We start from the raw sequence: 144,179 nt of genomic DNA on the forward strand, positions 1-144,179 counted from the left end.
AGATACACAGACAGAAATAGTTATTCTATTCAGCACCATTCTTTTCTCAGCCATTTAAAGAAATCATAATCTAACACATACCTAGCTAGATTACTTACTAAAAGTTCTAAGACTCCATTCCTGGTCTATCCCCGGCAGAAACCCAGCATATAGACAGACACACAGACCCTTTGTTTCTCTCCCAGCTTTTGAAAGTATCTTGTCTCCTCATTGGTCATTTTGGTCAGGTGCCAGCGAGGTTACCTTTAGCTTCTTAACCCTTTACAGGTGAGAGGAGCTTTCCCCTGGCCAGGAGGGATTTCAAAGGGGTTTACCCTTCCCTTTATATTTATGACACCCACTCTCGCTCACTTTCACTGGGCTGGGGCAAGGGGTTGGGGTGGGAGAGGGGGTGGCTATGGCTGGGGGTGCAGCCTCTGGGGTGGGGCCAAGGAGGAGGGATTTGGGGTGCGGGAGAGGGCTCTGGGCTAGGGCAAGGGATTGGGGTGTGAAGGGTGAGGACTCCAGTTGGGGGGGCAGGCTCTGGGGTGGGACTGGGGATGAGGAGTTTGGGGTGTAGGAGGGGGTTCCGGGTTGGGGCCAAGGGATTTGGAGTGCGGGATGGGGTTCGATGTGCAGTGTCCCAGCGGCACTTACTGCATCTCCCGGGGAGGCTCTGCACACTGCCCTCGCACCCAGAAGCACCACCCACGCAACTCCCATTGGTTGTGGTTCCCAGCCAGTGTGAGCTACAGAGATGGTGCTGGAGGTAGGGGCAGCCTTAGCCCCAGGCACCCGCTGCACTGCTGACTGGACTTTTAACCGCCCGGTCAGCAGTGCCGACTGGAACCTGCAGTGTCCCTTTTCGACTGGGCATTCCAGTTGAAAACCGGACACCTGGCAACCCTAGGCTGTGGCTAAATTGCCTTTTTTGGCCATCCTTTTTGGCTTGCCATAGTTCTCAGTCCACAAATATTTGCTACACACCTTCTACCACAAATACCATATAACGAACTTGAATCTCCACTGTCCAGCATGTTGCCTTGTTATACATGCCGGTGCAAAGTAGGTGTAAAATGCTACTAAATCAGAATGGGAATGACTTACACGCATTTTTGCACTCACTTTGCACGGGGTGCAGGGCAGCAAAAATTCTGGCTCACTGGGTTTTCTGATGGTTGAGGTGTGCACATTCCAAATGCAAGGTTACAAGCATATCCATTAGTTCCTATTGTAAGGATTTTGCAGGAATATGCAAATATTCTAAACTGGGTGTGGTCCTTGCGTTCTCTTTGTGTGATCCTTGAATAGTTGATCCTTGCATGCCTTGAGCCATCCGTGTGAGACCATTTCATTGTCACAGGTGTGGGCCCTCAGGATCCAGTTACAGACCAGAAATGCAGAAGCAGACTGAATGCCAATAAATGTGATAGGGTAGGAACAGGTGGAGGCACTACATGGTTCATTTTTTAATAATTCCCACGTACTCCGAATTCTGGCACTCTTCTGCAAGTTAGGCAGGATGTAGGGAGCTTGGACATGGGGGCTCCCGGGGCAGAGCAGGGGCAGGTATGTGGGTCTCTTGTGGTGCAATTCCGTCAGCCGTTCCCCACATGGAAGGGTGGGCTGGAGTACATATGGAGAAGAGGCAACTTCAGCCGGGATGCTGGCATATCAGCTTTGAATAGCTCTGCTGCAGCTCTTGGCTCTGCAGGGGGAAATGCCTTCTCGCCCAGCCTCTGAGGAGATCCCTAGGACATTGCCTGGCTGTTTGGGAGAGGAATTGGGGAGTTGGAGCCTAATAGGCAGTAGAAGAAGAATCATAATCAGAACCCAGTACACAGGGAAGTGTTTGTTTCTTCTGGTTCATTAGGCCATTTCACGTGTGACCTGAGGTTTAGCTTTGACTCTGGGGTTTGCATGACCCCAAAAGGCTTTCTGCAAAATTGTGCAGACCCTCCTGGGTTTCAATAAAAGCAATGAAACTCACCTATCTCTGGACTCGTGCCGGCTTCAGAACCTCAATTCCTCTTCGAAGCAGAGCTCAAGCCCTGCCCCCTTCTTGATTTTTAAGGGTGGACAGTGGGCCCACTCCCTCCCTGTAAATAAGATTTTTTTTTAACTCCATCTACAGTATTTGGGTTTGGAAAGATAAGCTCCTCACCCACCTCTGCAAGATTGCACTGATTTCATCTGGCACCTGTCCAGGGCCAGTTTATCATGATGTGGGGCTCAGATGTCTCAAAGTAGATCATACAAGAGCCACTAGGTAGGGGTGTATAGCCCCTTCCCCAGATAATAGCACAAAGTAAGGAGAACACCAGGGCCTTCGAAGGGGGGAAGACTGTAGGCATGCTAGACCCAGTGAAAATTGCCTACTGTTACGCCCAACCTACGACTTGCTGAATCTTAGCAAAAGTCACAACTGATCAAAGTGAGTTTCACTTTTGTAATACAGCTTGGTAGGTTTCAGCGGCTTTTGCATTTCATGCAGTGGTACTGTATGTTGGTGAAGTGCCATGGCATTCACGATTGCCCAGCCAACTTGCCCATTGAGTAGCTGTGGGTTTTTACTTCCCACGATTTTGAACTTTGCCATATTGTGCTGCACCTTTGGAAGAATGAATTTGTCTGTCCCTAGTAAAAAGTGAATCATAAATGCTCTCTCTTCATACAAAGCCAGGGCTATCAGCCCACAAGGCAAACTCGGGCAGTTTTCTGTTTTCCATTTACCATATTTTCAATTGATTGGCTAGTGATGTATATGTTTTTCAGGCTCTTTATTCCCGCTCTTTCAGATTGGGAATCTCACTGCCTGAAATCCTGGGGATAGCATTATAGATTTTTTTTCCTTTCACACAGAGACCTTTAAACACAAGGCATACCTGAGTTTCTACTCCATCTAGCTTTAATTCAGTCTGGGCGTATAGCACAAATCACTTACCGAACACTATCATATTGCTTCTTTACACAGTATAAAAGGATGGAACTTAAAAGGAACAATCCTCAGCCTAGTTCTGAGTCACAAAGATAACAGGAATGGAGATGTAGGCATGGGAGAACATCTTAATAGTCGGGGCAATAAAGCAGGTTAATTTTCATCTTATTTGTGTTTTAATTATAAACTAACTCAACCTATTTGGAAGGGATGGATATCATTGAATGGAAAAGGATGTGAAGGGGAAAAAAATGATTGTAGGTTGACGATTATGCCTGCCAACCAGAAAATATCAATTAATAGTAAGATAGTCATGGGACAGGAGAGAAGAGGACCAGAAAGATTACAGAACAAAGTGTGTGTGGTGGGAGGAAGGGGCGGAGGAGGGATGACAAAATGGGAAGATTCCATAAGGGGCCAAGACGTCTTCCAAGTAAAAAGGAACAAGAGGTCACTGGAAGAGGCAGTGGTGCTTCAGACATAGCAAAGGTAAGCTGTTGACAGAAGAGGCATGTGTTTCTAAAATATTAAACAAATATTTGGACTCAGTTCTCACAAAGAAGGCTGGGGTAATAGAAGACCAAAAGAGACATAGATGGAACATGGAAACAGAATAGGGAATTAGTACATACTCCAGGAAACTAAAAAAGTTCAAGACTTCAGAAGAACCATACTGGCATGCTAAGAGAAGGAGACAATTAGATTATTAGTGTTGGAAATAGAGACTGGTTATAAATACTTGATGGACTGAAGTGCAGTCAAGCGCTTTTAACCCCAGCCTCTCATTAATCCGTGCAAAATATTCCAGATTGTGATGGTTCATGGCTGACAGAACAGCCAATTTTTGCACATGGCAGCCTTCAAGGTCCTTCTGCTCCATCTGCTCACTTCTGCTCTATCCCAGAAACCAAGCTACCAAAAGGGGGCAGAGGTGGAGGAGGAGGAGGTGAGTCCATAGCCCCACTGCCTGAATAGCCCACCGAGCAGAGCTGGTATGCAGAGTGCAAACAGAGCACATTACTCACCCCAAGGCAAATTTCAGAAGTTGTGATATTGGCTTCAGCATTATAGAAGACATTGTGAACCCAAATCGGAAAGAGAATAGAGAAACCTCAGGAAAGTCCTGCTTGGGAACCAGCCAGAAGGAATGTTAGATATCCATTTAAAAGCCACAATGGGCAAAAGAAAGATTGGAGGATAGCAGAGGATACAAATGTGCACTTAATGAAATAAATACAAACAATTCTGAGCCGTGCATACAAAGGCATCAAATAGTATGGTATCAGTGAGCGATTACATTATTTTGGCAGTGCATGAAAGACAGGGTAACCAAAATTGCAAACTAATTATAAAAAAGATATCATACAAACAGAGAGTGCAATACAATGCAGCCAGACTGAAAGGGGGACAGAGGACCTTATTTATATATGAAGGTTAGAGAAACTAGGTCTGTATTCTTTAGAAAAGAGGAAATTAAGAGGCCATCTCACTGGGTTAGAGATAATTCTGAAGGGACTAGATAGGATAAAAGCTACAAGGCTGGTTGAGCTACTCCCAGATACAAGAACAAAGAATCATGAACGTTGGAGAATTGTCCAACAAAAATATTTAGTCAGAATTTCTTTACAGACTGAGGAAACAGGCCAGTGTATGAAATATACCACCAAAGGCATCAATAGGAACAACAAATCTAAACAGTATTTACAATTCTGGATTTAAGATTTTTTGAAAATGTGATTAAAGTGGAATATTTGCACATGCAAAAAAGTAAATTAAACCCATGCACAAATTAGGCACATCATTGTTCATACAGTCTTTTTTGTTTGGTTGGTTTTTTGGGCTTTTTTTGGCCTTAGGTAATAACTACTATATCTGAAGGGGAAAATATATTCTGGAACAGAAATGCTAACTCAGAGAATGGACATAGATCTAGACAGGTTTCTTGTAACTCATCCATCATAAAATTTCTTATATTTTACCATAACTACTTATATAAGATTTTTCCTGAGAGACTCCCTGGACAGTGCAGTCCAAAATAATAGTACAGTATACATAAAGAGAGAGTGTAAGGAAAATCTTCAGAAAAATGTTTGTGTTTTTTAACCTGTCTGAATGAGCGCTCATCTTATGTATTGTGTATGCAGCTGATACATGACGGGATTCTGTGATGTCTGGGTCATAAAGGTTTTGGTTTAAAAAACTGACTGCACAGTCATACAGATGATAAACACTTATGCAAAATAAAATGTAGTATATTCAAAGGAATATACTTATTTTAACTCTACAGAAAAGGCTGAAAGTGTTTTAATGGATGGGTTTCATCAAAGTATGCCTGCCTGAGACCTTCAACAGGAATTTTTCTGAATACTTACCCATCATTCTCTCCTGTAGAATAGTTCTTAGTGAAAAAGAAGTACTAAAATAGTTGGAACAAAAAAGAGAGCGACACATTTCATTCCAGGACAGAAGGCAAACAAACTCCTTGTCCTAATCACAGAATTGGAAGGGTTCCCTTAGGTACCATAATTAAAGACTACTGTAACGTACTCTACTTGAAGCTATAATGTGAGATCATTCAGAAGCTGAGATTAATTAGGAATGTGGCCTGCTTGCTAATATCAGCCTTTCCAGTGAGAACCCATACCACCACTACTTCAGACCAAGTCCCACTGTGCACTTCCCGGTAGAATTCATGACACTATGTGTGACCTGTAAAGCCCTAAATTAGTTGGATCCAGGTTACCTGCAAGACTACCTCTCTCCATGTACCATACTCCTCAACTAGAATCAGTGGAGGTACTCAAGCTGGAGTGCCCTCAATATAGAAAAGAGAGAGCTGTCAGCAGAGGCCTTCGTGGTCTGCCAGAACTCAGATCACTTATTTCTCAGGCTTTTGAGCAGGGGACAAGATGAGGGCTGGTGGGGAGCGGGGAGAGGAGTTGTTTGTTAATGCAGCAAAACCAAGTTATAGAGTGAGAGTGAATTATAAATGTACAGATGATCAGCAGTAGATTACGCAGCTCAGAGCAATTATTGATTGTTCTGTGTTTGAAATATTGGAAGGGACACCCAAAGCTATGGATGAGTGCTTCCAGTATCTATGCTTTATAAAATGAAATGAATTTGTTGCCCTAAAAAACAACAACCCATAGACCTAAAACCATATCAGGAACGTTCCTTGATGAGGATCTGCTTCAATATATTCACTCAAATAAATGGTCTCCTTCCCTCCTGATACTTGCAAAACAATGAGGATCCCATATTGGTTCAAATCCAGGGACCCAGAGCCCACCTGAGTAGCAAGCTGTACACTGGATATCTCTGAAGGAGACGGTGTGAGGATTTCTCCCTCCAATTTGTGGATCATTGCTACGGACACTCTGCAAAGTCCATTTTAGGCTAATGGCTGAGTTAGTTCTAGTGTGCTATCACACCACAGAAGGAAAGAAATGGATCTTTTGCCATGGTCCCATCTGTCCCCATGTAGTTGTCTGCACTATAAAGTGATACCCATCCCTGGTGTGGACCCTCTTTGCTCAACAGATCCACATTGGTTTCTCTGTCAAAGGGACCACCACAGCTCCAATGTATGTAGTGAATTTTCTATAACAATTGATTTTGCTATAACAATTGCTAATACTCAGAAAGAATAAATAATTGTCATAGAAGCCTTATCTCAAAGGTTGCAGAGAACAAGAGAGCATTACAAGTCAGAGTATAATATAAAGGGTTTTTTTTAATCTATAGAGTAGAATAGAGCTTGATTTTTGTAAAGCACCTATGACAAAGTTCCTCCTCTACCTTGGTGGGTCTTGTGCTTATTGGCGGATTTGCTCACCTCGGAGATTCACAGCAGCCCTTAGTTTGGCCGTTTTCGTGAACCCACAGTCCAGATCAACTCCTCCGGTATCAAGTAGGGAGTTGGGGGGGATGGAGGGATGGGGGAAACCCGGGCCCGCCCTCTACTCCGGGTTCCAGCCCAGGGCCCTGTGGATTGCAGCTGGCTACAGTGGCTCCTGTAACAGCTGTGTGACTGCTACAACTCCCCGGGCTACTTCCCCATGGCCTCCTCCCATCACCTTCTTTATTCTCACCACAAGACCTGCCTCCTGATGACTGATAATGCTTGTACTTCTCAGTCTTCCAGTAGTATGCCTTCTCACTCTCAACTTTTTGTACCTCTTGCTCCCACCTCTTCGCACGCACACCACAAACTGAAGTGAGCTCCTTTTTAAACCCAGGTGCCCTGATTAGCCTGCCTGTCTTAATTGATTCTGGCAGCTTCTTGATTGGCTGCATGTGTTCTAATCAGCCTGTCTGCCTTAATTGTTTCCAGAAAGTTCCTGATTGTTCTGGAACCTTCCCTGTTACCTTACCCAGGGAAAAGGGACCTACTTAACCTGGGGCTAATATATCTGCCTTCTATCACTCTCCTGTAGCCATCTGGCCTGACCCTGTCACACACCTTTCACACTCAAGGAATGGCAAAACACTTTATGAAGCAGTGAGTTACAGTTGTGGCTGTTCAGTACAGAGCAATGACTGGCTTAGTGGTTCATTGCAAAGTCATTATGTGCTCAGCAATAGCTCACGCGCAGCCTGGGCCATTAGAAGATGTCTTACTGAGATAGGGAATGTTAGCCAGGACACCAGCATTATCCTCTATTCTTTTCAAAACGTCTCAGGGGATTCTTTCTGTTCCCATTGGATGGGAATTGGAGTTGGAATGAAGGGAACTTTGGTTTCATTTCTCACCAAGGACAGCAATTTGGACAGCACTGTTCCCTTTTAATGGTGCACTTCAAAGTCAATAGTTGATATGGGTGTGGAACTTTCAAGCTCAGAACTGAGAGGGTTATGCAGCCAGAGGGTCACTGTATGCCTGTGGAATATCTGGCTATGTAACAACATGCTTCTTCCTGTTCTAGCACGAGGAACCAGACTTTTTTGAATATTTAAATTAAATCCAGCCAGACCACTAACATTTTTCTATGCAGCAAGGTTGGATTTTCACAGGAGCCTAGGGGAGTTAGGCCTCTGACTCCTATTGAATTTGAATTGGACTTGTGTATCTAATTCTCTTAGGCTCATTGTAAATCCCTACTTCACATAGAATAAATTCTGAACTTGTAAACTTGACAATTTGTAATAGCACCCAGTTAGCTATACTCACCCAGTAAAGGAACAGAAATCAAAGAATCCTGCACAACACCAATTTTGAATTTAACAATGTACAACTTGTGACTCGATCCAAAAATTATTCAAAATAAAATATTTGTTTCAGGCTCTGATTCAGCAAAACAGCTCAAGTTCAGCTCAATCTTTTACTGTAAAATGCATCTTCAGGTTTTTCTTTGTTAAAGTATCTTAATGTTTTTAGCCTAGGAACAAGTCATTACTCAGCTCTGTATTCTCAAGGGGCGTAAGTCACTTCACTCATATAAAGCCATTTCCCCCCTCTCTTTGTGAGTATGAAGAATGGGTGGGAGGGGTGGATGGGCAGAGAGCCCCACCCCCACTACTCCAACAGCTGCAGACGCTGCATGTCACTTGTGTGGTTCAGTAAGAGCACTAGATCCATGTTAATAAGGGTCCCACCTTTGCTATCTCTTGTGTGCTGACCTATTTGAGGTTTAGGCAGGGGCTCTCTCACTGGCACTCCTTTTTAGCTTCATCCACATTCCACCCGCACTCCACTATCCTTAAGTGGTATGGCAAGACGTAGGGTTCCCATATTTCCCAAAGGGAAAAACAGGACACAGTGTGGGACTGGCCCAAGCTGCTGGCCCGACCACCTACCCCCCCCCCCCAGGGCTGGCATGAGCAGCTTGCCCAAGCCCTGCCTGCCTCCCCACGCATGGCTTAGGTCACTGCTCACCCGATCTCTGCCTGCGTCTCCCCCGCCCCCAGTCCTGCCTCTCCCCTGCGTAGGGGTGGCATCACTGCATGTCTCCCCCCCCCACACACACATTTCTCTGCACTGCACCCCAGGTTTTTGACAAAAGAGGGCATTTGTCCTGTTTTCTCTTGCCAACTGACAAGAACAAACGGGACAGATACCCACTTTTGCCAGAAAAGTCGAGATGGCTGGGACAGGACTTAAAAAAGGGACTGTCCCAGCCAAAATGGAACATATGGTCACCCTAGAGAGATGTAACACTGATCCTGCAACTTACTCCACATAGCGTGGACACCTTTTCCCCACTAAAGTCAAAGGGGTAAAGTGGACACAGGGGTCCACTCAAGCAAAAAAACTTGGAGAACTAAGGCCTTAATACATGTGGAGGGCCCTGCAGTAACCCACATCAGCTGGGTGAAAAAAAAAAGAAAGTTTTAGAGAACGCTTTGCCAAGCAATACCTTTTGCAGGAGGTACTTGCAGTAAGAGACATCAAAATATTTTAGCCTTTCATTTTCTATAATTATTCTGACTTACTTTACTAGTAACAGCCTTGTTTTGGAGAGTCACAAGTTAAGAACTAGAACTGGCCTTGTAATTACATCATGTTCTTTTTGTGAGAACTCCCATAAAAAAAGACTGCAATCTCATTACATAAAGAGATTCTAACACCTTGCCTTCCATTACCACTGGACACCCCATTCTGGATCAATGTGCACAATGGAAGTCACTTAAATTCATAAAAATAACCCAATAAAACATTTAAATGCCAGAGAATAGGCCTTGTAAAAAGAAGGAATTTCTAGTTCAAATCAATGTACAAGATAACACAAAAAGTACAAATGAAAAAGAAAGCCATTGTCACTATTAGTAGTAGGGGTATATTGCATGTCATATGATGATTTGATACATGTGAAGCAAACAACTTACACAAAAATATGTTTTCTTTACCAAGTTGTGTATTTAACAACTTCCTTCTTGAGCAGTTCTGAGTACTGAAGGATATATTCCACAGCTCTTAGTACCTGGCATTGCATATTTATTTTTTCAATGGGAAAACCTGTAATAGTACTAGTAGAGAACACATATACATAATTTACCTGTACACTTTAAACAAGGAAATATCACAATTTTCATCACAGCTCACTTGCCTTTGTTTGAACATGCTTTTTAATGAAAATGTCCCAATCTACCTTGTGAAACATTTAATATTTAGAATATATTCCTTTAAGGTCATCAAAAGAGGCAAAGCTGCAAAACAATGCCTGGTGCTGGAGCATTGTGAGTCTAGTACAAAGGAATGAGGTGATTCTTTCTTTCAGGTCAGAAGGTCAGGCTTCACTGCATTAATTTTGCTGAGTCCCTTTGTTATAAATAACAAACAAGGTCATTTATTTTCACTTCCTTGTTTCTAATTGCATGCATCTCCTTTGGAGTATGAACTCAGTAAACAGGTGGCTGAAATGCTGGGGGGAAAGCTTGAAGCTGTTCCAGAAAAGAGGGCACGTCCCACACTGGTAAAGTGGTTTGATGAGTTAGAGATTTAGTCATAGCAGGATGTGCACCTGCTTGAAAGCAAACACACTTCTGTTTGGCACAGGCAGGTTCATGTAAATTAAGAGAGATTATTTCACTCTGAATGCTGTGTTGATATTTGATCAAATTTAACATTTCAAATATAATCACAGTGTGTATTAATGAAACAAGTTCTTTTCAGCTGATTCTGATTCCCCAGCCCTGCTTCGATGGGTATTACAAATGAATACTATTTTTCCACTGGCTGGGTCTACAAAAAGAATATTTCTCGAGAGGAGAACTTTATCAGAGAATCTTTTTGATGGTAAGTAACTGCATGCACTAAAAATAATATAATAACAAAAAGCTTGGACTTGTGACTGAAAGGCACAAACAAGTCTTATTGATATATTTTTACTCTGAAATTAACTGCCAATGAATTAAAGGAAACTTGTTCAAAATTAAAATGTCTGGTTTATCTGTTTTGAGCCAAATGTTCAGCTATCCTATGCTCAGTCTCTAAATGGGCTCATGTGCATATGAAAATGCAGTGAATGTTTAAATTAGAAGCTGCTTTTTGCAGATATAAAATCCTTACCTATACATAAGGTACGGAGCATTTCTTGAGACATACTGTGGGCTGTCAACTCCCATTGATTTTAGAGGCAGTTGATGGCATTCAGAACTGGGTCCCAGATTGTACTCTCAGTGGATGAAAAAAGGGCTCTTTTTCCAAGGATATCCAATTTCCACTAGGAATGGGAGCATCATCTCCCTGTCCCTGGGCTCTGTGGTGAAGCCCTCTGCAAGCTTAGGAAACTGTGTGTGGGAAGAGGGCAGGCTGAGGTAGGAAGAGGGGCTGGGGAAAGAGAAAGGAAAAGAATATGTTTTACAAATCAACCTAGACAGGATAAACAAACACTTTTTTCATTTTAGTCACTTCATTTTAAAAGGCAAGGTGTAAACCACATGGAAAATTCTTCGTTGATTACTTAGGCTGCTGTAAGAGTCAATGTCACTGAAATAGTTTTTTATTGTAGAGCATTGTATTTAGCAGTGAACCTGGAGGATTTTTCAAAACATATTTAATTGGTTTGCTTTTGCTCTTGGCTGTATTGTTCAGTGTTACATGTGCGTGGTAGTGGGGGCAGCCCTTTAAGAACAGAGTGTGGCGCTTGACTAAATGTGAATTTGCAGAGTCTGAGAGCACTGGGTGAAATCTGCCTTCAGCTCCAGAGGGTGGAAGACCCAGCCTTCTGAAGCAGCAGAAAAAATCAGTGTCACTCTGTCTGGAGTGGCTCCCAACCATCAAAGGGCAGAAACCCCAAACTGGTGGTATGTTCTATAATTAGTAACCCAGTAACAAGTGTGAACACCTAAAGCTCTATAACAGTCTTACCATGGAGTCACAGACAGTCCCCGTAAATATTCCAGACTATCTTGCCACCCAGCAAGTTGGACTATGTGATAGATCGGGGTTCTCAAACTGGGGGTCGGGACTCCTCAGGGGGTCAACAGGTTCTTTCATGGGGGGGTCGTGAGCTGTCAGCCTCCACCCCCAAAACACGCTTTGCCTCCAGCATTTATAATGGTGTTAAATATATTAAAAGTGTTTTTGAATTTATAAGGAGGGGTCGCACTCAGAGGCTTTCTATGTGAAAGGGGTCACCAGTACAAAAGTTTAAGAACCACTGTGATAGATGGACACTAAAGACTAAAAATCACAACAGTATTCCAAAGGACCAGTCACTTACCCCAGATCAATTGTACTCAGATCTCAATCCTGTAGCCAATCCTGTAATAATCTAACTAAAGCTTTTTTAATTAAGAAAAGAAATAAGAGCTATTTACAAGATTAAAGCGGGTAAGCATACACACAAATAAGGTATAATGTTAAGTTCAAAAGATAACAGAAGCTTCTGTAATAAGCAAACTTTTATGTCCTTCGGGCTAACTCAAGCCAAGCAGCTTGGGGATTTCTTGCTTATGTCTATGAATCTTTGCCCCTCAGAGTTCAGACAGCATAAAGAAGAGGTGGGCAACCTGTGGCCCGTCAGGGTAATTTGCTGGCAGGCAGCTCCCAGTGGCTGCGGTTTGCCATTCCTGGCCCATGGGAGCTGTGGGAGGCGGCAGCCAGCACATCCCTGTGGCCTGCGCAGCTTCCCGCAGCTCCCATTGGCTGGGAACAGTGAACCGCAGCCACTGGGAGCTGCGGGTGGCTGTGCTTGCGGACGGTCAATGTAAACAAACTGTCTTGCGGCCCGCCAGCAGAATACCCTGATGGGCTGCAGGTTGCCCGCCACTGGCATAAAGAGACCTCAATTCCTTCTGGTCAGGGATTTTATCCCCTACCTCAAGTAAAAGCTGATGGGATGAGCGTGCCTGTAGGCAACCTTTTTGTGGGTGGTATGACATGGTGTACCTGCCCCGCGCCAGCCCCGAAAGGGTTAGCTTTGCAGACTGAGGAAGCCCCACCCCTCCAACTCTGCTGGGCATGCTTAGCCTGGAGGCAGAATATAAAGTGAAGCAGCCCAATCCAGTCTGGGAAGGCTGCTGGAAGGGGAGGATGCAGACTGCAGGCACTCTCCAGAGAGCTGCTACAAGCTCCGAGTACAGAGCCACGGCACGCAGCGCTCCAGATGGACTCCAGACTGCCTGACAAGCCTGGAGAAGAGATTGCGCTGGCAGGAGCTACGCCACCTGAGGACCCCAGAGACCCGGGGGAACCGTGGAGCATCGCCGAGGGGGAAAGGGTCGGAAGCAGCCCAGGGACTAAGACTCTTCTCCAGGGAGTGAACTGGGGAACTGGTCAGCACGTTTTGGGAGGATCCCCACTGACTTGGTGGTGGGCACCCCTACCACTGCCAGGGCTGGGACTTTGAGGAGTGGGGAGGGGCCAAGTCCCCCTACCCTGGGTGTCACCCCCCCAAGTGGCGCCCACTTCCCCAGTGGGCCAATAGGCCACACAATCCTACAGAGGTGGGTTACTCTATTGACTCTGGCCACAGGGCCCCGCTGCCACATTTGATAATTAGGGTCACGAACGAGGGACCTAACCAGCTGTTATACAGGTTTTTTCCCCTTTCTCCTCCTCATATGTGACCCAGCATCCGTGACGGGGTGTACCTACCTGCGACAGGTGGGAGGGAGAAATCAACAATTCTTTGTTCCATAATGGCACATTTGGATTCAACAGTCCTACTTGACTGGCAAAAGATAACACCTCCTGGCGTAAACTAATATTTCACACTTGGTAATGTTTCTCTCCTGACTACAGGGAATTTACAGTTTTAATAAACATTTTTATAGTTACAGAGCAAACATTGAAGCCTTCCCCTGTAATGTGGGATACAGTAGAAATAATACATGCAGCATCCTACAAGCATTCCATAAAGTCTAAATACATTGTTACGACTCTAATATCTATTTTGATAATGCTAACACACATTAACACAGGTGAGCCAGACCGGTTTCCAGCTATACATTTGTAAGTTACTTATGTAAAAAATTCTGTGCACAATATTTTAAAATTCTGCATTTTTATTTGTCACAATATAATCCTGCTAGTTACAATTATTTTGGTAATATATACCTGTCAGTAAGTATGTCTGTAACAACACAGACAACGAAAAAGATTCAAGAAATGTCACTAAGCTGGGGCTCCCGCTGTCAACCCCACCATGTGTGGGGCTAACAGCCCAGACACCCAGAGCCCGCCATGCACAGGGCTGAAATTTGTGATTTCCACCAAAAGGAAGCATTTTGGTTGAAATCACGAATTCTGCGGGGAAAAAATAGAATTCTGCAGGGATCATTAATTCTGCACAAATTCTGCACTGTGTAGTGGTGCAGAATTCCCCCAGGAGTAGTAAGTGTTCAGTGAGCTCGGGGACCTTGGCATGAGCTGGGATCTGGTTTCCAGCATCAGTAAGAATTAGAGTTAATAAAGTTACTCTTTAAAAAAACAGGCCTTGTTCTTGAAGGTACAACAATGTGTTTAAAAGATTATATTCGAGTGCTGTGTGGGTCCCTAGATTGCCCTTTTAGGAAATGGGGCCCCAAGTCAGAAAAGCACTTAAGCACATGCTTAAGTCACTCTCTATTAAAAGACCCCTAAGCTCATGCTTAACTTTAAACATTTTTCAAATTAGGTCTTATTATCTCTTACTTATATTGTGGAAGCACCTAGGACAGAGGTGGGCAAACTACGGCCTGCAGGCCACATCTGGCCCACGGGACCGTCCTGCCTGGCCCTGAGCTACCGGCCAGGCAGGCTAGCCCCGGCCCCTCCCCCACTGTCTCCCCTCCCCCATAGTTATGCCGCCACATGGGCAGCATGGCTTGTGCCCGCCTACCTTCCAGGCTTTCCAATAAGCCTGTCCTGCCGCTCTGAGCAGCATGGTAAGGGGGTGGGGGGAGGGGGTTTGGTTGAGGGGCTGGAGGCCCCGGGGGGCAGTCAGGGGACAGGGGGTGGTTGGATGGCGTGGAGGTTTGCGGGGGCAGTCAGGAGACAGAGAGCAGGGGGGATTGGGTAGGGAGTGGGGTCCTGGGAGGGGGCGGTCAGGGGACAAGGAGTGGGGGGGGTTGGATGGGTTGGGAGTCACAGGGGGCCTGTCAGGGGATGGGGGTGTGGATAGGGGTCGGGGCAGTCAGGGGACAGGGAGCAGGGGGGGTTGGATGGGGGTGGGTTCCCGGGGGGGCGGTTAGGGGAGGTGGGTCCCAGGAGGGGGTGGTCAGGGGACAAGGAGCAGGGCGGGTTGGATGGGTCAGAGGTTCTGAGGGGGGCAGTTAGGGGGCGGGAAGAGGGAGGGGGCGGATAGGGGGTGGGGGCCAGGTTGCTTGATGAGGCACAGCCTTCCCTACCCGGCCTTCCATACCGTTTTGCAACCCTGATGTGGCTCTCGGGCCAAAAAGTTTACCCATCCCTGATCTAGGAGCTCCAGCCATGGACCAGAACCCAATTGTGCTAGGCACTATACAAACACAAAACAAAAAGATGGTATATAAAGTAAAACAACACGTTCTTATAGTATTTCTGTAATACATGAGTCAATGTGATATTTTCCATTATAAAAAGTTATAAAGTTAATCTTTGCTGAAGCACACTTCTTTGTTATATTCTATGAACACAGTTTTAAGTCCTATTTTCTTTTTATTTATTTTTCCAAGGAGGGATGAATCATGTTTGTCTTCTGTATTTCTTGCTATCTTAGAGAGTCCTTTTCACTGGAAATTTTCACAAGCAACATCTCATTTAATTCTCAAAAAAAAAAAAAAAAAAAAAGAAGTGTTTCAGATTTGCAGATGAATATATCTTATCGGAAAATTCAATAAAAAGAAACTGGGTATCTTGCTATTTGCTTTTGCATACTTTGTTCACTTTTTAATTTGATGCACTAATAACTCCATTATGCTATGTCCCAAACTCAATTGTAGCAAGTACTTACAGAGTAAAGTGTTTTCTTTGTCTAATTCCCAGCTAATAAGAACCATGCTACTACTAATAAAGGAGTTATTAAAGATTTATAATCTCAGAAGGCTACGTCATTAATTAGGAGACCTAAAAGGATAACTACTGAGTCCTTAAGAAGACCACTTCCAATTATTGACTAGATTTTACTCCAGTCCTGCCCCAATAAAATTGTGCTTGTGGGCAGTCTCACCAGATATGAATAAATCTTATATTTTCACATCTTCTCGAGCACTGGTCACTGGTGGTTTTTATAATTTTTTTTAAACTGTGTTGGAGCAAGATACCATTAATACAACCTCTTAATAAAACATTATTCCTTTAGAATGGTACTGTGAAGGCGTGCATAGACCTCACATGGACCAGGAAGGTGACAGAGAGGCCCTGGTGGTAGGGCTAGCCACATCTCTCCAGGCCTGTCAATCTTGAATGAAAGGGAGGAAACTACAATAAGCAGGGGAGAGTATGGAGCAGGATTGCCCTGAACAGCAGACAGCAACGGTGACTCCTGAAGCTGTGGAGGGAACTCCTAGCCAGGAGACCTTCACCCCAACCCTGACGAGAGTGCAGCAAATTCCCAGGGTAAGACAGAAAGGCTGAGCCTGACTCAGAGGCCCTTCCAGAGGATTTTTTCCAAGCCCTCCTAAGGTGGTGCTGGATAGTTAGCAACATTGTATACTTGCCACTCCCCTCTTTGCTGGGGCCACAGGGTGGAAGTATCCCCGAATACATTAGAATTTGTGACTTTCATTTTGATTCCCCATCCAGAGAGACTTAAAAAGGCTCACAAAGGGCAGAGCCCCACCCCTTGAAAGTGGGGCCTGTTTTGAAATCACCCAGTATAGATAATTGGGCATGGTCAGATCCTCCCACCTTCTGAGGGAGGAATCACCTAAGACTCCATTACAGGTACACATGGCAGACGATCATTCCTTAATGAGTATTTCTCTAAGATTTTTTCCTCTATCTCTTCCTCTATCCCCTTTATATATTTTGCTCAAATGTTTGTCTGTTTGTGAGATGGTACAATTCTAAACCAGTTCCTGTATAGCTAGTGACCTTTCTCTTAAAATGCTGTTTACTAGTTTTATGACAAATATAGTATCGGAGCTGTAAATGTTGGTAGAAGGGTAGTGTTGCAGATCCAAACTGGTCTTTAATTTCTTGGAAATTCATTAGAACGTCTCCATGATACAACTGAATTAAAGGTAGGTTTACCAAACTAGTTTCTTAGGATGAGTAAGAGTGGGACATGATCAAACCATGTGATGTGTCTTTCAACTAATTGCATGAAAATGTATAATGGAAAGTGTACGTGAGTATATTTCATGCAGGCAGGAGAAAAAAGTGTAGACTTTGTAATTCAGATGTAAAGTTCACCAGCTGTCTCTAAGACTTTATAAGTGAATTTAAGTAAAATAATTCTTTCAATAATCAACTTTTGGTTCTAGAGTACAATTAAAGTACCTGCCAATGATAAGTACTCCTTTTTTAAACTTGTGTAGAATATTAAAGAAGTTCAAGAAGAATTTGGTCTGCCCTTTATTAGGAACATATATGTTCCTCTTGATAAACATATTTCTCATTTAATTTCATTTAAAAAGTAGATTTTTTTTAAAGAGACCTGTCTCTCTTTTCTTTCAACAATTTATATAGATTATATTCCATACCTGGGCATACATAAATGAATAGCACACCCACACCCTAATTTTTAATTGATGCAGAAGAAAAAATATGCATGACAAAACCAACTGACTCTAAAAGAAGCATTTTGTCCACTTTAAAATGTGCCTCCTTCAAGAAGGGGCTACCTATTGGGCTACACTTCCTTAATTTCAGTTAAAGCCTTTACAACATTATTGAGACCTTTAATATTAATCCAAGTAACCATAATCAAATTAGCCATTCCAGTCATTTGCTTTCTTGAATAAGTTAATTTTTACATTAGTTTCTAATTTTTGTTGTTGTTGTTTTGTTTTCAGCTCTGAGGTCAGTCCTGTGGTCCTTATCCCACAAAAAATATATGCTGGTATGGCAGAGTACCGTACATAAGACAGTATGTAGACAATAGCAACAGAATATTCACTCTGCCAAAAAGTAATTTTATACTTTATTATATTACAGATAGGTTAATTTTGAAGGTGTATGGAACAGAGTTTTAAAGAAGTAGGAAACTTTTTACTATAAAATACCAGTAGCAGTCTGTGCTCCAAAGACGGTAAATAACTTGAAATAATATTTTTCTGCCTTAACATGGTTAGAAATGTCAGATGTGAGCTGAGATGATGAAATAATTCAGACAAATAAAAACAAACATGATCCTTCCACACAAAAATTAAAATAAACATTTTTAGAAATTTGAAAACAATCAATAACTTTGATTTTTTTTCCAGTTTCACAAACTTCTGCACTTCCTGATTTTGGCAAAGACCATAAGAAATGGAATTTCCACTAACCACATACATCACTTTTGCCTCTGAAGCAATTACAGTATCACAATATTGTGTATTTTAAGTAAAGTGTTATAATAATAACAACACTTGGCTCTTGTATGACCTTTTTCATTCGTAGATGTCAACTGGATTGTAAGTATCATTAGTCCCAATTTACAGATGTGGATACTGAAGCAAATAGAGGTTAACTGACTTGTTCAAGATCAAACTGTAGACTAGCAACAAACCCATGATTAGAACCCACCTGTCCTGGCTCCTGGGCCACTCTGCCTCCATAATAAAATACCATGTTTACTGCAACACCCTGGGCGGTGAATGTTGAGTGTTTAATGGTGCCCACTGTACCTGGGACAATTGTGTTGAGAAGAAGCATCGATATCAATGAATATCTGATTCAAATTCATGTTAATGGTAAAAATGGTCTCTTATCAGACTCATTGTTTTGGAAGGAGGGAGCCTACTTCCTGTCATCAGTTTCATTTAGAAGTGCCAGCTGACCCTAAGATCTGATGAGAAAGTGGCATGGCCATGATTAAGATAAACTGTGATGAATTAAAATGCTGTTAATCATATCAACTCAAAAGTCAGCATGATAACTGTTATTTCATGGGATGAATCAAAATATTATTGATTCTCAGCTGTTGTTCTGGTAAGATTGCCATCTGGCTGGTTTTTAACCGGCCTGGCTGGGGAAGAACTGCCAGGGTTTTTTTTGCCCTTTTCCTGCTCCCCCACCCTGAGAGTGACAGGGAAGAAATGCTCAGCAGAGACTTCCCATGAGCTTATCCTTTTCAGAGCTGAGCCTCCCTTGGAGGATTGGGCTGCCTTCCCCTCCTTCCCAGCATGCTCCGGGATCAGCCAGACTCTGTAGCCTCCAACTCAGTAAGAGAAATGGGGGTGGGGAGTTGGTTGTGGGGCCACCTTCCCTGCTGGCTGCTTGTGTATTTGACAGGGGACCAGAGCCACCTTCATCCCCAGTTGGACACGGGCTCGGACTCAGAGTGCAGCAAGGCCTTGAACCACCCCCAGCCTCCCGCACCTGCACAGCCATCTGCATGAGGAGGGCAGAAAAGGGTCAGGCTGATGGTGGTAGGACACCTAAGAGGGGAAGGGGAGGGTCAGGCTGGTGGTGGAGGGGAGGCCAATAGCCGTGTTGTCTTCATTTTGGAGGTGGCAACCTTATGTTCTTGATAAGTAGATTATATGTCTGATCCAAAGCCCATTGCAATCAACAGGAAGGAGTCTTTCCACTGACTTCAATGGGCTTAGGCCCTAAGCAGGTTAGTTAGTAGCTCACCTTGGTGCTGTCCTTCTCTTGCCGTTTTTTACATCTTGTACTCCCTGTTCCTCTCTTGCTGCTCTGTGAATTGTTTGATGGTTGATGGGACTGTGATACCCTCCCTTGAAGGACAACATCAGAGCTTGATCACTCACCTGAATCGCCATCTTCTTCCAAGTAAGATGGAGAATCAGAGGTAAGTCAGTCTAACAGTAGCCTCTCTAACAGCCAAAAACAATGGATAATAACACCTATCATGTGATGGGGGTATCAGTCTTTTGTAACTCTGTCCCATATCATGAGAGTGAGGCAAAGAAATCATCTCTTAACAACACTCCTGTGAGTTACAGCCTTATTACAGTCAAAACCACTCTCTCTGCCCTATTTCTTCTCCCCTTCCTCTTCACTTTCCTCATCCTCTTTTCCCCACCCTAATTTTTCCTCTCTTTTTTTCTCTCCCTTCTCCCAGTGTGGTGATTGTAACATCAGACGGAAATCACCAGTGGAATGGTTCATTCAAGTTGCTGTATTTGCACAATACTGTATTGAAGTTCTGATTACTGGGTGGGTTCGGGGGGTACTGGCTCCAGGTCCAGGGTGAGAAACAGTTCCTGGCTGTCGGGAAAACAGGTTTCTCCGCTTGCTTGCTGTGAGCTATCTACAACCTCATCATCATCATCATCTTCTTCGTCCCCAAAACCTGCTTCCGTATTGCCTCCATCTCCATTGAAGGAGTCAAACAACACGGCTGGGGTAGTGGCGGCTGAACCCCCTAAAATGGCATGCAGCTCATCATAGAAGCGGCATGTTTGGGGCTCTGACCCGGAGCGGCCGTTCGCCTCTCTGGTTTTCTGGTAGGCTTGCCTCAGCTCCTTCAGTTTCATGCGGCACTGCTTCGGGTCCCTGTTATGGCCTCTGTTCTTCATGCCCTGGGAGATTTTGACAAAGGTTTTGGCATTTCGAAAACTGGAACGGAGTTCTGATAGCACGGATTCCTCTCCCCATACAGCGATCAGATCCCATACCTCCTGTTCGGTCCATGCTGGAGCTCTTTTGCGATTCTGGGACTCCATCATGGTCACCTCTGCTGATGAGTTCTGCATGGTCACCTGCAGCTTGCCACGCTGGCCAAACAGGAAATGAGATTCAAAAGTTCGCAGTTCTTTTCCTGTCTACCTGGCCAGTGCATCTGAGTTGAGAGTGCTGTCCAGAGCGGTCAAAATGGAGCACTCTGGGATAGCTCCCGGAGGCCAATACCGTCGAATTGTGTCCACAGTACCCCAAATTCGAGCCGGCAAGGCCAATTTAAGCGCTAATCCACTTGTCAGGGGTGGAGTAAGGAAATCGATTTTAAGAGCCCTTTAAGTCGAAATAAAGGGCTTCATCGTGTGGACGGGTGCAGGTTTACATCGATTTAATGCTTATAAATTCGACCTAAAGTCCTAGTGTAGACCATGGCTAAGGTTGTAAGTGTGTAAATGCTAGACAGATGGCATGGACTACTCTTTTGGATTGTGCATAGGATAGAACTAGGAACTCTTGAGGTCTACTATAATCCTGGCTCCACTATTAACTCATTGTGTCCTTGGTTAAGTCACCTTAATCTCTGTATCACAATTTCTGTGATTGAAAAAGAAGGATAATGCTCGCATCTCACAGTATTGTATCCATTTTACAAAAGGAGAAACTGAGGAGCAGAGGTTAAATGACTTGTAGAAAGTCTCACAGAGAATAATAAAAAGGTCACCGGATATAGCCGATGAACAGTCCTGATTTTCTGTGCTTTTCTCTGATTCTAGACATACTGCTTCCCCACGTCTACTACTGCATGGAAAACATACTTGCCAGCGATGTAACAAAACCAACTGGACTTGGAACATGAGGGTTTACAGATTTAAGTCAAAGATACCGTTTTTTTAGGCGGGAGTGAATTTATATGTGCATATTTTTGTAATATATCTGTTACTGATTCATTTAAATACATTTTCTGTGCTTTCCATAGACCAGGAGTCTGAGTGTTCTTTATGGCTAATTGATTTGTGATGATGATGACAATTCAGAAGAAAGTTTAGCTGAGGATGGAACAGAGTCATATCTTATGTGATACCTCAGACTTAATAATTGTTGGCATTACTAGATTTAGATTATACTACTACCAAAAGGGTACATTTCAAAAAGTTTCTTCAAATTCAAGGCTGGTGGGTTTCAAAGGAAATCCGTGGCAAGAGTATTCCATTTTCTGCAGAAAGATGCTTACTTTATTACACCATGAAAAGAATGGAACATGCACTTAAAATGACCAATAATTCATAAATACAACTGCTCTGAAAGAAAAAAGAAAGTAGAATTTCAAAGTAATGGATCTGTTAGAGGATATGAAAGTGAATAACCAGAGTGAAATTTACTGGGCCTCTTTAAGATTAAATATATAAAATGATAGAAATGCTGGGGACCACATTCTGTCCTTAGATAAACCAATGAGATCAATATGGTTTGGCTGTGTATGTAGCCATTAAAAGTGTAGCAGGAATTATTCAATTTATCTCAAGAACTTGAAGAGATGTTGAGAAAATAAACCCCTTACATACCTGTTTTATTTTCAAAATTGTTAAATTCTCCATGGAACAATATCTCATACAAACATAATGCTTTGTTCTAAAAGAAAGGTAATAAGCATGCATCCTAGTTTCCATTCCTTTCACCTTAAAATGGTCCTTTGCTCTCACTTGATCAATTATCACTGTCACTAGAAATTCATACTTACATCCTGTGACTAACTAGAAATGATTGAAAACTGGAATTTTTATTCTGTGCAAAAAGCCATATTTTCTAAATTTCCTGTGAAACAAAATTTTTGAACATTTTTTTTCTTTCAAATCAATTGAAATGTTTTATTTCAATAAAATCAAAACATTTTGTTGTAATTTTCACTTTTTAAAAATATTGTATTATAATTTATAAAAAAAATTTAGTTGAAATAGACCTGTTCCATTGGACATTTTTCAGTCAACTCTCGCCACAATTAGACTCCTGGGGACAAATCATGCTCACCTTAGTTATGCAAGTCCCACTGTATTCAGTGGAAATATGCCTATACACTGGCTTCATAAAAATCGTATAAAAGCAGAATAAGGCACTTAGGGAGTTGCCCTCAGATTTGTGATAGTCTCTCAGAAAAGCTGCTTGTCATAAATAATGTGTGGAGTCACAGCTAAGAAGCGACTTTTCCTACCTTGCATAAATGTCTTCTAGGAGTATAGCCTCCAAGTGAATAGACAGATTTTGGTGCTTGCACTTGTTAAGCCTCATTCAAAATTCTTCTCTCCTCTAGAAATTGAGTTGCCATCCCTGTCTACCTATCATTTTTCTGTCAATGTTGTTTGTAGATGAGATCTCCAAGAACATTTTACATTCTGAAGGGCTGTATGAATTCTGGAATAGGCTCTGCACTTCTGCTATTTTTTTCATTTGGCAAATGACTTATTTGTCTCATGAGTGTAAATATTTTTGCTACATGGTACATGTTGCCTATGACTGCACTGTATACACACCATGCACATTTCAACCATTGTTTGCTTCTAGCATCAAAGTATGCTGTTAGTTTTGATTCGTTGGAGGTTTGAAGTTGGCATACACTGACTGAACCAGAAGCTGATTACAGTATTTGGATGAGCATATCTTGTTGCTCTGTTAAGGCACTTGTGTGCTCATATAAAAGGTGTATGGCCTTACTTATACATGTAATAGGTAAGTAAAGATGCACCTCCATGCCATGTTCGATTTTTGGATTCAGAAGCTTGTTTTTGGGCTAGACAACTTTTTTTGCCTCATGCCATGCCTCTCTGGGATCAGTGTAGAATAAGGTGCAGGGATCTCAGCACTGAAGTCTTTCAACTGGGAGGTTGCAGTAGCTCAAGGCAACCATTACCTCCCCTCTACTGGGATGTCTGCAGTCAACATGTTGATGGCTCTGGCTGAGGGGAGTCTATGGAAAGGTTGTTGGGGTGACATGCTGATTCCCGCGGCATCCCAGATGGAGCTTAAAAGTTTTCCTCTTACGTGGACTCTATGAGAAGGAATCATGGGTGCTGTCATTTGGATTTCCCTGTGCTAGCAGGAGTGAATCGAGCCACAGGATGTAACCAATATTAAACTGATAAGAGCACAACTGGGACAATGTCCCCTTTTTAAAATCCTGTGTGTCTTTCAGGTGTGTGCAAAAATTAATTTAGGACACATTTTGATTGGTGCTGGTAATTTCATTTACTGTTTACAGCCCAATCTGCCTATACAATGAAAAATGGATCATCTTCTTGCTCACACACACATGTACATACGCATACATATATAAGACCTGCCTACATTTGGTTATGAAATGATATAATGGGGAAGCTTGTCAGTTTGGACTGTGCAATGGACTTTAATTGGTGGGCCAGGGTTCCAGTTGTATGGATATCTCCTATAGCTGTAGTTCAGGACTCAGCCACACAGATATCTCTCCCTCATTTCCTCAGACCCATGGAAGTGCAATAAAATTGAACTTATCTAAATTTTCTTGTAAGTTAGAAGATTAGACACTAGCCTGTTGGACCCTAAAGTCTATAGCCACCTCTTTCTGTGGAGCCTTTCAAAATGACCATGTTTTAAAAATGACCTAGGCACTCCTCTGTATAACATATATTTTGTGCTGAAATCCTCTGCTTATTTTTTAATTAAATTAAAAACCTTATGAAAACAATACCATGTCAAGAACTGCAAAATGTATAGGAATATCCTCTCTTCTCAAGAAGAGATGTGAGGACCTTTGGCCACACATCTTGCCAGTTTCTATGGGTGGTGGGTTTTGCAGTTTGGTGTTAGGGTGGACCTAGGCTAAAAGAGAGGCTGCCTCAGCTTCCTAACTGCTGAAGTGGAGAGGAGGAGCTGCAGCCTTCTTTTGGATCCAGAGATCCATCTTTCCTTGGTCCCTGGCTCCTTCACAGTCTGGGATCACAAGAACCCTTTATTTTTCTGTTATCTGGTTTTATGAAGGATAAAATGACCAGATGTACAAGACATGTCCCCTCCTACAACAACTGTACAGAAATATGAGTGCTACCATACAGGGTCTTGTTTAAAAGTTCTGCAGCTAACATTTTTGGGATACAAAAGCCTCCATACATCTCTATTGTGACAGCAGATCCAATAATGTGGTGACTGTGGTTGAGTAAACATATTTGGATTACTGTTCTCCCTTTCACATTGGCTTCCAAAGAATTTGAGAGAGAGAGAGCGCTAGCTTTTGTGGGCAGGCTATTATGTTTTAAAGCCTTAGTCTGATATTATGCTATAAGAATCTTTTTCTTTCTTCTACTTCCAGGTTCAGCTAGCAAGATATCACTATGAATCAATAAAGTACATTACAAAACAAGCTGCAATTTAAAAAAAATGCAGCGGTGGAAGTTACTCACCTAGAATCTTTCAAGAAAATAGGACAGGAATTGAAAGGTCCGGTTACATCCAGTTATTGGAATACCTTTTGAATACAAAACAAGACCAAAAATAAATAAAAAGGAAAGAAAGTTTGTCGAATGAAAACAAACTAAAGGAAATACTACAGAAAATTATTAGAATTTTTTCAAGTGAATAATGGTCTTGTTTCTCTAGATACAAGATATGGAAAGTGTTGAGGAGGAAGGAAAGAAGGAGTAGATCTTGCTAGGGAAACTGAAGTCAGGGAGTCCTAGAGCCATGAATGAATAAGAGGCAACTATGAAAGTGGAAAAACAAGGGGGGGGAAATGGAGGAGCAGGAAGGACTCAAAGGGGCAGGGAGATATGCGCATGTGGATTAAGAGAAACTGAGGAATAGATATGGAGAAAGTGGAGGATGGATCAGAGAAATGGGGAGGGGGTAGGTGTGTGTATATATGTACAAACTGTTCACTATGTGTGTATGCATGCATTGTACACTTTGCATGAACTTTGCATTATGTTTAGGTTGAGTAGGTTATGTACACTCGCATGTGCAGCTGTGTGTGTGCAGTCTCTATGCACTTTGCGTTCACAGCATGCACCCTGGGCACTGCGGGTTTGTGGGCGCATTGTTAACATTTTAGGCATTTATATAACACTTCAACTGTAGCTTTAAGCACTGTGCATTGTAGTTGTGACTGTGAGGGCAGATGGGGCGTGTGCTGTACAGTGTATATGTGACTGTGCGAGCACCGGGCTTCCTCTATTCGCTCCACACGTGGGATGGGATGGGGGGTATGTGCATGCACTCCATTCTCTGTGCACCGGGGGGGCGTAGATCTGTGCAAACCTTGCGTGGCACTGCCTATGCACTGCATGTGCCGATGGGCAGTGTCCTCTGGGCACGTCTGCTGTGCACTCTGTGGCTGGGTCCCTGCTCTGGACGGAACGGTGGGGGCGCAGGTGGCTGTGTGCCCCCAGGGCGCGCGCACTGCCCTGCCCCCCCCTCCCCCCCGGGTGCGCGCGCGCGCGCGCGGTGTGCTGTAGTCCGGCTGGGCGTGCGCAGGGGGGCATGCCCGGCGAGCGCGCGCCGGGCTCGGCGTGTCGGAGCGCTGGCAGGCAGCCGGTGCGCAGGGAGCGCCAGCTGCTCGCCGTGGGAGGGGTGGGAGCGCGGGCGCGGGGAGGGGCCCCCCGGTCCCTTGTTTCCACCCGCTTCGCGGATTCATTCCTCCTGGGGAGCGGTGCCAGTAGCAGCGGCGGCGGCTCCCCTGCTTCTCCAGCACTTTGAACTCCGCTCGGTGTAGCCGGGGAGCCCCCCCCCTCCCCCCCAGCCTGGTTTCACCCCCCTCCCGGACAGCGGGGCCGGGCAGCTCTTTCTCTCCCGCTTGCCTTGCAGCCAAGCGCGGGGCGGCTGGATTGGCGGCGGGCAGAGGGGTGAGCGGGACCCTGTTTCCTCCCCCCCCCCGCGCCCCGGCAGCGGGGCAGCCCTTTGTTCCCCCTCCGGCCAGCGAGCCCCGGGCAGAGCTCAGCAGCACCCTCCTGGGGCAGGCAGGGCGCAGCGGGGAGAGCCGCTGCCGTCTCCGTGCCGGGCGCGTGGCTTCTTTGTGTACAGCTGCTCCTGAAGGCAGAGGCAAACCCTGTGGCTTGGCCCTGAGCTTTTCCAAACAAACAAACAAACAAACAAAAAACCCAGCCCGTCCTGCCTCCCCCACCCCGGCAGAGAGAGACCCCTACCTGGGCTGCTCCCCTCTCCTCCCTTTCCCTTGTTTACCTGCACTTTCCCCACCGCCTCTTTCTTCTCTCTCTGGCTCTGCCCTCCCTCGGTCCCTTCCCTTGTTCGTCCCCCTCGCCTCAAAGGAAAAGTCGGCTCCCTCGCTAGCTCCAGCAACTTGGTCCTTTCCCTGAAGCACAGATCCAGGGAAGGGCACTGAAGGTGGATCTATTATAACCTCCCAGCGCTTTTCTCGAAGTGCACTTCTTGGACCAAAACCACCCCCAGCATGGATGTAAGATTTTACCCAGCTGCAGCTGGCAGCTCTCTTCCAGGAGACCCTTCCAATCTGGACTTTGCCCAGTGTTTGGGCTACTACAGCTACAACAAGGTGATCATTTCTGTTCTTCTTCAGGTTGCTGTTATATTGCTTATTCTGTATGTATTAGATTTTGGTGCATGCTGGGGAGCATTTCAGGAGGTGGGAATTTTAAGTACTGATCCAGCAGGTTAAAACTTACATTTCGAAACTGCAAAATGGGACACAATGTCCTTTAAAAGTTTAAATGCTCCCTTTTCCCCCGGCATGCATTGATGGAGAGAGCCACTGTGATTTTTGCTCTGTGAGAATATTTCTGTTCCCCCCCGCCCCCAGTCTGAAAGGCACAGCTTTGTAATATTGCATTTACATCTGTAAACACAAATGTGTTACACTTTGAACAGCTACATCATGTTACCGCTTGTAGCGTTTCATTGGTCACAAGAGAATTACTAAGGAACCAAGTATTTTCATCTGGGCAAAGGATCTTGTGCAGTTTTTTTTATTAAATATAACTTTAAGATGCGCTGCTTTTCCCCCACATGTCGGGAACAATGGACAGCTTCTTTGAGTCCATAGTAGCAGAGTGAGATTTCTATCCAGGGCCAGCACTTGTGAAGTTTTTCAGGGGCTGGACCGACTTCTGCTCCCAGTGTTATGTTATAGCAGAGTTCTGATGGAAATGATGCTTCCAGACAGTGCATCTCTGTTGTGGGGGAAAGAAAGAGATTATTCTAATAATTCGTTCATTCTATTCTTTCAGATTATTTCAGATCAGTTTTATCAAGTTGCTAAATAAAGGATTATTACAAAGTGGAGGGTTAGCTAGAGGTTTATGTACCTCAGCTGCTAACTTTAAAAGGGAATAACCATTTTGATTTGGATATTGTCAAAGAAGTTGCAGTCGTGCTTACTGTATTTGTTTTTCACACCTTTCTTGTGGTTTTGTGGATTTCACAACAGATGTTGCTAGTCAGAAGAAGTAGTTGTTCCCCAGTGGGTCAATTTATTTACAAAGTATGTCTTTAAATAATATCAAGACAGTTTGTTTCACAAATTACCAAAAGATGGAAAATGTGAAGTTAAGAATGACACTGTGACTCATGCTATTTTGAAAAAGACTTAGCTGTTTGCACTGGGATGTGTCAATAGCACATTGAGCTATTAGCACTGGGCCCTCTCACATGTACATAAAGGTCCCTTTCACACTGTGTTTTTCCTAGTGCTGTGTTTGCCCAACCTCTGGGGCCTTTTGTGAGGTACTATATGAAATGTTGGGGAAAGAAAGGGTGCTGCACAATGTGTTAACTTATGTTAACTCTAGTTCTAGAATCCTTTGCGAATGCCTAGTTAAAGTTTGAGGAAACACAGAGATCACTTCAGGGGAGACATAATTTGGGATCAGAATAAATGGATGGAACAGTATCTGAGTATGGAGAAACTCACATGAAAAAATGACAGACAAGTGGATATCACAAGTATACTTTTCTATTCCTCTTCAATTAATAATTCTAATTTCAATTGCTGCAATGTTGAAGCTTGAGAGTGCTATTTTGTGAGCTGCCTTGCTATTCAAAACACAGATATGCTTTCACTGGGAGATGTAGAACAGACTTCCCGGGAAATGTACATGACTCACACATTGCGCATGGTCTCACTGAATACAACACGGAGGCTATTAGCATGCTACTTTGTTAATCGTTAATATTAAAAGAAAACATGAATGAAGATAACATGAGTGTCAAGCTTTGAATGCTGTTAAAGGCTTCAGAAATGCTAAAATGCCTAGTAAACATGCATTGTTGTTTGGTACACCAACTAATTTTGAAAACGTTTGTCATTTACTTGACATAAATGTATTTATTCATTAACATTTTTATTGTATTATACACATTGTGTACTTATGTTGGAGCCACTACAATCTACTGTGTAATTTCTTATTGATACAGTGCTTGTTACATCCAAAATCATGAATAGCTCCAAAACCTGAAGTTTGTTGTGTAAACTCAGTTGGTGCACATGCACATAAAGTTCACATCTAAAATCAGATACTGAATAAATTTTTATTGCAGGCAGGAAAGGAGATTAGTGCACATATCCCACGAACATTAGAAGTAACTAACTTCTTGACCTGTAAGATTTTTGGAAAACCTAATGGAAGTTCTATTTCTCTGTGCTTGTTAACACAGTTTTGGTAAAGACTAGTAGGCCAAGCTTCAACCTATAGCAGAAGACATTTTTATAACTAGAGGAGAACTTGTAAAGATCTACATTGTGTGAGTTGTTACAGATAAATCTTTGCATGTTAAGGGCCTGATCTTGAGCAGACGCATGCACTCACAGTTCCTAGTGATGTTATTGGGATTGATGGGTATCATTTCCCGTTAGATCAGTCTGGAAAGCAATAGCATACTGTGCAGGTGTTTCAAAAACAGAAGTGCAGTCTGTGATTGAGTTCCTAGAAGGGAGGCTCCTGTTCTATAGTAAGTTAGGTTTGACTTCTACCTATACTCAATAGCTCACCTATCTTCTGTAGTTATTCTCTTGCATGGAAAATATACTCCCCACCCCCTTAAAAACAGAGTTCACAAAGGAAGGTTAGACTACACAATCAAAATGGGTTCTTCTGGCCTTAAAATCTATGCATCATTTCAAGTTCTCTTATTAAGTTCAGTTTTTTAAGGATTATTATTTATTATTATTTTTGCAGATATGCTTAGGCAAAATAAACTGTTTTAGTCACTGGGATGAATTGAAAGCATAGAACTCAAGGGTGAAATCCTCGCACCATTGAAGTCAATGGTAAATCTCCCATTGACTTCAGTGTGGCCAGGATTTTACCCCAGGTCTTCAGACTCCCAGCTGAGTTCCCTGTCCACTTGACCACTCTGCCTCATTGTTACAATCTGTATTCATATTCCTCTTGTAATGTGCCAATGACATTACCTGTGACCATTGAGTTGCTATGGAAAAAAATTGTGTGATGTTACAAATAAAATGTTTTCCTGTTGGAACATATCACTGCATAAACACAGTTTCTATGAAAATATTGCCAGTGTGATTAAAAAGTGTAGTTGACGATTCATGAGTCAGCCACTGCAAATTAATTGTTGAGTTATGATGTCTAAAAATTTCAACACAAGCACTGATGTTGGGTAAATACGCTAGAGATAATCATTGGAGCAGAATTCTCACTCTAACATACCTCTCCCACCCTCCACCTAACAGACAATCTCTCTGTCACTCTTCTGGAGGCCAGGTGACTCTGCCTACCCCTAAACAGAACTCTGGTATAAATGTCACAACCTAAACCTGTGTACCTGCAGGTATGCAGTACACAAGAAGGCTAACTTGATTTCTTCCACCAGAACAGCCTCTAAAAGTTGCTACTCTCAAGCTTAATGTCACACTGTTGGTTACTCAGTGTTCTGGTAATTATTTCCAAGGGGTAGCACCTTGATTTTGAAGACTCTTCGTTTGGAAATCAGATAGGCCCCTCCTGCAATGTATTTAAGCACAAGTTTAACTTCAAGTACAAGAATAGTCCAAGTATTGTTTGTATTATAGTAGCTTCTAGATATTTCTAGATTAGGATTCTATTTTGCTAGGCACTGTACAAGCACATAGTATGCTCCAAAGAGCTTACAAAATAAATAGCTGAAGAGCAATCGGCGAAACAGAGGCACAGAAATGTGAAGTGATTTGTCCAAGGTCACCAGCATAACCAGGCATAGAACTAAGAACTTAGATCAGTGCCTTATCTGGTCCATGCTGGATCTCATTGACTTCAATACGATTAGTTACAAATTTAAAGTGAAGTATGTGCTTAAATGCTTTTCAGGATTGGGCCAGTACTTCATAAATTTTCTATACAGTTGTGAAGGTAGTTGGGTAATCAAAGTACATAACCTGCCCCTCTGTGTGTTAGGACTGATGGTAGTTCTCAAGGAGGAGACCCATCTCTAATTGGTAGAATTGTATGAGAGACTGCAGTATGCCTCTTTCTAGTCCAGGCCTGTTATATTTCTGGGCACTAAAAAATTCACCATAAAAGAGTTGTAAAAAAATTATAAAAAGTTGAAAGAGACCAGCTGTTACACATTCTGCTTCTGTCTTGCTCCCTTTTATGGTTCTGCTGATAGACAGTAATTTTGGATGTAGGCTATATGTTTTTTTTTTTCCTAAATAAACTTTTTCCAGTTATTGAGTAGGTTATGTGCCTTGAACTGAAAATATTTATGGAACTTTTTGTCAGAGAGAATAAGGAAGTCTGTATAGCAGCCATAATTCTCATGGTGCTTTTAAAACAAACAAACAAACAAAAAACCCAACCACAGGCTGGTGCTTAAGTGAGTTATCGTATTAGAACTGAACAAAATTTGCTGCATTATTTAACATTTACATTTTTATTGAAATACAGTGTATTTATTCCATACAGATGCTCTTGTTGGTCAAAAATTTCAAATTTGGGTGCCTAAATTTAGGCACCAAAAATCCATATTTGGATGCCAGAGTTTGACATTTTTGGCTGAAATATCTTGTATCTTATGGGTTTAAAATGAGTTTATCCTATATTTTAATAGAGTTAGAGAAGAGACAGCAGTAGCCTGGGTCATGGGGAGCCTTTAGTCTGGCTGTACAGTAGTGAATGAAAGGAAAACTCTGTTTCCTTTTGGTGGCTGAGGATCCCTGGTAATAAGCTGAATGCCTAAAGACATATGCAGCAGTGTGCATTTTCAAAGAGAAATATGAGTTTTAAGTTGGCTGTAACCCACTATTGCTGCTTGGTCATGGTTATGCATATAAGCATAGGGTTCCCCACGTGTCCCAGACAACTCAGTCTAAAGGCCATGAGATGGGAGACAATCCAAATAAGGATCTGTGATCTCTCCCCTTATCACCTCTTTCTGGATTGCCATTTTATCACCATTATAGTTCAGTGATCCTCCTGGATAGCTGACAAATTTACTGAACTGTTACTTGCCCAAAATGGTAAACAGACCCGTCAACATTTCAACACTTTACAGGCAACTTCTGTGGGGAACCAGAGCATAGTGCAAAATGTCCCCCCTGTCCTCCGGGGACCAAGAATGTTCCATCTGAGATTCCCTTTCCTCCAAAGAGGCATGAATTCTGATATCACTGAAACCTTTTTCAAGCCATTGCACTTTACTAATACAGGCTTCATGAGGAACAGTGAAAATCCAAAATTAGAATAAAAATTACGGTTTGTACCATCACTAGCTCTTGCAGTACGTTGTCTTTCTGAAGAATGATCTACAGCTTTTCTTTACTTGAGTCTTCTTGAACAGCTAGCTTAGAAAACAAGCCTCCTATATGTCAAGGGCGGCAACTTTACAAAGGACTATTTTTTTTGAAGGAGCTTGTGCATAGTGGTGACACTAATTGGATTGTGCCGTGTATAATTTTTTTGTTCAAATAATGCAACATCTGTATTGAATAAACCATTTGTATGTATGACACAGGGAGAAATTGGTTTTAAAAACAGTTAACATAGCAGAAGCTGTTTTGTCAGCAAGTTTCTTTACAACTAATTACAATTTAATCAGCAAGGATTTTAATGAAGTACAATAGTATAAGAAAAGTAAAGTGCAATAGTTTATTATTAAAGATTTTCTGAAGTATGTTTAGTATGGTATATGAAAAGCCCAAACATGTATCTTTTAAAAAATATGAAGTGATAGTTTGTGACAAATTAATTCTCAAAAAAATATTTCCAAGAATGAGGAAAATTATTTTTTAAATATCCTTTTGAGGCCTGTTCTCATAAGATTGTTTACTTTAAAATATTATTCTTTGTTATAAAATGATCATGTTGAGTTCTACTGAGGAAGTGAGGTGAAATTTTGGTAGCAGTGTTACAGGTAATCGCTTACACTCTACTGCAAACACTTGTGCAATTTTGTAGATTGTAAACTCTTTGGCTGGGACTTCCATTTACAGTAGAACCCAAGAGTTACAAACTAACCAGTCAACCACACACCTCATTTGGAACCGGAAGTATGGAATCAGGCAGTAGCAGAGACCAAAAAAAACAAATACAGTAGAGTACTGTGTTAAATGTAAACTACTAAAAAAGGGGGGGGGGGTAAGTAGCATTTTTCTTCTGCATAGGAAAATTTCAAAGCTGTATTAAGTCAATGTTCAGTTGTAAACTGTTGAATAATGTTTTGTTCAGAGTTACCAACATTTCAGAGTTAGGAACAACCTCCATTCCTGAGGTGTTCGTAACTGAGTTTCTACTGTATTATATTTTTGCACAGTGCCTAGCACGATAGGCCAAACTGGTTGTAGCCTTTAGGTGCTACTTATTGCAATGTAAATGTTATAATTATTATTGATTTGTAGTGTAGTTGTAGCCTTGTTGGTCCAGGATATGAGACAGACAAGATAGGGTGAGGTAATATCTTTAAATGGACCAATTTCTCTTGGTGGAAGGGACCAGTTTTTGAGTTGAGTTGTTGTTGTTACTGATATTGGATTTGAGTAGTTTTATTGAGTTCAGTAACACTATAAAAACACCCAAGTTATGTAGACATAAAATAGATAATTCAGTGGGATTACTCAAATGCCTGTTTGCAGAATCAAGGCCTTAAGTGAACAATCTGCCGTTTTGATCTGTAGACTCCCATTGCTGCTTACAGCATGACGTAAAATTGGGTACTGCCCTGACAATATGCAGCCAAATACCTAACGGCAAGGCTGAGTACTCAGATGTTTAAAACTCTTATCTGATACCAGTGGTCCATACCGTTACCTCTCTATCTTATGTATTTATAGAGTGCCAGTCACCCTGGTATCTTGCAGATGATTTCTACCAAAATTGAGAACGGCAGGGAGAAAAACTAATCAGGAATTTAGATAACAAAATCACACAGGAACCTTCTGGTCTCTATCATTTTGTTACATTAAGATGAAGCCTTTGATGAGATCATGTTTGCCCATTATTAAATGTTTATTTTTACAATAAGGTTACCATTTCATATCTGTTTCCTCGTGTTCTGGGCCTGTCAGCCCAAATTCAAATGCTATTTTTTGTGTGTTCTCTCTACTTGCAATGAAAACAACATATTGAAAAAGACAGATTTAATTCAAGTACTAAACTTGTATAAAGAGAGGGGAGAAATCCTTTATTCTAGAATTACTTCTCAGATTTGCAGTTTTCATATCAAAATAGATGGTTTATTTGACAACACTTGGTGTATATATAAAGTCATTTTCAGTGTTTCCCCTGCATAGTCAGTTAGCTGGTCCGTTTCTCTTTTGTGAACGACCCCTTATAAACATCATCATGGGAGCAGAAAAACCCTTATAAAGTTTAATATTTTCCTCTCCTCCTCTCTTCCCCCCCCCAAAAAAAAATTAAGTCCTATTATTAGGAGGTTCCCTGTCAAACAGGAATTTTTGAAATTGGTCAATTTAAAAAAAAATCAAGTTGACTGTGTCCCTTTAAGCTCATATAAGATTTCTTGGATAGAAATGCAGCGTGTTTCTTTTCACTAGCACTTCTGGTTTTTAACTTTGTTTATACTCATTGAGGTCTGATCCAATGTGGGAATTGTTTCAGTGATGTATATCAGGCCTATTCTTGGTGTTTCATGGGAAAAATAATTTGCAACTCAGTAGTTTGATTCTACTTTACAGTAGCAAAAACATTCTCGATGTGTGGTTCACCTTGACCTTGCATTATTCCTCCTGGCCACAAGTCTGCAGCACGGATATCCAAGAGCTAACTCTGGTGGAGGAGAGGTGGATGTGGCATACACAGAAGGTAAAAGTAGAGGATATGTTAGTGTGCGACCGGGCAATTGCTAGAGGCAGGGGGATCTGGTTGAGTTCTTTTAGGTATCCTGGATACTGCAACTGTTTTGGTTTGGATCTCATCAGCTGAGAGTTGCTGTGGAGAGGCAGTGGTACGTCTCTTCTTCCCATTTCTCCCCATTTTAATGTATACAATGAATGATTTGGGCCTCAATACCTTTGTCTGCATTTTCTTTTTTTCAGTTAACTCTATCCACTGAGCTTAATGGAACTACCACATAAGTAAAGAGGCGTGTGTAAATGAGGTTCAGAAGCTCAAAGCTACCTGTATTACAAAGTCAATTGTCCTTTCCTATTTTACTGAAAAATGCACCCAGTTTTTGGAGTGAGTGCCTTCTTATGGGTAGAGCTTTCATGGATGTCTCTTATTCACTAAAGTAAAACAGTAGTAAAGTTTATATGTAATTTTCAGTTTGAGAGCTACTTTCCCTTTCAAACAGTATTTGCAAATCCTTTTTTTGTTTGTTTGTTTGTTTGTTCAAAAACTGCTTTTACTGTGAAGCAAGCTATCTACTGGTGATGCTGAAACTTGGGGGTTCTATTTAACAGTGAAGAAGGGGCACACCCTTTGCATTGAAATCAAGTAGTTTTTTTTAAAGAGAGAGAGATACAAGAAAATTAGCAAATATTTCAAAACTGGGTACCTGAAGTTAGGCACCTGAATCCATATTTAATCCCTGCAAACATTTACACATGTGAATAATTTTGTATGCATGAGTAATCCGATTAAACTCAATGGGATAACTTGCATGTGTAAAGTCAGTCATATATGTAAGTGTTTGTAGGAGTGGGGCGTATTTAAATACCGAAACATTGATTTAGATGCCTAATTTTAATGTGAAATATTTTATGATAACTACAAAAATTGACTGAGAGGCACAGAAGAGCTGTTTGTTTTCAAAGCAGAAGATATTTATCTCATGACTGAGCTCTTTTACAGTTACTCTATTTATAGTTATGCTGCTTTTATAAATAGCTGCATTTCAGGTGGTTTAGGAAATTGCCAAACTCTCTTATTCATAAAAGCGCATTTGTTAAATTAAATTATACTTTTATTCATAAGCTAGTTTCCGATTGGCAGAGGTTTGTCTTTTTTTTTAGCAGTTTCAGTTGGTAGAATAAACAGTATTGAATTTAATTAAGTGAAGTGTCACTTAGGTATTGGAAAATTGATATTCAGTGTGCTTTAGAAAATAGAATGTGTAAAAGAATAACCTTGTTGGGTTTTAACCTGTAAGCATAAAGATACAATACTACTACTAATAGACAAGCAACTATGTACTAACTACAAAGATAGAATTTCACTGATATGCAGTAGTAACACACTCTGTGGTTGTGGTTTGTCACCACAACCCAAGATGGAGTTTCTTTCTGTTGCATTGTTTAAAATGGTTAGAAACACTTTAACCTTACACCTAAACAGTTACAAGTCAACTTCCGCCCTAGATATCTGCACTTAAGCCCTAGTTACTTCAGTATAAATGGCAAAAATATTTGAGAGCACAACTTTGGCCTACAACATGAAACATTTATGTTGCATATAGTCATGGATCTCAGTGGAAATGAATACTTGTACATGTGTAATGGTGAAGTCTGTGACTCTCTAAGAATTTGCAAAACTATATACAATATGATGAATTGGCATAACTGACTTTCTGCAGAAGAACAGTGTATGCTTTGTGGTGTAAGCTTTTTTAAAATAAAGTCATGCAATGTGTGCTCCTGTTTTCCTTTCTTTCTTTTAAACACACACTTTAAGGCACCTTTCCTCTGCCACAATGATGTAATGGGGCTTTAGTGTGATTGAGAGTTAGGCCCAAGAAGCATGTGTATGTCTATAGATGAATTGCACATTACTTCAGATGGTGCAGTCTGACATCCTAACCTAAACAGAGGCTTGCATGGTTGCTTTTTTGATAGAGATCTACCTGTTGTTTGTGGTATAATATATACAACAGATAACATATGTCCTCTGTTTTATTCTGGTATCTTTGTCTTTAGATTTCAGCATTTGAAAAGCACATTTCAGAATAGCTGCGTTGTATTACTCATGGAAGATGTTCACAAAAAAAAAAATCTGTAGCTTGTTGAATATACATCTAGAATTGTTACTCCAAGGACTCAGCTGATACTTCCCTACACAATTATGCATTCTTTGTGGGATTTGGAAGGTTCTAATACGGTATATGAGCAGATGGCTTGATTCACTGTGGCTGGCTCTGGGGGGGTCTAGCAGCACCCTGGATCATTAGGTGCTGCTTCAAGAGAATGAGGATTTATGTCTGGCGAGGGCAGGTGGTGATTTGCTAGCAGAGGGCAGTTTTATGTTGTGTCTTTGGCTCCCAGTAGCAAATGCTGCCTGGGGAATGTTCTGAATCAACCCACTCTTTGGGTTCTGTTGTCATGCCCCACCTCTGATAGTGCTTCCCACTTTTGACTTGGGTTGGCTGGTTCTAGCTCATACCAGCCACTTTAATTACTTTTAACTACCCCAAACCCAGGCAGACTTTCACCACCCAGGCCTGAGGTCTTCCTGTAAAAACCAGCATAATCCAGGGCTAAATATAGCCCACAGTTTTTAGCAAGAAGTTGTATAAAAGGAAATCACATTTGTTATGCTAAATGGAAGGATATGATGAGGTAGACAAATGACTAGGTAACCTAGATTTACAAAGCACTTTGGCACTGTACATACGCAAAGCCATTTGTGGGATAGTGTCAGATTTGCCAGCTTGAGATGAGTCTTGAACTTTCTACTTGAAATTTATCTCTGCTCTGAAAAGTCACTGTAAAAATGGCATTATGCGGTTCCATGGTTATTGTCACAGTGATTTGCAGATCTAATTTGCTCATTTTAAGTAACAAGATATTTTTACTAAATGCAAATAAAACAGGGCTCTTTCTGTCTTTCATATTATGAAGCATATGGGAGTTCTGCTTGAGTGAGGACTGCAATATTTCACTCTACATTCCGGTTGCAGAACTGGATTACTGATGACACAAAAGAGTCTAGAAAGCCTTTTGCCTGCATTACTTTATCCATATCTTTAGTCAGTAGGAGTTTTGCTTGAGTAAAGGTCACAGAATTTGGTTCTTGAACAACTCTGATGATGATGTGTGAACCAGAAAAGAATCCAGCTCCCTCACTTATAGATGTGTTGATTCTGTAGGACGAACAGGAATAAAATGTAATAAACTTATTCTTCAGAAAAGTTTGCAGCCCTGACTTGTAATACACACAGGGATGAGAATGGTTGAGTCAGAAAATGATACTTTTATATAGTCTCTTTAAAATGTTAACCGAATTTAAGGGTCTGACTCGGTTGAAATGAGCTTTCATAGCACCACAAAAGTGGTAAGAGGCTACTTTTTATTGTGAAAGGTTAGGACTCTATCTTTGGCTTCTCTAGAGTCATTGAATTTTTGATGGCATGTTTATGGGCCTAGTCTCCCATAGACCTCCTGTATCTGACTTTCTGGCCCATTCCATGCTTACCATCTCTGCATCACATTTCATACTGCTTGGCACTATGCATATGCACAATTATTTCTAAATAAATGCTTTTAAAAGTTCTCTCATCATGAGAAATTAGCAGTATGGTGTGTGATGATAAAGAGCTTGATTCATATGATGATGTGTGTGAGCTTTATGCTATTTTAGACTTTATTCTCCTGCAGAGTTTCTATGACTCAAACAACTCATAATAAGCTAAATTAAAAAAAAAATAAGGACATCAGAAGAGTTAGATAGGGTCGAGAAATTATAAAAATCTAACTGGCATCAAACTATATAAAGGACTTGAGTTTCATTTATCTTCTGCATGGATGAGAACTGACATCAGACGTATTCCTTGCTGCCTCCTGCAACTACATTTGTTCCTCACAAAATATAAACTTTTTCGTTTAAAATAAATATGAGAATAAAAAGGAGTGTACAGTTTCTGTAGAGTAAAATCAGTTCTGGACCTTCATATTCACTTGTCCAGGTTGATGGGTTGCAGCTACTCTCGATGAGAGACCAGTAGTTCCGTTGCTGAGATCTAGCCCAGAATTTTGGCAGCAGGCATCTCCATGTCATTACCTCTCACCATTATTTTAATGCGTTCCCCCTACTTCTTTCTGCTGCATTCCTCACCTTCATTCCCTACTTTCACATTTCTTTCTGAAGAGTCATACCAGTGTACTCCTGCTGCCACATAAAATTCTGTAAAGGCCACGTATTTTTTAAGAAAGGAAGATAGCTGTGGCGAACCTGCAAGAAGGGTGAAAATAAGGGTGTGAAGGGTGGGGAAGTGTTGCTACAGTTAATTTTGGGGTTGATTTGTCTTTAGTGCCCCTGGGCTCTGAAACCTGCAGTTTCTGGGACTGAGGATGCATGCTGTCTTTCCAGAGAAAGAGATGACTCATTCAAAAAACAGAACATTGATACTAACCAGACAGAAAAGGAAAAAATGGATTCATCTTTTTCTTCTTTCATTCTGATAGCTTCTAGTACCTAGCAAGGGAGCTCACATTTGTAGCACTCCTCACTTACATTAGTAGTTCAGGTTATCAAAGTTGTTGGAATGGATGCAGCATTAACATCCTTGAATTTAGAAACATGAAGAAGATTTCAGACAATGCATCTCTGTGTGAGTGGTGGCCAGTGAAGGGGAAGAGGCAGTTACTCTGTTCCAACCGCGGAAGTTTTTCTCTTGGAGAAAATCTCTTCTCTTAGAAGTTCCTATTCTGAGAAGAAGGATCATAACTCTTCCAGACGTTTAACCTAGAGAAAGTGCTGGACTTGGTGCTAAAATTTGTCAAAAACACATGTGACTCTCTCTTCTCCAGCTCTGGTTTCCAAAGTCATCCAAGGGCAGGAGAAACTGGATAGGACCATGCTCCCGTACATAGTTGTAAGGTCTCTGATGGCAAATCTGTGGCAGGTTGAAGATAGAAATAGTTCTTATACTTTCACATTTTATCGAAGTTTCACAAACTACTTGCTGAAAAAGTAAACTGGGGGGGTACTATAGGAATATCAGCCGTCCCAGACTCCACAGACCTGGGTTCTAGTCCCCCAGTTTTTAGGTATCCATAATCTGAGAAGTTAAGGCCACTCCCTGATTCCGTTTGGAAAATAAATGGAATCAGTGACAATAATTTGTGCTACAAGTCCACCACACAATGTTAGTAACCATCCACCTGGCTGTTAAAGTACCAACTTGCATACAACCGCCACTACATGCGATGTCTCAGCCTCACCAGCAGCAGCAACGTATCTCCCTGGTGACGAAAATGGGGTATACAGCCATAAACTAAGTCATAAGACCTGTGTTCTTACTTTATGAAACGACAACCATTGTTATGTTCTTCTACAGCAGTAAAACATACAGAATTGCCTCATGTGCCGTGTCCCTGCACTCTAGGTTGTTCTGAGTTCCAGTGGAAGGATTGGCTAATCTGGTGGAGCAAGAGAGGTTATCTGCTTTGACAAAGCAAACCCTAGATGGGACAATAATCCAGAACCTGCAACAGAAGGATTTTAGAAGTATCAGTCAACCTTCAGTGCAGAATTTCAAGGAAATTAATTTTTTAGAGGGCAATCAGGTCAACCCATATGATTTTGAGTGTCCACATTGTCAGACTGGAGGGAGGCTAAACTGGCTAGTGAAAGCATGAACCGATGTGTGAAGTCAGTAGTTAACAGAGGTTTGTATAATTTATAGTGATTCCATCAGCTGCTTGGTTCATTCCCTCTCCTGTGTTATGAACTACAGACAGAGACAGATGACGTCAAGCCTGGTAGATAACCTGCTTGGTATCCCGGAAGAAAAACCATTTTCTCCTCTGGAGGCATGCTCAATCATTTATTTAATTTATTTTGCCATCTCTAAAAGATAACAGGAGATAGATGGCCAATCCTAGGTCAGATGGGTGACTCATTTTGTAGTGATTCAATGATTATGAATGGAAACTGCAAGGGCTTTATTGTGGGTGATTATCAGGCATCCCTGGACTTGGAGGGATCGCATTCTTGTTGCATTAGAAACCTCTTGAATTTTGCTCGAGGGATGATTATCTACAATACTATTCTCTCCACACTGAATTTATCTCAGCTACAGAGTACTGTATAGTGTCCTGCTGGGGGGAATCTCCAGGAGCCTAGAAGGAAACTATCTATCTAAAGAGATTAAAGGAATTTTCCTTTTTACATTAGATTACTGATGCTGCCACTTACGGGTATGTGGCAGATTTTTAGCTGATGCAAATTGTTATAGCTCAAAATGGAATTGAGATGGTTTACATCATCTTAGGATATGGCCCGTGGGACTTGAAGTGTTCGTTGGCTCAGGAGAGATGGTTCCTTTAGAGGTGTTTATAGCCTGAGTTAGTAGCCTGAGTTTCAAGGCTTTGGAAGTGTTCATGACTTTTTAAGGATATGCCCTTAAGAAATGAAGTCCTCATTAATTTGGGCAGTGGAAAAGAATAGACATTTCTTCGCAGAGGTATGCCAAGTGATTGTGAGTTCAGCTGTCCTTGGACCTGTTTGTGTACAAGGTCAATGTCAGACTGTCTTAGTTCTGCAGAAAGTAATTAGAGACGAAATTAGCACAGTGGGTGTCTTTCCCTTTTCTTAGTCCACAGGGATAGACACACCTTAACTCTGATCCCACTAATGTAAAAAGTGGTTTGCAAGATGCAGAAGGGTCTGGCCATAAGCATTCTAGGAATTCCACCCTAGCTACTGCTGTCTGAGTTTGATCCTGTGCAATTTTCAGTAAAGGAATAGTGGTTCTTTCCCCATGTTTGGATTGAAAGCTGGAAACTTAAATCCATCCTGACCGTTGACATGTGTGAGGCAGAGACAGGAAAAACTCTGTTTGCCAAGCATTTTCAGTTCAATCTAGTCCCTGATATTTTTATTAAAGACAAACAGAACTATTGATGGTAACATACACACATTATATATATATATATATATATATATATATATATATATATATATATATATATATATATATATATATATAATATTCATATACAAGTGATTGTATAGTGTATCAGATATAAAAGTAAAGGATTACAAAAGAGTCAAGGCAATGTAAGTTAAAGGTTAGAGTGACTACATGTACTGTTATAAAAGTTATATCAAGGATACATTTAGAACTACTTAATTCCACTATGTCCATCTATCCTCAAATAATCAGGCATAAATTGTTCCATTTATTTTAATACTTTTATTCTTGTCATCCTCATATGTATAGTAGGTATTTGTTTTTGCAACCATAGTAATTAAGTGCAATTTTTTGGGTTCAGTTACAAGGATTTTTCTGTCTTTGTTTAACTTCAGTAAATCAAGACATTGCCTTAACACCATAATTAACGGAATTTGGAGATCCTTGAAATGTCTCTTGTATCCATTGTCTAACAGCACATCGGCATTCTTTCAGTTTGGTACATTCTTGGAAGAGAGATAAAATGATCACTCATACCATGGCGCACGTGCTAGAATTTTCTTGTAAATTTTGCATCTATTTTGCTTTTTTAAGACTAGTGTACAGAAGTATCCATAAATAATTTCCCACCTACCACAAAGTGGGGGAAGTTAGTACTTTTCATAGTGATTAGAATTATATCCTCTGAGATATGTGGGTCTATTTCCCTTCCTAACCTAGTGTCATGTTGTCAGTATTGCCCTCTGATTCTGTAGAAAAATGTGTAACAGTGTATTTATTTATTTTTATCAGAGATTGGATTATTTTATAATTTCCTAATTTAGTCCTCATGTTGGGATATTGCTAGTTTAAGCTTCCTCCAATTTATTTTCTTCATTTTAAAAGGCACACCAAGCAAACCCTCTCCACCACTTTCCAATACTTAAAAATTCACTTCCGCCACGAGCCTACAGGAAGAGAGGGGAACTAAAGAAAATATTAATGAAAAGAAAAACCATCATGATGTGTATATGCCTTACTAAGTAACTGCATGATATGATTGTCGGCCCACTTTTCCCCTCTGTTATTTCCCCCCCATCATAGAATATTAGGGTTGGAAAAGACCTCAGGAGGTCATCTAGTCCAATCCCCTGCTCAAAGCAGGGCCAATACCTCTTGACTGTTTGAGTCTGACATGTTGTGCATGACTGATTTAGATTTCTTTGGGGCCAAGGAAATGCATTTGCTTTTTGAGGTTTCTATCATATATTTGGGTACTCTATCATTATCCATTGTTCATCATTGTATTATGAATTCAGAGGGAATTCTCCAACAGGTAAAATCGAAAAGTTCTAATTTAAGCACTAATTGGCATTAGTATTTATTCAGGAAGGCTTGGACAAAGGCTAGTACTTTCAGAATCCACACCTCCTCTTCAGTGCAGTTCAGGGGAAAATTATCTGGTCATTAGATGGAATTCCATCTTCTTGTGGTCTCTTCAGGCTTGACAAAGCCCTGGCTGGGATGATTTAATTGTGGATCGGTCCTGCTTTGAGCAGGGGGTTGCACAGATGACCTCCTGAGGTCCCTTCGAACCCTGATATTCTATGATTCCTTAAGAATGTGGCTCAGTTTGTTGTTGGATAGCATCCAGATGGTGATAAATGGGATATATGGGGTTTCTCTTGGTTCACGTGAAACCTAGAAGATATCTCTCCTTACTTTTTAATTGTACACTGCTTATAATAGGATTGTATTTGCTACTCCTTATGTGTAAGAGGGGTGAGTTGTATTTGGGGATGGGGGGGAGGGGAGAATAAGAATTAAGAATATCAAATCATCTGTTTATCTTGTGAAGAGATCCTAAAATAGGAGCCATGATGTCCAACTTTATGATTCCCAGATGGGAATGGAGGGATTTTGAGGCATGCTTGTAGAAGGTATCTCTGGCTTGATGATCAAAGTACATTCCACAAAGAAAGTGGTCTCTTCCTGGATGGAGAGAGAAGGTGAAGGAAATCTATAAACACCCATTTAGTCCTCTTCATTTTGTTTTACCAGCATAATATAAGTTTTCTCTCTCTCTCTCCTCTCGCCTCCCCACCCCCCCGAATGAGAGAAGAGAGCATTTTGTCATCTGGTGGCTGGTCCACAAAAAGGAAAAGGAACTTACTATGACTTACATGCCAGGGAGATTTTCCTTTACCTCAAGTGGTATATGGCTGTGTTTTCAAACTGAAGCACTGGGATTCCAATCCCAGCTCTGCAGGTGTGTGTGTTTGTGTGATTTACCTAGTAATTGTGACTGTTGTCTGCAACATATGGATTTGTTACAGCAAGCTGGACACTTTTGACTCTGCAGTTGTGTGTTCAGCCATGAAATCCTGAGACCAACGATTTCTATTTAGCGCCACTTAATCTTGTAAGAAACTGCTGTTTAGAGCCTATCAGCCTAGGTTGGTGGCTCTAACGGTGTAGAAAATAAGAGTGTAAAGGCTGTTTATCTCTGATACACCCATCTGGAACACCCCACACTGATATCTGTGCACTATTTTATACATCTGAGTGTTAGGGCTGCTGTTTTCATAAATGGTTTTTATAATTCTTTGTTTCCCTTTACTGATTACAAAGCAGTAACATTATAGTTTTGATCCTCTTTAGTCTGTTTTTATTACCTCTGAGTGCTGTAGTAATTTTGTCTGGGGAAAAGATAGTTGAGAACTCAGGTACCAAACTCGTAGGCTAGTTCTCATAGATCCTGCTACTTTTAACTCACAGAGAAAGAAATTAGTCTGTCAGTACAGACTGGGAGAGGCAGAAAATGTCTTTATAAAAAAGAGTGCTACTTTCCAAAGATAAAGGTAATGGAAAATAGGACTCTTGGTAGAAAAATGTTACTTTTATAGTAGGTACAAATTAATGCAGTCATCCTGTCCTCCTCCTCCTCCTCCTGTGTAGTTCTGTCCCCATTTTGGATTGCATACTGATGGGGTGCTGTAACAGATTGTGGGGACCCATGTACAAAGAAAGCATAGAATCCAGTTAATTTTGAAAGGGGACACAAAGGTTGGGTGATATATTTTCATACACTAGTTCCCGATAAGGTCTTCGTTAAATTTAATTGAAGGGCCTAAACTGCAGAAAGCGAGGGCCTATATTTTCTAAAGTGACTAATGTCCTTTGTGGTGCCAGATTTGAAGCACTTTAAAAGTGACCTGATTTTCAGAGGAGGTCCACTGTATGGTCTTAAAATCAGCCCCTAAAAGCGTCTCAAGTTGGCTCCCGAAAATTGAGAAACTCAAAATCACTGAACACTTCAGAAAATGTAGGCCCTGCAGTATTTTAATGAACTGGATGTATGACTACTCAATTCATAGGAATCTCAGATCAATTGCTAGCATGAGAACCATCATGATAATGGTACAGATCTGTCTTACCAACAGAAGATCATAATCACATGATTCCTGCTTTAAAAAAATAATTGGAAAGAACTTGTTGCTTACAAAACTGATGTTTTACTGTTGCTTGTATTTATTCTAGTCATGTGTGGGAATGGTAAGATTAGCAGAAAATATTCACCACTTTTATGTCTGTCCTAGTAAATTTCATAGCAGCTTCTTAATTCTTATTAAAGGACTTTGTAATCACAAAAAGAAAAGGAGTACTTGTGCCACTTGTGTGCGGATGCCGATGAAGTGAGCTGCAGCTCACGAAAGCTTATGCTCAAATAAATTGGTTAGTCTCTAAGGTGCCACAAGTACTCCTTTTCTTTTTGCGAATACAGACTAACACGGCTGTTACTCTGAAATTTGTAATCACAGACATTTATTAATCAGAAATAATTAGCTTTTCCAGCTTTACACATGTAAATCACAGAAGTCCTAGAGAGTAAGAACCAGGACTCTTACATCTGACAAATACATGGGGCTTCATTTCCAGAAATAGAGCTTTAACTATGTTCGTTCTTCTCAGATAACTCCTCCTTCTTGAAAAAGATGCTAATCATAGAATGTTTTATGAAACAGAAATACACCACTCACAAGCCCCGTTGGATTCCACAAGTTATTAAATTTCACATCCTATATGGTTTATTTTTCCAGATGCACACTTCAGAATAATGTATTTTTAATCCTACATACAGAATTCAACAGATTCGTAATAACACAGGACATCTTAATATCCTTTGTGACATCCTATTGGTCATATCCAACTGGGCTAAACAGTTGTGTATGCTATAAAAATGACATCTATTATAAAAATAAGGATAATACAAACAATCCCTTAAATTTGTAAAGATTGTTACAAATCTTGAATGTTAATTTTGAAGGAGAAAATACATGCCAATGCTAAGTTTATGCCTTCAGTTAATAGCCCTTTATTCCTCCAGGAAAAAAAATCAAGCAGCTATGCTTTAAATGAATTTAATGAACTGCAAAGACTGACATTTTCACTATAAAAGTCACACTTCATTTAATGAAGTAGTTAAATATTGATGCTATATTAAAATACAGGCTGAATAAAAATGGCAATATGATTTTCAAAATAGGAATTCAAGGGTTTTTTTTGTTATATTGAAAATTTCATGAACTGAGAAAAGGAAAGTACAGTACAGCAAAATACCTTCATGATAAACACAAAATACAGTGTTGAAATAACATTAAGGTTGAAAGACATAAACCCATAAAAGCAAGGAAATTGAGTTAAGCCTTTCACTGCACTCTTAACTCGGCTCCTTAGTAGATAAGCATTGCAGTGTTATATGAATGGATCCCTCTTTATTCTCCAGTGTCTGTGTCTTTTGTGAGTCTAGAACAAATACCAATGGATTGTAACCCTGTAGTACAAGTGGTGCACAAAAAAATTATCCACATATTTAATCCATGCCATTAAAATAAATATTTCTCCACATATTCTATGTGTGTCACAGTTTGGTGTCAGTTCAAAATTGTTGTTTTTTAATGTTCAACTTTTGTGACAATAGTCTGTTTCCATGTTGACTATATTATGGTTTCTATTAATGTGGCCTTTTTCATTTATCTTCATCTTTGTATGTAGACTTTCATCACCATGATCTTGAGAGTTTTGTCATGAAGCAAATAAGGAAAAAAAACCTGGATGAAGAAATATCACTGGCAGATGTGACTATGATGTCAGCTCCAAAGAGCTTGACAAAGAGGGGAAAAAATGGGAATCTTGCCATTGACTTCATTGGGAACATGACTGGTCCGATAATCTGAACGTTTAGGACTAAATTTCGTTGTAACACCATGTAAAGCCATAACTCCACTGACTTCAGTTTTCCAGTGCTGTAAAACACACAGGGTACAATCTTAGCCCCATTGAAGCCATTGGCAAAACTCCTGATAGCTTCAGTGGACCCAGGATTTCACCCTTAGAAGTTAATTTGTAAAACAATGGCAAAGAATTCTGGCATATTTATTTTCTCGGGTCAGATCTTCAGTTGGTGTAAAATGATTTCTGTACTATGAGTTTAGTAGAGCTGATTTACACTAAATAAGAATTGTGCCCTTACACTGTAAAAATAAGAGTGTCTAATTTTGGGAATAACCATGGTCTCATTTTGTCCCCTGACTGACTATCTCAGAACCAGAAGGTAGTGATGGGTACTGAGCTAATGGGATTGTTTAAAAAAATAGTGTTAGGTATACATTTAGTAATACTACCCAATAATAAAGGATGCAGACTTGTTAGGGAACATTAATTAATTTTATTTCCATTTCTAACAGCTGCCATGAGTGGTCTATATGTGTTGGACTGGTTATTTTTTCTGATACATAACACAATTTTAGCCATTTGTTTTTAAGTGCAGCCTTGGAATATGCAGACCCTGATATATAGGTATGCATGTGACAGTATCTGGGTTAGAGTTAGTGGCCATCATAGTTTCCACTAGTGGGACTATGCTATAGTGTCTTTACGTTACTGCTAATGGTGTTTTGACATGGCAGTGGCTGAGAAGGGAAGCAATTTCAGTCAAGTCAGTGGAAGTGGTCCTTTTGTAAAGCAGTATTGACGATCACTAAATTTTATCCAGAATATTATCAGAACATTGAAGAATAAATTCTCACACTAGAAATTGTTACAGAGAAAGGGAAGGAAAAGCAAGGATATAATGACTGTCACATATTCATGCTGTCCATTTTTCTCAGAAAGTCATGCAGTGTTTGGTGCTGCAAATGGATTCGTTTTAGTAATGCTAGCTGGTGCCTGATCCTCTTGCCATTGAAGACAGTGGCAAATTTCCCATTGAATTCAAAGGGAGCTGGAAGTGACCTTAAATAAAATTTTTTGGGGTGTGTTTATCAATGTACCATATGTCCTTCTGAAATGAAAACACTTTAAAAATGGTAATTGAGTACTTGAGAAATGTGGCATCTATAAGACATTATTATAATTATTCAGCAGTTGTATATTAGAATACTTTTATTAAAACAGCAACAGTGCTGATATCCTTAACAGTAATACAGGGAAGAAAATGTTTTATTAAATGCTAATTTCACTTGTTATTTAAGAAGTAGCTAGCTTTGAACACATTAATCTTTTTTTCTTTTTAATTCAAGGTTGATGGTCTAGGTCTTACACATTGTATCTATGAATAGGGCACTCAATAACTATGCAAAATATCTGTTTCTCCCATGGGTATTTGGGCTTTGATATATTCTGATCCTTATTAAATTTAAACAGGATCAAATTTATACAGCTCTGGCAGAGATTTATTAAAATACACTGAGTGGACAGCTTGTGGGAGTGCAGTGTACAGTAATAACATATGCCTTTTACCAGATAATAGTAATTATTGAGAATCAAATAAATCTGTAGGAGGTTAAGTATATATGGAGTAGAGATCAATTGTAGTTTTCTAAAACTAGACAGAAATACTATCTGAAGATGTTACTGTATGAAGTAATGAACTTCATCTTTTAAAAGCCCTGAACCTTCAGTAGTATTTGGATATGTCATTCCTTACTAAAAGATCTAATATTAAAAAAAATCTTCAAAAAAGAGTAAAGTTAACACTTGTTCAGTGGCATTACATACATTAACATTTAGCAATATCCATCTGCATAAGCACCTGTTTCCTCACTTATCTCATACTTTTATTAAATGTAAATTTAAAACCACATGCTCTGGAAAGTTTTTTGCTAATTCTTTTTCTTGAACAGAATCTTATTCCTTTTGGAAATGAAAATCCAAAATAAATGATTGCTGATTAATGAAAGAGAAAATATCTTTTTTTAAAATAGATCATATAATGTAAACATTTCATTCATAGTTCAGCAAAGTTCTACCTAAAATTAGTTCAAAGTATTTTTATTATTTAGATTAGTGTCTGCAGTAACTCCATTGACATAAAAGTATGTCTATGGTAGTGGCAGTGCAAATAATAAATATTAAGTATTGACATGGGTATAAGTATAATATTCCTAGATATTGTGGTAACCCAGGTTACTTTCTTAGGTAGCTAATGTCTTGGGATTTTGGAAACTTTCAAGACAATGGAAGTTCAATCCAAAAAAATAAGGAAAATCTTTTTCAATTAACATTTCTTACTTTTTGGAATTTTAATATTACAGTGAAACCCACTTAAGTACCAAACGGTTTCATGTGCCTTTCCGAGCTTCTGCAATGGTTGAAAGAATTGCTGGGAATAGAAAGTATAAAGTAAACAAAGACCAAACCATTAATAATGCATTTCCATCGACTTCAGTGGACTTTGGATCCGTCTCATACCCTGATCTCCAGAGGGGCCCCAGGCAGTGGAGTCAGTGGTGTTCAACTGGGGAGGCAGGATTTGAGCATCCTTAGCCAGGGAGGGAGGAGAAGGGTTAACTCTCTTGTGCACCATGGCACACTGTTGTGGGAATGGTGCCAGAATAAGGTGGGCAGTTCCATGTTAGTCACTGGTTGGATCTTTTGCCCTTCACTGTGCTGAGGGTACTCTCTTGGAGATGAGATTACTTCAGCCATCAGCCTAGAGTAGCCTCTAAGGAATTGTGCTGCTGTCGCCCTGTGGCCTTGAGGTCCCCAGTCTTTCTCTCCAGTATGTCGGCTGAACACTATGAACATATTACTGTCTGGTGCCTGGAGAATGGATTTCTCCCAAAAACATTAATTGAAGCCTCAGTAATTTTGATGATATAATCAATTTGTGATAGGTCATTGTCAAGGTCTTTAAAGGTGAGAGAAATTATATTAGCACTGGAACCTCATTTGTAATGAGGGTCTGCAGAGTATATGCAAAGTGTGTCCCAGGAATCCTGCCACACTGGGCTGGTCTACACTGAAAAGTTACATTGGCATATATCTCTCAGGGGTGTGAAAAATCCACAACCCTAAGAGATGTAGTTAAGCCGCCCTATTCCACAGTGTAGACGGAGCTATTGCTTCTTGGGGAGGTGGATTACCTACAGCAATGGGAGAAATTGGTAGAAAAAACAGTTAAATAAATTGTGGTATTCAGAAAGTTCCAGATACATTTTTCCTTGTCTCATAAACAGAATGTTATAATTCTGCACAGAAAATAAATTATACATACAATTTAGTATTTTAAGATATTTTCTTTTAGAGGAAAGTAAGTAGAGAGGAAGGCTGTATTAGATTTAAAATTAGACCCTTAGCATACCAAATTGTTGTTTTTTGTTACACATATCTAGTGTAAGCAATTTGGCTTTTCTTGCAACAAATGAAAAATATGTCATAATGTGGATAAAACATATATTTCTGCCTGTGTAAGCTTATCCTTTTTTGATTGATCAACCAGTGATTCTCTAAATGATATCACCTAGAAATTGTTTTTTGTATTGATAAGTCTCAGGTTACAAATTCAAGACATACATTATCTCAGTATTTACCTTGATAAACTCCATAAAGCCTGATCACTTCCCACTTAAGTAAAAGTTTTTATTTCTTTCCTTTTACTATAATAGAATGATTAGAATTACTTGGTGCTTAGAAGGAACATACGGTGTACTGGTTGAAGTAAAGGACTCGGAGTCAGGATATTTGGGTTCTATTCCCATTTCTGTCCTTAAATTGCTGTCCTTAAATTGGGCAAGTCATTTACCTTTCCTGTGCCTAAGTGTCTGTATCTGTGTAAAGAGAGATGTTAATACTTCTGGTCCTTACGCTAGTGTTGTGAGGCTCAATTCGTTAATGTAAGTAAAGTGCTTTGAGTCCCACTTAGAAGACACTATACAAATGCACAGTAATTATTACTATATGTATAAATGTACTTGGGTACCTAATATAACCTCAATTTGTTTTAACAAATGAATTTTTCAGTACTGTTGCAATTTTTGTTCCCATCTAGTATTTCAATAGAACAGTTTAAACATGTATCAGGTTGAAATAACGCTGATTTACTGTATCTCCTCCTTGAAGACCACAATTTTTGGCAGATGATGTCTAGTCTTATATGCCAGCTATTTTGATAGGCACATTATCACAATATATACATGGGATTTTAATAATATGAAATTAATTAAAAATAAAGCCTAGTTCATAGTAGAATGATAGCCTGTAGCCATCTTTATTGAATGTAGGTAACTGCAGAGTTGTTCTAGATTTTTCAAGTTTAAACTATATAGAATTATTCAATGATGAAATAAAAACTGAGAATCTGATGTTCTGCAGTTCTACAAAAATCTCTTAGTGTTCTTCTGTTAAATATTTCTAAATCACTTTTTCTTTCCAAATGCAGTTTTTTAAAAGAACACTGTTTTGCAGCTGACTTTTGCTGTGTTTTCCTGGGACTATATGGATGCTTTTGGTATAACATGGATTAGGGAGTCCTTGCTCTCCCTGTGGCCAAACATAGAACAGCATCTGGTTTACGCACAGTAATAGGAATATGTCTGTAAAAAATTGGATGTTATCCTTTGATAGATCCTAGCCATATGGCTTTGTGTTTTATGTTTACCTCTCATTAGATATCACATGTAATAAAAACTCAGATTTCTTCCTGTGTTTTTAGTTTCTTAGGGGGAAAAGTATCTTTTACAAATCATTCCATATTTTAACTTCTCAAATTACTGTTGTTAAAGGTTTTGCTACAAGCTGTTAAACTATGAATTTATTCATTCATCAGTTTGGCAAAATGGTTTACCAATATCAACCATGATCTTTCATATCTTCAAGATCAAATCATTAAATCTTTGCACAGTTGGAGCTCTTATGTGGTTTGGAACTAATTCTTGCTTAGTATAAATCTAATAGCAAGGAATATTCTTGATTCTGGAATTTATTTAAGGAAATAAAGTAGAATCAGTCTTGTTGCTAAAATTATTCCTACATTGCAACAGGTGTGCAATGCAGAGCATTTTGAATATTCTAATCTGTGATTTTGGGTACAAATATATACTAATCCATTTGATATAATAACATATACAATAGCGAGGATATAGCTATGTGGCAGAAGAGGGGGCTGAAGGCTAATACCTGTGTAATATTTTTTTAACAGTTATCTAAATGTTAGGTCTAAAAATTTGATAGCTATGATGACATAAATATACTGGTTCTTTCTCTTGAATTATGTCTCTGCACTCTTAGAACATTAATATGGTTTAGATAGTAAAAGTTTTAATTTGAAGGTAACATATTGAAGTACAAGATATTAATTGCACCAAAGATAACATGTTAATTAAAAGGTTCATGCACAGTTGTCTAAGGTTAACAGTGTGCATTGAAATACTTGGAATGGAAACCTAATTATATTCTAGTTTCAGAATGCTGTATTTTGCAGGGGAACGAAAGACCTGTCTTCTATGCTGTCTAATTTTTTCCTTTTCCTGGGAAGAAATCTTTTTGCATGTTGTTCCTTTGTAGTGAAGCTGCACAGATAAGAAAGAACAAACATTACAAACCATTGATTTAGGCAATATAAATAGATTCACATTCAGAATTTAGTTCCAAATGCAACTGCAAGGTTCGTGTCAAAACAAACTTGATTTTTATTTATAGTTTAAAAGAATAAGCAAAATATAGGCCTCTTAAATTTACCCATGTACTTACTGCAAGAAATCACAACATCCTTAAGAATGTCTAAAAGAAGCATTTGTGTTTCTACCTATTAGACATATCAGTTTGGACAGTGGAAGCATGTACACTGTAATCCGGGAAACCAGTCATGATTTTAGAATACTGGTGCCTTAACAGGTCAAGTGGTACACCCCGTCTGTGTTCTGGGCCAACTTCAGGTCGGTAATTTTAACAAGAAAGGAAAGGAAGAAAATGCAACTCCTGTGACCGTGCTATGATTTATTCCATTACAAGACAATCCTCAGCCACACCAATTTTCTCAGTTTTTTCCTCTAGCCTCAAAAACCCTTCAGGATCTTAGTGTCATCTCAGAGGAGGGAAAAAGAGCTTCTGACACTATAAAGCCACAGACTTCCTCTAAAGGAAAACTGCACCAATTATTGGCTTCAGTTTTCAATGATGCCTATTTGCAGATCAAGCTAACCACAATGAAAGTAAATAGGAGATATAAATGCATATGTCATGTTAAAGACAAAAAGGTTCGTTGAATTATCTCCTCTTGGACATTTTCCTAGAGCCATTCCCCACGGAGGCAAAGTTCTGGGATAGAAATAAAGCTTCAGTTTACTTTGTAGGAGTTCTCATTAGAGGAAGGTGAGACCAACAACCTCCACTGGCATAAAACTGGATTAAACAGTAGTAAATCACCTATGTATCTAGGTAAGAGTTCAGGGCTTAAGTCCCTCAGGACTGATTTTGATCTCAGACCAGTATTACATCAGTGTAACTCCACTAACTTTGATAGAGTCCCATCCAGTCATTGGGCAAGAATCAGGACCCAGAACTCTCTAGCTCATGAAGATGTAACACCACTAAAATTATAATTCTGTAAGGGGAATCATGAAAAGAAATTATGTATTTGTGAAATTCAAAAATATGTAAAGAGAGGTTGTGGCTCACCTGGCTGTAAATGTCTTATGATGAGGGAGGAACAAAAGCTTTACATATTATCAGGTTTCAGAGTAACAGCCGTGTTAGTCTGTATTTGCAAAAAGAAAAGGAGTACTTGTGGCACCTTAGAGACTAACCAATTTATTTGAGCATGAGCTTTCGTGAGCTACAGCTCACTTCATCGGATGCATACCGTGGAAACTGCAAAAGACATTATATACACACAGAGACCATGAAACAATACCTCCTCCCACCCCACTCTCCTGCTGGTAATAGCTTATCTAAAGTGATCATCAAGTTGGGCCATTTCCAGCACAAATCCAGGTTTTCTCACCCTCCACCCCCCCACACACACAAACTCACTCTCCTGCTGGTAATAGCCCGTCCAAAGTGACAACTCTCTTCACACTGTGTATGATAATCAAGGTGGGCCATTTCCTGCACAAATCCAGGTTCTCTCACTCCCTCACCCCCCTCCAAAAACCACACACACAAACTCGCTCTCCTGCTGGTAATAGCTTATCCAAAGTGACCACTCTCCTCACAATGTGTATGAAAATCAAGGTGGGCCATTTCCAGCACAAATCCAGGTTTTCTCACCCTCCCACCCCCATACACACACAAACTCACTCTCCTGCTGGTAATAGCTCATCCAAAGTGACCACTCTCCCTACAATGTGCATGGTAATCAAGGTGGGCCATTTCCAGCACAAATCCAGGCTTTCTCACCCCCCCCTTCCCGGACACACACACACACACACACACACACTCTCCCTCCCCCTCCCCCTCCCCCTCCCCCCCTCCTGGCAATAGCTCATCCAAACTGACCACTCTCCAAGTTTAACCAGAACGTCTGGGGGGGGGGGCGAGGTGTAGGAAAAAACAAGGGGAAATACGCTACCTTGCATAATGACTTAGCCACTCCCAGTCTCTATTTAAGCCTAAATTAATAGTATCCAATTTGCAAATGAATTCCAATTCAGCAGTTTCTCGCTGGAGTCTGGATTTGAAGTTTTTTTGTTTTAAGATAGCGACCTTCCTGTCTGTGATTGCGTGACCAGAGAGATTGAAGTGTTCTCCGACTGGTTTATGAATGTTATAATTCTTGACATCTGATTTGTGTCCATTTTTTTGGAGGGGGGTGAGGGAGTGAGAGAACCTGGATTTGTGCAGGAAATGGCCCACCTTGATTATCATACACATTGTGAAGAGAGTTGTCACTTTGGATGGGCTATTACCAGCAGGAGAGTGAGTTTGTGTGTGGGGGGGGCAGAGGGTGAGAAAACAGCCCAACTTGATGATCACTTTAGATAAGCTATTACCAGCAGGAGAGTGGGGTGGGAGGAGGTATTGTTTCATGGTCTCTGTGTGTATATAATGTCTTCTGCAGTTTCCACGGCATGCATCCGATGAAGTGAGCTGTAGCTCACGAAAGCTCATGCTCAAATAAATTGGTTAGTCTCTAAGGTGCCACAAGTACTCCTTTTCTTTTTACATATTATGTTACTCAGGCCAATGAAGTTCAGCACCAAAAACAAAAAAACCCATCAGTGACTTCTTGTATCCATGAGTGGCTATTCTGTTCTGCTCATTGGGATTCTGTAATATTGAATGAACTGATTCACTGAAAAATGGCTCTAGCCCTTAGAAAAGGTTATGACATACTAGCTAAATCTTTGAGTGGGAATGTATTATGTATCTGTTAATTTTCTGATTGGTTTAACAAACTAGTTAAGGAGCCTAGCACAAAGAAGTGTAGAAAAGATTAAAAAATCAATATTAGTGATTTTAGCTGTCAATTTCCTGTATATTCATGCTTCTGTGGATATTGTCCCCTTTCCATTCCCGAATTTGGCATATAATTTGGTGGCCCTCTGTGTATTAGACCATGGCCTGGTGGTTTAATTTCCATGGTTGGCTTGGTCTTACTGTTTTTACTTTTTCCGGGGGTGGTCTTGGTTAAAAGACTTAACTCTTCAAAAATCCTTCTTTGAGCAATTCTTAGACTTTTCCTCACAAACATTACAAATTCAATCTCACAGATTTACCTTCTCTGGGATAGTTAAGTAGTATTATCCCCAATTCCTAGACAGGTAACTGAGGCAGAGAGAGTAACCTGCTCAGTGTCACACAGGTATTCTGTTACAGAACTAGGAACAGAACCCAGATGACCAGACCACCTGAGTCCACTCTAGTAGTTTAATCTCACAATATCATCCTTCCTCTCCTAATAAACCATCTCTGGAAGATAGTCTAACAAATTTCCCACCAAATTAACTAAATATAACTTTAACAATATCCATGGAATATTACATATAATTCTGGAAACCCACCCTCCACTTCCCTTCCTCAGATGATTTCCTTGCACGTAAACAATTAAATGATCAAATTGAGAAGTCTTTACAGTGGAGAAAAATCTCATTGATCTCTCTAGGAATTTTGTCTGAATAACTAGTAAAAATAAGGGCCCAGTTCTGAAAACACTTATGGCTAGGAATAGTGATTACTATCATAAAGCAGTTCCATAGATCACTCTACAACAAGTCGTCCCAAACAGATGTGAGTAATGGCAACTTGAGACAGACAAATAAAAATTCACAGGCGGACATTCCTTTTATTTTGGTCTTCTGAGAAGTAGAATAGACACCGAAGGACCTGACCTAGACCTAAAATAACTCAACAACTACACACTATTCGAAAAGTTATAGATGCAAATTCTCGAGACACTGATTTCACCCAAAAAACCAGGACTTTTTTAGCATCAGTAAACTTGCAAGGAACAAGAGGTATCTCTGTTTTTCCATAACATTCTTTTACTTTCAGTTTTCTTTATCCTTTAGACTTGCCACAGCTCTGAGATATTTTTTTTTTAAAAAATGTATTTATTCTTTTTACCTCAAGAAAAGAATTTGCAATCAGCCAAGAGCATGAAAACCTATTCCTTCAGCTTCAAAAAATAAAAAGATGCCTGAAATACAAAGCATGTACTGACTCTGAAAAGACACATTTAGTAATACACATAAATGGCTTTATACTTTCACAAATTCAGTAATAAACAAAGACTTCACTTTGGTATATAAACTGATGCATGTGCATGTATACTTTGTCAATATAGGCTTGAAAATCCAGGCCTGCATTTATAATTTTTTCCTTTTGTTTGTTTAAAGGGTACACTCAACACTACAAACAACTAGTAATTTTTAGCAAAATGTGTACATTTTTCTCTGAGAATACAGAAATGGATTCCATATCACATTAAATTAGTCACTTTATCTAGTATTCCAAATATAACCTTTTCAAATGAGACTGTAGTAGTACCTCAGTTTTTTCCCACAAAAAATCCTTGTTTGAGTAGCAGTAATTTTAAGGTAATGAAGGATTCATCTTATACTTTGTCCAAATGATTGGTTAACGAAAGCTTGATCATTTTGAGCAGTTGCCAGAGTTCTGGATAATTTACAAAGTCTCAAGTTTCTGGTAAGTACCAAGAGGAGTGCCTTTGTTTTTATGCAAGTTCTGCTCATTCTGGAAATGAGCACAGTGTTCCCCAAAACAGAGAGGATACAAAAATACTAGTTTGAGTGAACCAGATTCAATCATTCTGCGGCCCTAAAGCAACAGATATTTTAGTTCTTGTGTTTGAACATTGCCCAGTGGACATGATTACTTCCAGCCAGGGATACAACAGCAGCTAAGATAGGTTATCTAAGGGCTTTTCTTCTGGTACAGTGCTACAGTGCTTTAGTGAAGATGCTACTATGCTGATGGGGGAGCTTCTCTTGTCAGACTAGTTAATTCACCTCCCAGAGAGGCGTTAGCTATGTCAATGGGAGATACTCTCCCGTTGACAATAGCGCTGTCTACATGCAGATTCGATCAGTATAACTACGTCTCTCAGGGGTGTAGATTTTTTCACAGTAATATCAATATATGTCTGTCGTGTATGCCTGCCTAAGATGGTAATGATGATTTAATACCTCAAGGCTTTTCTATTGCTGTTGACTATACCAGAAAATCTGCAAATAGGAGTTCCATTACAAGAATTGTCTTGGCAAGTTATAACTTACTTTCAGTTCCAAGTTGGGGAGTGCACTCTCAAGAGGTCAGTCGGGTACCATACAAGGAGAATGGTTAAAGGAAGAGAGGAAAATGACAGACATTTTCTGGTTACTTGCCGTGTCTTTTGATATTCCAGCTACAAAGAGTTGTCTTTGCCACAGATGTTAATAAGAATGATTTATCAGTGGCAGGGCATTTGAATGAAGCAGAAAAGGTCAGTGGCAATTCTTGCCAAACAAGAGTCCTTCCAGATTCTGTTCTGGACAGCAAAATACCTATTGTCTATAAAAGCTGTATATTTGGAATGTACATTAAACAAGAATGTGGATTAGCTGTGTCGCTATTTGTTCGTTTTGGGCTGCTCAAGGAGTATTCAAAATGAGTAAGGGAGGTAGAATGGGGCCCCATATTGCAGACAGCACATGTCACACATGAAATGCACAAGGGGGCTCCAGATGATACATTTGTCTAAGAATATTAGGGTTTTTGTTTGTTTGTTTCAATTTATTGTAAAGGGCCAGTGACAGAATTCACTGGTTGACTACTGGTGGACTTCCTAGACAAAAGTGAGTTTGCAAAGTCATGATTGACCTTTCTGTATCTCAGAATACCCTCCTTTTATGGTTACATGGTTCTTTAGAAGTTGAGTTTTTCTCCCTTTAAATTTTTAGTCCGTGCTGGCCTTAGGGAATGCAGTTGGCGGTGGGGGATACCCTGACAATCCCCACTTACTGAAATGGACCCTGGGGGTTTGTCATAAATATAAAGGGAAGGGTAAACCCCTTTGAAATCCCTCCTGGCCAGGGGAAAGCTCCTCTCACCTGTAAAGGGTTAAGAAGCTAAAGGTAACCTCGCTGGCACCTGACCAAAATGACCAATGAGGAGACAAGATACTTTCAAAAGCTGGGAGGAGGGAGAGAAACAAAGGGTCTGTGTCTGTCTGTAGTCGTCTTGGCCGGGGACAGAACAGGAATGGAGTCTTAGAACTTTTAGTAAGTAATCTAGCTAGGTATGTGTTAGATTATGATTTCTTTAAATGGCTGAGAAAAGAATTGTGCTGAATAGAATAACTATTTCTGTCTGTGTATCTTTTTTGTAACTTAAGGTTTTGCCTAGAGGGGTTCTCTATGTTTTTGAATCTAATTACCCTGTAAGATATCTACCATCCTGATTTTACAGGGGGGATTTCTTTATTTCTATTTACTTCTATTTTTTATTAAAAGTCTTCTTGTAAAACACTGAATGCTTTTTCATTGTTCTCAGATCCAAGGGTTTGGGTCTGTGGTCACCTATGCAAATTGGTGAGGCTTTTTATCCACCATTTCCCAGGAAAGGGGGGGTGCAAGTGTTGGGAGGATTGTTCATTGTTCTTAAGATCCAAGGGTCTGGGTCTGTAGTCACCTAGGCAAATTGGTGAGGCTTTTTACCAAACCTTGTCCAGGAAGTGGGGTGCAAGGTTTTGGGAAGTATTTTGGGGGGAAGGACGCGTCCAAACAGCTCTTCCCCAGTAACCAGTATTAGTTTGGTGGTGGTAGCGGCCAGTCCAAGGATAACGGGGGTAATATTTTGTACCTTGGGGAAGTTTTGACCTAAGCTGGTAAAGATAAGCTTAGGAGGTTTTTCATGCAGGTCCCCACATCTGTACCCTAGAGTTCAGAGTGGGGGAGGAACCTTGACAGGGTTGTTTTGGCAACAGGCACAACTTAGGGCAGGTGTACGCTGGGAACTTACATCGGCATAGCTGTAGGGAAGACCCACATCCCAAGAGATGCAGCTATGCTGACCTAACCCCCCACTGTAGACCGTGCTAAGTCAATGGAAGACATGGCTGCTGTAGCATTTTAAATGAACAGTTACCATTATGTTACTCTGGGTTGGCAGGCCAGATTGAGACAGATTGGCCCACAAAGGTGGCTTAAAGATGCCTTTGTGCCCCACCTTCATGAGCTGTGCTGAGTGTTCCTCAGTCCCAGCTCGGAGTCTGAACTGTAAAGAAGAAGGAATTTCTTGGCCACTAAAGGTTAATGAGCTCATTCTCAGAGATGCTATTCACTATCCACCTATTTGGTTTGCTACTGTGGACATGTAGTTAAGGATTGTAGCTCAAAAGCAGAAACGTTAGGTTTCCATTCCATTAAAAATTGTGTAAAAAAAAAAAATATATATATGACTCCGCTTTTAAAAATAACAATATGGTTCATACTCCAGTTCTGATTTCTTGGAGGTTTCTGTGTATAGAGTAGCAATTTGCCTACACTTCAAAATTCTCTTACCAGATTTCATTGAAAAATCTTTCATTCTTCCCATGTTTATCAATCCTTTAAAGAAGAAAAGGAAATTTTGTTCTTTCCTTTGCAATGGCAGTATATAAGATCAGCTCCAGTTTTCACAGAAGACAGTAGCTTTGGTGGGGTTGCTGGTGTGCATGCAGTATTTGTCCCAGATTCTAGATTAGTTTGGAATAAGTTATGGAATCTATTAATTATACCTTTCATACTTTTTTTGAACTAAATTTACTGGTTTCTAAATGGATTCAGTATCACATTAGAATCACTGCAATGTAATGTTAAACTTTAAAGGCCCAATTTTGAACCATATGGGAGTATAAATATGCATGCAAAAAATTAGCATGCAAGTACAAGCCAATTTGCAGATGCAGTTTACCCTGGTTGCACATGCAAATTGAATATTTGGCCATGCAAATACGGAGTTACAGATCTGTCAAGCTGTAAAAGATTAGTTGGCCTTTTACTCTGAATGTTTCACCTATTCTCATTAGTGTTCTAATTAACTTATTAACTTATTTTTTCTACCTAGTTTCTCCATGTTTCTGCTTCTGTAACAACGATGCGTAAATCTCACTTGAAAATTTATAGACTTTTTTTCTTGACACTACACTGTTTCATAATTAAAAATAGAATAAAAAAAACTGAGAAGGCAAAATTATTTACTTTTTTTTTTAATAAGTAGTTAAAGTGCTGTTAAAATGTTACAGCAGAGGATAAAAAACATCTTAACAAAAACGTCTTCTTTATATTATTTTTACACATTAGAATTTCTAAATGTTAATTCTAATGTCTGCTTCAACAGTAAAAAAGTACATGTTCAAAATTTTATGAAAAGACAATAACATCACACGTTCCTGTAAAATATCAGATGATTTTCTCCATTGTTTATAACATCTGCTGAAAAGAATGCCTAAAATGCCATGAATATTTTAAATATTTTCACAAATGGATATTCATAGTTCTTTTGAAATGTTGCACATCATTATTATTTTCCAGATTAAGTCATTAGCACTGATATAGAAAATGTTATTTTATTAATTTTCAGTTTGATTTTTTTTTATAACAAGTTTAACCACTGTTTCCACATGTACAACATGGACACAGTCTAATGAACACACTTGAATTTAGTGTGTTGGGTATATAGGACTTTGTTTTGGTGGTTGATAACAATCACGCTGCTAGATATGTTTTTTTACTGTATAACGCAGAATACAGGTCACTGTAGGTAAACCTATTTTAATCATAGTTTCTTTGAACATAAATCCATTAACCTGCAGCGATAACCTCACTTTGAAGATCTGACATAAACAATACTGGATTATAAATTGTATAGTTTCATGACTGAACTGCATTTGGAAGGGCATTCTGAATAAAGTTAACAAAGTTATAAAGAAGAAGTTCATAGGAGTTTAACCACAGTTGTCTGCTGTTTAGATACAGCTGAATGCTCAAGTTCTGTATAGTGAAACACTCCTTCCATATATGCAGAATCTTGCATTGATGGGCACATAAGCATCATATGTCCAATATGGTACAATTTCAATGTGCTTTTTTCTTAAGGTGTTTGGCAAATCTTTTTTCAAGTTGCTTCAACAGTGCTCAGTCTGGCCATAAAATTATTTTTCCTGACCGACAATGGGGATGTAATGGTCGTAGTGTTATGACAACACAACATTGCTGCTTCTTCAAATGATGGTCCTTATTGTATGCCACTGTATGTGTGGATGTGCTGTATGCACAGGAGACCAGAAGATTTTTGCTTGCAGTATCTGTTGATCTGCTCCTTCTCCTCTCTTTCTTGTGCACTGAACTGGAGCATAAAGCATGGTGCGGACTGACAGCCTCTCAAATTTCTTTCTGCCGCCCATGGACTGAGACCGAACCTCTTCAGGGTCTGCATCTTTAGCTAGCTTACTTATGCTTAAACTCTAGTTGTTTACAAACTATTTACAATCTTTAGATAGATTATAGTTAGTTAGTTCAGGACCCTGCCCTCTTTTTTTAGGGGCATGCCCAAGGTCCTGAGTTTCAAGAATTGTGTGGCTTGCCCACAGTTTTTCCGGTCAGTGACTACTGTGACACATATGTCTACTGTCTCAGGAAAGCCCACATCCTCTCTATGTGCAGCATCTGCCAAGCCTTTCCAAGTGGAACCTGTCCAGCCTGTGAGTACAGACTTCGAAGATTCCAAATGGATCATGTTCTGAGGCCCCAGTCTAATCATGGCCCATCAGACCCCACTGTACCTTGGGCATAGGCACTGAAAAATAACCCTCCAAGCATGGTGATTTCTGGCTCCAGAACTGATAGGAATAGAACAGAGGACTCCTCCAAATGGGTATGAGGAAGCTAAGAAACACTCTCACAAGACACTAGAGAAATCTGCCTGTAGGTCATCCTCCCCAACACTCTGCAAGTCAAGTGAGATTCTCCATCCCAGTATGGGAGTGCCAGGAGCTCATATGGAGCTTGTCACTGTATTCACAGCACCAAAGTACAAGAGCACCCCAAAACTGGCACTAAATGAAGGAGAGGGACCATCCCTGGTACCAGTGAGGAAAAAATGACAGTGTATGCCTCCCACACTGGCTCTACCAACATGGCATGAAAGGGAATCATCTATACCGAAGACCACAGCAACACTGGCATCACAGATAGAAAGAAGCTTGAATCCGTAAAATACCACCAGGATCAAGACAATCCTCTCCATGCAGGGAAGAACCTCAGCCTCCTCAAGAACTAATTGAGGAAGAGAAGGACCTGAATCAGGAAGAATCAGGTTGCCTGGCCTCACCATCTCCACTGTATGACAACAGACAACTTCAAGGACTACTAAGGAGAATCCTACACACATTCCAGATCCCTCATTAACTGCTGTAATCCTCCAGAGTGCTGGTCCAATAGCGTGGCATTCCCAATTAATGAAGCCATCTTAGAACTAACTGCAATGGTGTGACACAGTCCTGCCACGTGTGCTCCCAGTTTGAAAAGACTGGAGAAGAGCTTTGTGCCATTTAAGGGAGCAGAATACGCACTATGCTCTGAACACGCTAGTGGTGCAAGTCATTGCTGAAAAGAGTGGATAACCCCACCCTAGAACATCTACATGTTCAGGGCTCTGTTACCCAGTATGGTGGCTGCCTAGTCCTTTTTCTCGGCTTTGCACCTGATAACAGACAGGTGGGTTCTGGAGATAATCACCATTGGTTACATCCATCTCCATTTATTTTCAGGGACCTTTTTCACAGGAAGATGCTCAGGGAGCCATAAGATTCCTACTCAGCACAGAAGGAAAGGATTTTATTCAAGGTATTTCCTTCTCCCCAAGAGGAAGGGAGGATCGAGGCCTATAATAGATCTCAGATTGCTGAACATCTTAATCCATTGCTTGAGGCTCAGGATGATCACCCTGTCCTCTATAATTCTCTCACTGAACAAGGGTGATTGGGTAACAGCTCTTGATTGAAAGGCTGTTTATTTTCACATAGACATCCATCCTGCACACAGGAGACTCCTGAGATTCACCATGGCCCAGGACTACTACCAATACAGAGTGATCCCTTGGCCTTGTAGGAGTGCCAAGGATATTCACAAAGGTGTTATTGAAATGGCTGCCCACCTCCACTAGCAGGGGTCCACTGTGTTCCCCTACTTTGATGGCTGGTTAGTCACAGGGAAATCTCATTAGGAGCTATGGATGACAACCCTGTCACTGTTCAGTCTCCTACACTTCTTTGGGCCTGAAGTAAACATAGAAAAGTCCACTTTAGTTCCCACACAAAGAACAAATATTTTTGGGGTAAACCTAGACACAGTCTGTGTCAAGGTATATTTGCCTCAGAGCAGATTCCTGGTTATGAGTAATATCGTTACTCAGCTCTGGCTGAGCTCCCAGGTGGCCCAGACAATACTGAGTTTTCTCCAGATGTCCATCTGCCTTACCTCCATATATAGCTTTCCCCCAGACCTGTTGACTCAAGGCAGAGGCAACATCAAACATTTCAATCAAGTATTCTTTCACCTAATGGCATGGTATTTGAATGGAAAATGAACCTATAAAAGTCATGTTTGGCGGTGGTACAATCCATTCTTAGCAATAGTAGGAAGAATGCTATGAGGAAATACTATACCTCAAAGTGGAAAAGATTTTCCATCTGGTGACGTCATCATTGGAAAACCACAGAGGAGGCCAACATCTTGCCATTTTGGACTACCTTCTCTCCTTAAAAACTCCAGGTCTCTATCCCTTAGATCTCTGCAGTTTCACTTCACAATTGTCAGTGGCTTTTACTTTCCGACAGACAACCATTCAATCTTTGCCTGTCCTATTATAGTATGCTTTCTAAAAGGCCTGGTCAGACACTTTCTTCCAATAATAAAAGCTACCCCAATATGGGAGTTCCATCTGATCATAGTGGCGTTGTCAAGGGAGGAGAAGCAATCTCTTTTCAGAAACTTTCCATATGGATTCCAGGCTGCATTCTGCTTTGCTGTAACTTAACAGCAGTTCATCCCCCACAAAATATGAGGGCCCATTCAACTAGAGCCTCGGCTGCACTGGTACCATCACTTTCTGATATCTCTGCTAGAGCCCTGTAGAGGGGCAACCTGGGGCTCCATTCACAGCTTTGTGAAGTGTTATGTCCTGGTGCAAATTTCTACAGGTGATGCATCCTTTAGCAGAGTAGTCCTGCCGTCATTGTTACAACAGGTGTCCTCAAACCCACCTCCTCAGCATATACTGCTATAGGTGTATACCTAAAATGGAATACACAGAGAGGCCATCACTTGAAGAAGTAAGAAAGGTTAGTTACTTTGTCCTTTGAGATGTGTGGTCCCTGTCTGTATTCCACTACCTACCCACCTTCCCTTCTGCTGCATAATTAATCTGGGGGGTGCAAGTAAACCCAGTTCTGTTGAAGGTCCTCATCTCAGAGGAACAGAAATGAAAGTCAACAAACACATATGGAGGATTCAGTGTTTCTCAGAATCCACAAGCCAGTTTCTCCTGAGTTTCTTGGTGTTGAGGGTCGCCTGGGTGGATCTGCATTAGGCCAAACTCTACCCTTGTAATAATCATCATAACTAGGGCCTAACCAAATTCACGTCCTTTTTGGTCAATTTCACAGTCCTAAGATTTTAAAAGTGGTAAATTTCATGATTTCAGCTATTTAAGTCTGAAATTTCATGGTAGTATAATTGTAGGGTCCTGACTCAAAAAGGAGGTGTCGGGCGGGGCGGGGGCAAGGTTGTCGTAGGGGTGGTTGCAGTACCGCTGATGGCGGCAGCGGTGCCTTCAGAGCTGGGCAGCCGGAGAGCACCAGTGGCTGGCCGGGAGCCCAGCTCTGCAGACATAGCTACTGCCAGCAGCAGCACAGAAAGAAGGATGGCAGTATTTGGATAGAGGCTAAAATGGAGTCCCGACTCATGCATACTACAGTATGTGCTATAATTATGTATTTTTTTTTTATGGTAGTGCTCAGTATGTGCGAGGTGCCTTCCAGACGGACACAAAGAAAGGTTCCCTGTCCTGAGACGCTCCCAAGCTAAGAACATAGAGAAAGCGGGGCTGACCTTGTATTCCCTACTCTCTCAAATATTCCTTTTTACTTGAGTAGCTGCGCTGGCTGCAAAGGGGCTATTTGTGTGAGTATAATAGACCTGAAGGGGCTTCTGTTTGGTTAATTTTTCCCTCATCATCTGGTACTGAACTAGATTTTTTTTTTTAAAAAAAAGGAACTTCTTTTTGTGAGGTACGTTTAGTTAGCATGTTGAAATGTCTGCCATGAAAGTAATCTATTTCATATACCTAAAAAATTACATTTTTGTCCGTTTCCACTGAATGTAATGAAATACATTTTACTAGTGTGTACTTTATTTATGCAATCTTAACTCATGATGAAAAGGAGTACTTGTGGCACCTTAGAGACTAACCAATTTATTTGAGCATGAGCTTTCGTGAGCTACAGCTCACTTCATCGGATGCATACTGTGGAAACTGCAGAAGACATTATATATACACAGAGACCATGAAACAATACCTCCTCCCATCCCACTCTCCTGCTGGTAATAGCTTATCTAAAGCGATCATCAAGTTGGGCCATTTCCAGCACAAATCCAGGTTTTCTCACCCTCCGTCTCCCCCCCCCCAACTCACTCTCCTGCTGGTAATAGCCCATCCAAAGTGACAACTCTCTTTAAAATGTGTATGATAATCAAGGTGGGCCATTTCCAGCACAAATCCAGGTTTTCTCACCCCTCCCACCCCCTTTTTTCAAAAAAACACATACACAAAAACTCACTCTCCTGCTGGTAATAGCTTATCCAAAGCGACCACTCTCCCTACAATGTGCATGATAATCAAGGTGGGCCATTTCCAGCACAAATCCAGGTTTTCTCAGCCCCCCACCCCTCCACACACACACCCACAAACTCACTCTCCTGCTGGCAATAGCTCATCCAGACTGACCACTCTCCTTACAATGTGCATGATAATCAAGGTGGGCCATTTCCAGCATTAATCCAAGTTTAACCAGAACGTCGGGGGGGGGGGGGGGTAGAAAAAAACAAGGGAAAATAGGCTACCTTGCATAATGACTTAGCCACTCCCAGTCTCTATTTAAGCCTAAATTAAGCACTGCACTTTCACATGTATGTCGTTCCAGGGAGGTAGTAGTTCTTTGAAACTACTCATGTAAGTGTCACTCAACATGAGTGAATTGGATCCCTAGTAGGAAATATATCTGGATACATTTTAACTGATACAGTACTTTGGCTGTTTTACACTAAGTATGCAATGTAGATACATTTAGAGGATCCTTTTAAGAGAAATGATCAAGTGGTTTTTATGGGAAACAGAAGAAGAATCTGTTTACGTATCTGAAAAATACTGTATATGCAGCCTGACTTAATTGCTGCAATTGCATGAATATCCAAGGTAGTTTTAATGTCAAAGGTTTCACTCAAAGGTACCTTTTGCCTTTTTGATTTCCCCCTCTGATCATAAGGCTATAAAAATTCTTTCCAGATTCCTATTAGTAGCTTTTTATTATAGTGACAAATTTGTATTGAATTGGTATCCATTTTCACTAATGCAGAATAATCAAATCAGTGCCATTATTATTGTACTGTTCAAAAAGAAAATAATGTGGGTGTAATGTAAAGCTGGTAATGTGGTGAAACTCTCTTATTGTGTTAGGCTAAGAATGCTGTTCCAGCTCACTTGAAACAGTGATTGAGTAAGGAAATGGAAGGCATTTCATTTGTGATAAGGTGCCATGTACATCCTTATTTGAATGTGTAATTGTCATTTTGTGTCCAAAGGGGTGATTGCTCATGCACATACGTGCTTTCTGTGTCAGCCATCATGTTGGTTTTAGACTTGTGAGTGTGATACTGTATATGTTGTTTTATGTATAGTGCTGTAATTTCCTTTTTAAAATCATGAGTAGCATTTGATGGTTCTGTCTCCAGAAGAAATACTTTATATATTCTTTTATGTTCATATGAGCTTTTTTTTTGCTTTTTTTTTTAAAAAAAAAAAAGGGAATAGGGCCTTTAGAGTACATTGTTAGAAAGTACAACAAGCCCCTGAAGGTTCAAATTTGACAGGGATGTTAGGAGGCAGGTCAAGTGACTGCCTAATGAAGATGAATGGAGAAAATTGCTGGTACAAGAATCATGTGGTGGGTGCTCAGCCCAGGTTGTTGAAAAAGTGTGATGGAATCTCACAGCTTCATTTATCAGTGTCATATTTGGGCTAAAAGTGAGCAGTATTGTTCTCATTTCTCCCAGATGGATAGGTCAACTTTAATATTTATTGCTCTGGTAGAACATTTGTTTGATGTATTTCCATTAGCTAGGCAATAATAGAAAAGCAGTGGAGAGAAACATAAAACAGCTTCCTTCCTCTTCAGTTGAAATACAGCATACACTAATATGTAAGTATTGCTAGGAGTGACATTGATTTTTTTATGTTTGATGACATGATCATATATATTAAAGATTCTTGTAAAAATAATGGGGAAAGCAACATCAAGGAAATATAAATTATACATCTGTTGTAGTATAATTTTTCATCACATAATATTTTCCAGGATTCTGTAGTACATCTCATGCATGTCTGTGCTGAAAAGATAATAACTTCTTTGTTGTATGCTGTCCTCACAAAACAAGGCAAAACCACTGTACTAGGGACTATTACAAGAGCAGAAGCTAATTTTGGTAAAATGCTCACACCAGTTTGAATTTGTCAAATGGAACAGAGAGATGTTTCGTTTCTTTCTCCTTTGTTTCCTGATAACGTTCAAATTATCTTCTTTAATAGAAGACCAACTAACGATAACCCAGATTGTCTCCTAATATTTTAAGTAAAGAAGGAATTTACATTTTCCAAAATGGTGGCACTGCGTAAACATCTACTTACCAATTTATTAACATTTTATACATTTTTATAATAGTCCGAGCACCAGGCCTACGGTGTTTGACACATTATTTATATTGTACAAGGAGCCTAGCTGTTTGTGGAGCAGGTGTTTTGTTAAGTGCAATGCAAACATCCTAGCCATATGTTTCTATAATTTAAATTAATTTGGTACAGTCATACTGTTAATCTTTAGTGACTTGTTGATTGGCATTTTGCAGACATATTTCTGGAAGGCACCCAATACCATTTTCTGCAGTCTTTCTGGCAGTAGCAGAGAGCAACATTTCCACAAATTGGAATCTTGTACCGCACTGGGAAGTGAGCCAAGATTTAAATTAGACAATAACCTCTGCTCTGTATATAGCTTCTATTCTTCAGCTGTAGGGAGAGTGATTTGTTTAATACAGTCTGCTCTGTAGCATATAATAGACTGATATATGAGTTGCTCCTTGGCAATGTGTGTTTCTTAAATTTATATAGATTGAACAACTGGTTGGTAATGTACTTAGTTACAGTTGTGCAAACAATAACTATTAGCAGGGCAAAGCAGGCCTGGAAAAACTGCATGTGGAGAGTGTTTATTATTAAGGATTCTGCAGAACTGTTGAATTTCAGAACAATCCCTCTTCAGGTGAAGAGGAAGCTATTTCATAAACTTGAGTATTGTATGTTACTTTAGAAAAGCAGCAAGAAAAGTTTTATATCATAATTTGGTGTTTCTTATGATTTGTGTCTATAAATATTGACTTTGGAACCTAATGTTCCTCAAAAATTAAATTTATCATCAATCTGTATTTACAGCTACGTAATTAGATTGCGGTTCTTTTCGGTTTTCCCTTTTTGTCCCCCCCCCCACCCCTTTGCATGTTAAAATGTATTACTGACAATTGATCTCCATGGATGCAAAGAATTCTTTTCTTTCCAAACAGCAAGATTCTTTTTTTTAAAGGGGAGCTCTTTACATCAAATCAGTTCATGTTTATTTAAAAGCTTAAAATCTTTAGACCAAATCTCACTTTTTGTCCAAGACAAAATTGATTTTGCTAACAAAAATGTGTGGATCTGAGAGAGAATATTCAGAAATATGCAAACATAGCAGAGAGAGAAATCTGTTTGAGCGCCTGAACAAAGCAATCACATTTTTACCATTGAAAGTTTATTAAGTCTTAGTGTGAACATTTCTGAACAAAACAGTCAGCTGCTTTTAGTAAAATACTTTTTTTTGTAGAAAGGGGGTACATTTGCTGCCAGCTCTACCATTTAAAAATTAAAAGCACACTGTAAATATTGAACAATACAGAGGTATCTTTCATAACAGTTTATGGTACGCTGCACATTCTGGATGGATTCCAAGCAGTAGTTAGTAAAAATTACATGCCAGTCAAAATTATTATTGCAAGTATAACCTGTTATAATGCAGTATCTTATCTGAAAGTTTCAACTTGATATAAGCCAGATCTTTTTCTTTAAACTCCTACATGTATAATTCTGCTTGTACTAATCTTAATTCCCTCCCATAGGCTCATTGGAAGAGTAGTATAGTGAAGCATAAACTATCTGGCAGTTGTATACATTTTAACCAGGGCTGCTGCTGATGTTCCGTGTATGGTACATGCAGTTTATTCCTTAGTCAGGGAAGACTGCTATACAGACTAATGGCAAGATATCAAAAGTGCTCATCTAACATTTAAAGAAATGAGGGTCAGATTTTCAGAAGAGTTCAGCATCTGACTTCTTAAAAATCTGGCTGGTTATGCTGGTCCCTAACTGGAAGCTGAGGGTTTTTTTGAAAATACGGTTCTGAAGGGACATCTGACCCATTGAAGTCAATGGATGTTTTGCTATTGACTGTCAGTGAGGCCAGGATTTCAACTCAGGTATCCGCTACCATGTGGCACAAATGTACTACTGTGTACGACCTTTCCTTGCATGCTATAGATGCATTTAAAAAAATCTCTTTCCTCATTGCTGGTGCTTGTTTAACATTGTGAATGTTGACAACAATATTTCGATGACCAAATAAGCTATGTGAAGAAACAGTATTGTAAGTCCTTTATGCTTTAGAGCAGCACTGTACAAATGTATTGGGCTTGACTGCCCTTGTAGTTTTGGAGGAATACATGTGTTTCTCATCTCTTGTGAAATTTCATCATTGAGATCCTAATAATAGAAGTCTTTTAAAGAGGCTGAACTACTGTGGGCCTAACAAGCTGAGCTCAGAAAATGCCCACACTGTAGCACTGAAGAAAACAGATTGGTACAGAGCAGCAACACCTAGAGCCAATGATGTGACTGAGACTTCAGAGGTAATGGAGAAGGCCAACAAAGCGCCCATCTTACCTGAAGCTAACCTTTGTAGAAGGCAAGTCTGCAGAGGGGAAACATGATAGCTCACACTCAAGCCTTCCATAGGAACATAAGACTTCGCGACTCCAGAAAAAATCTGTAGTTCAGCTAATCTGTTTCTGAAGAATCCTGTATTGGCTACTGCTATTTGAAAGGAATGTAAATATCATTGACGCGTGTGAGGCGTGACACCACCTTTTAGTTAAATCATATAATGGAGTAGGAATTTCTTCCTGTGGTCAGAAGATGATCTGTTTGTACCCTAAGCATGAAAAGTGGTAGCTCTTTTACTATTTTTGGTATCAAATAGCATAGCTGCAAATGATATTCCCGTAATACAATACTGCTACAAATATGATATTTGATGTGTAAATCAAAGATTATTACTTAATCCATGTGGGCAAATGGCCTCTTTCTTCACCACTAGCACTACTTGCAGGTGTTTTATTCAGGTTTTTCTTTATTACTCCTTATTTTCCTGCCCGGCCTTGCACAAAAGGTTGCTTGCAGTTTGATTTTCTATGAGTTCCTTTTTTCTTCTGAGTCGCTTTGAAACCAACCCTGTAATATATTACCATTATCAGATTCCCTTGATGATTTATTTGTCCTAGCAGCCCTTATGAAATTGAGAACTTGTTTCTTCCTCCTCTTTCTCTTAATACTAGCTGTTACAGTCACTCTGTACTTAATGGAGAAGAGGGAGGAAAAGCTCTTATATAAAAGCATTTTCATGGATGGCCAGTTTTGCTGTTTTAAGAGTGTTGTCTGAAATCTCTGCAAGTCTGAAGTAATGATGCAGGTTTTAAGTTGATGATGCAAGATAAAGAACCAGGAGAAAATAATATGAGGTCACTTCTATGGAAGAATGTTTCAGCCTTTTTTTTTTTTTTTTTTTTTTTTTTAACTTCAGACCAGCCCGAAGCCTCAAGTAGAGATTTGGGTGAGTGGAGAGGCTCTGCCCTTGGGAAATACTCACAATTTTCTTATCCAAATCTTGGGCCAAAAATCCCAATAAAAACACTTAATCTTTATGCACCTCTAGAAGGAAGTGCCCTTTCCCTTAGGATTAAATAGTCAAAGATATATACTTTGGCCAGGGTTTACTAGGTCTTATATTGCTTTTCCTGTATTAGAAACCAAGTGTAGCAAAGAAGATAGTTATATGGATTATCTTTTAAAACTTTAATATTTGAAAACCTCTTCACTGAGGCAAGGTTCTCAGCCTGGACTTTGTCTGTCAGCTTCTTGTACAACCACTTCTCTGACTTCTTCCATGTGGCCCTCTGTGCATGATATGACCTCCCTGATCTCATCTGCAAAGCTACGACACAGTCCACATTTAAGACCCTCTTAAAGGCCCACTTCTGCCTTGTTGCCTATAGCAAATCAGATAGACTTACATATAAATGGGTTGCTGATGCTCCCCTTCCAATACCCTCTGTCTGTGTGTCTTTTCTTAAGCTTATGAACTCCTTGGAGCATCATTCTTGAATATTTGCAAAGCATCTAGCACATAGTGGGTGCTATTGTAAACAAACGTATAATAATATTGAGAGGGAAAGTTTCCCCAAACCCATGGAGAGATATTATGAGGGGGTGGAAGACCCAGGTGAAAAGGTCCCCCATTTTCCTGGAATCATTTTGGGTGGAGGGTTCTAACTCTGGTGGTGGTCTGCCCATCTGTCTGCAGTGTGTTTGTTGTAGGGCCAAAATCATAGTGCTGAGAGCTACCATCACTATGTTACTAGATGCAGGCTTGTATACAACGAAGTAGAATTAATATAAGATTTAAAAAGTAAAATAAAATTTGCTGATTTTTCATTTGATACTGAACAGTGTTTACTAAAATGGAGACTATGCCATCACAGAAAAAAATTAAAGGAACTGTCATGTCAACGTAACTAAGAAATGAGCGATTTAATATTGCCTTCATCTACTGTATTTAGCCAAAAAGTGGCTCGACTCATCTTCCATTATGATCACTATAAAGTACTATATGTGCTTCACTCTTTCTTTGTCAATTTTACATTTAAAACTTGATCTCATGTGTTACTGTGTAGTACAGTTAAATCACAGTCCAGAATGGAATTTACAGGTTTTGCTGAAGTGAGTGAAATTCGATTTAAGATTCTAAGAAAATCTACTTATAGACCAATTGCAGAATAATCACATCACTTTAAATTCATGTGAGAAAATGTTACGGTAATCCTGAATGTAGTGGGATAAAACCATTTCTTGGGATTCTAAGAATAAAATGCTGTCATTATGTTAAGAAATACTTAGATTCAGTACTTAGACAGCTTATATAAAATGCTAAAATAAATGACACCTGATTAATTCCTCGATTGTATTAACTTAGTGCCTTGAAGATGAAGGCCAAACACCAAAAGTTCATATGATGATGATGATGATGATTGATTCTATATTTTACGGTATCGCTTTTTTTTAGGAACTGTCTCTAAGTTACAGCCAGACCAATTAAAAATAAACAGTTGAAACAAAGTGTATTTAAAGGAAATGAAGAATAAAGGGTAAATTGATCTGCTCTGCTTGTGCTGGCCAATAAGAGGAGGACCATGGAAAGGGGAGCAAGACCAAGCAGACTTCGAAGCAGAGATCTGGTGACACCACTGCATGATTTCTGTCCTTTTCGGAGAAGGCACAACCTCAGTTGGAGTAGCCTTACAGCCAGTAGGCCAAATCCAACTCCCATTAAAATCTCGTAAAAGACTGCCATCGACTTTATGGTGATTTGCATTGGGCCTGATGGCCTCACAAAGGAAAGGGGTAGGCAATCCCAGAGTTAGATCCACAGAGTTGTGCTTGGCCTTTGCTGCAGGTTGTTGTGTTCCATAGAAGTTGAAAGCCACATCCATTCTGTGAGGCTGCAAGTCCTTCTTCATTGAGAAACCTTGCAGAGGTTGGAGTAAATAATTTCTGCTCTCCTGTAGGTGGCTCTGTGGGGAGGGAACAATACGGCTCTATCCTTGCTTGTGTGCTTTAGAGAAGTTACAGGGAAAAATGTAATTTAACTTCGTCCTGCCCCTGGACCTCATCAGGAATGAAATTTTATATCTCATTTGAGCTATATCTTGGTAACAGATTTTAGATAAATAAATCAATATTACTGTTAAATAGAGAGAACAAATGAAACCTATAAGATTATCTGTTTGGTAAAAAGCTTTCCCTGTGGGAATCCTGGCAAACCTAAAGTCATAGAAAAATGTATGTAATCAAGATGTTTTGCCATGTGAGCAAAGGCCTTCTGTTGTTTTGCTGTATGTTCCCTTCGTTGACATACAGTCAGACTGATTCCAACAGGCAAACAAGCACTCGTGGGATTCATCATTAAAAGAAGTTTCACAACTCATCAGTGAAAAATCTCTGAAAAGTAAAATTAAGCTAAAATTAACAAAGCAGTGAAAACATTAAAAACACAATTCTCAAGTTTTAATATTTTTTTTTAATGTATTGTCTCATTTACTGTGGGTTGTGTGTCTGTGTGTGGTTATCTCAGCATTTGATCTTCAAAGTGTTTTAAGCCTCAGGTGGCAATAGGGTGTGATGACAGTGACTGTAGATCTTGTTGAGATAATTTTTACATGGAACATAGAGTACCTAGTCTAGTTAAGTTTAATATTTGTATTAACCTCTGAAAGAAAAATATACATAATGTGCTATTAAGTGTGTGTGTGTGGGGGGGGGGGGTGTATAGGGAGGTGCAGATACACTCTCACAAAAACATAGTGCCTGATTCTTTACTCTGTTACACCAGCTTTACATCTGTATAGCTCTTCAGAAGTCAGTGGAGAAAACTGGTGCTATAAAATAGTCAGGTGCAGAATACAAACATATTAGATGGTAAATTGGAGCGCTCTGAACATTTGACAACAAATGGAAAACAAAGGTTTTATCTACGTGATAATCTTTAGGTCAACTTTGGAATGAAGTAAATTAATTTAATGACAGTTAGTTTATATAATCAAATTCTATTTCTTCACTTATTAGATTTAATAATTTTATTCACACAGCTGTGTGATGTACAGTGCTGCACAAATCAGCATAAGAGGCCCATAATAGAACATTCTGTATTACTTCCAGTGCAAGCCAAACAAAACTATCATACTGTATGTCTTTATACAAAGTAACTTATTTCTAGAGGAAGTAATTTTTATAGACTGTATACTTCTTAAAGGAACTAAACATGGCTATAATTTGAGACCATTAAATATTCCTCATTTTACTGTTCCAAGAGTAGAACAGTCCCATACTTGGCAAAATATCATTAAGTTACTGCTGCTGGCCATGGAATTTGCTGAAGAAGGATTTCATATTAAATGGTTTGGCTGGAATTGGAGAGATTGTCAAGGTTTTTTTTTTTATTATTGTTGAAGATTTTACTTGCTGGCTAAAGGCATTTAAAATTAATTTTAAATATATTCACTTTAATTGCTTGTTGAAAACTTTTAAATCTTCAGATCTGCAAACAGTATGTTTGATAGAGACTGGGAATGTATGAATACAATTTAGTTTACCGCTGTCATCTTCAGGACGTTGCAAAAAATTATTTTGTCTCAATGAGATTTTCTTCCTTTGTTATTTTTTAAAAAACAAACCAATGTACAAAATATAGGTTGCGGTACTACAAACACATATGCACATGCTCTGCTTTAAAATTGGAGTAGTCCCACTGAAGTCAAGTGAAGTAATTTTTAAAACTATAGTTCTGCATAAGATCTTGATCCTTCAAACACTCATACATATGCTTAACATTAATGAACAATTGATGGGACTACTCGCCTGCTTAAAGTTGAGCATGTGCAAATGTGATTGCAGAATTGGGAGTTGGGGGGGGTTAGGTAATGCTGTAATTTATTTTAAGATTCTGCTTGCCTGGTGGCTTATCACTGGCAGATCACTGGCATAGTTTCAGTCAAAGTAAGATCTGGGCAAAATGGAGTTTCCCATTGACTTCAGCATTTCACTCCTGATTTTTAAGCAGTGGAGGAGTAATCAAGTTGCAAATATATCACCTGAGGGAACTCTGTATGTGGCTGGCTGGTAGTATCAGACTTGGATATTAACTTCTTTGGGCCAAAATACCTTTAGAGTAGATTCTGGTATAAATTGTCATCTTTTTTACAAGGTTCTCTAAAGCCTTCCTGTGGGAAATTTGTGGGCATATGCAAATAGGAAATGAATGTGCTTGCAGAAGAAAATGTATTATTCTGTTTTTTAACATGTATTTTTAATGATAATATGTCTCACAAAGTTAGAATTAAACTATTTTCACCATACTGTGCCTTTGTGGATCTCTGAGGTAAATTGCATTGTATGAACTTTTGAAATATATGTAGAAATGCAAGAAGGATGAACTAGTAAGTATACCATAACTTGCATCTTGACCAATGACCTAGTACTTCATGCAGATACACACAAATGCTTACTTTTGATTACATGTGATTTTTACTAAACCCAGAGGGCTGTTAACCATTGCACAATAATTCCAACATCCCTTCCTCACCACATTGTATGCCCTGCCTGACTTCTTCAGACTCCAACAGAACACCAGAGGGTTATTTCTCATCTAACCCTCTTACATTCTGAACATCCAAGTTTCTCCATGTTGAGCTGCTGTGGCTTGTCTACTGTTATACCCATTACCCATAGCCTTTACTGTAATTTACAATTTACTTATTTCAGAAGTTTTTCTATCTTGCAAGACAAAGTACTGAGATTTGCAGGGTCCCCAAGCAGCCACAATACCCAGAGCATCATTTTGGATTCACTCTGAGATGGAATTGACATTCCCTTTGATTTATTTATTTTTTTTAAAGGATTTGGGCCAGATTTTGAACTCGGTTACAATAGTGTAAATCCCAAGTAACTCCACTGAAGACAATGGATTTACTCTAGTTTTACATCAGTGAACCTGAGAGCCGAATATGTCTCTTCATTTTTAATTGCAAAAGTAAAATGAAATAATTTGCAATATAACCTAAAGTTTCTGAAGCATTTAAATGGTTGTGGAGACTTACTCTTTCAGATCATCTAAAGAGCCCTCCCTGTGTTCCTTGATTCATGGGTCCAGGAGCTATATGTCCACTATACTTAAAGCGAAGGCACTACCAGAAAAAAATGAGATGGATATGTTGTAACTGTTGGTGAATTATTTTGCATTGCAGTTGTGTGAACTGAAGAAGTAAGTAGTTTTTCATGATGGGAACAAATAATATTTGCTTTATAATTTTCTGTAGCAGTTAATTACGACATTGCTGTTTGTAGATGTTAGTTGATCAAAACCTCCTCCCATTCTTCACACTTTGTTGTCAGAATGATTTTAATGTATATTGTGGTGTTTGAAGTAATCAGGCTGAAGTAGCATTAGTCCAGCTTCTCATCTTTTAATTACAGACCGTTTATTGTCTATGCTGTCCCACTTTCTGCATGGCTCCCCACCAGCTAGCTAGATTTAGCAATCTCCATTAATTTAATTTGGCATTTCATTCAATCAGACAGGCTGTGAACATGATGATTTTTATTTTTTTTAAAATAACACAATGCTCATTCTTAATTGATGTCCTTATCAGACATTGTATTTGCCAGAGCTGTAATTATTGGTCAGGCAGCAAAATCAAATCTGCCCAAATGCAGTGAAGATGTTCTCTAGTGGAATTATGAAGATACAGTACTTAGACCTGCAAAGTAATTTAGTTCTGGTCTGTAATTACATCTTTTGGGATCATTATCTTTTTTTTATTATTATTATTATTCATAAAGATGGTATAGACTCTCAGGAATTAATTTGCCAAAATGAAGATAGAGCTGAGATCTCTGCCATAATAATAATTATATATAATATCTACTTCCACAAACATACATATATTTGTGCAAGTAGATATTTTTCTACATGGAATGAATATATATAATGGTCATATTTAGTAGATACAATAATTATAATGTATCTACTTGCACAAATATACATATTCTTGTGCAAGTAGAGAAATATATATAATTTAATTAATGGCCACATTTTAAAAATATGGCTTCTAACTTTATTTTAGAGATTGCCATTTTATAGGAGCAATGAAATGAGAGCACAAACGATAGAATGTGGATGTCTGTCTACCTAAAATGCAATACAATATTTGGCCCTAAATATTTATTTTTGATATTTATTTACTAATAATTATGAAGGCACAGGTGGTTGCATTAGTTAAATATGAGTTCTATTTTCACCTAAATAAGGGATTCAGCATATCTGTTTGGTAAGAGAAGTATGGCATATCCTCCTCAAACTTACAGTACTTTGAGTACAGAATTATAAACTTTTCTTCAAGTGGCATAAATACGTTTTTTTCCCAATTCACGATATGTTCTGTTAGTATGGTACCAGTGGGCCCATTCATTGTCTTGACATACTGTGATGTGGTTTTTGGGGGTTTTTTTGGTTTTTTTTTTGTTTTTTACTGTGGTATGATTTCAGTACATCTTTGCCGCCTATTCTTATTGCCAGATTTTGTTTTGTTCTTGGTTGGAACAAAAGCTTCTCCTTTTGTTCCTTGTGTTTGCCTGGTTAGTCTATACTAACAAGAGGAGTTTGATTGGGAATATATAATAGATTTGCTTGGTGAGTCAGGTTTCACAGTTGAGGGTAAAAGTACTATGACTATAAAAATTGTTGTTTGTGTTCGATAGAAGACGTTTGGGCAACATTTTCAAAGGCGCCTGAGTAGTATAGTGGCTGAAATTTATTGAAAGTCCATTGGACTTAGACTCTTAAGTCACCTGAAAGCACTCTGATGCAGACATAGCGGCAAAATGAGGACAGACACATGCGTGGAATTAAGTGGCAGGTTGCAACTTTTATTAAACTTTAACACGGGAGGGGCACTACCTGCCCATCACTCACACTCTCCTCTACCAAGCATTTAGTTGGTTCCCATGCCAGGGTTACAGGGATCATGACCAGAAAATCCATAACTTGGGATAGGCTCTCCTCAGCCTATGCTCCAGGACTCATCTGTCTCTGAGCCCTAGTACCCTCCCCCCTGGCCAGGGGAACAGGGGGTGCAGAAGGATGGGGATCTCAGCCCGCGAGGGTCACAAGTCTAATCTCAGCCTGCGAAGGCCACAAGGTCTCACCCTATCCCATGAGCCCAAGGCCTATCACCAAAATCCCAGATCTTTTATCAGTTTTATCATCAGAACTGTTCATTTTATCCTCTTAACTGCCCTGGAAACTGGCTGCAAGTTGCAATGAATAAACAACTCAACCCAAGTACCTGTGTTAGGCACTAAACGTGTTCCTACCTAACCTGCTGTGGTTTGAAGATGCTGTGAGGAAGGCAAAAAACTCCTTGTCCTCTGCCAATTGGCCCATGGGAGAACAAATTCTTTCCTGATCCCCCAAAGGGTTGAATGTCTAGACCTGCAGCATCTGTCAACTGGATTTCAATTCCTGGTTTGGGGTGATTAGTGTGAGGCCACTGGAACAGAACTGAAAGAGGCTCCATGTGGCCCCTGCTTCATGTTAAATCCTGGGAGCTGTGATATGCTGGCCAATCAACACCCTCCCTCCCAGCTGGCCGATGGGTGCCGGAGACTTTCAGGGTGGAAGAGCAAGTGTCTCCCTCCCTTGCTGCTGGGACTGTTCCCTTTCTCCGCAAGTTCCACTGAGGCAGGTGGGTGGCATTTTGAAAATTTTACCCATTTGTCTATCTTCAAGTTACTTACTGTATTTCTCTATCTGCTTCTTTCTAGTGTGAATACTAGGGATGAGTTATCTCAAGACTAAATGTTCATTTTTATTCACTAATTTTCAAACAGATTTATACTAGGGTTTTGGTAGTTAAAAGGATGGTGATGTGTACAGTTCGGTTATTTAAGAATTGCTACGTATTATGGGTAAAATCATTGACCTTAGTGGGACCAAGATTTCATCCTACGTATCTAAACTCTCCCATCTCACTCATAGTTAATGTTCTGAAAATCATGGGATATTTTAGAGCAAATTATTCTCCACCATATTTTTAATACTTTCAGATTTGAGGCTTATGGGTACAGCTGTGAAAATATGGTCACGTTTTTAGAACAGGGTATAATATAAAGTTGATTATGTACTGTCGCTTATATTTTACTTTCTGGAAATGTGTTTTGCCTCATCACTGCTACAGAAGAATAACACACTCTATAGCCCAAAATTTAATTTTTTGAGGAGGCTATGTTGGAGAGGAAGCCAGACTCTATGAACCTTTCACCTGTGATGTGTTCCTGACAGTATTGCCTCAGCTCCTGGTTTCATATGAATTCATGAGAATTTCAACTTTCATTTACCCAAAAAAAAAAAAAAAGTTTCTAGCACTCCTGGTTGCAGGGAACAGATTGAAAACCCTAAAGGCAAGTCTACCATAAAGGTTCAAAAACCAGAATACAAATAATCAGAATCTAAATTATTGTTATAAAATCTTGTGATTTTTAAGCTAACATCATGGTGTTTTGGGAGCTGATTCATGATTTGTGGGTATCTAAGGTTGGCAATACTGCAAGTTAAAGGTATAAGGGTTAAAAAGAAGGGGAAGGGTTGCACAATATTTAAAACCTAAGTCTGCTCCTTGGGTTGATTTGACTTTGTCCATTAGGACAAGCATGCAGGGTGGGAAAGAAACTTTAACCTAGTGATACTCAGACTTCAGTGGTTCAGGAGCCAAATTAGCGATCCACATCACCCAAAAGAGCCACAGTGGTGTGACTTAATTGTTTCACTTATTATAGCTTTCTTTCTTTCTTATTCTGACCCAGTATTATTTTTTCAACTACAGTAGTATAGTAAAAGCATCCTGACTGGTTAATAACTTAGATTGCTTAATAATTAAATCACACAGTGTTTTGATATCATTTGCTGTGAAGAGCTGCAGGAGACGCATTACAGAGCCACTTGCCGCTACTGAGCCTCAGTCTGAGTATCACCGCTTTAACCTAATATAGGAAAAATGTTTTTAAAAACTGCAATCTGTAGTGAGATTAGACATTTCAGTTCAAGCATTGTAATTGAAAGTATGTAATTGAGAAGACCAGCAATGGTGGTTTACTGGACTACAGAATGGCAATTACTTGGCTGCTTTGGATTGGCACTAAGAATGAGCTACAAGAGATTTCTTGCCATTCCCCAAAGTGAAAACAAACATACACCCCCCAATTAACCTTATGAGAGAGAGAAAAGGATGAAATCCTGCCCCCACTGAAGTCCAAGGCTATTTCACCCCAAGGACTGTTGTAATTTTAAAGACATAGGACCAAATAATGTAATTAGTTTTAATGCAAAGCTCCCACTCACTTGAATGGGCATTGCTTGGGCCCTAGCAAATTCACGGCCATGAAAAATGCCTCTCGGACCGTGAAATCTGGTCCTTTGTGTGTTTTTTACCCTATACTATACAGATTTCACAGGAGAGACCAGCGTTTCTCAAACTGGGAATCTTGACCCAAAAGGGAGTTGCAGGGGGGAGGTTGGAAGGTTATTTTAGGGGCGTCGCAGAATTGCCAGCCTTACTTCTGAGCTGCCTTCAGAGCTGAGTGGCTGGAGCGTGGCGGCTGCTGACTGAGGACCCAGCTCTGTAGGCAGTAGCGCAGAAGTAAAGATGGCAATACCATACCAGGCCATCCTTACTTCTGCACTGCTGTTGGTGGTAGCTCTGCCTTCAGAGTTGGGCTCCCAGCCAGCAGCCGCCGCTCTCCAGCTGCCCGGCTCTGAAGGCAGTCACCGCCAGCAATAGCACAGAAGTAAGGGTAGCAGTATTGCACCCCCCCACACACACACAGACACACACAATAACCTTGCCACCTCCCCCCAACTCCTTTTTGGGTCAGGACCCTTACAATTAGAACAACGTGAAATTTCAAATGTAGATAGCTGAAATAATGACATTTATGATTTTTTACATCGTATGACCGTGAAATTGACCTAAATGGCCTGTGAATTTGAGAGGGTCCTAGGCATTGCACATGCAGAATGAATGAATGAGATGATCTACAGTTTGTTCAAAATATCTTACCTGCTTTTCTTATTTCAATGCATTGCAGAACATGAGGGTGCATATACAGTTTCTTTTGCTCCATCAAAATATGGTGTGCATATATAAAAGCGAGACCGGGTGCAAATCTTAGTCAGTATTGGAACTGGACTTTGTGCAGTTCTTGAAATCAAACAAGCATGAGCCAATGGCTGAACACAGGACAGGCAGACAGTAAAACTTGTTCTGTTTTCAGTTGGGCCGCAGACTTGCTTTGTGACCTGGGAAAGTCACTTATGGTTCCTCTGTTTCTGAATAACTGGGGATAACGCTGCATGTTCCTCCGGAAACTTTTATTCATTATTAGTTGTATAGTGCGTTGAGATTTTCAGGTGAAAGACGCCATATAGTACAAAGTATTACTGACTATTATTACTAAAAAAAGAAAAGGAGTACTTGTGGCACCTGGTAGTCTCTAAGGTGCCACAAGTACTCCTTTTCTTTTTGCGGATTTAGACTAACACGGCTGCTGCTCTGAAACCTATTATTACTAAGTAATTTTTAGAACAACACATAGGCCAACTCAAACAGTAAGGTATCAGGGCTAGATCCAGCAGCTGGATCCACCTTAATGCCCTAGTCAGTGAAATCAGTGAGGCGTCACAAGGGTTGCGCTCATGTGAATTAAATTGCAGGATCTAGCCCTCCTTTTGCACCCCTGTTCTCAAGTATGTGGATTACTGGTATATGTCAGTCTAGGCAAGTGAGTTCCCAGAAAATAAATGGAGATAGGTGTTGACTCATTTCACACAACAGGTTTGATTTGTCTGCCTATTCTAAATGAAATATTTTACTAAAATAGAATAGAACTCCTTGTTCTATTTAGAATGATTTATAACTGTTCCCAGATGATCATAAAGTGTTTCTAAATTAAAAGCCATTAATTATAGCCTTATATAGATACAAAAGATATGCAAGAAGTGCTTTGTAATTCCAGCTCTGCACTTCAGGTGAGAGCTTTTAAAATTACTTGGACCATTGGAGCCACCTGCTTGACTAACTGCTGAGGGCCCTGTGTTTCAGTACTCATCAGTGCATTGCGGTGTTAACATTGTTACTGATTTTTCTCATTTCTCCAGGGCAAATACTAATTAATGGATACAATTCACAGCTGATTAGCTGTAGTTTCTTCAGTAATTACATTCGCATACTAACTGTTCAGAAGAGGATTTCTAACCCAGTTCTTATTTCACTCTAAGCTTAATTTGTTTTTTGAATTGTTTAGGTCCTTAAGATAATAACCATTTTATTTTCCTGTGTCATTTGTGGTTACTATTAGATAATAAGTAAGTTTAATCTTTAAAATGCTCACTGATAAAACATAGTTTGTCTTAATGGATTTCTAATTCACAGACAAAGACCTACAATTAAATAATGTTGAAGTTGTGATACACGTTGGCAGCACAGATACTGCATTGTCTGAGGCTAGTTTCTGGAGTTCTTATAGAAAATGGGAGCTGCCATTCGCAATAACAGTAGCAAGTTAAAAATGTAGTTGCAGCCTTCACTTTGACTTCCCTTGTTTTCTCATTTTGTTCCATTGTCTTAACGACAGACAGACATAATTTTCAATCTGTGAATCGCATAAAATTGAGAAAAAAACAGTTGGCATTCAGATCTGCCTCAGCCTATGTTGTACTTAAGTATATGAAGACCAAGAAAACACATCATTCTATTTTTTTTTTAAAGGTGTATATAGCCAAAACCAGGCCTGTTGTGAGCAGGTCCAACCTCAGGAAAGATATGCTCATTTATATAGTAGGGTTGAATTTGGCTCTGCCCAGTAGATAGTGATAAAATCACTCTCATGTACATGACTGTATTTAGATATTATTTTAATAAGTGATTTGTTTTGGTACTGTAGAAAAGAACAGCTCCTTTGGAGCCATTATAGTTTTTCATGTAAATCCTTCTTAGTTCTCGACTCACTGACATGAGAAATCTATCATGTCAGTCTCACTGCTGTGCATGAGTACTAAGTCTGTATGCTAAAAATCCACACAAGATCTTGGCCGGAAAAAATTCCGGTTAATATGCAATGGCTGACTCTAAAAACTAAGCCCCTAGGTGAATTTTATATTGACATCATCTTTAGCTATGTAGTTAGTTGTAGTTATGACACAGTATATGTATGCCATAAACACCAGTTTTACTTAGACTATATCCTAGATACGATTTGTGTATCGCTTCATATTTTGGTGTGGAGATTTTACTCTCTAATTTTGTAAGTTGCAGTTGATCTCTTGCTTTCCTTCTCCAGTTCTTCCCTTCTACAGTTCCTCCAGTTCTGTCTTCTACCCTGTTTCTAAAGTCTATCTCCAAGGGCGGGATCCAAAGGCCAGTGAAGTCAGTGGAAAGATATTCATTTTACTACAGTGGACTTTGATCAGATCCCAGTTCCCTTTACCCATCTTCCTTTTCTTCCCTTCTCCCAGTGCTGCTGGGAGTTTGGGGAAAGGTTCTTGTGTCTTTCAGGGAAATTAACCCTTTCAAGAAAAGACCCAGTTTTCTTCCCCCAATCCCATTCTCTGATGCTGCAGGTATGAGGGGCAAGGTCTGAAACCTCTTCATCACCAAGACCTCCAGGCAGTAAGTTGGACAAAGTACTGAGTGAGGGTGGAGGATATCCCTTTTCATTATGGATTCATCCCACTCTGGCAGCATTTTTGGATTATCTCATTTGGAGCAGACAATTGTGGGGGTGGCTGTGAAAATGAATATTTCCCCATCCTCACAAACTCATTGTAGAGCTCTGTAGTATCAAAAATGTCTATTTTTTAAAAAATCACTTCAAGTAAAATGCACTCAAGACTTTGCAAGACAAGGAAAAGACCCAAGGAAAGATTTATATTTGAGTTATAAAACTCAGAAAATAGGAGGTCAGGATAGAAATGCTGATGCAACCTTAACTCTCATGGTGTGAGAAGGTCATTTTAATGACAGTGTATAAAAAATTAATGTGTTCAGAGATTTCAGCAATCCCTTTTTTCACTCTTGCCCAAAATGCTATGTTAGGTATTAAATATTAGTTTACAACAACACTAATGAACGTAGATAACATACACAAATGTGGCGTAGGGACTCTTTCCTTTTTTGCTACCCTTTATTATATTTTTTTCACTATGCCTCATAGTAAATAGAACCTTAGAAACACAAAGGAGGTTTGAAACCCATAGCTGCTTGTTTCAGCTGACAACACAAACACACCAATGGTATTTGTTCTTGAAAAGCAAAGCTTATGAAATGCCTGTGTGTGTATAAAGATAGTTACCAGTCTACCTATTTTCCTACAAACATCTGACTGCTGCCATTTAAGAGAGCCGTGCATGTAAATCACCAGTTAGCCACATCCTCTTTTCCATACTGGTCCCTAAAAAGAAGAAATATTTCTCTGATAGTCAACTGATGTTCATGATTCAGAGTTTGAAGGAAGGAAACTTGGGGGAGAGAAGCTCCATGAGGATACCCTTTGATTGTTCACATGTGTGGGAGGAAGAGGCCCTCAGTGGAATGGGCCACAGAGTTCACCACAAACCTGGCAGATCCCCAGCACAATTTCCCTATCCCTGCCCCCATTGGCTCCCTGGCAGTGTGACTCCACTAGAATGAGAACTGTGCAAAAGATTTCAAATTTTTGAATGGGTGGGAGGAGATGATGGAGACGTAAAAAAAAAAATCTTGCAGACTTCCTTCATTCTCCCTCCCCTCTTTCCTTTTTTAAATAGGCTCTAATTGAAACCCTGCTACTGGGGACTCCCCTAGCATTGGTTCCCCTCAGGACCTCCTGGGTGATGGGTGGGCCTTTGCAGAAACATAATAGAGTCTGGGGATGAATTATCTGTTTCTGAGAATGGACCTGTGACATGCTTGGTTGATAGAGGTGATTGTGCTGCAGAGTCAGCTGACCCCACCTTCCTCATGAGAAGGGGCAGATTCCAGGCACAGAGTGGACCCTTTCTGTGCAGAACTGGGGGACACAAATGATCCATACTAATTCAAGCAGCAATATAATAATCAAAATCTCCAGCTTGGTTGTGACTATAGCAGCTCCAAAAGAGCTTGTGCAGATTTACATCTTATCTTTTTTTCAGAAGGAGTTCTTTTCTCGGTAGTTGATGGGATAAAGAATATATTTTGACTGTATAGTCATAAAGGTTTATCATGGCATATATTAAAAGCCAAATATCTATTTTTCTTTCAGTTTGGAAACAATAACAACTACATGAACATGACGGAGGCAAATAATGCATTTCTTACTGCAAATGAGGTAGATGTTTTTCTTTTTATCTGTGTTCATATTCCGCTGTTTGCTTTGATAATTTAACAGACTTTCAACAGATGAAGAGTGAAGTGCTGAATTTGTATGTGTTTTATGGAGCACAAAATAAAGACTTTAATGAGAAAGAAAATAACCTGACAGCTCTCCATTACTACTCAATTTAGCTGTCCATAAGGCTGTTACTTACATAGCATGTCAATAGAAACAAATCTGCTTTGTGTATGAAAAAAATTATAAACAGAAGGAAACAAATAAAAGGCACAGTAGGTGTAGATTTTGAAAGCAAGCCTAGTAGAAGTCATTAGTAGCTAATATGCTAATTTCACTCATAGATACAAACATTTTAATTTGGGTTCTTAACACTCACATAAGTTAGAAAACAAAACAACTTAGTTGGCTGCAGTGTTTGTGTTGTGGGAACGAGGAACAGACTTTCAGCCAAGTTTTAGACATGGGCTTGGGAACAAGCCTTGGGTCTGAATTGATGGAGGCTGACAGATCATTGAGGTGATACGTTTGGCTGCTAGCTTGTAGGAGTGGGGCTAGTGAAGGGCTGTGTGCACCAACCACCATGTTTTTGCAGTTGTTTTTAGACCACAATCTTCTGTCAACCAGTTGTTTAGACTATCATTGCAGTAGTATTGACATCAGCTCTAGATGGAGCTGCCTTTTGGGTATAGCTGGAAAATAACAGCTATTGTTCCAATGAGGGTGGAAAGATAAAAAGGGCAAGATGTATTGCCTAAAAACCTATGGGCATGCATGTGTAATGTAGGAATATGGAGACAGAGGCAGAAACTGGTAGTAAGTAATATTTAATATGTACATAAGGTGTACATCATAAATCTCCCAAGGGTAAGGAAAGGTTAGAAAAATTGAGCAGCCTTGACCTTATTCATTGAAGGTGACAATTCTGTCATGACTGTGCTCGTTAGAGCCAAACAGAAAGTGGTATGGAACTCAGTGGCAAAGAAGGTGTTACAATAAAGTTGAAGGTTCAAATTAAGAGTAGTATTTAATGAATCATTTTTACAATGGCCACCATCTCTTTTTATCCAACAACACTGCTTAGGTAAGGGAATATTGTTTGGCACTGGCTCCAGGGTTGTTTGTGATAATGAACACAAACCCCATCTGTAATGACAACATGATGTTTCATTCTGTAGAATTTTTTTCCTACATTTGAATCAAACATTGATGAAAGCTCTGCTGCCAGCAGCTGTTCAGAGACAATTTAATTCCAGCTGTGATAATTCACCGTGTCAGACATTGGCTGTTATATGTTGATACAACAGTTCTCCAGATTTGCATTTTTATCAAAAGGAACAAATGTTTTGAACATTTCAGTACAGATGGCATTTAACCATGCACACACTTCTTAAAAATATATATATATATATATAAGAAATAAATATTTGAAAAGTTAATAACTTAAAAAATACGATTTGGTAAGATAACCCCCAGAAATGTTATATTATCTTGGTTATAACAGCACCTTTCTGCAATATCAAATCACATACCTCTTTTTACAATCTGAATAGCCCAGTGATTTGGATTAAGACTACATCACTACAATACTTTTTTTTTCTTTTAGATTACATCTATTTTATCCTCATTCTTGGATCATTTAGAGATATTTTTAATGTATACTTATTTCAAGCTATTATATTGTGAGAATTAGTTTTATGTAAGTACTCATCAGTTTACTCATGATTCTCTCTGTACTTGTAAATTATACAAATGTTGCATTATTATATGGTTGCATTATATATTTATACAGTTGTAATGGATTTATCCCTTTAGATGGGGAAACAAAATCCCATTCTCATAATTATTTCTACCTCATAAATATGACACTTAAAACAGAGTTTCAGAGCTAGTCTAATGATACTGATTTCACTGCTTAGAGAAAGAATAAGAATATGATTAAGTGTTAATATTTGCATTATAGTGTGAGCCTAACTTGGCAATTACTGCATTCAGTGTGTGTTTGGTTATTCAGTTTTTACATTTAAATGAGCGCAGCTTATTCATTAGGATTTTGCATATGGACACCGCCGTGCTAGAAAACCATTTTATTCCCGTAAATAATGCCCTACAGAGAGAACAGTGTAAGCACTAGTACACCTTCACATTTAGAATCCTCACTTCTGCTTTGTTTTCTGTCTCTGTGTCATGATGATTACCATGACCCATTTTTAAAGCACCTTAAATATTTATTGAAATAATATTTCAAGTGTTAATTACAGTGGTAATGAAAACAGCCAAATGCCACATATCAAGAATGAGTGTTTATCCGTATTGTTAATGTGATATGTTAGATTTCATTAAGCAGTAATGGGGTAGCAAATGAGTCACAAATTACAGTTGCATCTGTTACTAGACCACATTAGTGCCAAAATAACTGCAAATGCAGCCATAGGGTTATGTTCATTAGCCAACCACTTCTCATGGCCAATCCATCCTTTGTGTTTGTGAACTCAGCGCTCCACACTAAGAAAATGTATGCCTTTTGTAACATGGCAATGAAAGTCAAATGTCTCCCTAATTCAGGACCAGCTTTCAAATCTGGAATTAAGTTGCGATATTCTGCATCAAGCGAGACTGCTAGAGTCTCAGCAGACTCTCTCACTATGCTCCTGCAGACTGTAGCAGTCTGGGACCTCATCATTTCTGGTGAGAGACCAATAATGACAGCTGACAGGTTCTGTATGCAAGCAAAGGTTTTACTTGTGTTTCAGTTTCCATCTTCTCTCAAGCGGTTATTAATTTATATCATCATTAACAGTCTGAAGGATGACAATTTACAGCACTTAATGAGATCTTTCACTGAACATATCATTTTAAAATTAACGGGAATTAAGACACTCTTTCAAACAATATAAATAATACATGAAACAATTTTTGTCCCTCTCAACTAGAATTTTGAACTAATACAAACAAATAAATCCCAGGGCAGTGCTGCACATCCAAAACAAGACAGAGTGCCTATTTTAGGCTTGCCAACTGCTGAGTTTGATTGAGATAGTCCTGATTTGGGTATATGTGAAATGGCCTAATTTCAAGTATTAGATTTCTATTATTAAGAAGCAGTGGACCTGAAGTAATATACAGAAATTCATTTAACTCACAAGAAGGAAATCTGAATAAGCTTAGTTCATTTTTTTTTTTCAAATAAAAGTCATCAATGCAGAGGCCAGATCCAGACTGTAGTTGAATAAAGATTATCTTAGACACACACATACACATACAAACCCTGACGATAACTGGCAGTATATATTCTGCTCCAGGCATCTTAACAGGTGTTTACTTAATAAAAAAACCCACTGTTCAAACATGCTGGCTTGCTTCAGAAAACACTGGAAGCTACTATACTCACTATTGCTATTGTATACATTTCTGTGGTCCAATAATAACCCTTATGAAAAGGGGTCCATTGTACTTCATAGGTGGAGTAGAAAAGAAATAAAAAACTGAATTATAATATTTCATGTTTGTTAGTTGTAAAAAGGAAACAAAAGATGTGCCATGTTCAGTACTGGATTAATGGAGTGTATGTGCTGCAAAATTGTCAGTATTTTATGAAGCATGAGAATAATGTAAGCTGTTGATGCTATTTCAAAAACATATAAATAAAGTGGCAATTTGTTATACAGCCCAAATCCAGTGTGGCTGATGTTCAATCTAACAACAAAGACAGATGTTGCTAATTAAGTACGCATTAAAAACTGTTAATGCTGATACTCCATTAAATCCATATGATAATGAGACTTAAATCTTTAATCAGACTTATCCACAAAGCCCTATGTATATGAAACTTATAAAATTTATTTACAGAGTTTTCATTTGAGAGCTAAATAATACAGAATTCGTTTGGTTTGCAAATCCAAAAATGAATATTTAGAATGGTGCACTCTAATGTGTTTGCTTTTCTTTTCCTTAGCAGACATTCCATACTCCAAGCCTCGGAGATGAAGAGTTTGAGATCCCACCAATTACGCCCCCTCCTGAGTCAGACCCCACGCTGGGAATGGCAGATATACTGTTGCCCTTTCAGGGTCTAAGCGACCAGCTGCCTGGACAAGGAAATGAATTTACACCCCAGTTTCCTCCACAGAGCTTGGATCTCCCTTCTATTACAATATCACGAAATCTTGTGGAGCAAGATGGTGTAATCCATAGCAATGGATTGCATATGGTAGGCATGGTCCTTTGTATCTTTCAGTTAATTAATAGCACCTGTCAAAACATAGAAATGCAGATTTTTTTAATATATAAAAATACCTATTTTTATTGACCTCTCAAAATATCCGTCTGATCTAGTGGAACGGTAGTCACCCTTAAACATTTGCCAGTATTAAATAGATAATATTACCTGCGTATCTGCAGCACTTTACATATGATAGGGAGTACTACAACTAATGGAATAGCATTACAGCGGACCCTCGCTAGAGCGTGCATCGCTAGAGCGCGGATGCGCATACAGTGCGGTTGTGGCGATGGCTCCCAAATTTCAATATTTAAATTGGGATCCATGGTAACGTGGTCCCCCTGTTAACGCGGTACCGCACCTGGATCCCGAACCCCGCATTTTAGCAAGGGTTCGGTGTATTTGCTTCTCTATGGCAACTGGAAAATGTTGGTAGATTCAGGAATGTGGGCTTTGTTGTTAATAAACCATGTATTGTTGAGCTGCATATGAATGGATTTCTCTATTTTACAATAAAGGAACCAGCCTGGTAATACTGTTAACGTAAGAATTTGCATTCTGGGACTGGATTTAGAAACCCATGTCCATGGGCCAGATTCTACCACTGCATGCACTCAGGACTGCTGAGGAAGTTCATGAGAGCTATATCCACACTTTTGAGGGCAGAATTTGTTCTATAGAATTGAAAGAACTGCTCTTCCCCTGTAAAACTTCCTCCTGTCTTAGGTAAGTTAGTTACCAAGGAATTATTTGGCTGTATTTTGAGTGGAAGGTAAGGGACTGCCTTGACAGTACCAGGGATGGTTTGCTAGCATAATACAGAGAATGTTTCTTCATTTCCTTTCCTTTCCTTTTTGAACCAATCTATCAACAGTAAAGGAAATATTTTACTATACTATGTATGTATAATTCCATGCAGTTATTCTAAGAACCCTGCATTTCATCTTTTTAAATTAATAACTTGTTTGTTTTCAGTATTTTGATTATGCTTGGAAATACAGGATAAGATTGTCCTTTGAGGATCCTCGCAAACAGGGGCTCTCTGCTTGTCCATGCCCCTGGGAGTGGTGGTAGGCTGAGGCAAGGCATCATCTATGCCCTTGTCCTCTGGAAAGCCTGGCATGGGGTGCAAGGTAGAGATCTGACTGTGGGGAAGGGTTCGGCCAGCATGATAGGTACACCTTTAACCCCACCAATCAGAATCTACTAAAAATTTAGTAAAACCTTAAGATATATTAACTTTTCTACAGAGCCTTTTCATACTGTGCAACTCCCACTTTAGTGGGAAGTCTGTTGGGATAGCAGTGGGTTGAGGAGTCTCTGGCCAGGATGACTCTGACCATATGGCTGGGAAAGTTGTGGGGGGAACTTTCGGAAGACACAGTTCCTCAGACAGACTGCCATGATGTCAAGTAGATCTGCATGTGTCTTGCAGGGTCCATGTATTTTATTGCCCACAGTGTTTGCTCATTCCAGTGTGCAGAGATTCAAATCTCACTTCTTGATCTGCTGGGAACTCTACAAAAGGGAACCTAGTTTTTTCTCCTACGGGTCCCATTTTTTGAGTGTTTTTGGGGTGAGGCTATCAGATCCACAGTTATTTCCAATCTCAGTGGTAAATTTACTGTACTTAGCATTTTAAACTCCTTGGCTACAGTTTGAATTAGTCTCTGTATTTCATAATAAAGAATGGCTATATGTACAGGTAGACAGATATGTTATACAACTAATAGTTATTCAGATTGGCAGTTTTCTAGGAGCTTCTTCTTAGCGTGGTGAAATTAAAATGCAAGTTTACTAGTGGTCTAGAAGAAAGCAAGTCACATTGTCAGTTTACAGTTTTATACACATGGTCTTATTTTTTAAAATGAAACACTCCAGATAAGGTAAAAGCATGGAAAGATTAGATTTCTACCAAGATGCAGTAATTTAAAAAATTACAAATACATGTGCAGCAAATGTTTCTTTGGATTTCTCCATTCTAGCTGAAAGCCCATTACAGCTTGCTGGCTTCATTGCAAACTTGAATGTTCCCATTAAGGTCATGATAAATAGCTAACACTAAAAATAAATAAATAAAAGAATCTCACTGCTGAGCAGGCAGAAAGTCAAAATAATTCCATGGCCAGGAGTCATAACTTTCAGAATACGATCCCTCTACTCTGATCTCATCCTGCCTGGGATTTGTGTATGTTTTGAGCACACGGAGTGATTAAACCAGAGGAAAAAAGTTTAATAAAGTCTCAGGCTTTGGAGTAGAAGTAGGGAATTATGTGCCAAAGAAGTAGGGAATCCTGAACTGTTGTGATTTGTATGGGTATACAGTTCACACACCACAACCAGTTCAGGCACAAATAATAGAATGTTTTTGACCACATCCTGCATACTTCTCCTTGGTGTTACCAGTTGGATTGTGTGAACAAAGTGACCAGGATACGGCTTTTAATTTTGCATTTTTCATATTTTGTGATTCCCCACAAATAATGGTGTTGGATGGTCCCCTTCAGATCTGCTTATGGAAGAGACCCTCTGATTTGGATCACTTCTTCTCCACTGACCCTCCCACCTCCACTAGGTTAGCTACGCTTCTGCAGAATCATGTCCTTCCTTTTCCAGGGCCCACTCTGGGGGAAGGAGTAGACACTGGGGGCTAGATTGTGTGCCCATTGAATTTGACACCATAGCTCCCATTGATTCATTGGTGCAGGACTAGTTCCTGGTGGGCCAGGAGGCAGCCTCGGCAAGCACACACCTCATCCTCCCACCAGCCCCTCTGAGATTTTCTGAGGAGACCGTTAACCCAAACCCCACCCCCCGCAATTCAGGTGGTGCTGGGGAAGCTGTAGCTGTGGGAATCCCTGTTAGCACAGCTTTAATGGAGCTGCCTTACTAGGTAGCTGATGAAGCGGTGCGGGTAGGTCCCGTGGCCCAAGACCAGGGAGGAACTTTGCAGGGGGATTCGTGTCTTGATTTCCTCCCCAGGACTGTTCCCTCTGGGTTTTACTGTGGGAGAGGCAGCCTACGTTTTTAAGTGATGACATTTTTTCCTCCCCTTTCTTCTTAAATCAAACTCTTCCCCTGCCCACAAACACTGGATAGCTTAAGGGTCTTTAAAAAATAAAAAAGGGTCATCGTGCAGGTTTCCCAAAACTCCTTTATCTCTATCTACTATTCAGATACATTCCCAGTGGATCATCTTCATTCTGAAAATAGATAATGAAAACAGTATATCATATTTTATATTGAAAATGGGCACTTTATTCAACTGGTAAATATTTATTAATAATATTAGAATTCATCTTTAAATTAGACATTTCATGAATTACCTTGCCTGGGAGCTATAAAAACTTTATTACAGCAATAAAAAAATGTAAAGGAGGCATTTTGACTATGAAATTTCATTTCGTGGTCAATTGAATTTACTATATCTGAAAGAACTAAAGATGGGGGCCATAAAATAATTATGATATTCATATACACTTACAGAACAATGCTCTTATGCAGTGATTTTGGGTAGTCTTATTTTAATGCTTAATTGTTATGGCTAATTACAAAAGGAGAGAGTTTATAGATACTGAAAAACAAGCAGTAGTTTCCTTTGCTGAATATGAACGGTTAAAATAATTTGAGATGAACCACATCAAGTTCATTGGTCATTTTCTGAATTATTAGAGAGCTTACTGTAAGTGATAGTTATTTTAGCTTGATATAGCCTTACCTTGTTGCAAAGTCCAGTAGAATTTCACCTTGAAGAAATGTCATGAGATTTTAAATCAGAAATTTTGAAAAAAATAAAATGTTTGGACAGAATTATGATTAATACAGTGTGTCTTTGGCTTTGTTCTATGTACTACCTGACATGTTCACCTATAAACTTGAATGCAGAATCGCTGGAGGCATAGTTAAAAATAGGTTATGTCAAGGTTCTCCTATGTCTCCCTGAGGGTACAGAGTTGGCTAGCTACATCATAATACTTCTTCAAGCTCCTCAGATACTCCCCATAGGAGGACCAGAAAAATAATAAATAATACTTTACATTATATTCTTGATTTATTATGACTTATATTCTTCAGTTCATGCAAAGTGCAATCAAGATGTTTATTACCAGAATAGTTATTAAAAGATTGTATTGATGGATTAACAATTGGTCATGCTATTAAGAAGAAGATAGTTTATGATGTATTGGGGCTGATTTCTTACCCTGCCATATTGGTTTTGCTTTAGAAAAGAGTGACAATTTGTCACACTGCTGATTAGCTTCATTATTATTGGCAACAAGCACAATACATTTATCTTACTTAAATGCATGCTATTACATTTAAAAACAGGCAACAGCAACGAAAAAGGGGAGATAAAAGGAGTGCAGTATGATTAACATTTACATTTTAATAATATGCAAATAAAATCCTAGTATTCAAAAATGTATTAATGAAAAATGGAATGTTGATGCTTTTTTGACTTCAAAGAAACCCTTGATTTACATGATGCAGATACTATACTTATAAATATCTAACTCAAAATAAGTAGAAATCAGTAGCAATATTCTGGCAAAAACATTTTACACTGAGGCTCTGTTGTCTGTGTAGATGATATTCTGAAAAATTATTTTAATCTACAAAAGATGGCAATTCTATAAAACTACAACTTGTGCTCCTGAGGGTTCCCTTTTTTTAACACCTCTCTATAATCTGCCCAGCCTGCTGAGTAGCATTGACATCAGTAGTACATCAATTTCAGAAAGTGGATTATTTTTACTAGACAGCTATTGTGACATATTGGGTCAGTCATAAATGAAAGATATTCATGCAAGCATGCAATACTTGTAATGAAGTCTCACTCTGACCTTCTGTATGATTGATTCTGTAATTTAGTTTTCTCAGGCAGTGCCTGAAATGAAATGAAATCATGTTGAACAAGTTTTGAATACCCACAGTGCACCAGGAGAAGAAAAATCTGCAGCCCCAGAGGCTTGAGAGAGAGCAGCTGAACGATTTATCTCCATGCTATTATAGCCTTTGCCAGCGTTCAACATTTCTTTCTTTCTTTCTTTCTTTCTCTTTCTTTCTTTCTTTTTTTTTCTTATTTGGCTTAAGTACTTAATTCTGCAGGTAGCTGTAAATGGGAAAATAAAATGCTGTTCAGATTTAAAATGACAGGACAGGAGTATGTGCAGGGGACTGATAAAATATCTTGAATAGAACTGACCTTTCATGTAGCTGAAAGTTACTGGGGATTCATCCTCATAATTACCATATAGATTATTTTTATTTCTTTCCTGCATTGAAACATTTCAGAGAGCAGTAGTGCTGATTGAATGAAAATTGAACTTGTTAACATTCTTTTCAGCTTAGCCTGTTGTACATAACAGAAGGTTAGCTTTGATGAATTTTGAAATTCTCTTTCTGATATCTAAGAAACAGACAGTAAAGTAATTTTCTCTTTTCAGTTGTATTTTTTTCCCTTTTATCCAAAAAAGTATAGATTTTACAAAAACAAACTGATAATTTTACATATATTGCTCCATATATTTTACTGACTGTTGGAGAAATTGTGTTTTCTGTTTGGTGAGGATTTGATCCTATTTGAGTTTTATGATTGTGACAATACCCTGATTACATTTAGGATCCTGCCCAGATACACTTAATTCATTTTGGAATAAACTCATCTTTAATTATGTTACCATTTAAATGTTGGCTTGAGGTCAAAAATCAAAAAATGATGGTGGCTATAACTGAGATAATAAGAAGAGACTTTTAAATAAACAGTGAACCGATGTCATGGCCTTAAAGAATTTAGTTGCAATTTTTATCCTGTTAGAGGGTAGTAAATACGCAAACCAAAGAAGGAAATGTTATAAACATCTCAAAACAGTGGTGCTTTTTACTTAAAGATCTGAATCTTACTGTATTCAATCCCAAATTGCTAATTTAGCTTTTCAGTGACTAGATTAACTCAAAATGGCAAAAATTAAAGCTAAAAAAAAACTAGTTTAAATGGTAAAAAAGTCTTCATTTCAGGCAATTACTTCATCGCACATGACTGCATACCTCTAATTTATATCTTTAATTTTCATTTACAAAGAAACTTCCATGTAATCTTTTTTAAAATATTTGGTTTATAATTTTATATTTTGAGAGAGAGGAGTAGGTTTTCAATTAATACAGAGTTATAGCTATGTTTAATGTGTTACAGATAAAACAGTTATTTCATGGGTCATTAATGTGTTTAATGCCTGGAACGTTCTATTAAAACAAGCCCTTGTTATTGTTATGAACATGTTTATTGCCATCCTTAATAGGAAAAAATACAACTAATTCTGGAAGGTGATAATTATTCATTTATAAGAACAGTGGCCATTCTCACCAGAAGAGATCTTTTACTTTCCGTGATTTGATTTTTTTCTCAAGAAACTATGGGCCACTAAAGTTCAGATTAAGATCAGAAGTATTAGTCTGTTTTATATTTGAGTTGTACTTTAGGAATAGTAGTTTTTATAGTCACCCCTTTCAAGAAATAAGATACCCACAGACATGATCTCAAAATAAATAATTGCTGTTGACTAAGTGTAACTAAAACGAAAGGGTACTCTTAGGGACCAATCTTGCAAGAAGCTGCATGCATTTGGCTTTCATTGAAGTCGGAGAGAGTTGTGTGTATTTAGTGCCCTTCAAAAGATGCTTAGCACCTTGGAGGAGTAGTCCCTTAATTCTCAGTTAAGGCTTTGCAATACCAGTGTGCATTGGAATTGTGACACTTGGTTTTATACCTGCAAATTTGAGTTCAATGCTTAGTTGAACAACTTTTGGGATTTCTAGAGGTGGAAATAAACAGTATATATAGCCCACTCAATTTACAGTAACAATCCCGGCTACAGCCACTGCAGTTTGACACAACACTAAAGCAAATACAGTCCTTCCCTGTCTTGATGATGGACTAAAACATCTAACTGGTCTTTGCAGACTCTAGTTTATTATGCCCTCAATGCCAGTTTAATTTTGTATGTTTCAGTGCAGACAAAAGTCACTTTGCTATAAGACATGTTTCCTCCTTCTCTCTTCTTGATACAAATTTAACAAATCCAGGTGCTAGTGAACTTGTTACAGTACAAACAAACAAAAACCCCAAATGCTCTTTCAAAAAATGATGTAACTCGGAGCAAAATGGAAACTGAGTATACTGAAATGAGAATCCCCATTATTGGTCCATTAGTCAAAATGGACTCGTACCATATCATAGAAACCTTAGATTAAGTTCAGTAGCAGCAATATGATACAGATTGGCAGCATTTGCCTGAGACACCCATCCAGTGAGCTGGTGATGTTGCTTCTAGTAAATATGAAGGGGTTTTGCTAAGTCACTGGTGCAGGTGACGACTTATTACCCCTTCCAGATATGTGAGGGGCTTTCTAGAAAGAGAGAGGAAGGATCTAGGCTGTGGTTGAGCACTGAGGAAGAAAAATTAATTAATATAGCAGGACTGTCTTTCAGCCAACCAGGCTGAGACAATATTGTGATAGGCACTACAGGAATATATAGAAGAGTTTTCAGTCTAGGAGCAGCCAAGTGTCGGATGAGTTCTGTGGAGTGAAGGAGTGAGCGGAATTTGTTATCTTGTTAATTTCTGTGTTAACAGAACCAAGCTCCAAGACAGAAGTGAGATCCACACCATGTATGGATTGCTTTTGAAATGTAGTTGGAAAAGGCAACTATCACACATGGTTTACGGTTGTTTTTTTTTTTAATCTCTTTGCAAAAGTGGTATAAAAGAAGAAACCTGGAGGAAGTCCTGACTTAGATGATATGCCACAGCAGACCCAGGCTGCAGACTGACAAGAACCACCAAGATAGTTCTAAGAATAGTAGTAGCAAGCCCAGTCTGCAGTCCAACTCCAACAGCAGCAATTCCAGGAGCAAATGTTCCAGAAGACACCATTTAGGCTATCGATATTCATGGCAGTTAGCCAGGATGGGTAAGGAATGGTGTCCCTAGCCTCTGTTTGTCAGAGGGTGGAGATGGATGACAGGAGAGAGATCACTTGATCATTACCTGTTAGGTTCACTCCCTCTGGGGCACCTGGCATTGGCCACTGTCGGCAGACAGGATACTGGGCTGGATGGACCTTTGGTCTGACCAAGTATGGCCCTTCTTATGTTCTAATACCCATCATCCTTTCTCTGTTCGAGATGGGACTGAATGATGACAGTGCCTGCTCACCTTTGAGCAGATGGACACTGCTGTTGCCTGGGAGTAGTCTTGGGCTGTCCATTTTGCTCCTTTCCAAGTTCTTTTCTGGCCTTTGGTAAGAACGCTGCCACTGACTACCTTCATTGTCCCTGGCTGCCATCCTAGACTGGGTTAGGATTTTTGAGGAGAAGTACCAGCAGCATTTCTGGGGGGAAGGTCTTTTCCTCAGGGTTGTGGCTGCACTCCTTCACCTAGCAACTAACCTATGAGGTGACTTGGTGTCTCAAGCCTGAGTATTAGTCAATGAAAGAAATTATGGATTGGTTTTAGGCTGTCTGCTCAAGAGTTGCGGACTTGGGTGGACCCACATCAACTGTCTATGCTGGCAGACGTTGTGCAGCACACAAAAGACTACATGGAGAAGCTGAGCTACCAGAGGGACCACCACAGCCATGGGCAGCCCGAGCCTGAAAGACAGGTGCCAGACTGAAAAAACATCAGAGAAAACTGAACGGACCATAGGATTAGAAGTAGGGAGTTAAAACACATTCTCTCCCAGACTGTAGGGAGAGCTGGCCACACCTCCTAACCCATGTTTTGTTTGTGAAGGGAGGCATATAAGAAAATTCTGTGCCTTAATGAGATGTGACATGGAGATATGTGAGATCAAGCCAGCAGAAAAGGACACTCACCTAGATCTAGGGGTGATTCACTAGTTGCTCCTTTGTTTGCTCTTTGTGTGAGAAAGGAACTGAGAGATATCCAAAACTTTCTCCCTTTCAGGCGTGTAATGATGAGGAGATATGTGGTCTTGCTGAGATCTCTGGGGTCTCCAGGGGATGAACTGTGCCTGTATGAGTGGAAGGGAGAATGGCTTTTTGACCTGAGAGACTTGTAGTGCACTTAGACCAGAAGATTTAAAACAGCCTAAGTGTTTTCAGGTAGCAGAACCTGTGCATTTCTCCTCTATCCAGAGGAACTTCTAGATGTATCTTGCAGCCTTAATTCCCTGTGAATGGAGATGGTCATTTATCCTTTCCTGTTGTTGTGGGACAAGGCTAGGCAAACTTTCCTCTCTCCAGAGACGTGAGACAGGGTCATGGCTGTGGAACAGGAGATGCTGGCAACCACAGTTGGGCTGGTATTTAATCTGTATATTTGAAAACATGAATACTTCTTGAATGGTGGCAATACTGAGCAAAGCTTTGTGTTGTATTTCATAAAACAAGGATTTAATCTATGACAGATAAAAGCATCCTGTTAGTATGTTTTTTTGATTGGCGGACAAATTCAAATCTTCTACAAATTTGATTAATGGATTCTTTTATCTATACTGCAGTTGTGGAGAGAGAACATTGATGATTTCCTTCAGAGAGATGCTGACTTACAAAATCTGAGTAATTTACAGATAGGAACAAGCGATGGTTTTGCTTTTTATATTGAAGTAAATTTATCAGTTGGTATATCACATTGGCTTATGTTATCTTGACAGTGACAAATCTGAAGGATAATAGAATGTGTAATGTTTTAAGTCAACTTTCCAGGGGGTAGTTGGTATACCCACAGAGTAATTTGCACACGTAAGTGTAGGATTTGTAATACATACTTCTGTGGGGACATTTACCATATCCTTCTGTAAAAAACTGACCCACAAAGTTCAGAGTTTGATCCTGGTCCTGTATCTTTATACAGGCAAAACGTTTATTGGACTGTCCTGACATTGTTTTTCTGCAAGACTCCCACTGAAATTTAAGTGGAAGTGTTGCCTAAATAAATTATTCTGGATTGGCCCCCTTGATTTTAACAGTATTTTTGAAGTTATCAAGACTTCAGGATTGCTCCATGATATTTAAGAGTGAATTTTCTAGTGATTTGAGCCTAAAATTCAGATTGTATTTTTAAAATATCATATTAAATGTTCATGTAGGGTGAAATTCTCCTGTCTTCAGAAGACTAATGCAATGCCATTACACAGAAGTTACCATCAAAATAGGGTTTAAATGGGATGTAAGCAGTGTACAGGTTCATGCTAGCCCCTTGCTCCAGGTGAATTTCACTCTGCTCTATCAAGAGGAATACTAAATAGTTCGCTTTGATTTCTGCTGGATGTTTTGTGAGTTTGATGTTACAAGAGCAATATCTAGCACTGTCCTTGGTTGGAAGGAAAGGCTATATAGTTCCAGTTGTATCTGCATTGCATATCATATAGTGAAGTCTGCAACATTGTGCTGGTGCACTGCAGTAATTGCCTCCATTACTTGGGGAGGGAAGAGGGAGATGGACAGTTCAAAAGGACAATCCTTTTAAAAAAAAACAAACAAACAGGGATGCTTACAGAAAAGAGTGTTAGACTAGGTTGGCAAAGCAGTGAGCAGTCTGATGTCTGGAGATCCTCTTGGTTCCTTTGATTTTGCCTTCTGTGTATCACATTACACTGAGATAATAGTGCAGAACTCTAGGACTACGAACAGTTAAATTATGCACACACATATAATGGACACTAACATTTGCTTGTGGACAATTTGAGAGGGGAGAGTTTTGGTGATAAAACATTTTAGGCTAAATATTGACTTGCCCCGAGCATGGGTGTTCTGGAAGGGGCAGGGTTTGTTGACTCCCTCACAACAGTGCTTTTGCACAGGACTCCACCGTAACTTTATCTTTAGTGCTCTTGAGGGATATTAAGCAGAGCTATGTGAAACTTCGGGTACGTCTACACTACAATAAAACACACGCAGCTGGCCCATGTCTGCTGACTTGGGCTCCTGGGGTTTTCAGTCAGCACCGAGTTCATACAAATCCTTTCCCATTTTGATTTCAAATTCATATAAGTTTGCACCCCCTAATTCTTATGATATTCAAACCTGATTTAGCCCTGGTGCTACTGGACTCTTGCATTTTGTCTCATTTCAGGTCAGAACCATGGAGTATTGTCCAATTTCAACCCAAAACCATAAATCAGACAAGGTTCACTCAAAACTTGATTCAGTTCATCTTAAAAGATGGATGAATATTTTGGCAAACCTGATCTAAGTTTTGAGTTATATTGTGAAAGTTGTGCACATTTCAAATAAAAAACCACACCAAATCCCATGTAAATTCATAATACGAATTGGTAGAGCCCTGCAAATCTGCGGATATCCTCATCCGCGGATCATTTTTGCAGATTGCCGTTCGGATGCAGATACAAATTTTGTATCTGTGCAAGGCTCTAGAAATGGGTACATAGTATTATCTGTTGTTTTGACTATTCCAAAAAGATGCATTCTGAATATGTGAGCTTTACTGTTTCACTTGTCAGTGTTTCAAGTACTAATGGAATTAAAATATCACATAGACACTGTGATCCAAACACTGATTATATTCTTTCCCTGAATACTTCTGATATGTGAAAGTTCCTCATAATTCTCTAGATAATGAAGGAAATGCTACTGATCCTGTTGACTCTATAGGAAGTGTTACTGATAAGGAATCCACCATGCTTAAAATGTTTTAGGAAAAAAATAAACAGTTAAGGTATGTTGGTGGACTTTTACATGATAATAGTGCCCTCAAGTTGATTTACAAGCTCAGAAGGGATTCACCTAGGCTGTGAACCAAAAAAGTTAGGACTGTGTATATACCATTCCTTCATACTATCACATCAGACCATTATAAAAATATAAACAGCTCTTCCACTTCCTTTTCTGAAATCTCCTCTGCATGCACAGTTACGTACAGTATTCTACTGAAATTCACAATGTCTCTCCACAAAATAATAATTGTATTCACGCTCCATTCATCATGCTATTGAAATACATATATTAGGAATATAACTGAGTATAAATGCAGCAAATGTATTGCTGGTGGTTGTCACATGACAATAGAAACTATTTTTTTTACCAAATCAAAATATAAGAACCAGAAATTAACCTTTAAAATATTTTTTTTTTCATATCAGACTTTCTATTTGATGCCAGTTAGCCATTTCCAGTGATGAAATGTTACTAACTTTCCAATTTGTGTTTTTACTTAAATTTTTTTGAGGCAAAACGGAAGGGAATAATAAAGAAATACAAAGAGGTGAAAAAAAAGAGAACTCCCCCTTTCCCACACAAACATGTCAAAAGAAGGAACAGTTAACAATTCATGGGCTTGTGTATAAAATTAAATTCTGAGTCGGTGCAAAGTCAAGAGCATTTAGTTTCAATAAAGTCATAGACTCAACCAAAATGTCAAGACTTAGAGTCAATTATTTGTAACCCATGGCTTCGTATTCTGCTGCTTTGGTATAAAGACTGTGAAAGATGGTTTTGTGTAACAGCAAGGAAGCGAAGGAAAACTAGTCTTTTAGAGGTAGAATACTTCCTAGAAACCGCTTTGTGCATGACCCACAAAGAAAGCGAATTCTGATTATCTCCACCTTTGTTTTAACAGCAGTTTTTTTCTTTATGCAGTAAAAGAGTGTCTGTAAAGCAAAAGGACTTAATTAATGTACAGAAAGTGATATCCCTTAAAAAAAACAACAACCTTGGAACGACTTCCAGATGCCACTGTCAATATAATTCTAAATCAGAGTGACCCTATAGTTAGCGGTAGTAAATTTCCCAGAAAGGTGCCCTGAAGCAAATAGGCATTTCAGTTAATCAGTCTGATGGTTTAAACATTTCTATATCAAGTGCTTCATTTTTGGCACACACATTCATCTCTAAGGAACTAGGTTCCTTTTCTTGGAGGTGGGAGATAATAAAAGCATTTGAGAAATAAGAAAAATGAAGTCCAGCAGGGGTGAGCAGCCCAGCTGGCAGCAGCTCGTAGACCATGGGAAATTTGGGGAAGCTGTTGGCAGGTTCTGAGATCCCAGCATGTAGAGATCTGTACCTTGAATTTGGAGGGTTAGTGCATCTGTGTTGGACCCCAGTGAAGTACTACTTCTTGGTATGGTTGGGTGTTTTGTGTGACAGATAGCCTGGCTGTCCCACAGCCTGGTGCGTTCTGGCACTGGAAACATCCATCATCCCATAGCTGTGTGCTAGACCACTCTGCAAATTGAAGGAGGCTTCCTCAGTGGGTATCAGCACAAAAACAAGAGAACCCTAGATTCTGTGTTAATGTAGAAGGGGCACTGACTGGGTGCTCTGGGGAAGTGAGAGGGGCTGGGCAATCTTGTTTCCAACAGATGAGGAGGATAGAAAGTTGAATGAACATCACCGTCCACTACCAACCCCTACAGCACTTAGGGCCAGATTTTCATACCTTGGAGCTTTCAGGAAATGGTTTTCCCATAATGTGTATATTTTTGAGATATTGAAATTTTTTCCTGATGTGAAATGGAACAAAATATCAAAATCTTAAAAAAAAAAAAAAAAAAAAAAGCTGACATGAAATGTTTTGACCATTTCTGAAACTTTTTTACACGTTTTTTGGAGTCAGGAGGTTTGTTGAATGTGAACCTGTTTCATAAACACTTCTGGTTTTGGTGAATTGACTTCTAAAAATTTTTTTAAAAAATGCTTTGTTGAAAATTTCTGACCAGCTCTAGTCAGATTCTTTGGGGGCAATTCTGAAAGAGTTGAGCCTTATTGAAGCACTTAAATAAGCTCCAGATTGTCAGATAAGTTCAGCACTTATCAGGTCCTACTGAGATGCTTCTGGCCAGTGTTTCAAGTAAGCTCAGCAACCAGCAGGGAAGTTGGGGATGGACTGTAAATTGAGCACTTCACAAATCTGCAGTTTGCTGAGGTTCTACAGTATTTCTTTAAGTATTCCTTTATAAGCAAATAATTATGCTGTAGATCATTACCACTGAAATAATTTTCAGAATCTAATTTACTTCTTGCATTTCCCTCTGTTTGGACAATATAGATTAGGCAGATTTCTAAATCAATTTGTGAGATTTTTATTCTCTCCATTTACTAAGTGTGGTCTATAAATTACCATTTTTTCTTTCAATTTTAAATGTTCTTTTATGGAACATTGATCTTCTTTATACTTACAAATAATAAAACCTTTTTATGCATAGACAGATTCCAGTCTGTTTTACATTAAGGGTCTCTGTTGTTATTTATAAACAGGCTAGGTACTGTACAGATTTATAAGAAAGCAGTCCTGGCCCTCAAGAGTTTATGATCTGTAAAGACAAAAAACCCACAAACGGTGGGTGTCAGAGACACAATATGCAAGAAAAATAAGGCTGATGATTAGGATGTAGCTTGTTAATTCCATGTGTACTTAGTTATTTGGTTTTTATTTTTATCTTTGTATATTTACTTTTTTGTAGGCTACCTGCAGAATGGGTTTTTTAGCAGTGATTTGAATTATTTGAACTGTGCACTAGCATGCTGCAATGTCTAAGTTCCAGACACAACAGGTTCTTTGCTTAAAAGAACTTAAAGATTCCACTTCAGTATGAATTATTTTTTAACCTATTTTGGTTACAGATAAGAGCTATGTAATAACTGAGTTGCTATTCAGTAGAGGAAAACGTACATTTGTTTGTTTTTTTCATTTTGTTTACTTGGTGCGTAGACAGCAATTTGTGTCTAGTCAGTTTCAAAGTTTCCCCTGCACAGTCAGTCAGTCTTTTCCCCTTGTTGTTCTGGTCGGTATACTGCACAGCAATGACAGGTGGAAAACATTTTAAAGAATAGGGAAATGTGATTGTAATGCCACAAAAATGGGCAGGGGGACTCTGGGGAAGGTGTTATACCTGAAGCTGCTTTTAACTCATTTTTTAAACTGACTAGATTTCAAGTTGACAGTGTCAACTAAATAAGACTGTTAAAACTATCCATAACATTATTTTATGGTCGCTGCTAAATATTTGCTCTTTCCATGCTTTTTAGGATCATAGCCACTCACAAATTTCACAGTATCGCCAGGATCATTCTTTGATTATGAGATCGATTGTTCATATGACTGATGCTGCTCGTTCAGGAATTATGCCTCCTAGTCAGTTAACCACCATTAACCAGTCTCAGCTAAGTGCACAGTTGGGACTAAATTTAGGAGGCACTAGCTTGCCACATACTTCTCCTTCACCTCCTGCAAGTAAATCAGCAACTCCTTCCCCATCCAGCTCTATAAATGAAGAGGATGCAGATGAATCAAACAGAGTAAGTTATAGTATGTGTTATAATATATATGACCATATATAATATAGTTTTGAATACGTAGCAATAGAACTGCTGACTTCACTGCAGTGTGGCCGGCCAGGTAAAATATACAAGTATTTCAGTAGTGGAGTATATGATTGTGGCAATATTCATATGCTCTGGGTGACCTCTTTACTTAGTAAAACTATATTTGCTTATGAAGTGTACATAATATAGCTTTTTAGTGATTTTAGGAGGATATCTTAGGCACGTATGTATGTATAGGCCTATTTCTGTGACAAATTTCAGATTTTATAGATATGATCAGTCAGTTTGCGCTATCTTATAACTGTTTTGACATTTTAACATTCTTTAATATCTTATATTTAACTATACATGCTTTTTTCTAGAAATAAAGGTTGACCTTTCCCTTTTTATGAAAGTTTTAGTATGCCTGTAGTTCATTTCCATTGAGATTTAAATAGACCTATTAGCAAAGGAATTATTCTGGCCGGATCAACTGAAATTAATACAAATATTTTAGCAATTAAAATTTATTTTAGGGTTAGGGTTGCATGTATTACCCATGCAGATCTCCTGATGAAACCAATGGGAACTGTGCATGTGAAAGCCCTGCAGGATAGGGTCATCATATACCAAAGTAATATTATGGAGAAAGTCCTTTCTTCACCATATCCCTCTGCTGCCACAGAGTATCCTAGAACAGCAGAATGCGGTAGAATGCAAGGAGCATAGACATGTTGTAAGAAGCCCCCTCTGTGACTCTTGGAGGGGTCCTCAGGAGAGTCTCGTGTGTACCAGCCTCAGTGAGGTTTGGGGAGGATCCCTGGCAGGGAACTGATGACTACATGGATCCATCTGTTCACTGCTTCTCCACCCATCAACCCACAGGAAGTGGTGGAGTTAGAGAGGTATAGCAGTGTGTGTTCACTCTAGCTCTGTAGCCAGAGGAAAGTATTTGTAACCCCTGGCCCAAGGGGTTAACAGGCTTAGCCAAGGGACCAGGAGGTGCCCCTAAGCTTCTTATTTTTGAGTTTCTGTTGCTGAAATCTATTCTTTCATAGAGAATGCACAAAATATGTAATGTATCCTGTATTAATTTTTATAGAAATTATATCCAGGAGATGCTCTTCCCATCTAAAACTTAAGGGGCTGAGTCTGCAACCCTTAGTCATGTTGAATAGTTATTACACACCCATTTAGTTCCATTAAGGCCAATGGGATTAAATGCCTGAGTTAATTCTACTTAGGAGTAACGGTTGCACAACAGGATTCTAAAACGTTACCTGTCCATTAATCTTATTCATTTGTTGTTTAATAGAACTACTGAGGATTTTTCATACACACATATATCTGAATATACTGTGTAGGCAATGATTTTTGTTGCTGTTTCTTAGGCTACTGGAGAAAAAAGAGCTGCTCCAGATTCTGGCAAGAAGCCCAAGACTCCAAAGAAGAAGAAAAAGAAAGATCCCAATGAACCACAAAAGCCAGTGTCAGCATATGCTCTATTCTTCAGGGACACACAGGCTGCAATTAAAGGGCAGAATCCTAATGCTACATTTGGAGAGGTTTCAAAAATAGTAGCATCTATGTGGGACAGTTTAGGAGAAGAACAAAAACAGGTAATAAAGAACAGACTGCAGTTATGCAATAGTATATTACAAGAAGTAAAATGACAATCCTGTTAAGTAAATAACAGGAGCTAGATTGTCAGCGAGTGTGTATCAATGTTGCTCCACTGAGCTATGCTGATTTACAGTTGCTGAGGAGCTGACCGCAGAACAGCGTGTCGTTATAGGAGTCTTATGGTGGTATCGAACTTTGGTGGCCTATCAATTCATTTAGATAACTCTGTTGCCATCAAGTCCAGTCTTTACAGGTCAGTTTGGAGAAAGCTTGGGTGAGGCATCCCAGTACACAGTTATATATAATTAAATAATATATTGTCAAGCTTTTTTCTTTTTTACTATACTCAAAAGTTAGACTAGAAGAAGGGAAGGTGCAACACATTTTCCATTTCCTTTGATCTTCTTTATGAACCTTTGTTACAAAGATTGTTGGTTTCAAACCTTTGAAGCCAACCCTGTGTGCCTCACTATATCAGCCTAGTGTTTGAAATTTTATTCATAGCTCATTTTAAAACTTAGTACAGTAGAATGAGTTTTTAGAGATTAGCTGTTCTTCCTTAGGGGTTGTGTTCCTCTTCATAGCCACATAACTCCTATGCATGAATTGAGAAAATAATAGGCAACATCTTGTCGAAAAAAATGTCATACTTACTGACCACCAGCTAAGATCATTCACTATAGCAATTTGTAGCAGCCATAGAACAATAATATGATTAGTGATAAGGAAAACATTAGGATACTGCGGTTAAAATCCAAACAGGAAGGCAGTAAGGTGAAAACTGAAGTTCATCTACGGGAGTAGATAGTGTACAGTGAAAGGTAATATGATTTTCAGTGTAAGGCTAGTTGTCAACATTTTAAGAGAAGAAAAATCACGTGTGTCTGTTGGGGGCGGGGGGTTATAGACTGAAAAGCAGGACCATATCTTTAATTCCTTGCATGTATACAAGTATGACCCTATTCTGGCAAGTGCTGTTTTATGGTGAAAAATGTGTAAGCTGAAGTTGGTGTTAATTGTGGTCTCTTTAACAGATATATAAAAGGAAAACAGAAGCTGCCAAAAAAGAATACCTAAAGGCACTTGCTGCCTATAGAGCTAGTCTTGTTTCCAAGGTAAGCCTGATGGTAACTTCAATCAAACATAAGGTAGAGTTTGGCAATGGTTATTTAAATGTGAATTTTGTCATGTGATTAAAAATAAATCTAGAATCCCAGAGTTCCTTTAATGTAGCCCTGAAACATAACAGCTCAAACAACATTCTGTGCTTAGTTTTTGCACAAAAATTTTTCATAGTCCTAAAATCACAGTAATAAATATCGGACAACAACTATACAAACACACCTTGTCTCTGGGTTATTTTTACAAGTAAAGTAATACGTGCTACGGTGAGTGACAGTTTGTAAAAGTAGAATCTGGTTATTAGAAATGTATTGACTTTTAAATACTCAGATTTAAAAGCTATTTGCAGAATTTCCCAAGTACCCACTTTTTAAGAAGACACAGAATATACTGGATATGGGGCAAGGTGGAAGATGAGATGTGATGAATCCTGTGTATTTCTTGCTGTTGAAGGACAGATATACACTGTGGCTTTGAAGTTAGAAAGTACCTGCAAATGGACAACCTGTCAGGGATCCACACTGAGTATTTCAGAAGAAATACAATTATAAAACCCAACTTGCAATATGAGGAAAGTCAGCCTATAGCGTTATGTCAGAAGTAGCTTTTTAATTGGCATTCTTAGATTGGTTCTACTTCTTTCACATTTGAACATAAGCAAGAGATATATCCATGCGTCCAACTAAAATATCTATGGAAGAATTACTAGACATAATTACATGTTTCATGGATTAATTACAAAAGAATCCCTAACTGCAACAATAAAACATAAGGAAACAGTACAAGAAAATGATGAAAACCAGCTTTCAGGATCACTTATATGAATAGCACAAGAGAAAGTGTTAAGCATTTCAAATAATTCAGATTACAGATATAAAAACAACACCAGTAGTTGAAAACTTTGCGCTATATCTGAAGTTATATTGTCCACAGGATATGGCTCGTTATTATCTCAAGGGTTTGTAATATGAAGCTACTAAGTCACTTGGACGCTTTTGAAAATGTTACCCTAATCCTCTTTTCAAAAGCACCAAAGTTGCTTAGGAGCCAAAGTATCATTTTCTTTCAAAGACAGTGGGGCTGCTTATTTTTATTTATTTGTATTACTGTAGTGGCCAGGAGCCCAAGTCATGGACCAGAATCCCATTGTACTAGGTGCTTTACAAATACAGAACAAAAAGATGGTCCCTATCCTAAGGGGCTTATAATCGACGTATAAGACAAGAGAACAGATGGATATAGACAGACAGGGGACTACATAGAAACAATGAGACAATATTGGTCAGCATAACAGGCCCAGATTGTTGAATATATTTAGGTGCCTAAAGATGCAGGTAGGTACTTACTGGGATTTTCAAAAATGCTTCGGAACCAAACTCCCATTGAAATCCCTTTAGACTTTAATCATCTGTAAAGAACTCAGACTTGGTACACTAATGACAATAAATAGTTGAGATCCATATTCTACAAGTCAGTTAAAGAGGTTTTGCCCTTCAGTCCTGTGTCATCATGTAATTCCATTCAGATCTGTCACAGGAAAGTTTTGTGGAAAACAAACATGCAAGTATGCGATGTATTTTGCCATGATGTCCCTGTGGGTATTTATCTTAAAGCTGCTGGGCCAAATTCAGGTCTTCCACCATGCAATCCCATTGACTTGAGCGGGATTGCAAGGGTTCAGGGAGAGCAGAATTTAGCTTCCTGTCAGAACCAGAACTTTAGTTGCTTGTGGTACCAGCTAGAGCGGTGTATTAATGCATGATGGAATGAATATGAGCCCTAATGGTCTCTTCTCCCTGCTAATTGATATTTTCCAGAAAAAAACCCACTCTCCTTGGCAGCTTCTGGATTTTCTCTCCTCATCAACAGCACCCCTTTTTGTCCCTGTAAAAATGTGTGGTCCCTTAAATTGACCTGGGTAACTCTGAGCCAGGATCCCTGCCGGCCTCTCTATCTTGTACAGATTTAATGTAAAAAGGAAGAAATAAGAAATGAGATAATAAATCTATTGAAGCTGCTGTTCAATAAAGGAAATCAGTTGTATTGAGCAAACTCTAAGAAGTGGTGTGACTCGTATCTGCTACATGAACCACTGTCCCAACTGTAAGACTGCTTAGGATGAATTATCTTTCCTACTTCATGTTAAGCTGTTTATGTTAACAGTAGATGAGGGCAGAAAGGGACGTCAAATAATTTGTGAGCCTGATAATAATGCCCTTCTCTGTACCAATATCAGCTCTTGAATTTCTCTTTTAAACACAGGCGGCTGCAGAATCCGCTGAAGCCCAGACAATACGGTCTGTTCAGCAAACGTTGGCGTCCACTAATTTGTCATCCTCCCTTCTGCTGAATACTTCTCTTTCTCAACATGCAGCGGTGTCTGCATCTCCTCAGACTCTCCAACAATCCCTTCCCAGGGCAATCGCTCCAAAACCTTTAACCATGAGACTGCCAATGAATCAGATTGTAGCTTCTGTTACCATTGCACCAAACATGCCAGCAAACATTGCAGCCCCATTGATAAGCTCCATGGGAACAAATATCGTTGCAACACCATCTTCATCGCAAGTGAGCCCTTCCATGCAAACCCAGCAGCACCAGCTGCAACAACTGCAGCAGCAGCAGCTGCAGCAAATGCAGCAGCAGCAACTACATCAGCATCAAATGCATCAGCAGATCCAGCAACAAATGCAACAGCAGCATTTTCAGCACCACATGCAGCAACATTTGCAGCAGCAACAGCATCTTCACCAGCAAATCAATCAGCAGCAAATGCAACAGCAGCTGCAACAGCTCCAGCTCCAGCAAATGCAGCAGCAGCAAATGCAACACATGCAACACCAGTCCCAGCCTTCTCCTCAGCAGCATTCCCCTGTAACCTCCCAGATGACCTCCCCCATCCCTGCCATTGGGAGCCCTCAGCCAGCATCTCAGCAGCACCAGTCACAAATACCGTCCCAAACACAGACTCAAGTACTGTCACAGGTTAGTATTTTCTGAAGATAAATGTTCTTGCAACCTTGTTTTGCATTTATCTAGGGGGTAGGGGTAAACCATATTTGGCTGAAAACTGTAAATTGTTGATGGTAGTTATGCAGAGATGCATAACAGATCAAACGATCCTCTAAAGTGTCTATTAGATAGGCAATAAAGAACTACAATGTAGCTGTGTATCATCTTTTAGCTGACTATACATCATTTTGTTAAAAAAAAAAATAATAAAAAATAAGCTGTGCTCCTTTTCATGTGATGGCCTTTTTAATTTATTTTAGCTTTACCTACAATATGTGAATAAAATGGCCTGATAAATACGTGGATGTTATGACTGCAAAATGGCCTTTCAGAGTTATATAAGGTCACCTTTCTTTCTCAAAAAGTGAGTAATGCACTTCGAGGCAGTTTAAACTCATGAAACCCTTAAAAGCACAGTTGTAACTACCTGTAAAATGATGATTGGATTTCATACAATCATACTTGTATGACGTGAGTAGTTGATGGCATTTTTTGTCATGAAAATAATGTAAATCACAGATTTTTGCCAAAGCTCTTAATTTTTTCTTTCCTACACGTCTTCAGAAAAACAAATGCAAGCGACTAAACTTTAATGGTTGACCCATCCTTTCACTTTGATTTCTCCAAATAAACCTACCATACTTTGTAACAAAATATATATCGACACTGTTACCCTATTATGTTAATTCCAGTTGCAAAACAAATGTGAATATTATATTCTGTGTTTAAGTGACGAGTTTCAGATTTAATACACTGTATTTTTAAAAGGGAAATGCACTTAAATAAAACTGTTATTACAAAAACTGAGATTAAAAAATGCAAGATGTTTTAATATGCTGTAATACCAGTAGAATATTTAAAAGAAGCTCCACATCTGAATAATCAATGTAAATATTTTCTTTAAAAGTTGTAAGTTTTTCATATCATGTGTTGTAAAGTTTTCATAAACGAGGCTTTAATGTAAACACTGGTAACATGAACTATTAATTGCTACATTGCTTATTGTGTTTTTAAGCTGTTTTATACTTTTTTATGAGTTATGATAGCAGCAATTAAGTTGTTTGTATTTTGCTTATCTAAAATAAATGCTTTTATCTTGCTATAGAATAAACACATTTCCGTAAAACCAGTGGAGTGGAAGTGTTTGATGCAACAACCAGAAAAAAGTGTTCACTTTTAATACTACTGTCTTTAAAAACTTACTTACTTCTCCCTTCAGATTTTTATTTTCTCAAGCACACTGTGTAACTAGGTACTGTGCAAAGTTTGCTGGTGCTGCATATGATCAGTTCTGGTGTATGTACAAGTGCCCTCGTTAAAACATGTGAAGAACAGCGTATGACTTGTTTCGAGTCTCTGTGACTAACTGCACAGGCAGGGTATAGAGGGTGGGATTACAAAACAGTCACAATACACAGATATTACATAAGATCAAAGGCACTACTTGAGGAGACGAGGTAGCAGAATCGGGCAGACTAGTAGTATTTCAAAATGGTCCTCAGTCAAAATTCTGGATTTAAAAAAACCCAGAATTTTGTTGCCACAGACCCATAGTTCTGTAACAGGCTGATTCAAAACCCTGGATATAAAAACCCTGAACTTTGTGATTCAGGCTCATCTCAATTTGTCTTATTTGCATATTTTAGCATATGAGCACTGAGTGATACCTAGGGGTAAAGAACATAAGCATGTCATGTGGCAGGTTTGGAATCTTCCTCTGCTATAGTGTCAAGATGCTGGTGCTTTGTATACATTCTTACTCTTGAGAAGGAAGAGAACTCTTTTTCTTTCTCTGATTTCTTTCCCCATAATAGCTGCCCTATGAGTGCACTGTGACCACACTCCCCAGTTGTTTTGCGTGATTAATTGCAGCATCTGTTCTGTCAGAAACTATAATGAAGAGGTCTTGATAAAAATTGCAAATTACCACTGGCAACAATTTAGAACTGCTTATGATAAAATGAAAATTAAAAACCGCAAGTGTCAAGCCTGAGCAGAATCCTCATCTGAAAAGAATGAGCATGTTAGAGGTGGTGTCCATGGCTACTGAGCTCAGGACAGAACCCAACAAAATGGAATATAGATTCCTAAAAAGTTGCAGTTATAGTTGTGAGAAGATTTACTATATGTTGTGAGTTATTAATAATGAATTCAGCTTTCAATATTTCATAATCTGGTACTTTGTTTATTATGTACAACTATTGATCAGCAAGAGATTCTAATTATAAATTTATAGATTTCTTGGAGCAGAAAAATTCGTGTATAAATTGAAGTATTTCGTAATAGGTGTTAGTTGACCGGTACCAGTGTTCGAAATAGTCTTACTATGATGTCTAATTACATCTCGGAGGAAGACTGTTTATTCCACACATGAGGAAGTCTGCATGCGTTAGAAATGTCACAGCAGAGGTTGGCAGTGAGAGATTTTTCTGTGTCACTTTTAACCAACGTTACATAACAATGGGAACCATTTTATAGTCTATTTTAAAACCTTTAGACAAACGCCTTCAAAAATAATTGCTAAACTGCATGTGACAGTAATTGTGTATTAGTTTTATAATTGTCATTTTGAAGACCTATGAAGTATTGTTGAGAAAATGTCACTAGTAATAAGAGTTAATTACAACTGAAGTCTGTTTTCAACTATTTGCAGTTAGACTCAGGTGTTATTACGCTCATTAAATGATTTAATAAATCCTGGGTGGTATCCCATTTGTTTCAGTGCTGCTGAACTATTGATAGTCAGTTCCAGGAAAAATAGTTTTAATTACTGCAGTTAAAAACATTAATCATTAAGCAGAACTGTATATATTAAATGTCAAGATTTGAATCATGGAAAACTACTTTCCCCCTGCTTGTTACAAAATTATATTTCACATGATCCACAACAGCATATTGCAGAACATCTTGTGTTTCAAATTGTACAAGTTAGCATTCATATGCTCCAGGTTTGAGTACATAATTTTGCTGTTACAGGTCAGAAATACAACTGTTAATATACAATTCATACAGGAAATATGCCTAATGATTTTGGTGTCATACACCTATTAAATAAAGTTTTTACTCCTATCATTAACAAGTACTTAACTACCCCCTTCATTTCCCAAGGTTTTAGATACTTTATCACCCCAGTTAACTACATTCTACTTTCACATTAACCTAGGCTGCCATATGATGAAAGAACATAAGGAGGTTTAATTTTTAGCTGACATGGGGTCATTAGTTTCCAGCTCGGAGAACAAAGGCTTTAAATACTTTTATGCTGCATAATTTCAACTATATATTATCACCTGACCATTGTGGTTTGAAGATTTTTCTAGACAGATGGATTAAATATCTCAAGTTTAACCAGCAGTCTGGTGCTGACTCTTTTCAATGGGGTTTGGATATTTGAATGGCTCCTTTTCCATTTCTCACTTCATGGAGTATTTTTCAGCACTGGACTTCATTCTAACCTTTCCCTCTCCTCTTTGTTTGGCTTTTGTTTTGCAACAGCTGTTATTATCGTTTTTGGTCAGCTGTGATTGCTGGAGGCAAAATAGGACCAGATGGTGTTTTGCTATGCATGAATGGAGAGTTAGAGGAGTTTGGATTGAATAGGCCAAGTTTGAATGGTGTCTATGCACCACCTGCCCCCTTCAGCAGCAGCACACACATCATAGTAGCATGATCTGTCTCAGACCTACTAGAATTGGATGGGAATGGAGAAAGCCTTGTTGGATTGTCTCCATATTTATTGATCTTCCATGCACTAACAGCATAATGCAGAGCACAGTCAATTTGAGTTAGTTGGATATGACACAGTATGTACATGTAATTTATCACTGTAGTCTCTTGGTACACATTAAGTTTTGCTGCTAGAGGAACATGCACGCTCAGTAGTCACCTGCATTAATAGACTAAGTAGATGAAAGTAAAATAGGATAATTGTACTGTTTGTTTAACAAAATATTCTGTAGTTCTCAAAATACACAATTTAAACCATCAGAGGAATACATTAAATTCACAAAGCTAATTGGTAAAGAACACATCCAGCATTTTGGCACAGGCATTTTGGTTTGCCTGTGAAATTTAAATAAAGAATTTGTTCTACCTGGTAATCGGATCACTAGAGCAGAGCCAGAACAGTTCAGAAAATCTTTTGGTACATGTATATGCACAGGTGTCTTCCTGTCTAGTTACAGGGAGGATATTTTACTAACTGTACATCACTTACCAGCCATTAACACATGGTAATTCAAATTAGCCACGCAAACTGGTTTTGGAGGAGCATAGCTTGAGCAAAGGACTCCTGGATTCAATCAGTGCTGGCAGCAGTGATGGGGTTGGATTTTCAAAGAAATTAACGACTTGATGCAGCTTTTAATAAATAGAAAAAAAAATGGGAAAACTCATAGCAGCCACACTAAGGCTGGATCTGGCCCTAGGTGAACAAAATGTATATGCAACTGCATGCCTAAATTGCCTATTCTATTACTGTGCTTGCACTTTCAAAGCCCCAGTTCGATGTGTTACTGGCCATTTGATGTGCAGTGCACAAGTTAGCGATGCAGTTGAAACCCTTGAAAATCAATCTTTGGCTTTGTCTGTGCCACTGGATAGAAAAACAAACACTTCATAAAAGTCAGCTGCTTGCTTATGAAAAAGCTTGAAAAATGAAAATCCCTTCAACTGAAAAATGCTTAAGTATTTTCAGCTGCCAAATGAATTTTTGTTTTTGAAGGTGGAGGAGGGCTGGGTTTCATGATACCGAGGTGCATCTGAGGAACGGAAAAAAGGGACAGGTGTTTGTTTTTTTTTTCTTTTTTCTTTAAATACTGAAATCTAACAAGGATGTACTGCTTTGGATGAGCTTTTCTGACATTTAATTACTGTACACCTGTGATATACACTCTATTTATCTCTACTGCAAAGTAGAGAGGGGATATTTTCAATAATGTTTTCCGTCCAAGCACACAGGGCATTAACTTTTCCAACTTCTATACCACCAGCTCGGTCTACACACAGTTTTTGTACTGATTTAACTTCATAGACCAGAGATGTGATTTTTTTTTAACAGAAAAAATTACATTGGTAGAAGGCCTAGGAATAAGCCATACTCATAAAAACACCTTTTATCAGTATAACTGTATCCACACTAGTGTAGTTGGACTTCTATTACTATACTGGTATAGTTAAAGTTGTGCAACTTTTTTGTGTTGACAAGCCCAAGGCCCTGATCCAGTAAAGCACATGTGTAACTTTAAGCATGTGAGTAGTAATTTCATTGAAGTGACTGCTCATATACTTAGTTACACATTTGCATAAATGCTTTGCTGAATTAAAACCTAATTGAAAAATGTATCTTTTACAGAAATAGTCTTCAATAATAATAACATCCTGAAGATAACATAGAGCAAGGAAAGACAGAACAAGACTTTTCCATGCTGATGTTTTTTCCTTTTATTAGTTTCGATTCCAAACCACTCCAGGGCCTCATTTGCAAATGCGCAGGCAAATATACACACCTCCGTTTTATGCTCAGACAGTGACTACGCATCATAACCATGCAGTGAAATAACCATCTAACTTGTTATTTGCATGCTTAGTCATACTCAATGTTCGTTTTGCATTGCTGTGTGCAAGGGTCTGAAAAGTCTGTCCTTGTACTGGTATTAGTCGCAGTTCTCAGAGACCTTGTCTTGACTAAATATTTAAATTCTGTATAAAGAGACTTTACAAAAATGAAGATGAGGAGAATATATATTCCAAACACAGCAGCATTATAGTCTCTGGTGATATTTGAAAAGTTCAAAGTGTACTGTTGCTTCAAAGTCCGAGCTCTCTTTTTAATAACACATCCCCAAGTGCACAGAGCGCAAACAAGTACTTGCCATTAACATAAAGCAGTGAAAAAATAAATTCTGTATACTGAAGTGTAGCTACCTTTCATAATTGCCTATTTGAAGTGTCTCAGTTTGAAGTTTCTTCTGGCTTTCAGTGAACCTCCCAAAATGTACTTTCTTGGTATGATACAGCCAGTTTTTAAAAAATAGCCTGTGATTTTGGTTACTTAACTTAAGGCACCTTGCACCTGCTAACTCCAGTTGAATTGGAGCTGTGGGTGTCCAGCAAATCTGAAAATTTGGCAACTTTTGAAAATTTTGGCTTACATCAATAAATTATATCTGTGATATCTAGGCCATTTGAATACTGCTATCATTTTATTAAAAACAGCAAGCTGCCTGACACATCCAAAATTAATTTACAATCAGGTATCACCACTGTCACCTATGTTTATGTCTAGTCTACTAGTCTAGACGCGATAAATCAATCCCTGAGCGCTCTCCCATCAACTCCTGTACTCCAGCGCTGCGAGAGGTGCAGCCAGAGTTGTCAGGGGAGTGACAGCAGTCGACTCATTGCAGTCGAGACACCACAGTAAGTCGATCTAAGCGCGTCGACTTCAGCTACGTTATCAAGTAGCTGACGTTGCGTAACTTAGATCGACCCTCCCCCCAGTGTAGAGTGGGGCTCAGAAGTGCCAAAGTAAATATATAAAACTTACTGTCTGGGCCCCACCCTTGTAAACTTGCAGTGTGTTTCATTTTAGCTAAGTAGCCTGGTTCAGAGGTGCATGGCACAGCAGTGCCTCTGCAGCTGTTGCTGCTGGCTGGTACTGAGATACTGTCATGGAAAAGAACCTCCATAGGGTTCAAACCTGCATCACCGCGGTTAATGAGAGTTTTGCCATTGACTTCAGTGGATGCGGGATTAAAGTTCTATAAAGAGCAGCATCGTGACACATCCAAGTGGCAGAGTGAAAAAAAAGTCATACCATACTACCGAGCCTAGTAGTGGTGCTACAAACTACAGCAAGTTTAAGCTTTACATGTTAACCTTCAAGGTCCCCTCCAGTGCTGCTGCTCCCTACTTTTGTTCTGTTTCTTATCCCAGCTCTCCCCACCATCCTCTCTGTTTTGCCAGTGATGACAACCTTCTCCACCTGCTTTTCCCACAACTGTCCTGGCAGCTGTTTCCAAACTATCTGGAAGGCCCACCTGAAACAGATCCATGAAGCTTCTCCCCCTCCAAATCCCTCTGCAAGACCCATTTCTGTCTTGATGCCTGCAAGAAAATGGGCAAAAATGGAGAGGCAGCTAGCTATAGCTGATGTGTATTTATTAAAGAGAATAATGTATATAACATATATAAAAATGTGCATATATTTCATTGTGTCCCTCCTGACCTTTTATATGTTGTCATTTTAGATTATAGCCTCTTCAGGGCAGGGACTGTCTCTTTAGTGTGGGGGCAGTATTTAGCCCATTATGGACACAACCAGAATACAGATAATAATGGTGGTGATGATGATGTATGGACTTTCTCCCTATTTCTTATTGTAACAGATAGGTTTGTTCTCTCTCTCTCATAATACATGAAATAATTTCCCCTCACCTAGGAAAATCTGGCCAGAGATTACTAGCTGGCATGTAAAAATTAAACAGCTTTGAACAAGAATAGCAATACAAAATCAATAATACTTACAATCAGTTGTGAGCAAATCAGAGGGGTGGTACCAAGGCTGAATTTGTCCCAGTTAGTTCTTTTCATTTTCAAAGCAGTTGACCAATGTGAATTAATTAATAAATGTATGCGTAGCTCTGCTGCTCCATCTGTGTTCCTTGCAAGATAGTCATGGGGGAATCCACTTCAGAACTAGAATCCATAGCACAGCTAAGGAATGCATCAGAAGACACTAGTGACACTGGCTACCTAGATGGGGTACTTTGACCTCAGGCCTGATCATGTTCCCACTAAAATCAGTGGAAGATTTAGCCATTAACTTCAATGGATGCTGGATCAGCCCATGGTATAATCAGTTTTAACTTCATTAGTCAGTGGGTGAAATCAAGGGTCACTACTGAAATCAATGGCAAAACTCCCATTGTTTCTGTGGAGCCAAGATTTCACTCAACAACTCACTGGGCCAAATTTTCTGCTGATGTAATGCCATTGAAACACTGAAATCCATGGGTTTATGATAGCAGAGAATCTGGCTCATCAAAAAAAGTTTTCTAATGTACTTGGGGCCTGTTTCAAAGCTCAGAGAACTCAGTGAAAGACTCCCATTGATTCCAGTGAACTTTGGATCAGGCCTGTTGTGAAAGCTGGTACAAAAGTGCAGCATTTTAAGTACACTTAAATTTCAAATTATGCAGGAATAATTCTTTTATAAAGAGAGAGAGAATTCCAAGGGGAAAAAGGTAATTTCCTGCTGAACTGAGAAAATGAAATGAGCCTGTGTTGTTATCACAGCAAAGTGTTTGTATCAACCCTCTATGCTTTCACATATAAACAACTTTCAAGTGAAATCTATAGAGTGACTGTGCAGAGCATCTGGGAAAATATTCATGATTTAAGTACATTAAGTAAAATGATAATGTTACTTGGCTTTGGTTAATCAATAACAAAGGAGAAATGTCATACTTTAGTTTGATTAACCTTCTGCTGTGCACTGCAAAGTCAAATGAAATCAGAAATATTTTCTCTTTTTAAATTTGTACAAATTGGGTTGCTCAGACTGAGGCTTCATCTCTGGGAGTTTTTTCCCCCTCCTGTCATTTATCTGTGTGTTTTATCTGAAGTTTGTTTGTTGCGTTAGAACAACGTATTTGTCTACTCTAGACAAAACAAGCTCTTTGTTCAATTCCTCACTTGAGGTCAAATTCTCTTGAGGAGAACAAGTGTGGGTTGTGTAGCTGTCAAAGGAGGTTTTAGTGCTTGACCCTAAAAAGCATTCAGAGACCAGAGTCTTTTTTTTTTATTGCTTTTCATTTTCATTGTTTGTACTTTATACTTAGGAAGGGGCCTCTGCAGAGGGAAAAGACCCTGCTTTGGTATTCACAACTAGCAGCCTGCTACTAAAACACCTCAAAAGCTATTCACTGCAAGAAATTTGGGAACCACTGCTCTGTGTCAACCTCTAGTGCTTAATCATAATTGCACACAGAGAGGGCGTGGGCCAGAATGCAGAAGTGCAAATTAAGAATGTTTAATACTGGGGAAAGGCTTGGCGGAGGTGGAGTTAGAGATTCAGGGCTTGTGCATATAGATTTTTGCAGTAAACAGAAAGTGGTGCAAGTAACTAAGCCTGGATTCAATGAAGTAGGAAAGTGAATCTAAAGGAATAAATTGTTGATTTAATGTAGATTACAGGAAGTTACAGAAAATAACTGTTTAACTTGATGCTCGCTAAAAAAAACGGTACATTTTTTATATATCTGTATTCAGATAGTAGTTGAATGTCTTATGTTATCTACAGATGGTGTTTATATAGTGTACACAAGCTCACTGTTAGAAATAGACATAAAAAAGACTGAGATTTTGTATAATCATTCACAATTACTATTGTTTAATTGGATTATGCTACTGTTATATTACATTTTTATGGAACTACACTGCAATTATACTTCAACAATAGTTATTAACAATAAGAGGTGCCTGCTTAAAATACACAGCGTGGTTTATGATGTTTACTAATTGAACAAGGGATTTGGCTAACCTGGGAACGTGGAATACTCAATCCTTTATATGCCAATAGACAAAAGTGCTGGCCTAAGCTTTCTCAACTCAGACAATAACTTGAAGTTCTCCCAGGGTTGGCGTGGGAGAGAAAGGGCTGGTGCCAACCACATCCCCTGTGCAGCTCTCAGGTGAATATCCTCATGGAGTTTTAGGCCAGAGGGACCAACAGCTCATCTAGTCTGACCTGTATATCACAGGCCACCAAGCACCTGCATGTTAAACCCAACAATTGAGATTAGACCAAAGAATTATAGCCCACAGGAGACTAGACTGTTATGTGCTACAGGATTGAATAGGAGAGACCAAGGCACGCCAGCGCCTGAAGCTCCAACAAAGGCAGGGAAAAGATTGTGAGATGTACCCAGATAATCTTGTCAAGTGACCAATACCCACATCCTGTCCCTGCCAATCTGACCTGGGGAAAATCCACCAGCCAGGCACCTGAGAGACAAAAACCAGAAGTGAGCCCCAGGGCTGCTGAGCTCTACTCCCCACCATCACAAGCAACCCCCTCATACAAATGCACTCATACATTTGTCCAGCTTGCTCTTAAATCTCATTAAGTTGTTTGGCCCCACAACTCCTAGTGGGAGACTGTTCTGGAGCACACACCTCCATTGGCTGGCTAGAAACCTAATTTCCAGCCTGAATCTGTTCATGGCCAGTGTATATGCATTTGTTATGGAAGTGAGTACCTATTATACAGTGGGTATGACAGGGTGTACTCTCGACACAGGCCCTGAGAGGGTAAATTAGGCTCAATTAGCTTCCCAGGCTGCACCTGGAGGAGGAGCCAGGGCACAGGGGTTGATTAAATGAGGCTCAGCTGGGCAGGAACGGGAGTGGTCTGTATAAAGCCCAGGAGCAGGGAGGAAAGAGGAGCTAGTCTGTAGATACTTTTTGGGAGAAGGGTGGTGTTTTTGGTGCTATAGGTCAGTAGTTAGCCTATAGCTCTTCCCTAAGAGGAAGGAATTTAGGACTGACAAGCCCAGAGGAATGAGGAGAGCCAGATAGCAGGAGAAGGCTCAGGGAAAAAGCAGTAAGCCATAGGTAGTGTGGACCATGGCTGCTGACCAGGGAGTTCCTGAGCTAGGAGCTGGACTTGAGGGCAGGTCTGGACTCCCCTACTGGCTCATGATGAAGTGGCACCATCAGGGCAGTGAGCAGTCAGACTGCTTGAGCCCATTTGTTGTGGGACTTTAGTATTCTGCAAGGGGCAGGCGGGCGCTAAGTTGTGAAGAGGAGGCTGTAGTTCCTGGGGTGAGAAGCCTCTGCAAGGCTAGAGGATGACTAGAGAGACACCGCTGGGGGAGGGTGCAAGGCCTGGCCAGAACTAGTCCCCAGGATATCCAGGAGGTGGTGCCACTAACAGTGAGTGAACCCTGTGACAGTGGGAAGAGAAGAAATGGGTCTAGGTCCCATCCTTATCTCTAGTCCCTTGGGGGCAGTTTGCACTCCCAAGTGCACTAGGAGGGAGCGGTCACTGTGGTTCTCTGAGCATAGTGGCCGCAAATGTGCGCAGCCTTTGTACAGGGAAGCCCAGTTTTAGTTGTACAGCCCTCCATGTGCCCTGTAACCAAAGGGGTGTGATCCCAAGGAGGTGCAAAGATACGTGAACTCTGCCTATGTCCTGCCTGCCCCCCCATCTTCAGTCTGACAAACCCCAAACATTCCTTCTCCTACTGTTTGAATTAACTTTTATTTGAGTAGGTGTTTAAGTAAAAAACTGTCCAGATCAGATATGGCTGGAGAGAGCCTCATTCTACAAATTGCTTTCAGTTTTTTGTAATTGCATTGATGAATCATAGAATATCAGGGTTGGAAGGGACCTCAGGAGGTCATCTAGTCCAACCCGCTGCTCAAAGCAGGACCAATCCCCAACTAAATCATCCCAGCTAGGGCTTTGTCAAGCCCTGGAGCAGAGAAATGAAAGGGCTGACACGTCCTTCTGCTTGCTGCAGAACATAAACTTTTTTCTTCCAAAAATTTGTTGTTCCTTGTAAAACTTACAACAATCAACTGGGGGGGGACATGGCAGACTCAATGTTCCCGAGACACCTTGGGCCCAGGTGTGTTTGCTCTTCCTTGCTTTCATAGAGCAAAATAGCTGAGCAGTCCTCCTGACAGCGACTCCTGGGGTGGTGTAGAACTTGATTAGTTCTCGCCACCCTAGGCCCCCGCACATAGGGGTCATATTGAGGACAAGGAGCGGCATGCGATCTGTGAGAGGAGAAGTGTGACCCTTTGCCTGAGGCTTGGTCTACATAGTGGATCCTTGGCTGGCTCTAAATTATGCTAGAATTGGAAAGGGGGCTGTGACCTTCCCTTGCTTGGGCAGTTCCTCACTGGTAAGCATGTAAACAGTTCCTTAGTCCCACTGATTTCTTTTGCACTAGTTGCAGAATAAGGCATTGCTATAGGAGGTACCTGTGAAGAGCTTTCATTGAGAGAGAAAAGAGCACAAATTGAAAGGACACATTTGTTGCCATGGCGCTGTACATGGGCTTTTGCTGCCTTGTGGGTGCTGATATGCTTTTCACTCTACTGAGTATCCCAGACTGAAAATCTTTTTGCAATTAACAAACCCAGAAAGGGTTTCATAAGAACTATGTAGTGGCTATAAAAGCTGAAGGGCAAGATCTGCAAATAACTGGTACTTGAGCACCTAACTTATACCAGTGCCTTTGAAAATTGACCCCAAAGGTCATAGGTCTACAATGAAGAATTGATGAAGGACCAACTTATTGCAGAGCATACAAAATGTAATGGGGCACCTGTAAGATTAAGGTTAGAACATAGTAATAGGATGTGGGCCTGGAAGGAGCCTACTGGGTAATGGAGTCCGGTTCCCTGCTATGGCAGGCAACCACCCAGGAGGGGTGCGGGTGGGCGGAGGGGAGGGAATTGTGGCCTGACAAGTTCTGTACTTCTGAACAGTTGGTTTCTTCGGTGTTGGTGTATATCTTTTCCCTGACTATTGATTATAAACTCCTTGGGGCAGGGATTATCTTCTGTTCTTTGGACAATGGGACTCTGATCATGACTGGACCCTAGGTGCTACTAAATAGTGATAATAGATAATTAAAGTAGGAATTACTACGATGAAGGAAAAATGGGGCTGCTCTGACATGTTTGGTTGAGAACACCTAGAAAAACAAAACCATTCCAAGTGATAATTCTCACTGCAGATATGTTTTGGATAGTATCCAAAAAGTGACACATTCTGGTAAATATTCAGCTTGGTAGTTTTGTGATGGATGATAGTGACACTAAAGCATATATGGTGGCATGCCTTATATAGGGGACCTGATTCAGGAGAGCACTAAACTATGTGTTGGAGTCCATCCCTATTCAGGACAGTAATTTATCATGTGCTTAGCTTAAGTACATTCTCATTTTCTTATTTAAAAAAAAAAAACTTTAACAGTGATAAATAAATACCCCCTACCCCAGCCCGGTCCGCTTAGATCTAAAACACACACCAATGGCCTATAATGTGTAATGAACCCAAGGACGAGTGCGAAGGTCATGCATTTGCTACACCTTCAGGCCCCATCTCTGGGTGCTAGAGTCACAATCCCATCCTCTTCCTTCTGGCTTCAATGAAACTTAAGCACATGCTTAAAATTAAGTCCAGGCTGAAGTGGGTCCCTGAGTAGGGATGATATTTAAGATTTAACAGGAGGGGTTGAGGAGGACCGCAACTGTTGTCTTTCTTCAAAAGCCAAAAATAGGGATAATAGACCATGTGGCAAATCTCATGTTATGCCTCTTTTTGTGACTGTTGAAGATTGTTCTATCTGAAACTGAAATGAAAATAAGTTTATTAAGACGGGTTTTTGTTAAAGTGAAAGGCAGATTAAATATGTGATTTCTTGAAAAGCTGAACTGAGGGGTTATTAGTACTGCTGATTAATTAAAGTCTGGAATGTTAAAGGGCTGGTAACTGTGTGTTTCCCCTTGCAACATTCTCCTGGGTCGCAGATGCGGAAAAGCAAAGGATGAGTTACTAATCGTATGCAGCTCAGGAGTAAAGTATTGTTGTGACGAACATTTGTTGGTCTCTGAAAGAAACTTAGGCCTTGAGACACAGTTGTTCAGCCAGCTGGTAACAGAAGGGTTGGTGATTCCTGTGTGAACTAGCAAATAGTTGATTAAAAAAAAAATTCATTAACCTACTAGAGTGTGTCATGTCATATTTTCCTCCTATGATTTACTTTGTGATTTTACTTGCTTATGGGGATCTGATCCATGACTTACCGAAGTCAGTGGAAAGACTCTCATTGACTTCACTGGAGCTCAGTCTGACCCTGAGAGAGCGGTGAAGCAAAACGGTTCTGCTCTCAACATTTTATGAAATAAAAGAACCAGCACAACTCGGAGCGGTGCTTACACTGTGAGGGCCATGTTGGTCTCTAGCCAGGCTAGGCTTAGAACCACCTTTGACCCTGTCTCTCACTTGCACTAGCTGCAGCTCAGGACTAAAAACTCCAGCTCTACGCTGGCAAAATGCCACGTAATTTTATGGCACTGTATAAATGATTAACTGACCTCTGAAGCATTTTGGGATACAGCTGGTATGAAAGAATTAATCCTGTGCTCATATTGTTTCATTGTGAAGCAGGCTTTGATTGAGACACTTGCCAGGGCAGTATCTGGACATCTGCAAGATAAGGTGGTATTAGTTATAAAAATGATACTATCTGCTCACAAAGCTGAATTGGTTTTACCACAGAAAATATTCAAGACCAGGAAATCTCAATCTTTTCCACCCCACACCCACCTCAGAAACTGTCCTCACGTAGACCTGAAATCTAGCTGGGATCCCCAACCATCTTTGGAAGGGCAAGTAACTGCAAGTTACTGACACTTGTTCACATGACGCCCACACTGAGGTATAGATTAGAATAGGGTTTCTCACTTTTGGTCCATATAGAGTTTGTTTTACGCAATGATAAGATAAGGGTTTGATGTAAATATTTTGAACAGCATAACTTCTACTTATAATTTTTATGCATCTTGCAATTATAGAGAGAGCCTGCCTCAGTATCTGCAAGGTACTCCTAACAATTACACACTGTGCATTTTTAAACCTCTTTTAGTTTGAAGAGGGCTTCCTAGCTATTTGCATGGAATCACGGCATCTTTTTATATCCAGCTGTTTAACAAAGGTGGTTAGTATCTCTGCACAGCAGCAGGGTTGTTAATGATTATTTGCTGTAATAATCTGCAAGCTACAGCAAGAAAGGCATTCTTCAGGCCCATTCAACTGGGTCAAAAATTAGTTGTTGAGGCAAAACTTAAAATCTTAAAGGGGCTAAATAGCTATTGCAATTTCAGGTAAAGACCCACTTAGACACTGGTTTAAGAATGGTTAAATCTCTGTGCTGACAACGCAGTTATCTATAAAGCACCATATCCACTATTGTATTATAGAAATAGGAATGATATTAAGGATCCAAACCAAAGCCCATTGAAAAGTCCACTCTACCTTTGGGGAACTTCAAAACTGGTTCAAGATCTGAACTTGGTGGCTGACTCCCATGATCAAGATTTGCAGAAGTAGGAGGCTTATAGTTAGGATCCTGAGTCTGTTGGTAGACTCCTAAATATGTGGCCTGATTTCTCTCCCCTCGCCCCCATATTGAGCACCCAGCAGTTCCCATGGGGCTCCCTTGAAAATCAAGCCACTTATTTAGCAGCCTAATGTTCAGCTCTTTTTTAAAAATATAATATCATGACCAGGGTTGCATTTTTCAAAAGCACTTAGCACTTAAATCTGCTCCAATTGAATTTCAAGGGTAAACCACCAGATAATTTCAGTGGGAACAGTTAGGCAAATGCTAAGTGTTTTTGAAAATCCCACCTTTACTGTGTAATCATGAATAGACCAGCATTGCATACCTTAAGCTTTGGCGCTAAGCTTATAAGCAGTAATTCTGTTGAACTTCACTGTATATTGGATCATGGATATACTCTAAAACTTCACATTTACTTAAACAAAAAGTTTGGAATGATGAAATGGTATAATATACAATAACTGACTTTCAACATCCATGTTAAATGCATAGTTAAAAATATTTAAGAAGCTTAATTTGAAGTTTCAGAGTAACAGCCGTGTTAGTCTGTATTCGCAAAAAGAAAAGGAGTACTTGTGGCACCTTAGAGACTAACCAATTTATTTGAGCATGAGCTTTCGTGAGCTACAGCTCACTTCATCGGATGCATACCGTGGAAACTGCAGCAGACTTTATATACACACAGAGAATATGAAACAATACCTCCTCCCACCCCACTGTCCTGCTGGTAATAGCTTATCTAAAGTGATCATCAGGTTGGGCCATTTCCAGCACAAATCCAGGTTTGGTTTGTGCTGGAAATGGCCCAACCTGATGATCACTTTAGATAAGCTATTACCAGCAGGACAGTGGGGTGGGAGGAGGTATTGTTTCATATTCTCTGTGTGTATATAAAGTCTGCTGCAGTTTCCACGGTATGCATCCGATGAAGTGAGCTGTAGCTCACGAAAGCTCATGCTCAAATAAATTGGTTAGTCTCTAAGGTGCCACAAGTACTCCTTTTCTTTTTAATTTGAAGTGTTACTGATTGATTTTGCTGCAAGTTACTGTGAATAAGGCCTGCAAGGAGGAAAACAAGATGATAATTTAATGATGGAAATGAGAATGGCTTACAATTGTACTACTTCCCATTCGTATTACATTAATTGAAAGAGAGAATGTTGATTTGTCCCATTTTTTTTAAACAATTACCGGAGTAATTGAGATTTATCTTTTGTTGTTAGTTATTTTAATGTAGGGTTGCCAACCCTCCCGGACTGGCTGGGAGTCTCCCGGAATCGGCTTCCATCTCCTGGTAGCTATTGAAAGCAATCCAAGAGATTTTAATAGGCCAAAAGTCTGGTCGGCAGTGTAGTGGGGCTAAGGCAGGATCCCTACTTGCCCTTGCTCCGTGTGGCTCCTGGAAGTGGCCAGCATGTCTGGCTCCTAGGCGCAGAGCAGCCAGGGCGTCTCTGGGTGCTGCCCCTACTTGAGCACCACTCCATAGCTCCTATTGGCTGGGAACCACAGCCAATGGGAGCTTCAGGTGCAGTGCCTGCAGGCAGGGCAGTGTGCAGAACCGCCTGGCCGCCCCTGAGCCTAGAAGTCGCAGGGACATGCTGCTGCTTCTGGGAGCTGCCTGAGGTCAGTTCCGCCCAAAGCCCACCCGCATTTCCTCACCCCAGCCCTGAGTCCCTTCCTGCACCCCAACTCCAGCCCAGAGCCTGGACACCAACTCCCTGGCCTAGCCCTGAGCCCCCTCCTAGAGCCCACACCCCAGCCTTGAGCCCCCTCCTGCACCCCTGCCCCAGGCTCAGCCCAGAGCCTCCCCATACACTCCGAACGGCCCCAGCCGAAAGCTTGCACCCCCTCCCACACCCCAACCCTGTGCCCCAGCCTGGTGAAAGTGAGTGAGGGTGGGGGAGAGTGAGCGATGGAGAAAGGAGAGATGGAGTGAGTGGGGTAAGGGCCTCGGGGAAGGGGGTGGGGCAAGGGTGTTCAGGTTTGTGCAACTAGACAGTTGGCAACCCTATTTTAGTAATCAGCAGAAACTATGCCTGAGAGCAGCCCAAAGCATTGTCTTTTAATATAGACAGGTGACATAGTCTGCTGTCTCGGTAAACAGGCCATATAGGTCTATGTGTCATATCCCATTAGCTGACACTAAGTGGCAAGCCATTACTTCCTCCACAGGAAACTATTTAGCAGGAAGTGCCAACCTGCTTAATGCAGCTCATATGTGCTTTTTTCCTCACAGAAACATGAGTATTGCCCTGTGGTGGGGTAGCCACCCACGCAGGACTGGAAGGGGTTAAGTTCACCTATTAACTCCACAGACTGCACCTGTAGGGAGAGCCAGGGAGCAGGGAATTGACTGCAAGCAGGTTCAGCTGTGCAGGAATAGGTGGGGCCTATAAAGCCAGGAAGCTGGCCCTAGCCAGGGCTGCTGCAGAGAAAGGACAGTCATTCCCTGGGAAGAGGGAGGGAGTGTTTGGAGGCTGTAGGGAAGTGTAGGTAGCAGCCTCTCCTTTGGAAGAGAGAGGAGGGTTTGGAGCTGTACTCCCAGAGAAAGTGGTGGTGGTGGGGAAACCGGGAGTTGTAGGGAGAAGCCCAGGGAAGGAGCAGTGAGGGCTGGGTGAGTAAAAGCTGCTGGCTGTCTTGAGGGTCTGCTGGACTGGAACCTAGAGTAATGGGTTGGCCTGGGATCCCCTGCCAGTGAGTGCCAGATGTGGGACAGTGAACTGGAAGACTCTGAGTCACTGTGGGAGTGACAGGGAATTTGAAGAACTTTATCCCGGAAGGGGGGAAAACACTGAGTGACCTAGCCAGAGGTCTGAGTCATGAGGAGGACACTGTGGTTCCTGGGAGGAGAGAGAAGCTGCTGACCTGTGAGAGAGACTGTGGCACCAGGAAAAGGGTGTTGACTTTAAGCTAATTCCCAAAATGATCAGGAGGAGGTGCCAGACAAGGGGTGAGTGGAGCACCGCCTGACATACCCATACACTTGTATGTCCATTGGCTGCAAATGCTAACTACCCTAACAGGAAAGTCAAACGCCATCTTCTGGCTCCCCAGATTGAGGACACGTCTCGCAGGTCTCCAGTCTAAATTCTGGTGGGAGGATTAGTGGTCAAACCTTGGTGTTGAATAGAGCCTGGAGCCACGGGCACAAATCCTGGTAGACTCAGCTCAGCCCTTCTTTCTTATAAGATCCTTATAGTTTGCCAAGTGGGAAATGTCCTTTACTGGCAGAGCAGATAGTATCTCAAATCTGCAACAATTCTGCATACAAATGGCTAGTTAGCTCATACAGTTTGTCCAATTTGTGTGTACAATCCATGCGCATGCACATGACCTGTTCCCTTGAAATTGTGTCCCTAAAGATCCATGACAGGAGAGTAGGAATGTGTTTTGGTGTTAATGGCCAGCATTTCTGCATGGTTAAGCAGCTATTTCTCTCTATCCCAACTGTCTCCCACCCCTGCACTATGAGATCTGGTGGATGGATGTGGTGCTATAGAAACACAAAATATGACTTGTTATTACGTGTATTAGCCACTAAAAAAAAAGTGGTCAGCTTGAGTTATAAATCCATGGCTGAGTTATTAACTCAACTGAATATTAAACAGATACATCTATATAGATACTTTACACATTTGTAATATCTATTTCCATTTTTATATTCTATTTTGGCACTTCTCAAACATTATTCCATAAGGAAATAAACATATCTATATTTATGCACATAGTGTACCTGTTTATAAATGGTCATGTATAGTTAATGTATAGCAGTGATAGGGCTGGCAATGCATTGCTTGTAATAAATTTATCCAGCTTGCTTTTGGGAGCAAATTTCCTGTTTTCAGGAAACAGGTCATATACTGATTGGTTCAATACATGCAGAACCGAATATCTGTTGCAATGTACAAAACAACAGTGTTCGCTCCCCCTTATCCCTTCAGTTCGAGTATGGTCATTTCATTAACGATTAAATATGGGAACTAGCTTAATTTTTCTAAACAATAAATCCCAACATATTCAACCATGTCATGTGCCTTTCTGGCATTTCAGCATATGCCTGCAGCACAGAGGCTATTGAATTTGGACTGTGACTAAGATCTAACAAAGAACTCTGTCTACTGAACTCTAGTCTTTCAGATCTGTTCAGTTAAATCATTCAGTGTGCTGTACAACTTATTGTTCAGCTGAAACTGAAAATACAGTCCTTACAAAATACAATTTCTCTATGCTTAATCTGGAGCAGGATCTTCGTTTCAGACACATGTTCCGAGAATTTTAACTACAGTGTGGAACTGACAGAATTAAAGCAAAAATTGCTATTTTGTACCATTGCAGGCTCCTTATGTAGTTTGCTTGTTACTTAGCAGAAGCCCCTTAATTAAGCAATTAAGTATGAGAAATGTGTCCTATTGAGTCCTGTGCCATAGATTTCCCCGTACTAGTTTTTACTTGAACAAAACTCCTGTTTACTCCAATTGTCTGAGTAAGGACTGAACTAGGACTTCAGGAGTTGGCCCAATATAGAATCCTGAGATATAGAAAAAACCTGTTTATTGCAAGTTAATCCATTCCCTGAGTTTTCTGGTGCTTACGTCCTTCAGACTGAGCAGTACAGGGGCTTCTGTGTCTTGGTACTTACTAAATAAAATTAATGTATCCCATAATCATACATAAAAACAATAGTAGGGAAACATCTTCTGTACTTTGAGGAATCTACATATCTGATGCTAGAAAGTGAAAGAAAAGGACCAAGAGGTTTGTGCAGCAAACTAGATAAACACTAAAAGAGAATCTTTGAAATTTGATGGAATATCAGTTGCTAAAAACCTTGGGCTAAATTCATCTCTGGTCTAACTCCACTGAAAGCAGTGATGATTGGAATTTTATGATCTATTTAATACAACAGTCTGAAACCACACTAGACCTAAGTGACCTGTTATGCACAGAGACTGCACAGTTCCAATTATACTGAGAATACCCAGTGTCCTATCACTTTTTGGTCAATTACCCTAGTTAATGAATTAAGCAATTTTTATTGTAATTTAATTACTCAAGATTGCTCAGCTCACATAAAGCAGCTGGGTTTCAGTGAGGGCCTACTTTTGAACCCAGTTTTACAACTGGGTCATCTAAGGCACAAGAGCCTTGATCCAGCCCAGCACTTAAAGACGTGTATAACTTTAAGGATGTGAGATCAGGCCCAAAGAGAACTGATTTGCCTAGTGTCCCAAAATGAATTGAGCTGTTAAGATCTCATTTGAATCTGAACCTTTCCTGTCTCCCAGCTGTTTAATAACCAGTTGAGCACAGTGCTTCAGGTTTTTTTCCCACCACAAAATCTGACTGTCATCAGCTAAACAATCTGATTAATATAAGCATGCTCTCCTATTTCAACCCATAGCCCCGTAGCATGTAAAGTCAATTGCCAGAAACAGTGAAAGAATTCTTAACAGTAAGTTTTCCTCAATGACTTAATTCACTGCCACATCTGTTGCTACAGTATGCAGTCAATTTGGACATTGGATCAAATTTTAAAGTGGTGCTGTAGACTTACATCTGTGGACTAAATTTGGTTTTAAATATTAGGGACCCAGTTTCTACCAATAGGGCACCTTAACAGGATGTCCAGATTCCACATGGACACTTCAGTGCAATAAAACAGCTATTGACACATTGCTTTCTGATTACTCTCATAGCTTTGTATACTAGGAAAGACCTGCATACGTGGTGTATTTAAATACTCTAATTCAGTGTGTCGTTGTGGCCTTGATGGAAAGAATTACTAAGTAAAATTTTATGATCCGACCAGATGATCACAATGGTCCCTTCTAGCCTTAAAGGCTATAGGCTTAATTCTCATATTGTAAGGCCATCCTTCTAACAACATAAAGGGACTGTAAGATTGCAGTAAGTTATTTACTCTACTAGAGTAGGGCAAAGTAGTCTTCATGTAAATGAGAATTAGGTGCTTTGAAGTCATGTATTACCATATTGAAAGTGTGGCTTTATTACAATTGATTTATGGCTTTGCAAGTGTCCTTAGAGCCTGGGACAGTTGTAGTGGACAAATGTGAATAGTTAATTAGTTATTCACAACGAATACACCCACTTGCATTTGGTCTAGCACACTAAGCAATGTGCACATACTTTCAAGATATGAAATGTTACGCTGAAAATTTCTGATCCATGGGAGCCTTTATAGGCGCAGAGTAAAAGGAAGAAGCAAAAAAGTAAATCTTTTAAAACGATTAGGACAACTTCTAGGTGATAATGTCACACAGATGGCCTGTACTTCACTGGTGGTCAATGGGTTACACTTTGGAAAGATGTTGTTTAGATCTTCTATGGTTTCCTGTCTTGCAAAGCCTTGTCTGCCAGACCAGGGCTACTGTAATTAGTAGAGCCCAAATAATGCTAGCCTCAACTTTATGGGCTTCACTTTCAAATTGTATTGTTAGCACCATGGTGCAGGCATTGCGATGGAAGTTAGGGGCCAGATTCTTGGCTGGTGTAGATCAGTGACTTCAACGGAGCTATGCCCACTAAGATCAGCTGAGGATTTGGCCCTAGTTGTGCTGACTTTTTTTTTTTGAGATCCTAGCCTCATTGTGTTTCAAATTATTACAAGATGGACCCTGTCCCAAAGAGCAATCTACACACACAATTAATTGCCTTATTCTTCCTGTGCATTAAAATTGATCTTATAGTAAACAAATAAAATGGTGGTGTCCTTGGAAAGCAGGCTTCCTCACATTGCCACCACGCTAGAAGATGTGTTGGAGAAACACAATGTGATCTTTGAGCAATTTTTATTTGAAGTTTCACTTTAAAAAAAAAAAAACAGGGTTCCAACTATTAAAAAAAATCCTTATAGCAAAAGCCGAGTTAGCTATTCCTTCGCTAATCAAAGTTTTTGCCTAACAAATGGGTTGGAATGCTCCCAATGAGTTTCTGGGTTTTTCAGTCTCTTGGAGGTTGAAGGCAGTAGTGGATATTTGGATTTGTTCACAGCTGCTCTCCTAAATGTCTATAAATTATACAATAATGCTTTCCTGTGTGCCCTTCTTTGTGATAGAGACAGTAAAGAGAAATTCAGAGGCTATGGTTAATTACTGGATAAGTCTGTCATTTACTGTGCCCTATAAAACTGCATCCTGCACAGACTCCTTCACTCAGTTAAACTCTGCCCAAATATCCCCTTCAGGGACTGTCTCCTGCTTCACTGCTCTTTTATGCAATATAGCAAACCTTTGCTTCTGGCATGAGAAAAGAGGGCATTATAGGTAGAGCTCCACTTATTCCATACTGTAATTCCACAGCCGCAGAATTTGTTGGAGAATCCAACCCTTCTTACAGAATGAGACCCCAACCCCTTGTCCTCATGGTTGTGAAGAAAACTGTGACAACTAGAAGTGAGTGGAAAGTGATGTGCTGTCTTCCTCTGTATACAGACAGACTGGAACGATCATTCTCAGGTATAAATTCACTGCAATACTCTCAACGAGTTAAATCTGTCCAAGTGGCAAAAGCCTCAACTGTCCACTACTCAGCAACCAAAAGCTTCGTTCTCCTTCTAGCAACATAGTTATGTCTTCAATACAGTTAAGTCTTACCAATGCAAACAATGAATATGTGGGGATAGCAAAACCTAAAACTACTTGCAGAGTACAAGGCTAGACAGCATAAATAAGTGTGGCAGAAGCTGTCCTCCCCTGCCCCTTCCCCCCCCCAAAAAAAATCATAGGACAGCTGTAACTGTTTTACTTTATATTAAATTCATTTATTTTTTTTCATTTAAGGTAAAATATCTCAAAGTCCAGCCTGCCCCATCAGAGTCCAGCAAAATGTAGAGACCTTGCTGCAGGATTTAGGTTTGGTTTGCAGCAGAGAGTACGGGTATCTTCATCATAGTACTATTCACCTCTGATAATGCAAGCACTTTAAAGAGAAAATAAGGACCTTAGAGCTCACTGCTTTGGATTACAACATGTCACTTTGTGTTACACTGCATTAGGTCCTAAGCCGACCTGACACAGAGTAACTCAAGGTAACTTGATGTGGAATGACATTACATGATGCAGTGTGTCAGAAATTCAACCCCCACCCCGCATCAACTATTCACTATCAATACCAGTAGTGACTATACAATCTGGATTTTTGGCAGGTAATTAGTGGTTTGGATATCTGTGAGAACTGGGTAACTTTCATTAAGCAGTTTCAAATCTCATTAGCAAATTTTCATCTGATATCAGTGTTGTAGCATTAGCCATGTTAATCCAATATGAAAGTCAACAGCAAAATAGTGAAAAATGTCAGCAGCAAGACAATATTTCATATGGGGTGGTAGCACTTTATAATGATGGTATCTATATGGAGTTTCACTACAGAAGCCTTCTCATGTTCTAGGGTGTTTCAACACACATTAATCTTTGGAGTGGGGTGAATTAAGACCAATGGGCACAATCCAAAAAGGTTTCTCTACCTGTATCAGAATAAGGGATTCCCTGCTCAAAACGGGATATTTTGCTTACTGGTAAAAAGATAAAAAACTTTTTAGTTGCACCCACAGTAAGCTTTCATAGCCACAGAATAATTGTGGTGTGGTTCAAAATAAATCTACCTATAATGGGATTTCAACTGCTGGTGTAGCTGCACTCCTGCAAAGCCCTAACACAGATCTAATTTACACCAGTGCGACTTGATTTGCCAGTCAGCCACACTGGTTTAAACGTACTGCATTGGTGTAAAACCTGCTACACTGTGATGAAGCTTACAGCAGTGGTGGACCTCTCAGTGCAGATAATGCCACGGCTTATGTGCTCACATAAGGGTTCCCCAAGTCGTCATCTCCTTGCTAGTGTGTAATAGTGACCATCTTTACTGTTCAAGATTGAACAGCCATAACATGGAAAGATTTGAGGAGAAAATCTAAAGAGAATGAACTTTTTTCTACGTTCTAGAGACCCTTTCCTTATACTTAACTTCATTTGCATCTTTGAATGCCCAACATTTGCTTATGCAAGGGACACTTCCTTGTAGAGGGATGAGGAATGTGGTTGGGCTTATTTGTTAGCTTTTATATCATGCATCTTTCCCTGGAGTTGAAAATAATCACCCCAGTTTTAATGTCCCAGAGTCTGGCCCCTGGCACGCACAGAAGGGATTCATAGCCATTAAAAAGAAAAGCAGAATTCTAGGCTTATCTTTTTTGCTGTTTCAGTGGCTTTCTAGTAGCACATTTAAAATAATGTTAATTAATGCTCAATTACACTAAAAAAACCTACAGAAGTACTTAAGGCAGCTACATGAATACGAAATGAGTTTGTCCTGAATCATATTATTATATTGTATACTGAATAGCAATCATGCCATTATTTTTAAAATTGTTACTAGATTTCTTTAAAAATATTGTGATACAGGAGGGCCAGGGAGCAGTAGTAGAGTGCTAGAGGGGAAATATATAAACCCAAGGCTAATTAAGGTGTTGTTCCTTGTAGGCTAGGGAGGGTGGCTACAGGTTAATTGGAGCACCTGCAGTCAATTAAGGCCCTGTCAGGAACCTAATAAAACTCCCTGCTTCAGGCAGTCAGGGGGAAGGAGAGAGGACTGGAGCTTGGAGGTGTGCTGTAAGACTTGAAAGATCTGAGAACTGAAGTGAGGTAGACTCCCTCCCCCTAAGGACCGAAGGTACCCCACCCAAGGAGGAAGAGGGTGAGAACCCAGAGGGGTTCAGAGGGGCTGGGGCTCAGAGTGAGGAGGAAACCCAGCCCCCTCCCCCGCTTCCCTCCTCTACCACCTTCCTGGGCCACTAGCAGGAACCTCAGTGGCCCAGGAGCAAGAGGTGGTGTCTTAACCCCCCTGCCAAGAAAAGCGCAGGACCCACCATACTAACACTGGCCATCTTTTCACAATACCAAAACACCAGTGCTGTATGATACTGATATCATGCATATCAGGGTGTAGAGCACTGAAATGGAAGGCCCTCTTTGGTAGCCGCACCAAGATCAAACAATATTAAATGCAGGAGCACTGAGGAGAGTAGAACAGAATACATAGGGTTAACTTCACCTTCAGCATCCGGCTCAGCAGCAAGAATAAAATATCACAACAATGGCAGAGTTGACCGTACGCTCAGACTAGGCCAGTACTTTTTCCCCTGGAGAGAGAATAAATTATCAGCCTCTTAAATACCACTTTTCAGAGTAGCAGCCATGTTAGTCTGTATCCGCAAAAAAGAAAAGGAGGACTTGTGGCACCTTAGAGACTAACAAATTTATTTGAGCATAAGCTTTCCTAAGCTACAGCTCACTTCATCAGATGCATTCAGTGGAAAATACAGTGCGGAGATTTATATACACAGAGAACATGAAACAATGGGTGTTACCATACACACTGTAAGGAAAGTGATCAGATAAGGTGAGCTATTACCAGCAGGAGAGCGGGCGGGAGGGGGGGACCTTTTGTACTGATAATCAAGGTGGGCCATTTCCAGCAGTTGACAAGAATGTCTGAGGACGTTGTGGGGGAGGGAATAAACATGGGGAAATAGTTTTACTTTGTGTAATGACCCATCCACTCCCAGTCTTTATTCAAGCCTAAGTTAATTGTATCCAATTTGCAAATTAGTTCCAATTCAGCAGTCTCTCATTTTTTGAACATTTCTCAGTTTTTGAAGTTTTTTTTTTTTGTTGAAGAATTGCCACTTTTAGGTCTGTAATCGAGTGACCAGAGAGATTGAAGTATAAGTGTTCTCCAACTGGTTTTTGAATGTTGTAATTCTTAATGTCTGATTTGTGTCCATTTATTCTTTTGCGTAGAGATTGTCCAGTTTGGCCAATGTACATGGCAGAGGGGCACTGCTGGCACATGATGGCATATATCACATTGATAGATGTGCAGGTGAACGAGCCTCTGATAGTGTGACTGATGTGATTAGGCCCTGTGATGGTGTCCCCTGAATAGATATGTGGACACAGTTGGCAACAGGCTTTGTTGCAAGGATAGGTTCCTGGGTTAGTGGTTCTGTTGTGTGGTGTGTGGTTGCTGGTGAGTATTTGCTTTAGGTTGGGGGGCTGTCTGTAAGCAAGGACTGGCCTGTCTCCCAAGATCTGTGAGAGTGATGGGTCATCCTTCAGGTTAGGTTGTAGATCCTTGATGATGCGTTGGAGAGGTTTTAGTTGGGGGCTGAAGATGATGGCTAGTGGCGTTCTGTTATTTTCTTTGTTGGGCCTGTCCTGTAGTAGGTAACTTCTGGGAACTCTTCTGGCTCTGTCAATCTTTTCCATGGGTCCAGATGATGAAGATGTCATCAATGTAGCACAAGTAGAGTAGGGGCATTAGGGGACGTGAGCTGAGGGAGCGTTGTTTTAAGTCAGCCATAAAAATGTTGGCATACTGTGGGGCCATGCGGGTACCCATAGCAGTGCCGCTGATTTGAAGGTATATATTGTCCCCTTTTCACTCCCTAGATCTTAAAGCACTTCACAAAGAGGGTAAGTAACCATGTGAATCTGAACATAACACACTTTTCAAAACTCTGTCAGTTTAAATCTTAATGCAAAATTTTACAATATTCTGTAGAATATTTTAGCTAAAGCAGATTATGCACTAACCCCTGGCTATACGCTTATTCTAGAACTTCAGATATTTTTCTATTGACGATTCCAGACATGACTCCATTTTCTAAGCCACTTTGATCTAGTTCGGCACTGTCCATTGCATGTGGTGATTTGGAGCTGCAAGGCCTTAACGAGAACACCCAGAGGCATCCTGGCTTGTGCAAATGGGAAAGTAGATTTCTATATCCCTGTAAGAGATGCAGAGTATCAGCCCCAAGAGTAACCAGAACAGCTGGCCAGGAAATGTGTTGTGTTGTTCTGGTAAAAGAAATTGATGAGAGCCGTTTTATTTTCGTTAACATTTTCCCCCAGTTTTATTTTTTTTGCGGGGGGGGGGGTAATCCAAACTTGGAGTGGGGGGAATGGTTTTGGTTTTTTGGGGGGCTGAAGGGGGGGGTTGAATGGAAGTCCAAAAACTCTTGTCAAGAATGGACATTTCCTGGCCAAATTTCCATGTTGATGGAAAAAGCCATTTTTCAACTCCAAACCATTTTACATTAAAAATGTTGATCCACTGTAGTAACCACCCAGCAATCCTAGCCGGGGCCTGGAGTGTGAGGGGACAGAGACGCGACTCTGCCTACACCCCTCTTCTCTCCTCCCGGCCTCTTTCTGGTGAATAGCACCTGAGAGGGGGAAGCAACTCAGCAGCAGTGTTTAGACTCCCTGAAGCAGAGGGATTGCTCTCCAAGGTGGCCCTTACATGGCTGCCTTGCTGCCACCTCAAGCTGTCATGCATGTGTTGGAGGCCCTGGAAAGTGAGGATAACTAATTACACTTAACTCAGGGCCCAGGCCTGTACTTGTTGGCTGATACAGAGCTTTGACTGTTGTCAAGGCTAGTTTTGGATTTGCATATGGATTACAAATAATACTAACATCTACCGGATTTCTCCTTTATAACAGGTTTTGAGATCTACTGACGAAATGAGCAAAGTAGCATTATCCCTGTTTTACAAAGGGGGAAATGACTGGCTCAGTGTCACCCAGCAGGCTAGCACCGAAGCTAGGAATAAAATCTGGGTCTTTTGAATCTCACAGTGAGTGCTCTGGCTACTAGGCCACTCTAGCTTTCTAATAGGATGACTCCTTCATTCCTGCAGGGGTCACTGTATAGAAGATTACTGCAAAACAAACTTAATTAGTTGCCACTTTTCTTAGCTATCTCATCAATTAGTTTGTCAAAAGATCAATAGCTTTTTTTCAGTCCTCTGAAAGCCTTATTTATCTAATGGTCAACCAGGTGGTTCATGTTCAGAAATGACATGAACCGGGGGATGATTCAAGAACCGTTGCAGAAGTTGATTAGTACTTACTCATGGGAGCAACACTACTCACATGAGCAAGCGCTGTACAACTTCAGCCGTGGTTGCAGAAAGGTGCCCTCTGTACACAATGTGTTTTGTTTTTGCTTAAGGGTTTCTAACTTGGTAGGCATTTTTTGTTAACAGGAAAATATGAAATCAGTTCCAGTTATCTGACTAGATCTTTCAGCCGTCTCAACGTTTATTTTGAGGGCACTCAGGCAGAATGTAACAAATACAGTAGCATAAAAATGATTAAACCATGATGAGCAAAGCAATGGAGATTAAAAAAATGAGATGCAGACCATTAGAGAAGTGAAAACGAGTCATCTCTTCGATACTAAAGGGTCTATTTTCCATGCTTACGCTGCTCTCTCTTCTGTGTTCATCATTTTTTGCTCCATCATCAATCATTGTCAATTTGAAAAAGTACGATACTTAAGGTCATTTATCCAGACCTATTGGAGTCTAAAATTATGCAGCTTCAGTCAAATATACATGAATAAAGACTGTCATTTCTGATTAATGACATGTGACTTCAGTGTCTCTCAGAATCATCTTGCCATCCAAGCTTTACAAAAAGGTTATTAGGTAAGGCCTTTTCCATAATAATTCTACTTTTTCCTCCAAGACCTCTGCTGGGGCCATTAATCAGTAAAATCCCTTATTATTCCAGTAAGAAAAGGAGTACTTGTGGCACCTTAGAGACTAACAAATTCTAAGGTGCCACAAGTCCTCCTTTTCTTTTTGAGAATACAGACTAACACGGATGCTACTCTGAAACCTGTCATTATTCCAGTGTTACTCAAATAGATCTTTAGAGGATCAAACTAAATGCTTTTGCTTTTTTTTGGTGGGGCTGGAAGTTATTTTACTGTGGATGGTTTATGAAGTATGTGGTTTTGCTATTTTAGAATTTCTTTTGTTTTAGTTGCAAAAGATCGCTCAGGCTGCTACAGAAAAAATAATCCATTTAAAGCACTAATCTCATTCAATATATGGGGGGGGGGGAAGTGCAGCATATGCCACTTTGTTATAAATTACTATTTTTCATGATTCCCTTCCCTATCTCCCTGCACATAACGGAACCCTGATGTGTATTCATCAATGAAGAAGAATGATCAGGAATTTAGCAAATTTCTTAAAGCAAAAGGTGGCCGGGGGGGGGAGGGAAGAAGTAATGGTGCTTGATGGCTGTAATAACGTCCACGCAGCCAGTTTGTTCCTAAATACATGCACTGGCCTTCACAGTCTCATGGCACTTAGGTTGCCTCTGAAACACAATGCTCCAACAGGTCTGAAAGAAGTCCCTACCACAGCATGCCCTATACTCTGCTTGTGTGGTTGCAATCATACACTCATTTCAAGTAATTATTCATTCTGGGTCAATCATGCCCTCCTCAAGTGAGCATGAATGTAGAGGAAGGATAACATCACAAGATTTCCCCTTGTACTCTTCCTTACCACTTCTGGCAGAGGCGGGCCTTAAGGTCCAACTCCAAATACTGCAAATTCACGGGATGCCTGATGCAAAGAATGATTAATAAAAAGGCCTGGTGCTTCTGCTCCAGGGCCTTCTCTTATTCTCTCCATGGTGCCATGGAGAACCCCTCTGAGAGCAGTACTCTACAGCATCCTGGCAAGGGCTCTCTTGCCGTCTGTTCATTGATTCCTCATTCTCCCTTTCCACGTTGCCTGGAACTGATCTCCTCTGGAGAGAGAGATGGGATGTGATCTTTCCCTTTGCTTTTGAAGTAACTTCATGTCTATCAGGATAATATCTGGAATAGGAGACCCGGATAATTTTCCCCTCCCTACTGCTGCACAGCTTGCTTTGTGCTGATGGGTTACTGTCTTCCACCCAAGGTGTGGCCTCTGTAATCTTCTGCCAAGTGTTGTCAGTGGCATGGGCTGGGTTCAAATATATAGGGCTTTGTTTTAGGGCTATCAATTAATTGCAGTTAACTCACACAATTAACTCAAAAAAATTAATCGCAATTTAAAAGGTTGCAATTAATCACAGATTTAATCACACTTAATAGAAACCAATTGAAACTTATTTAATATTTTGGATGTTTTTTTACATTTTCATATATATTGTATTCTGTGTTGTAATTGAAATCAAAGTGTATATTTTTGGGCCACTCTGGGGCCATGGTGTGTGGAAGGCAGCCTACCATGTAACAGGTAACTAACAAAAGCATTAGCACATGCTTAACGAAGTGGGACAAACCTAAGGCTTAGTCGGGACTCTACTCAGGTTGGTCTGCCTCCACAGCTAGGGGAAGTGTGGCTTGGTCTGATTCTGTGGCTTCACCACTATACCCAGCTATAATGGATTAAACTTTATTGGTGCTGGGTGGGGACCCGCACCAGACACTGTGTCTCTTCAGCATTAGCAAAGGGTCGAGTTCATCTAATTGCTAATTTCTTTTTCTCATCTTTGACTTGATGTGAGGTCAAAATACTGCCGCACACATAGTAAAATTTAGCAGTTTAGCCATTGCCTAGTAATTTCAGGAATCCCATTAAAAGGAACCATCAGTAAACCAAGGTTTCATTACTGTTTGCCTAAAATTAAAAGATTATTTTAGTCCAATTCCTTTATTTTTTATTTATTGATCTTGGTGCTCTCAACAGAGGAAAAGCTGGCCGTTTTGCTTTGGATAGTTTATGTAGTGTTTGTGAGCTTCAGGTGTGGTCAATGAGCTAATTCTGTAATGTCTCATCCACTACTGGGTGAATGATTGATTACGTAAGTATGTTTGTACAAGTCAGAATATAGCAGCGTGAAGCACTGTAATAACATTATATTGTAATAGATTATGAATGGGTATAAATGTGGCATAGGCACATTTTGAGAGATCAGATATGTATCAACTGCTCTGAAGGCTTGTATACTCTCATCGCTTGTGTATGGCTGTGTTCCTTGTAAATAAGTAGCTTAATCTGCCTCATGTACATAATGCCTATACCTGCAGGTAGATTTTAGTACCATAGGTCTGAATGGATTAATATACTTATAACTAGGGCTGGCAGAATTTAATTTTTATCTTTTTTTTTTCTAATGACCATAGCTGTAATCCCCAAACACTGTGTGCAATGTTCTCAAAGGTAAAGCCACAACGTAGGGAATGCAGGTGTGTGGCTTCATCTCCACTCCCAGGCATGGTAGTATAGACTGGTCCAAACCACTGTTCTATTGACATCAGTGGGACATGTCATAAACAGTCAATCAGAGGCCAGCAGGCTCAGTTAAGGAGCTGCAAGGGCTTAGCAGATCAGTTGCTGGCCGGGACCTGAGTGGCAAGGAAATTTCAGTGCATGACTGCTGTTCATAGTGTCCCTGGGTTGGGACCTGGAGTAGTGGGCAGGCCTGGGTTCCCCCCCCACTGGAGAAGGCCTAAGCTCCTGAGAAGGGGATATGGTTTGTTTAGAAGCCCAAGCATGGGGCTGGAATTGAGAGATGACCTGTCTGGAGAACTGGGGCAGTGAGAACCAGTGAAGACCACGAGTCTCTAGGGAGAAAACCCTGGGGGCCGTGCTCTATAATAGGGCAGGGAAGGACTAAAGTTAGCTCAAAATGGGGGCTGAGAACTGAGGCAAGAGACAGGGCTGAAGACACTAACAAGGGCATGGCGATAGTCCTTGTTGAATCTTCGTTACCCTGGAAGGGGTTCATTCATGTATATTGGGTGTGTGAGACTCAATATATTGGGTGCCAGGATAGGGGAAAAGAGGTTGCAGCATCACACCCAGCTGGCAGCAGGTGCTCATAAGAAGCATGTCCCCGTCACAGAGAGCATTACATTACAGCAGTAAGAAACCTGTGAAAAATTGTATTTGCCCGTTGTAGCATTCACAGCATTGTAGTAGTAGCAGGGTGTGTGTGGTGGTTGTTGCGCCCTGTAAATCAATTGTTAACCAGGAACAAGTATCAAATAGTTCAAGTTTACTCCATCTATTACTTCTAAAGAAAACTACTGGGGAAGTCTCCTGTAAGTCTACATATATTGCGATTCTGATGACAAAGCTAGTTAAACGTTATGCTTGTTAATCTGATAGTGAGCCCCCCTAACTGTGATTATTGTTTACGTCTCTATAATACAGAGCCGGATTGCGTAGCCCATAGTCACATCAGTGATCATGTAGTCCCACTGATGTAAGAGTTGCCCAGTTGTGTGGAAGTATATGAAGCCAAGGTCTGTTCAACTTATAATAGTATAAATTTGACATAAGTCCATTTAAATTATTGGGCCAGATCACTAGCTGAGGTAAATCCCTGTAGTTCCACTGACTTCACTGTGAAACTTAGTGGAGCTGTGCTGATTTATACCAAGAAGATCTGCCTCATTAGATTCACACTGTGGTAACTTAAAGGGCAGAATTTGTTCCACTGCCAGGATAGCTGCAATTAATTTCACCACAGAAATATTATTTTCAACACTGATGGGGTGGGGGGAACCAAGAAAACCTCTTGTACAATATAAACAAAGAATTGTTAGAAACAAGAAGGTTTGAGATTCACATTTCTTAACCTTTACACTGACTATGAGTACATCAGCTCCTACAAGATGAACTGCATTATAAAGTAAATAGATCTGCTTTAAGGAAAGGTCAGGACACATGTTCTGCTAAAATCTAATTTCAATCTATTGCCCCATAAC

At 39.9% G+C, this 144,179-nt stretch overlaps 1 protein-coding gene across 4 annotated transcripts; it reads left to right on the forward strand.

Annotated features, from left to right (window-relative positions):
* Positions 1–10,420: 10,420 nt before the first annotated feature.
* Positions 10,421–112,349, forward strand: TOX3 (TOX high mobility group box family member 3). 4 transcript variants are annotated; one of them, XM_073307646.1, is made up of 7 exons: positions 10,421–10,655; positions 86,115–86,180; positions 90,139–90,390; positions 105,413–105,682; positions 107,080–107,307; positions 108,346–108,426; positions 110,696–112,349. In XM_073307646.1, exons 1-7 carry the CDS (start codon positions 10,653–10,655, stop codon positions 111,431–111,433), a joined length of 1,638 nt encoding a protein of 545 aa, XP_073163747.1. In that variant the 5' UTR covers positions 10,421–10,652; the 3' UTR covers positions 111,434–112,349. The 4 variants fall into 4 exon arrangements, with proteins under 4 accessions (XP_073163747.1, XP_073163746.1, XP_073163744.1 ...); XM_073307645.1 differs by having other exon boundaries at positions 10,422–10,655; positions 90,136–90,390; XM_073307643.1 differs by lacking the exon at positions 10,421–10,655 and adding an exon at positions 26,100–27,087 and having other exon boundaries at positions 90,136–90,390.
* Positions 112,350–144,179: the final 31,830 nt, after the last annotated feature.

This window comes from Lepidochelys kempii, chromosome 12 (genome assembly GCF_965140265.1).
Source record: "Lepidochelys kempii isolate rLepKem1 chromosome 12, rLepKem1.hap2, whole genome shotgun sequence".
NCBI classification, from domain to species: Eukaryota; Metazoa; Chordata; order Testudines; family Cheloniidae; genus Lepidochelys; species Lepidochelys kempii.

What these genes read in the sequence shown, in the direction of transcription:
- TOX3 (XM_073307643.1), top strand. Translation starts at nt 26,986, where the DNA reads ATGGATGTAAGATTTTACCCAGCTGCAGCTGGCAGCTCTCTTCCAGGA. An exon ending in GCTACTACAGCTACAACAAG is followed by an intron (nt 27,088 to 86,114) that starts GTGATCATTTCT and finishes TTTTTCTTTCAG; the next exon opens with TTTGGAAACAATAACAACTA. An exon ending in ATGCAGATGAATCAAACAGA is followed by an intron (nt 105,683 to 107,079) that starts GTAAGTTATAGT and finishes GCTGTTTCTTAG; the next exon opens with GCTACTGGAGAAAAAAGAGC.